General features: G+C 40.6%; 2 protein-coding genes and 1 long non-coding RNA gene across 3 annotated transcripts; all 3 read right to left on the bottom strand.

Moving 5' to 3' along the window:
* Positions 1-6,266: 6,266 nt before the first annotated feature.
* Positions 6,267-25,563, bottom strand: TMEM233 (transmembrane protein 233). The gene is made up of 3 exons (XM_067306805.1): positions 25,315-25,563; positions 16,876-17,010; positions 6,267-8,146 (listed from the first exon to the last, which is right to left on the bottom strand). The coding sequence occupies exons 1-3, from the start codon at positions 25,501-25,503 to the stop codon at positions 8,135-8,137; spliced, it is 336 nt and encodes a 111-aa protein (XP_067162906.1). The 5' UTR covers positions 25,504-25,563; the 3' UTR covers positions 6,267-8,134.
* A 134-nt stretch (positions 25,564-25,697) lies between these two features.
* On the bottom strand, positions 25,698-34,758 carry LOC106486298 (uncharacterized). The gene is made up of 3 exons (XR_001292858.2): positions 34,571-34,758; positions 28,735-28,802; positions 25,698-26,544 (listed from the first exon to the last, which is right to left on the bottom strand). It is a non-coding gene; the product is annotated as an uncharacterized lncRNA (long non-coding RNA).
* Positions 34,759-40,665: 5,907 nt separating this feature from the next.
* On the bottom strand, positions 40,666-106,829 carry CCDC60 (coiled-coil domain containing 60). The gene is given in 16 exon segments (XM_013944820.2): positions 40,666-41,312; positions 42,792-42,981; positions 45,551-45,682; positions 47,018-47,140; positions 47,776-47,865; positions 48,279-48,371; positions 50,119-50,209; positions 54,557-54,791; positions 56,769-56,859; positions 58,990-59,094; positions 60,761-60,886; positions 62,989-63,168; positions 77,732-77,823; positions 80,643-80,726; positions 106,513-106,574; positions 106,577-106,829. Coding segments are annotated over 16 exon segments (2,046 nt in total). The 3' UTR covers positions 40,666-41,213.
* Between the last annotated feature and the right edge of the window lie 9,054 nt (positions 106,830-115,883).

Genomic DNA, 115,883 nt, shown 5'->3' with positions numbered 1-115,883 from the left:
ACTGGCTTGTAGATGGGACAGAGGCCATGGACACAGCTATCTCAACCTCTCCCGCTGGTCACGGGCATCTCAGCTTCTTGGTGGCTGGGCCTCACTGTTGCTGCTTCTCCTCCTCCCTCTTCTCCTCGTGACTGCTTTCTCTTCACCTCTGATTCTTGTCTTCCCTCACCACCACGTGGGAGCAGCACAGTCCAGCAGCAATCAGCCTCTGTGTCTTGTTGTGAGTTGCCGGGTCCCCATGAATTATGAGGGCTAAATAATATTACACCAGGGACAGTGAATCTTTTGCGGGGGCTTACCAGTGCTGCCCACTAAATCACCACCCACCCTCGTGGGCATGTCCGTACGCATGGTCCTTGCATGCACTGGGGTATTGTTTTCTCATGTCAGCTCAAGTGGGAGCCCTTACAGCTGTTCGTGCAGGAGATGTGGGAAGCAAGAGATTAGCTGCAGACATGCCGCGAGGGCCTGGCAGAGCTTGTGCACCCGCTGGTTTTTTGGAACCCTGGTGTTCTGCTCCAGCCTTTAAGTGCATCTGTGATTTCTGCCTCCTCCCATCCTCTGCAACCTGATGGTAGCTAGGGCATAAAACTGCCCCCCTTCCACTCCATCCAGTACCAGCCTCCACATACCAAAGGAAGACTACAGGACACCTTCTCTGCTCCTGCCCCTTTGCATACCTGTCTTAACGTTCCTTTCTTACTGCCAGACCAGGACAGAACAGAGGGGAACTGGTTCACATTCTTCCACCAACACTTCCATATTTCCTGGGTCACAAATGAGGTTCCTGTTTAACTTCCCTAGTGAGAAAGTCAGAGGTGTGACTTGCCATTGAAATCATTTATGATGACGACTCCCTCTTGCCTTCTAAGCTGCCATCTCTCTGAGATGGGACATGCAGAAACAGGTCACAGGCTTAGCCTTTACTAAACATTCCTGACATTATTCCCACAGTAATTCATTCCTTAGCTGTGTAGTTGTGTAGATTTTCCTAAATGAATAATGCCCATGAATAATGACCGTAAGCATTTTCAGTGAGAAGAATTAAATAAAAATCTTCTTGCCTCTGACACTAACTGCTAATATGATCTTTGAGAAGACACTTAATCACTTTTGCTTTTAGCTATTAGCTTTCCATCAGCCAAATGGAGATGATGCTAGGTTGGCCAAGTATTGAAAAATCTTTTAGTATACAGAATTGCAAAATATTTTGTTCCGGTATATTCAGGACCCTGCTTGTGTTCCCTGCCCACATTTCCATAGAACAAATATTTACTTTAAGCAAACATTAGAATTAGACATCACAGAAAACAAATATGGAATTACTTTAGCATTAGTGATCACACCAACAATGTGAATGTTTTAAAATTTGTGCTTGTCTGCTCAGGAAAAAGAAATGGTATCATGGGAACGGCATGGTGAATCACAACTAGACAGTGCAGCTTGAATTGCAAATGGCAGGCTGCAGGGTCAAAGGAGCAAGGCAAAATGAACGGAATAATTTTGAATAAGAAATTCACTTGAAAAAAATCTCACAGTTCACTTGCAGACTTTCCACAAACCATAAAACAAGACAAAATGAACTGATTAAATGCTTTATCAGGTATCATGACTGTGCTACAGCACCTCATAGGGCAACGCGAGGTTCTAAAAGGAGATGTTTGTAAAACACCTGCAGGATATGAACCATATGACCCCTGTGTTACTCATCACGTCAATACCCACAAGCAAAGGTCAGCTCCTTCTCCCCTTACTCACATCTACCACTCTTCAACAAACATGAGTTAGACCTGTCCTGTCTATTAAAACTCAAACAGAACATCCTGTTCAGAAATTAAGAGATTTTGGTTGTTCGCTCATAAGATGAGCAAACTTTGTCAAAGTTGTAACAATCACGACAGAGCACTTTCAGTACTGTACAGGCTGAAGGGTCAAGGAAGGTGACATCTTTACCACTGAGTCACTATTCCCTCTTGGAGACATCTTACCTTCTCTGTTCATCAGCTGACTCATTTTTAAAGATAATAAGGGACAAACAGAATGGATCTGAAGTCAGGAGAGAACTGTGTTAAGGGTATATATGACTTTAATTAAAGATGGTGAACACTGGCTTTACAAATTGGCAGCCACAAAAAGTCAAAGCTAAACTCTTGTGCCAAGGAGGTATGGTGCTCACCAGCCACCTGTGCTCTAGGCTAAAATCTCAATATCACTGTTTGGGTTATCTCCTGGAATTGGTTAAAATCAGAAAACAATTAAATCTCCAGTGAACACTGGTTGAGATGTGTATACAAGAGGCTGCCATGGCTCCCCATTACCACGCAGCCTGCTCTGGTGGCATCCCTTAATTTCAGTAGAGTTTCCCCTTCTCTTACCCCAAAGTATGTGATGAAAAAGAGGTGCAATGGCCAAAAGTCTCAGATTGTGCAGTTTAAAGTCCTTATGAATCTTCTGGTATCTGGTAGAGTTCTTTTTCCTAATATGACACAAGTTTAATTAGCCAAAGAGAAGTAGTTGCAAGCTAAGTAAAAGCTGAGTCAGCCCTGCAGCTAGATATGACAAAAACAGAAGAGCCACCCTAGAGTAAATCATATTCAGACATGCCATAAATTGCAATATAAAGGACACATGAGCAAGTGCTTCTGCATACGTGTAACTTCTCTGTCATGGAGACAAATGAGTTGGATGGTAGCAGCAGAAGAATTTACCTTAGAGTTCAAGACAGGATATATTAAAGTGCAGAGACCTCCCAGCTGGATTTTGTACTACAACCTTCCTTTCTACCCTGGGCTCCCAAGCTTGTTCCTGCACCTTTATATTGGCTGAGTGACCTGTCTCCTACCCCACCCTGAGGTCAGAAGGAGGCTTCTGAATTTAGCCGATTGTGCCAGGCTGCCAGGGAGTGATGTAGAGGAAGTTGGGCAGCCTCCTTAAGTGCTCGCTCACATTTCAGGAACGCATGCCATTGCCGTGCATGCAGAACATGCCGTTGTGCTTGGGAAACGGAAAATTGCAAGTGCACAAAAAAATCACTCATGGAGCACTGCATCCCTTCCTGGTTCCCTTACTCTAACCCAGCACTGCACACCTTCAGCGATCAGCTAACTAAACAAGAGGTTGGAGATGGGGGTATAATAAGAGGAAGTTAACTTTCAAGTAGCTATTCAGCTACTTTTCAGCTGAAGGTACTGCACGTGAAAGGCTGAGGGCTCAGTCTCAGAAGAGCTGAGTTAGGCAGCAGCAATACAAATGACGCTACGCAGACCTTCCACACGCCTTTGGCTTTGCCTGGAGAGATCTCTCCCAAAGGCAGTGTAGGCTTCAGGTCCTTCAGCTTCCTCTTGGTTTATCCTGTTATCAGGAGTGAAGGTTTGGTGATATGGACCCTTCCCTCCATGCACCAACACATTCCACAAAGGCAAATGAACAGCTATCAGGTAACTAGGACATGGCTTACCACCAGCTTGGCTCCAAATCAAACCGCTGACTTTCTTTGAATTTAATTCTTATTGCTTTGGGGAATCCAATCCTTCAAATACGTCCTTTTGTGTGTGAAAATAGAGAGGCACACAAGATAAAGACTAACTGGGAAGATGACCCAGTCTTTCTCCTGCTGATGCCAATCAGGAACAAAATCTATCTCAAATTACTGGTTACAAGAAGACAGAGTTAGGATCCAGGTAAGGCAATGAGTCTAGGTTACATTATGACAGAGATGCCTGCACACTGTCCCAGCACATGCATCTGGGCTGATTCTGAGAGTGACAGGCGCTGCGGCAGCAATCAAATACAACCTGTCTCTGGGCTGAGAGGCAGCCACCTGCCAGCCCAGGAGAGGTGAACACAGTCCACACCGTGAGCACAGACAGCCTTCGGAGGTGCATGTCCAGAGATACAGGTGCAAAAGCATGCAGCTTCTGGGGCCTCAGGCTACACAGGGTTCATGGACTGTGGCTGCAATCGCATAAATTGCAGAGCCAATGCTGATCTTCAAGTCACAATCTGTAAATTCCTGGGTGTGCTTGCAGAAAGACACCCGAAGAATTTAACTTCATCTTGTCCCCTTCATGTTTTTTCGCCACGCAATTTGCTGAAACATACACCGCATGGCGTTTCAATGTCTGGCTGACCTCCTTCATACAGCAGCGAAGAAACTCCTCTTATATTTAGAAGCCCTGTTCTAGTGTTACATATCAAGATACATGCACACTGCTGTTTTGCAGAATGCAGCTGTCCTGTAAGAAGTGAAAGATGCTAATCTGATCCAGGAGCTGAGGCCAGCAATTTCAAGTTTCCATCTGTCTCTGCCTGTAATACATGCAGGAAGGAAGAGAGCTGGACTTTAGGCATTAGTTGGTGTCTTCAGCATGCAGGCAGACTGCAGAAAAAAATGGAAACCTGAAGCAGCTTTGTGAAAGGATGACTCTGTTCTCCTGCCCAGGACACAGATGTTGAGGTGGAAGATTTTTACTGTGATTTCCTTTATCTGCTATTTTTGAAATAGTATCATTTTGAGTATACACCTGATAGCTCATTCTTCGTTCAACCTTGGTAGGTGCAATGCATAATAATAATGGGCCAAATCCAATCCATCCAGTCCTAGATGGATGAAGATGAATGGCAGGTAATTTCCAGTGCCTGTCAGAGATGTTGAAATTTGTTTGTATTGCTCCCAAAATATAAAGCAGACACTTATTCCTCCGTCAGACAACTGCATCCTGCCTTCCACATCCACTGCTGTCACCAGTGGTCAGGCTGATTTGGGCAGTCAAATGTCATTCAGCTTCCCTGCATTTGACACTTCTCTCTGTCAGGGTCTATCACACCTACAACAGAGTGGTTTGGTTGTCCAAAAAGCATATACATTTCCAGCTCCAGCTGAGTGGAGCTGAAGAAGGACCTACGTTTGACTGCATTTCTCAAACATGGTTGAAAATTTATGCAAATGTAAATAAATGAAGAGAGCTGATACCAGTACATTAGTGAAGGAAAAATAAGATTGCCTATGACACAGAAGCACTAAAGGACATTAGAGGAATTGCTGCATTTTCCCCTCTCTGTCACATTAAGTGGTTTAATATAAAGCCTTTATTTTTATACCAATCAATAGCACTGTAAGCTAGCAACATTTATCAGAAGCGCTGAAGAAACAAGGGCTCAATTCTCATTTATATTAAGGGCTAGACTTCAAAGACATTTAAGATGCAAGTTAGATTTCCAGTATGGTTTTCAAAAGCATCTGAACAAGTCAGGTGTCTAGCTCCTATTGATCTGAATCCTTGTTAGGCACTTTCAAAAATACTTCAAGTTGCCTATCCCTATCCTCTAACGCTCAAACAGCTTTAAAAATCCTTCTCCCCTCTCATCCAACTAGTTTTGGCACCACTGCCAAAAGAAGAGACCTAAACAGTTTACAGTGCTGGAGTTTAATATTTTGCAGAAGGCTGAAACTTTCTGTACATTGATGCACAAGTGTTACTACGGCAATGCAAAGTAGTGGAAATCCGGCCACTGTTATCTGGTCAGGGATCCTCTTTAGCTACCCCATTCGACCACTTTCGCCGCTCGTGGTGGGAAAGCCCCAAAAAACCCAGTGAGGGGCCATTCTGAAACCCCCTCAACACTCTTTCTAGATGCTGTTTTGAAAATGAAGCCAAGAGCCTACCTTACTGACGTTCACTTATTATGATTGTTAACCGATCTCTAACAACTTCTGAATGTATTAACTACGGCTGTCCAGTGATTTTCCACTGGAAAAATCAAGCATAACACCAAGAAGTCAATGGAATTATGTGCGCTGGTGAGAATGAAGCTGAATCCAAGCTAAGATTTTTGAATCTCTGCTTTACCACAGTTCAGCTTGTTGCTGCTTTGGGATAAACAAGCAAATAGGAATGAATTCTGTTCCCACCAGCTGTGATATAAACTGAAGCAAGTCCAGTTGACTCAGTTAGACTTTGAATACATAAATACATAGTAGTGTGACAGAACAGAGCTTGGCTTTTAACAGGCAATTGTTATATTAATCTTTTACAATCTTATTTTATAATTAAATGATGCAGCTTCATAAATGACTGAAAGAATATATAAGAACTTCTCTTCCCAGATTGTTTGTATAATATCATGTAGGCCAGAAATCCTTTATTTTTGCTTTGATTCACTTTACCCTGAAGTCGCCCAATGGGTTTGAAAAAGGGAAATTATTCATTAAAATAGGAGAGGCAAGAAAACTTAGGAAAGACAGTTCCCATATACCAGAATGGACATGAATTAAAAGTAATTTTATTCCACTTCTCAATGACAGTTCTATTATATCTGACAATACGGCAAGCTACTAAAAGTCCCACAAGACATATTAACCATTGAAATAGTATTCAAAAACTGAAGAAGAGTTCACAGAACATCTAGTTCCTGGGATCATCAAAATCAGTGGCAAGATTCCCATGTGGACAAATTCTAGCACTGTAAATGCTGAAGAAATCAACTGATTTCAGTGGTATGAGCGAAGATTTATACTGCAGTAATTAAGGATAGACTATGCATCACTGACTTCAATGAAAAACAGAATTTGGCGGAAAGAAAAATGAAAAAGCACATTAAACGTGTAATCTCAAGGCACGAAAAATACATGCTGCTTCCAGACATATGCTTTGACAAATACAGGTTTCTGGGAGATTTTTCTTTTTGATTTTTTTCTTTGATAATATGTAGTTGTACTCCTGCCAGGCTTGTTTCTTTTTTCACTTGCACCTGCAATTCTCCATGAATTTCTGGATAGTCAGTCCTGATTTATGCCAGTGCAAGGAGAGTAAGTGTAAACTGACATAGCTTGCTTGAAGATGTAGTAACAATTAAAGCAAACGAAGCAACAACCATTGAAGATGTAGCCATCTGTGTTGATCCTCACTAAAGTTTACTCCTTTGAACATGGAATATTTGGGTGATGGAACAAATATGTTATTTCAAAAAGTTTTCAGCTAATAAAAACCAGCTGTCCCATGCTGTATTTTTGTAAGATATCAAAAAATTGCATTAATTTAGAGACCATCAATTTTGTAATTTAAGGCTGTTCACTGAGTAGTAACTCAAGATCAGCAAGAGTCTATATAACACCAGTAAGGGTAGAAGAATCTGTCCATGTCTAACTGCATTGATATATAGACTATTCATAGCAAGATGAGAGGGTGAATCAAACAAAAAGACACTGACAAAGCAGAATATAATGAAACTGTGACTTGCTAGAGGAGCAATAACAAAGGGATGGAGAAGCACATTATTTAAAAAGAAGATCCTTTGTCAGATGAAAAAATAGAGAAACTTCTTACATACATGGATCAGAGAAGTTTAAAGAGAAAAATATGCTCAGCACAACTTTAATGCAGGACTGAGGCTAAGTCAAGGGAGTTCAACAACGAAAGACAACAAAAAAAAGATATCATTAAGAAAAATATGGATGCTATGGAACAAGAGTGTCTCTTAATAATCAAATGATTGAAATCAGTCACTGCGTGGTGAAAAAAACAATATGAAAGACTGAAAAGCTGAGGGTGACAAAGAAAGCAGCCGCTGAGTCAGAGTACACCCACAGCATTATAAAATCACATAGCAAGATAAAATCACAAACTTGTGGTTATGACTACTTTATGTGGAGGCTATTTTAAAGGAATATAAGTATCCTTAATGGCCTGTCCCAAAGCCCACTGGAGGCAACAGGAGTTCTCCTACTAGCTTCTACTAGTGGGTTGTGCATCAGATCCTACACTGTGCACTATAAACATCTAGATAAGTTGGCTTTGTCTGGCTGGGCTCAGTCAGGGAACATCAGGGATCCAGCATACATTCCATGTAAATCAGAAAGAAAAGGGAGTCATTAGGGCAAGATCTCATTGTACATTAGAGTAAAAGAGAAAATTCTGCTTTATACTGAGATTCCTTATAAATAAATCATTTTGAATATCTGGTCACACCACACTGATTAACTAACTGAATTATCAGTTGATCCACCAGCAACATGCCTCTGCAGAGAGACTTGTAGGGTCAAATCTAAGAGTCTGGAATGAAGAACTTCCTTTTCTTCTTACTTTTCCCCTCCTGAGATTTACATGACGACATCCTTCAAGAGCGGTCCTGGTCTTCAGATAGCATGCTGCAAGGACACAAAAATATGTATTGTTAAAGGAGGAAAAGACAGAGAGTTTGCCTGTGAATTTAAATTATTAATTCTACAGATCTAATGGATACATTATTTAGTTGCACTTGGTCTCTTAACAAACATCCCTCTGGATTAGTGGTTCAATACAGTTTTGAATCAAAGCACTAAGTTTCTAATGGCACCAGTCATCTGTCAATCTGAACTGAATTTTTAAACTGGGTTACCTGAATCAATGCAAGTTAGGCTCTTTCATTGCCAGGAAATGGGCTCTTATATGCCAAAGCTTCATGAGGGCAACAGCAACTCTGATTCCTTGAAGTGGTACATAAAAGTATTGTTCTTGCCTGACTGTTTTAGTAGGCAACTTGGCAAATACAACAGCAACACATGCCTGAGTTTTTAAAGGGACTGGGTAACCTGGGGTTTTTTGCGCCTGTGTTAGGGGTGGGAAGATCTGAGAAGTTCCCTCAAATTCCTGTTAAGGGTAGGTCTCAGACATTACCCATTTGTACAGATCTCACTGTTTTCCCTCTGGCTGCTGGGCTCTCTGCTGCTACCTCCTTTTGCATGCTCCACACAATTCCCAATTCTCCATTAAGCAGCTACCCTTAGCAGCTTCCTAACGGGGGATCCAGGACACGTGGTACTAAACAGTAAATATATCCTCGCAGATAGCATTAACTCCTTTGCTGATTGCCTGTTGGGCCCTACTCGGGACTCCAAAAGGGAATGGGCAGAATCTATTGTGGGGGCACTTCCTCCATGCACAGATGAAAACAACTGGACCAGTCTTTTTATGTGGTTTGCTAAGGAAATGAGGCTGAAATAATCACATTGCCTCTGTGCATCTATGTGTACCTGTCTGCCCACTACTCAACTTCTGAGCTCACAGGTCACATTTGATAGACAGCTAGTGGACTTCAAGCAACTATGTTTTACAAATGCAGTTAAAAGAGATAGTGGATAAATGAGAGAATCAGTTTGTGCTCTCACTGATAGAAAAGCAGCAGTGTGAGCTCACTGGTTACCTGGACACCAAGAATTAATGTGGGTAAAAGACAATAGGGATGCCCTGACTTCAGATTTTGCACTATACTGGTTACCAGCAAATCAATCCCTGCAGCCAAAGGCAGGCAGGCTTCCTTGGCTCTTTCTTTACTATGGAACGGTACAGAGAGCAGGATGGGTAGTATAAAGATCTGGAGGCTGGCTGTGTAATTCCTGTGAATTTGCTGGCCCTCAGCTTATTCTCTCTGTGAAACAGAGACACTCACTCAGTGAAATGGTTGCAAATCATTTTGAGATCCTCAGGAAGGGGATGGCAGAGAAAAAAATACAATATGCTTAAAAATAAGCTTGTATACCTTTCCCCCCTGAAGAATTATGTATAAGTTAGTAAGAAAAATGAATGCATACACTTGTTCCTGGCACAGTCTAAATGCTTGTTCCTTTTCCTTCCAGTAGGGATTACCAAAGCTACATTACTGCAAATATGCTTGATTTAAAACCCTACTGATAATGAAGCAGTATCACCTGGTACTTTCTGCAGAGCCTGGCTGTCTCTCTGTTTTCCTTCGGAGCCATGCTGACAGGTGGTAGTATTGCTGTGACTGCCTTGGGGTGAAGTTCTAGCTCAAGTGAGATTAAGGAAGGGGTCAGAAGTTCAGACTCCTCTACACGAGCATTAAAATATCATAATGGTTTGGATGAAATTCCCAAGTCGCTGAACACGACTATCCTTCTCATGCATGCACTTACCAGTGGATATATCTCCTCTGCCTATGGCACTGGGGTTCAAGGTAAACAAAGATGATGAGCTTCTGATCTGAATGAAGAGAATCCTGGGCCCTAGTCCATTGGCAGGAGTTGCTCGCATTCCTTTTCTTCAGTACTTTGGCTACCCTTCCTCATACCAGTACTGTCTCTATCTCAGCCTGGGCTGTGCAGAAGAGCTTGTTTCTTTACTTCACTCCGACTGCTTCTCCACATTTCTATTTGACTCACTTCCACTTGCCTAGACTGCAAAGAACCACTGGAGAGCTGCACCAAAGACATGGGCTTTAGCTGATGTGCTTTTTTGCTCAGTCAGGAAGCAAAACTCATACGAACTCTCATTCTGCTCCCGACAGCACTGTCAGCTTCACCTAGACGCTAGAAACAGTCTAAAAGTGTCTGCTGTAAGAAGCTGCGCATTGCTTCAGACTACTAATAGGCTATGCTGCGAACCCAGGAAGGGGTAAGAACATGTGATTCCTGTAGTAGCATGAAGTAGAATATGACATATTGTGATCCAGTTAAGAACAGGGTTTGAGACCCCTGGGGTCTCCTTCACTCAACTAAGGAGGTCCCAGCTCAGGATTGTGTTTCCCTGAATCCTGCTGGTGGGACTGAAATAACATCCAGAGACACCAAGCATCTCGTGCTGTCAGAAAAGTCCAGAATTTGGAAACTGCTCTGAAAATTTGGAGACTGCTCTGAAAAGACAGATCTTGAACTACTGAACCCTCAATCAAAGACAAAATTATTAGCTTTCACTGCTCAAAAGCCTTAGCAGGAGACAAGAAGGCTGACTCCAAATCCATTCAAGTCAGTGAAAGGCTTCTAATAGGACTTATAAAAGAGCATAAGAGCAGCTGTACTGGATCAGTGTAAACAGCTCTCTCTTCAGTATCTTGCTTCTGACAGTGACATGTTGCAGATGCCTAGAGGGAGTGTGTAAGAAAGGCTGAGTACAGAGTGATATTTCTGCCTTTGCTACCTTCTATCTCTGGCAATCTGCAGCTTAGAAACTTTCTGAGCCTGCAATTATATCTGCAACTTTGCATTTAAGCTTTCTTTTGTGAATTTCTCTGGTTGCTGTTTCAAATCATTTATATTTTTGGTATCCACAGCAGCCTGTAAGTGTAAGTTCCAGAGCTGCTTTTTATATCATGTGGAAAAGTACCTCCTTCTGCTTGTTTAAAGCTACTTTCCTCTGCTGTCCTTGATCTCATTCATAAGAGACCTTTAACTTGGGGCCTTTAACTACCAGATTCCCAAGTCTCTCCTTGCCAAGACAAAGAGATCTTGTCTATTTTATCTTTCCCCATACGAAAATTTTTTTATACCCTGCTGCCCTTCTCTATTTTTTCTCTGCCACATCTTTTTTGAGCCAGGGCACAAGAACTGCAGGCAGAATTCAGGATGTGGTTCACAGCTGAGTGCAGCCTGTCATTAGATATTCTGCCATTAACTCTCTAACCAGGCATATTACAGCAGATAAGGCCACACACAGGCTGAGGCACAGAGCGCCCTGCACTGTTTCAGTTTGTAATGATGTCTCTTTATGGAAGACAAATACGGCTCTTTCCTCACAGCAGGTCTTGACGGACAACATGCCTATGAGCACATATGCAGGGCTAGACTCAGCAGTGACATAAATACTGGTTTAAGTTACATCTGAGCAAGCAGTGCAAATGTAGTTCAGGGCAATGGACTGGCAAGGTAGGACAAGCTGACTGGAGAGGGTAGAAGTTACAGAATAGAGTAGGGAGAAATTGGGCCTCGAGCGCAACGGGGGATAGCTGTGATTCAGTACACACCGCAGCTTAACACAGAGTGATTCCTCAGTATAAAGAACACACCAAAGTTTGCATTGATCAAGACAGGCAAGTTTTATCACTCTGGTGATACAAGTGACAGTTTCCCCTTGTCTACATTCAGGGTCATGACTGCAGAAAATAGATTATTCCTAAGCGTTGGGTGGTCCCTACTCCTGGCTATATATATATATATTTATATATATATATAAAAGGATATATATATATAGATATATAGGATATATATATATCCTAATGTATGTTCTCCAAAGATAACATGCTGGTCTTTATAGATGAATGATGCTCTCCAAGGCAGCAGGACAAGTCCAGAATTGGCTCAGCACCAGGTAGATCTCGAATGAAACGTCAAGACTGTTTCTTTGATGCAGATGTAGGTGCCCACCACTGTTTTTCCTGTGCTGTTGTTGCTCTGCAACTGAATAGACCTACTAAGGTGTGCAAGAAGCTTGGGGGTCAGAGGATAGGAACTTTCTGAAAAGTGAAAGGCCATTTCTCTTCCCGAGTCCCTCAGTTCCTGCTGATCTATTTTCAGCCAGGTGAAAAAACAGCCTTTCAGCTGTTCCTGTGGTCTGTGGATTGTTATCAGATGCATGCCCATGATCTCATCCACCAGATCCTGGGCACAGAGAGCTGAATTCAAGACTTTGTGGACAGTCTAATCCAGGTCACTCCCCTTATCAGGCTACATGTGTCACAGACAATGACAAGCTAGTGCAGTGATGGGTTACGGGCACCAAACGTTACTGCGTCATGTTCCTTCCTGTTCACTCCACAGTTCATAAGCATCAGAATAGTCCAGGGGAACTGCAACAACACGCATGTCTAATCCCGTTTTCCTAGCAGGGTAGACAATAATTATTGCAGGTATAATTACTGCCAGTGTTTGTTCAAGGCAGGAATTTCTTGCACTTCCTCACTCTAGCTTCTACCATTTCTACTTTCAACAGCCCTAACTAGTGGGTTTTCTCCTGGCTGAGAGGCCTGTGGGGTACCATGGGAACCCCCTCAACTCTGCTTAAAACACAGGACCTAGTCGCTTTCCTAAGCAGGATAGAACACATACTGGATTTGGGTACTGGAAAGTGAGAAGAGGAGATGTGAGAACAAATGGATAACTTTGGCTGAAATTTTTAATGGGGCACATGGGATTTGGTACCCAAATGCTACTGAAATTCAGTGAGTTAGGCACTGACCTCAAACTGATCTTCTAGAAATATCATTCATAGAGAGGACATTACTTTTCAGTGAATGTTGAAGGAACCTGGTTCTAGATCAGGAAAAGTATTTGAGAAACTAATTCTCAGTGGTTTCAATAAAAGAGTTCAAGAGTGGCAAAGAGGAGCAGCTAACAGGGTCTTCAGCAGTTAATGTGGCAGTTTGCACAGAAGGGGGACCAGAAACTCTGCTGAAGACAGTATGGGACTGCTTGAGACTGTGCAACACTGGTGGTGATGAGCCACAGGGCACTGTTCCCAGAACTGCTGAAGCAACTGCCTGGCACAGCAAATGCCTTGACCCAGATGGAGTTTCAGAGGAAGGATGTAGTTGTCTGGCCTGTGGCTGCGGGGAGTGCCTGGTGTCTCTCCTTGAGCCTGGGGTGATGGTGGTCTCACCTGTGGGAGCTGTGCTCTGGCTGAGGAGCTAAGTCCCCAGGGGAAAGGGCTTCAGGAGAAGGTGAGCAGACTGCAGACCATCAGGGAGGACAAACAGGAGACCAACAGGGTCTTCACAGAGACCCTGCGGAGGGAAGAGCCCAAGCCTCATGATGCAAAGGATGAACAACTAGAGCAGAACAGGTGTAACCAGCCCCCTGGGAGCAGGTGAGGAGGAACCAGTTCTGCTGAGGGAGGCTTCATAGACCACTGAGCCTGCACCAAGTTTCTGCACCAAGAAGAAAAGGTGCGTGACAGTTGATGGAAATTCCCTCCTGCCAACCTGACTTGGAGTTTTGTTGCTTTCCAAGAGCTCAACCCTGGGATATTGTGGAAAAACTGCTGGGGATCACCTAGCCCTCAGACTCATTGTCCCTTGCTGTTCATCCATGTGGCTACCAATGATAATGCCAGGGGACATCCTGAGTGCACTGAGAATGACTACAGGGTGTGAAGGGTGAGTGGGCTCAGGTGATGTTCTCCTCAACCTTGCTGGCAACAGGAAAGGCTCAGTTAGGAGTGGGCGCTTCCTGCAGGTAGTTGCAGGCAGTGCTGTGGCTTTTATGACCACTGAACCCTCCTTGAGGAATGAGGACTGCTGGAGAGACCTGGCAAACATTGTCCATTCCTCTTTTAAAAAGTGCAAGCAACAATCTAAGGATATGCAGAACAGCTACACTAATACTTTAAATAATGGTAAGTGTGGTGAAAGAATAACTAATGAGAGAGAGAAAAAGCTGTAAAACATCTACACAAATGCCGTATGATAGAAAGAAAGTGCACATTCTTAATATGTGTCTTTGAAGGAGTCAGCAAGACCATGGATAAATCAGAATGGGCTGGTAAAATTTATCAAAGGCTTTATGAATACTCAGTAACACCTGCTGTGAGAGGCTCTAGAAGTCAAGGCAAAAAAGATAAAGTATTGATACAGATTAGAAACTGGGTGGTAAACAGCATCCACAAGGGATACAGGAGTATGGAAGGAGAATAAAAGGGGGATACTCCCAATGGATGCTCGTTATTCTTTCAAGACCAAGAAAGTCCACAAGGAATGTCAGCAGGAGCAACTCAGTAATGAGGCAGCTGATGAATTCCATGTGGATAAAACACAAGATACTGAATCCTGGAAGGGTCAAGCTTTTCATATGTATTGCTGTAGTCTAAATTAACTTTCATGACAAATGCATGTGCAGGTCACAGAAACATCAGATCTGTGCCTAATGGTAAGCAAATTAATTAATTACAGGGATAACTGTCATATTCTTCTATTAAGGCTATTTTGTACCATCTTACTAACATTGAAGTATATATATTTGCTAGTACATAAGTAATTTTACACTCACTTCACATTAGCAGAGAGTACAAAGTGGCTTTTGGTAAATAATCATGACCAAGGTGTACAGACGGAGGTACAAGACAACTTCATGGAGAATGCAATGTCATCCAGGTGCACACCAGTGGCATGTCAAACTCAAAGACAATTTAACATAAGATAAAAATGCCCAAGAGTAAGGCAACAAGGCAGACTCAGATTTATGGAAGGATTCAGGTAAGCATAGAGAGTGGAAAGGACAGTTGGGTGCTGCTGTTCACCCATTTTCACGTCAGGAGAGTAAAGAAAATTGTTGTTCCCATCACACACTTTCTTAGAAACAAAATAAAAAAACAACAGAAAGGGCTCTTTGGAGGGTGACAGGTGAGGGTGGGAAGGGAAGTAGTGAAGAGCCTGGAAAGCTAGGGAGAAGGGTGAATCCACTAAACCTGTCACTTGAGTCCTGACAGAACTGAAGATACCATTTGGCCAAGAGGCCTCTATGGAGATGCTACTGAGTACAGAAATTAATATCCCAGTGTGCTGAGGATTTCCAGGCACCTGGGAACACTTCTGTCTAATGCATTTTTTTCTTAGGAAGAAAAATAACAACAAAACCCTGAAAAGACAAAATTTAAGAAGAAAGGCAATAAAGCCCAATTATACTGATTTATTGCTGCTTAATTCCTCCAGGGTAGGAGTGAGAGGTGCTTACAAATACTAGATAGATGTAAAGAGCTAACTACCTCTAATTTCTGGCAGTGGGCACATGGGAGCATTCACACATTCAGCAAGCAGGGTCCTACTGTAGTGCAACTGAAATGCTGACTGCAATTACATGTAGCTAGCTGTGCCCTGGTTAATGTAAATGCTTTTGGCCAGCGGTTTCAGCTATTCCTCATGCTGTCTTTCTCTCTTTCTGCTTAGAAAAAAAGAACTGAATTGCTATCCTTGTCTGAGAAATGATGAGTAAGGTGGCAGAAGTGAACAGAGGAATTTACTGCTGCTGTCAATTACAAAACTTGGCACACCCAGCCTGAAGTGACTTGCCTTTAAATCTGCGAGGACTGCACAAATACAAGCTGAATCAAAATGAGATTCATGCTTGCAAAGGGTATGGGAAACTAGTGAATGATACAGTCAGCTTCTGACTCTGTGGCACCATCCTCTAACATCCTAGAGAAATGAACTCCGGTTCCATTAACTTCTCTGCAGTTCAACATGGTACACTTCAAGTTTTTGTCTGAAAATGTTGCGCATGCTTAACCAGTTACCCCATTCTGCTCCCCAGAGATGTTTGCATTTCAGTGGTGGATGAGGTGATCTCTATTTATAGTTTATATGTAAGTTTGGGCAGCCTCTGGAAGGCTTAGGGAAGACGGTGCTCCAACCAAAACAGCTAACAATAAATGGATTCAAATGGGTGATTTTCATGGGGAGTGCACACTACTAATGAGAAAAGAACTTATTGTTGCACAACCCTAAGAAAGGTATTAATGCCCCAATTATTTTTGTCCTCTTTTCTTAATAGACTTGTAATCCACCTGAGTAACCACTTTGTATACAGAAACTCATTTCTCTAGCTTCTTCATTACAGTTCTAGATATACCAGGCAGATCAACTATACAGCACCGAATGTGAACAACTTTCATCCACAGCAAGCCAAGTCAAAATTGCATTTGTAGTCACTTTTGATATAGTCATGATTACCTTAATATCAAATAGTAAAATAGTAATTGCCTTTCTTCTCCTCCTTGGAAAGTTAAAAAAAAAAAAAAAAAGAGCCATTGGACAGATAATAATACTGAAAATTTGCACTTATGGACACTACTACTTGAAATCTAAGGATCTCTATGCATTTGGTCTTGCAGACGGAGAAACTGAAGGACTGAGAAAATAAGCAACTTGCCTAAAGTAAACATCTAAGGGAGCTGCAAGAGTTTCTGGAACTGCTGCTAATACTCAGTCCTTTGCATTTAACCACAGAAAATAGCATTTCCTTAATTATAAAATAAGAAATAAAAATTTCTCTTTTGGAAAACATGAGTGCATCTTTAAATTACAACATTAGTAGGTGGTTATGACAGTCTTTAGTTTCTTATTCTGAAGCCCTCATACAAGGAAGAACTTGTATTGGGACTGACTGCATTTGCTTACCGTTGTGAAGTGAACTACACAATAGATTCCAATGATGACAAGGCCAATGATAATTGATGCGACAGCAATCCAGAGCGCATTGCGACCCAGTCTTTTTGACCCTTCTATATCTCCTTGATTATAACTGTTTAAAGCCTGTAGAAGAGAAATAGAGAGTTTGTGACTATTGTTAACAAAAATCAGTACACAAAGCAATGCAACTGACTTGACTAATATTAAGTTTATGCAAACTGGTACTGCAGAAAGGACTTCAGAAAATGCTGATTTGTTTAGTAACAATACATTTGCACTGTGTACAGTTCAAGGTAACCAGGGAATTGCTTTTCTGTTTCACTCGTTTTCAGTACTGCTCATTGCAACTACAGGTCTTCATCTTCAGTGGTGAGCAGGAGGTGGTGAGGTGGGAACAGTGGTAAGGAACTTGTATGAGGAGTTTGCTTGTACACACCAGCATAACGGCTGTCAAACCAACTCTAATCCACCCACTCGCATAAGTCAGTGGTTTGTATCTCTGGAAATAGTATTTCTGTAGTATACGTGAACTGTAGTTTGTACAGTTAACAGAAGCTGGCCACTTCACTGCAATGAAATCAACTCCGACCCTCTATGGGACCATAGCATGAAGAGGAAGATAAATAGGCTGCGTTTTACAGAAAGCCTCAGGAAAACTCCTTAAAGAAAGCTTACTAATTTCCTGTTTTTCCAGCGCTATACTCTTTAAAACCAAGTTTGAAGAATTAATAGGTAGTATGCTGGTGATGGAAAAAGCAAAACAAAGAAATCTAGATTATCTGCGCAACACATCTGAGTGCCATTTTTGCAGACTAGCGATTCTGTCCCTCTGTATTTTTGGAACACGGTGATTATTATTATTATCATACACATCCAGAGGTGTGCATCAGACATACAGATACTGCCTCAACAGCCTGAGTTTATGTCTATCCGTCCATGATTTAGCAGATACTTTATATTCATTAAATACAGAGATTTCAAGATGTGATAGGACCACTCTGATCTTCTACTCTTGTGTGAGACAGACTGTAGGATTTTCTGAGTTAATTTTTGTTTCAACCAGAGCGTATTTTTAAAAAAACACATTTTAAAAGAACACACAGAAATATTCCAGCATATTAGTCTAATACCGTTTGTAGTAACTTTCCCAAGAATAAGACGCTATCAAAGAACTTAAAAAAGGAGATTAATGCTAATAATTATTTTGAAAGATCTGGGGAGTTTGAGTTCATAAACCATAAGATTGGGTCCAGATTTCTTTATCAGACTGCACTATTGAACTATCCCAGCATATTTCCTGGATGAATTGGTTATTCATGACCTGTTCTTTAGGATTTCATAAGTATTCCAGGCCTGCCCAGAAGCAGGGGAAGGTGGAAACCTGATCAAATGAACCATGGACTAAATAATATAGGTTGTCTTTAAAAAATGACTGCATGAGGTATCACCATGTGCTATTACTAAAGTGCTTTGGTTATGAATCATTTTTTATAGCAGAGATAGAACAACAGTTAATTCAACAGAGTGAATACCTGAGACTGTGGGGAGCAGGAAAGGAATGAACACAGGTGATAATTACACAAAGTTAAAGCTTCAAGTCCTATCTATCTGGGTCATTTTTTTCCACTAAAAGCCAAATTCTGCCCCTTCTGTGCTGATAAAAGTGCCTTCATTGTCACACATACTTTACAGCTAGAGAGGCTTTTAAACTTAGTCTGAGGTTATTCAGACAAATGGTTTTAAAGCAGTTAGACAAAACAAAAAGAAAAAAAGAGCCTTTCGGCAAAGAGGAAATTACTTCTAACACTTTTATTTCATCATTTATTTCCATTACAGCTTGGCTGAGAACATTCAGGCTCATTTGAAAGATCCTGATGAGAACAAGGGCAAGGGACCAAAGGTATTCAAAGATTTGATTCTCAGGAAAATTAGGCACTTTGAAGCGCAAGGGATCTTACAAGGGTCTTAAAGGTGACGCTGCCAATGAAATTCACTGCAGGAACATGCACAGGTGCCCGACTTGGTTACAGGACAGCTTCAGAGTCATGGCACCTCTCCCATATCAAGCACAGCAAGTTAGCACAACACTAACTTTTGCTGCTGTACGGAAATGTAACCATCTCAAGCTTAAGAAACACTAGTGTCGTGCCTAATGAAATGCCTAGGTTACCACTATGTGACCAGGAAATCCTGCAGTCTGATCCAAAGCGGAGTGGTGGATTTGGCAGGAGATTCATTGGCTTCTATGGGCTTTCGTTCAGGCCATGAACACCACCACCACAGTGCGGCATCAAGCGTTCCTGAGGTTTTCCTCAAAATGACACAGGGAACGACATTTAGGTTACATGGCAGCTGCTAAGTATTTTCGAAAATCTGTGCTTCTTTCAAATTCAGCCCTACCTCTGAATTTCATATTCTCCTACTGCTATTTTAACTTCCAACAACATTTTTATCATGGATCTAGCAGTTGCACTCTCTGCCTAAATGTGCTTAGCCATGGATGTACAGCACGACAGGCCCGAAAAACAGAAGCATCTCACTAGACAGCTTTGCTCTTCTTGCCAAGCAAAGCACTCTAGCTGCTAAAGCATACTTAGACTTCAGAGGATACCAAACATTGCTATGGAGCCTTTTTTTCCCCCTCTCAAGCGGAAAAATAATTAGGGACATTATCTGTGTTCTGTCAATTAGTGAACACACAGAAATTAATGGGCTAGATGAATCCTTAGTGTTAGCACTGCAGTAAGATCACTTGTGCCAAGGCAGTCCCAGAGCAATGAAGCCTATATTCCTACAATTGCATCTCAAGGCTACTTGCTCTCTAGTGTCTAAGAAAGGCTGAGCTGCAGATGCACTCTTGCCCTTAAAGACAGCACTGATACATTTCTTCTCTTCCTGGCAGCCTACTTTCCTAGACATTTCTCTATCATATTTCCCTGGAGAATATCTCGATTATCTCTGCTTTGCTGTCAAATTTTGTTGAGGTTGGCCAGTAGACTTAAAAGACATAATGGAGAAAGAGGGAAGAGATGGAAATGAGAGTCAGAGACACAAACATAGAGTCAGATAGGATGACTGCTCAAACCTTGTTTCCTTAGGGTATCAGGCTAAAAAGCCAAACCTGATCATTTGGGCAGAAAGACAGCAGCTGTGCCGAGGCACAGTCATCCCAATTCTCCACTGATGGGAATTCTTGTTACAAGGGGTGGCCAGCAAAGCTCCTCTCATGTAAGTTACTCCACTATGTTTTTCCAACAGTCCTGTCTGCAGGAGAAAAGCTTTTTTAGGTTTTCCCAAAATATATTCAGGAAGGTCAATAAAAAGGAGTATCAGAAAAAACATGGCTTGGCTTGGTCTTGGGCAGGCTGACTTCTCCTCCTGCCTCTGTCAGCAACTGCGAATGTAGCGACTTTGACTACAGGGAGAAAAATGGAAAAGCATCGCTGACACCAAAGCCCTGACTTTGCTCCTCTCACCCATCAGAGGACTAGCTTTCCATGACATCTAGAGTGTGGCCCTGCAAACACTTTATACTCAGATCCCCATCCATGCGGTCTCTGAATGGAAATGGCGTAAGACGTGGATGGCAGCACCAGCTTGCAGTTCTGTAGCACTTTGCTAATGTATTTAAGAAGCCTGGAGAAAGTCCATGTAATTCCTGCAGATACTGCATAAATAATTCACCCTGTACACTTTAATAAATAATGCCATTTTAATAAAAATCCACAATGAGGAGGATGAAATTAGCATTAAGGATAAAGAAGAGGATCTGGGAGAGACAGCAAGGAGACAGAAGCTTCTTTATTAAGAGGCTTACATTAAATAGTATAATTTAGACAATATTCAAGAAAAAAGAAAGATTTAGGGGAGCTGGTTGGGGTCTGATGTAAAGCTCTTTTAAGTTAATTTACTTCCATCCACTTCAACAGGCCCTTTGATCAAGCCTTCTAAAGCCTTAAATGCTACATCTGTGTTTATTTCCAAGGGCTAGCCAATACATACAAGAAACAGCATCTGCAAGTAACATTCAGACTATCTAACTTTTACAACCAATTTCAGTCATTTCCAGCCTAATACCATATGATAATTTCTCAGACTTCTGCTACCTCGCTCACTATGACTTCATAAACTAAAGCCATGCTTCTGCAGCTGCTAATTTACTTGGGCAACCACGTTGACTTCACCAGGCTTGCACATATCTATCTGTAAAAGATAGTCTCAGTTCAGCAGTGAAACAACCTAACCTCATACAAAAAGAAATTTGCTGAATTAGTTACAAACCATTAATTCCTTTTAATGTGCATTTTCTGTTCCACATCCCTAGAACATCCAAGTTATTGCAAAAGCAAAAAGAACACTGAATTATTGCAGAAATCCTCCTCTACATCCCTTACAAATCTGGGCAGTCCAAACTGAGGTTATCTGATCAACAACTTCTGTTTTCCACGAGCCAGGTTGCAACAAACCTTATTTGGCTTTGCCTGCATAGAGGCTCTCTCTCCAGTTCAGACCAAAGGAAGAGTGAGACATGCTAGCGCAGTACGACTCCTCACTGCGCACAACAAACGAGCAAGGAGGAAAAAGACAGACTCAGGCAGCGACTCAGGACCAGGCTTGATCTCTGCTTTTTGCCAAATGAAACAGGCAGATGATGAGCAAGACACAATGAACGGGGAGTTTGCTCTGCATACTGTACAGCTGCATGCAAACGCTAGACTTCTGTGTCTCCAGGGATGGGCTGAAAACGTTGCAGAAAGCTTATCAGTTTGCAAAGACGAGGGCCACACAAACGTGTTTAAGAACAGCTGCTGAGCCTTGTTGTTTGATATTACTGAAGTATGTAATGCTTCCCATATAGTGTCCCCTATAGTGGTAGATGTGAAGGTACCTACAACCTACTTTAAGAAAATATATTTCAAAATAAACTTTCTAACTGAAGACAAGTACAGCTGTACAGGAACACTGGTCCCTGTGCTAACCTGACCTGACCAAAGCCAATACACTATTCATGGCTTTTTAGGATCCGAGCTAGAAGAGGTCATGTCTCAGGAACCAATTCCATCCTTTGCTGTCCCATGACTTCTAACACCCCCTTGCTCCCTCTCTCTGCTTGAGTACACGAATGTACAGACAAGGCATCTGAATCCAGGGGCAACAAATGGAATCAAAAAACTTATCATTATCAGAACCCAGATTTTTATAGCTGAACTGCATGTTGTTTGAACCACGCAAATGATCAAACAGAAATGCAACAGTATAAAGAGGAAGTTACAGGCAAAGAAATAGGGAAAAATAGCTTTTGAGAGACTGTTTTGAAGTTGCTGCAAATCTAATGTCACATGGATTCAGATGAGCAATCTGCCTCACAGATCTTTGAAATAAGAGAACTGAAGGTGCTGTATTGAGAAAGGCCAACAAGGTTCATTAAACTACCAGACCTAAGTTCTGGTAATTAAAAATACCTACTTGATTCATTTTTTAGGGTTGTCCCACAGTCTCCCTCTAGCTCCCTGATTCCATAAATCAGATACAGCCAGTCCTCAGATGCAGCGGTGTTTGGGTTCACAGTAGGGGAAAGAGGCACTCCTGCAGATAAGGAGCCAAAGAGCTCAGCATCTCACAGCCCAGCCACAGTCTCGCATCAGAGGACTCTCTGCCGCTCCATGAGCTTCCTGACCTGGCACCTGTGCTCCACCCTCCTGCCTGATGCCTGTGGTCTCACCTACGTGGTGAGAAGGAATGGCAAAAGTCTGAGCTAGGCACCTTTAGGGTAGAGCGATTGTACAGCAACATAATACAGCCGCTGGAAGCAACAGGAAGCAGGAGAACCTATGGCATCTGGCTGGAACTGCAGAAGAGTACTGCAGTGAACAGTAATCCTACAGCCAGGAGCCCTGGCCAAGAGCCTGGGGTAAACAGATCTCCATTTACTGAAACTGCTGAGCAACCTTAACACCTGCGAGTGACCAGGAACTAGTTTGAGAGGGCAGCTCTTGTAACACCAGCATTTCAACTCACTGATGTCGTTACCTTTCACTTCCACTGGCTAGCCTTACTCCTCTGTCATGATAAAGAGCTTTCTTTCAGAAAGGAGGTAAGGAACAAGAAGAAGTTATCACCACAATGGGGAGGACTTGGGAGAGCTCCATTCCAGAAATAAAGTCAAGGAGATAAGATCTAGAACAATAATGCCCTCAAAGGTGAGAAAGAAATGAGGAAACAAGTGCCAGAGTTGTAACTGGGGCAGCAGAAGAGATGGCATGGACTGAAGACAAATCTGTCTTTTAACTCGGGGGTGTGCTAGAGCCCAGACTCTACTTTTAGTGGGAACACTATCTTCATTGTCAGAATTGAGAGCACCTAAAAAGGACATGACACAGGCAAATAGCGTGCTGAACCGTGCCCCTTTTGAAGCCAACAGGACCTTTCCTTTCAGGCCCATTCTAGGCACTGGAAATTTATAGAGAACTCCACTTCTATGGGTCTGTCTTTCTTCTGACACAAGATCTCAGCAATCTTTGCAGACTGCATAGGGATCTTCTGTAAGAAAATAAAATAACCCACTCTTGTATCTCGGTGTTAACCCACAGGGACTTTAAGAAACAAGCTGGGAGAGAGGGAAGATGTAGATCCCAGCAGAAGTGGAGATAAAACAGCGCAGGTTACAATGCAGAAGCCGGAGTTGAGGTGAGTGGCAGTTACAAGCCGCAGCTCTAAAAGGCAGGGGAACAGGGCTGTGGTAAAGAAGTTGGACATGTTATTGTTATGGGAAAGGAAGGGTAAGAACGATGTTGAAATAAAAGGCATTCACACATGCTGGAGGTCATTGGTTTGGTTTTTGTTTTCTCCCTTTAAGGGAGTGGGCAGCTGAGACCTGCATAGACTGTTCAGCATTCAGGAAGTGCTCTTCCCACCATGGTTTCTATATATCCCATGGAGGCAGTTACTTAAGCTTGACTCCAAAAGCCTGCATGAACTTCAACTAGGGCGGGGGCGGTAATTTCTCCATATGGGGTGCAAAAATCTTTAGAGGCCAAATTCTGTCCTTGGCAGTTAACTTCTGTGCAGCCCCGGTGCTTTGGTGAAAGTACGGTCATAGTGAACACACGCTCACAGCCCCAGACCATCAGCTCTCACTACTTTGTATAGCACCCTAAGTGTCCACAGGCAGAAATGATGCTGGCTACCAGCAGAACCAAATCTTCTTCAGTCAAGGAAGCAAGCATATAGTATATAGTATAAAGCATACAGAGCATACATAGAGAGAAGATATAGTATATAGTACAATCAATAACAAAGAAAATAAGCAGTATAAGGACAGTATGCCTTTCTTTTCTGTAAGAAAACAGTTGTGAAGATGGTTTTGGAATGACTCTCTTAAATAATTTTCAAGCTTAAGCATGCATCCTGATATCAAGCTGTAATTTCCAATTAATCTTATTAGTTTTAAAAGAGTGTGTTTTAGTAGATTTTGGATAGAGGTAACTATCCCACTACCTAATTGCGAAAAGAAACAGCTATATTTTTTACTTACCTTTTCAGCCTGGCTCTCAGAGAAAAGGATGAAAATACACAACATGTTTTACACCCTTTTCAGTTCCTAAACAACAGAAATACACTGCAGTATTACTGATTACACTGATCATGTGTCCTATCAGAAAAGTCTGGATCTGACTCTGCAACTCTTAACTCAGAGAAGAAAATTCTGTTCTAATAATCCTTATGATCTTAATGAGATTGCTGTATTATTAAGGACTATTCAAGTGCATTAGGGCTTGTAGTAGTACGTTTGTTCTCTCAGCGTACTCAGTGCTTAATTTTACATGTTTTTTTGCCAATAAGCTAAAATTATTATTGTTTTGTATATTATTGTAGCAAATAAAATTAGTATCGGGCAGAAAAGCCTGTTTACTGCTAAAGATGACACTTCTATTGTAACTGATTAGCCAAAGCAAAGACCACATCCAGCCACTTGCACGCATAAACACGTAACATTCCGTGTGCAAGTTAGTTGATGTAACAAATCCCATTAATTGCAATAAACTTCTCTCACATAACCGGGTACTGAAAACTTGCTGCGAATCGCCTTTCCCTCCAGGTTTTGCGCCTGGTTTCAGCTGGCCTCTATGTGCTGGGAGAGCCGAGTGGCGACCCTGACTGATCCCGCGGATGCTCTCACGCTTGCTGCCTCCCCTAACCCGGTGGCCAGGCGTCGGGGGCGAGAGCTTCCAGGGGCGGCCGGATCCCCGCTCCGCAGGGGGCCGGCGCCGCTGCCCGCCGCAGCCGGAGCCGCAGCCCGCGGCCGGGGTCGGGGCCGGGGCCGGGGCCGGCGCGGCCAGCCGGGGGGCGCCCGCCTCGTCCCCAAGCCCCCGCCGGGGCCGCGGGTTCGCGGCCGGCCCCCGCCGCGGCCGTCGGGGCGCCACTCACCATGACGGCGAAGACGAAGGAGACGATGTTGACGGGATAGGCGGGGCAGAAGCAGGCGAGGATGCTGAGGAGCAGGTAGTTCTTGGGGCGCGGGCTCGGCGGCCCGTCGGGCAGCTCATCCTCGATGTTGGTCTCGGGGCTGCTCTCCAGAGCCCTCTTGATGTCGGCGCCGGCGGCGAACGCGGACATGGGGCTGCGGCGCGGCGGGCGGACGGGCGGCTCGGAAAGGCCAGCGCCGCGCACCGGGCAGGCGGGAGGGACCCGGCCGCGGCGCCGAGCCAAGGGAGCCGCCCGGCGCGGCGCTCGGCGGCGCGGGGGCGGGGGGCGGCTGCCGCTCACGGCTACGGGGCGAGCAGCTTCGCGGCGGCGGAGACAGCAAGTAAACCGCCCCGCCGCGGCTGCCCTCCCCGCCCGGGCTATCGCCGCCCTCGCCCGTCCGGGGGGTTTCCCAGACTTCAGCTCATTCCCGCGACTGCGGCTGTTTGCACTGCTCCCAGGCAGGGTCTCGCTCCCTTCTCGGACTCTGATTTCTGGTGCAAGTGAAGCACCAGCAACTGGCACAGAGTCCGCAAAGGCATTTCCTTCGATCTGGGTCGGATTTCTCCTCTCCTACCTCCCTCCCCTCCGGCTCGCTAAACTTAGCAAAAACATTGAAGATTGGCTGAAAATATCCAACCTAAAGGATTTTGGTGGCTCAGGCCCAGGGTATTTTGTCCGATTTTAGCAAGTAAATCAGCCCTCACTGCATATTACATCTGTAAGGTGAAACCCGCTTGGGGGGAGCATGAAGGCAAGCAAAGAAACGAAACTTTATCATTTCCAAAACCTACGGTTACGAAAAAGTAAGTAAATAAAGATCAGTTTCAGTCAGTCCTGTAACTGTCATGGTTTTGAAGTTGGAGAGAAACAGGGTAACAGTCTGCATCCGGAGAGGAACAGGCTCCGATCCTGCCATGTGCTATAAAGGGACAGACCTTTACACCTGCTGCACGGAGCTTCGGCAAAGTGGAGAGATTCTAGGGCAAATACAGGCTGGAGTTAAACTTTTGTGCTGTGTCTGGCTCCTCTGGAGACCACTTCATTAATTGAAGTTACAACGAACAGTAAGGTGTGCTTACAGCTTTGTGAATGAGCTACTTTTGTCATTGTGAGTTTTGCAATTGGTTTGAATGGAGCCAGGGTTTCCTGTTTCTGGGTGTCAGCCTTCAACAAGATATAGCGCAGTCATCACTGTAAAGAGATAAGAAATAGAGGTGCAGTAATTTTACTTTCATAGACATTAATCATCTCTCAGGCTGCATTCCTGGCATATACCATGCATTAAGAATCCGCTGATCTATCAAAACGTCAAGAGAAATATTCTATATCTTCAGGAAATAGTAAGAAATACCAAAGTTCATTTGCTTGCCAATTTACCCATTAGTGTTCAGGCACAGGCTTCTTGTAGCTGCAAAATCATTGGTATATTCTCAGGGGACTTCAAACATACAGTCACCAGACAGTCTCTGAAAACGGAGTTTATATCACAGTGCACAACTACTTTTAAAACTGGTTTCAGTAGGGATGGAGACCATGTACTTTTCCTCTGCAAGGAATCAGCATCTTCCAGGACCACTCAAAGCTTTTAATCTGTGAAAGCACTTTCTGAGAATGGCAGTCACAGTCACTGCAGATACAGTGCTGTTTGAATGAGGAAAGCATAAACTAACATTGTAATGAGCCTGAGTTTGTCTGCTTTTAGTTTACCTAGTTTAGTTAGGTAAATAAGAACCTACTATCAGGCATGTGAATGAGAGCACCTCACTCACATGGACAGTTTGAGCCTTTAATGCTGACCATAAGCACAACAAAAAGGTGCTGGTAAATCAGCTTATAGAGAAGGCAAAAGTATGTGTGGAGATTAGGCAGGGAGACTGGAAATTGGGGGAGGAAGGGATACAGATTCCTACTATCTAACTTCAGACATTTAGTTTAGGTGCCTGTATGTGGGAACATCCAAGAGGGTGATTCGGAGACTGGTGGAGTTATTATCCACAGTGAACCATTCAGCTGCACTAAATCTTTCTCTGGGGACATCATGAACTATAGGGGGAATCTGGGCTCTGTTAAATTGGACCATGTGAATCCCTTCCCAGATCTCTCAGAAATGGAAGGAGAACTCGAAGTTGACTGTTCGTTTCTAGGAACAGTAAAGTCTATTGGTGCAAATGAAGCAGCTAAGAGATGCTAATGGGTTGGAAAGTGAAGCAGGAGGCAGAAAGTGGTGAAGTGCGTGGAGCTAGTGAAGATATTCAGGGTCAATTTGTGATAATGAGAGAGGTTCATTAAGAGGTTCTATCATGAGACAGTTACTGTAGCTGAATTCAGTGGTTTGTTTTATGTAGAAGATGGGTTAAAATGCAGGAAGTGTATCCTATTAAGACTGATTAATTTTTAAATGCCACTGACATGCAGCCACTTACTGAGCTAGAGAAAAAGAAAGAGGTATCCAGCCAATAGTTTGGTTTCACAGCTTGCGGTCGTGAAGGGTGGTTATATTCCTGAGAACCGGGGAAAGTCCTCAGATGGAAGGATCATTGTGCTGAGATGGCTCAGCAGAAAGCTGTGAAAATTATTTAAGAACATTAACCAAGATTTTTAAGGTGTAGTTCCCAGGAGAGCAATCGTAAAAACAGCCCTCCAAGAGCATGAGTACCCAATATACTTACTTGCAGCCTTACTCAAGACTCAAGCTGAGTCTTGGAAAAGGAATAGGTAATTTATATTTGATCATTCTGCACAGGGCAAAGATTTTCCCAGTGATATGAATAAGGCAAGATACTGGATAAATTGCTTATCATGATGGGCAAAGCAGATAAGCTACAGACATGACAGTTTAAAGATTTTTTTTAAAGGCCGCCTTCCCTGTTTTACTGATTTTGGTGGGAGCTGTAGCTTGAGGGCAGGATTTGTTGTAATGCAGAGCATGATTTGCCATATTGCTGACTGGCAGGGCTCTCCTCAAAGGCATGTTCATAGTTCATAGTGGTTCTGAAAAAAAATTCTGGTGTCTGCACACAAAATCAAAGTCCACATAAAGATCAAAATGTTAGTTTATGGCTCAGAAGTTGTCGAGGACTGACGTCTATCACCAGACAAGATGGTAAAAAGGGCTTTCTCATTGGTTCTCCATAGTGCTAAGGGAGCAGGGTCTCTGCCAGTCCTGAGCATTACGAATTCTCTTCAAGTGCACTTGATATGTAAAATCATGCTGGGGGAGAAGGAGCAGGTGGGACCTTGTGCTGGCCCAAGAGACTGGCCAGATGGGCTAGGCTTCCCTAGCTCATTGTAGGGTGAGGGAGACATTTCTGGGAACGCAGTTCTTGCTAGAACTTGATTAGCAAAGCCAGTCCCTATGGCAGCAGTGCTGGTTCAACTAACCTCATTTCAGATCATGTTCTCTGCTCTCACTAGGGTGAAGAAGAACGCAGGGCTCTTTTCCAACTGATCTGGGAGAAAAGAGAGCAACCAAATGTTTTCAGACACTGTACTGTACACAACAGAGGAATAATAACTTGACAGTATTGCAAACAGTGATCTCTAAAAACAAACTGTAATTTCTCAGTATAGTCACACAGCTACCAATCTGGGTTGTAAGCAGAAAAAAGACAAAAGAAATAATAAAAGGAGACCTGTGAACAACACTTTCCTACTTTTTCAAGAACTGTTGTTCTCTGGCTAGATCATAGACTCAAGCCTTTCTGAATACAGTAGACAAGATGTTCTCAGGAGCCTTCTCCATCCAGACTTAAAAAAGCACTTTCAAGGAGGGAGGTCACATTAACAACCTATGACCAGGTAAGGCTCCAAGCTGAGTTCTATTTATCTTAAGAAAAAATTCTCCCAAGTATTTTCCAACATTCAGCCATACTTTGTCCTTCCTGAGAGAACTGTGAACCTGGCTACCTTGTAATCCCTAGGGGAAGAGAAAATCATAAACCCAGGAGACTGGAAATAATATAATTCAATTTCCATATCAAACCCAGATGCCAAATATTTCCATGCTACTTTGCTCCACTGGAACCATTCAAGTTTTATTTCAGAAAAAAACCCAGCTAATGAGAACAACATCATGGATGTCTCAGCATCACCAGGAGTTCAAAGCCCTAAAGCCTTCAGTTTCAGACACTTTTAGACATGGTCTTGGACAGTATTTTTATCTGATCATGAAAAACTGGACTGCTGCTTTAGTGACTCTATTCTATTATATACTGGAGTAGCTTCCAGTCCATCTAAATTTTCATATTGTCTCCACTGCACAATAACTTAAAATTCTTAATATACACTTATCATGATATCTCATGATAGGCTGTGTCTACACAGCAGGGCTGGTACTTCTGTCATGTAGCCGAGTGCCCTGACTTGCAGTCATCCAGAAGGGAGATCACCTGGAGATGGGACATAGGAAATTGGATCGAGGCCTCCATGTTCCAGAAAGTAATACTTCACCTCATTTTACTAACTGCTTGTGCAGACATATTCTTCCACAGGGGAGAACTGAACCCATTGTTTTTCTGAAAAATCAAGTTCTGTATCTGGTCGCTGGATCTGCCTTCGTAAGAAGCTGTGCTTAGTACTGTGCCTTTCACAAGATCTCGTCTGTGGGAACGTCCCTTTCCTGCTTGCTGTTCATTCTTATGATTGTCAAGCCACTTAGCAACACTTCACAAACTCAGAGACTGTGGCTATGAAGGAACAAGCACAGAATTGCATTATTGGTTCCTGTTGTTATCTGGGCATAAAGAAACCTGTATCACTCAAGCAGTTATCGGATGGAAATGACTTTTTGTCTGTTCCTAGTCAGTGATGCCAACTAGTGTCTCCAAGGTCTCCAGCTTTCTCTCCTTCCAGACTTTCTGGTAAATCAATCCTTTCTTCTGTACATTTTGTACATTTTAGAGTCCAAATTTGCTTTGCACTGATTGGTCTTTGCGTAGAAGCCTCTATTTATAGTGAACTGAGATGAACTGTCTGTTTTCTTCTACCTGAACTTCAGCTGCAGAAAACATTCCTATCCTTCTTACGTGACCTTAAACTCAAATATCTCTACATTTTGGGATGTTCAAGCTTTGAACCAGAACTCTGTGCCTTGTGCTTATTGTTAATGGAGAAGCCATGTTGTTGAACATGGATTTGCTATTGCAATTAGAGTCAAATAGAAGTTCCAGAGAATCCTGAATGGGGTGAGATATAAAAGAGGAGAGAAAAGCTGCCCAGGTTGTCATTGCTCTTCAAATAATCCTTTCTAATTTGTCTATTTGGTTGGCTTCCATGAAACTTCTCATACAAACAGAGAATACTTATGTGAGTGTGACATTTCATCTTGGACTCAGAAGAAAAACAGGAATGAAGAAGTAGGCTTAATGTGATGCAGAGAGCCCAAGGATGTGCATTCTTTTAGCAGTGGTTAATTATAAGACCCACCTTACAGAATTCTACTTTGCTTCACATGGACATTACTGGGTACTCTGAATATTGTATTTCAATGGTCAAAAAGCATGTCTCAGTCCTCAACAGGACAATGATACCTTTTAGTCTTTGCCTAGCAGTCAAATAACAGCTGCCAGCCAATGCGAAAGCGTACTGATTGCACCCAAACATCATCCTGTATCCCAGGCAGGCCCTAAGTAACCTGGGACAAGCCTATCTGAGGAATAGCCACCTGTCCCAAGAAGAAAGGCAGTAATCAGTGAGGACACTCATGCTAGACTCCTTCTTTAGAGAAGCTTTAAGCTTGTTCTTTCTGCAAGGCCTCTTAGATTCTCCAACTGCTTCTATTCAGCACAGCCTAAAATTTGTAACTTTTCAAGCATACTACAAAAGGCAGCAGCTACAAACGTTTCTTAGCATGGCAATGGACTCAAAACGTACTTTGCAAGTGACTCATCACCAGATTCCTGCCTAGGGTTCATCTCCCCTAACTTTAATCCTAAGGCATGTGAACTCTTTTGGGGTGCCTTTTTCTCTGCATGGACTCTAAAGGGAACCCGGTGTAGCTTTAGCTTTGATGCTTTGCTTTGAGATGGTTGAAGTGAGGTAAGATGAATCCTGCCATTTCAGTGCTATGAGAAGACTGTTACAACAGGCTGTCTTGTCAGTCACAAAGAGAAAAACTTCCAAGAACATGAACTCATTTCCAGGGAAATGGAACAGTGAGAAAAAACAAGGACTCCTCACAGCACAAAACAGGTCGCCCACAGCACTGAGCAGATGCCCACTGCTGTCTGAGCTGGGTTTACAGATCCTTTAATGTGGGCACATGACTAAATCAGGCAGGTCAGAAGCCAGGAGATGGCGTGGAAAGGGATTGATCTTGGAGGAAAAAAAATGTTAAGACATCTTTACACGGGTTTAAGCACTTGCAGGTTTGCACAGTCAACTTATTTATTGGCTTCAAATTACTATAGTACTTTTAAAGTTTAACAGTGAATGAAAAAACTTTCTTTCTCTGTCACTGCCTGTGGACATCCTACATTATATTAATTCTAACTTCATGTGTTTTCCTCTGGGAGTAGGGGTTGGATATCAGACACCTTTCTCAATTATATCTTGCTTTTTAAAAATTGTGCACCTATTTTTTCAGAGATTTCCTGATATTAGAATTCATTTCAGACATTGCTGTGCTATAAATTCAGCCTTTTGAAAATATTTATGAATGTTTTTCAGTTCTTTTTTAAATTAAGAAAAGTTCTTAATAACATTTATTTTCTTAGCAGTTCCTGAAAACATTTACAGCAGGCCTGGTAGTTTAAGAATTTGAGCAATTTTGCAACTTACATGCTATTTGTATTATCAAAGAAATTGCAATGTTAATTTGCCATCTACCTTCTACTTGGGAGTGATTGAAAACTGCTGTTGAATCATTTTCATAAATTCAAATTATTCAATTATTTAATATTATTTTGGCTCATTCTGCTTATTAAGGCATTTGCTGCAGATAATTAATTGAATTCAGTTCTCACTCACCCCAGCTCTGTCTGGAATCTCTTCATGGACTTCACTGGATCACCTCCAGTTTCACACAGGAACAAATGAGAGCAAAACACAGACACAGCTGTGCATATCGTTCTGTGGCTGGACTAGGTCAGTTATCTTACTTACAAAGAGAGTAGGGCTTGAACCAAAAGGCTGAATGCACCCCCTAGGGAAAGTCTGGATCTAGATTCAGATCTATACTTGTGGGATAAGCTGAATACTAATTGTTCTATAAATAAATAACAAACTTTTTAGCACTTTTCTGTTGTGTAGCATCCCATAGGAGCCATCTCTCTGGCTCTCACATGTATACACATGGACTCTTCTCCCATTAAGAATTTCCAAATGCAGTAATTAGAACAGTCATCAAACCTGGATCTGATTGATCACATCACTCCAGCTTTACTTCAGTGGAGTTGCAGTGGCCTAGAGCGCACTGGTGAACATGGCCCAGAACTCGTTTAGCTAGTCCATCAGGGGACCATTTAATGGGGAAAAATGCAACTGAAACACTGTTTCTGTGACATGAAACCCAACAGGAAATAACCTGAATGTTAGACACAACAGGACCTTATTCTTTTTCCTCATTTATACCTTGTGTTTGATGACAATTCCAAAAAATCTGTTCAAGCATATAAACTCACTGTTTACATTTGTCCTGTGATATAAAGTCAAGTTGCAGCACTGATAAAACCACTGATTGGGTGGACACCAGCACATCAGATTGACAACTATGCAAATATTCTAGTTTGGGACAGAATTGTCACACTATGCTCCATGGCTGTCAAACATCCAGATGCAATGCTGTCTCAGAAAGATGCCTCTTTCAAAAATTTTCCTTGGAGGGGTACTCAGAAAACCAAGCTTTAGCCATGTAATTCTAGTCAAGTGATTTCTCTGAGCTCTCTCTACAGCTAAAAGAGAGAGAACTGCTTCTCCAGATGTGACCAGAATCCAGTGTACCAACACTAACTCTGCTCTGAATGCCTTTTAGATGGCTTTCTCTTCCCATATAAAACTGTAGAGAAAGACTAGCTAGCTAATGCTCCTTGCCTACCACCGAGGAGTCTGATCGCCCATCTCTCATCCCCACATCATTTCCATATTAAATGACTGTTTTGCTTAATAATTCCAGTGTTTTTTAATTTTTTTTCACACATGAGAAAATCTGGTAATTCTCTTAAGGAACTTGGAGAGGTCTTCCCCAAAAAATGATCAGATATTCCTTCCTTGCGCATGTCCTGGATTCTTTTTTCACACAGGTGGAGCAGGATGTACTGCAAGCCTGCTGCCTTTTTTTGAAGCATTATATTGCTTTTCATCATTTTCATCTCAACCGCTTATATTATATGGGTCACAGTTGTTCCTCTTTTCCTAAAGCAAATGGAAACAATTGAACATTGTAACCTTCCCTCCAAACTTTTTGTACTAAGTTTTTATTATGGACCATATGTATTTCCCTTAGCTGCAACCTGCCCTGCTTTGCAAACATGGTCTGAAAAAACCATGGGTAGGAAACAACCTCTTAAAGGCAGGTTTTTGTTAGAATATTCTTGAAAAGGTTCTAATAAATTTTCTGTGCAGACAGTGTTTTGCTGACCATTACAATAATCTAGCAATCTAGCACTAGAAATAAACTAAATGGCCCAGTTGTCAGCCATGAGTTTTTTTTTTTAATTCACTATGATTTATAGCACAATGACTAAATCTATCACATATAGTTGGGTGTGACTTATAATGCAACGTACTAAAATACAGCCACCCTAATAAAGAGCTATATAAATCACATAGAAAACAAACAAATCTTTACCACAGAAAAGGAAAGAAATGTTAACAATAACAAACATTTTTTTTCTCAGCTTTTACCTCCTTCAGGGTGTAATCCTGCCCCTGTGAACTGCACTGCATAAGACCAGTTCAACAACATAAAATCAGATTTTTGACAACTGACACTGTTAATCAGGACAGACACCACTGAAAATAATGGAATTGTATGGAGCTGAAGCAGTAATCGGTCCAAAGCCACCAGGAGATTTGTATAGCTATTGCTTGCCACATCCTTTGGAAGGCATGTTCTGAGGGGAAAGGTTTAGTTTTAAGCTTGCTCTGGTTTGTGCAAGAGCAGATTCTTTCCCTTCCAGTGGAGTAGGCCCTTTAATTTCCTTCTCCTCATCTGTCAAATAACCTAGCATCTGCCTTTTATTCCTTAAGATTGCTCTAAAGCGTAGAAATGACCACTCACCTTGAATAGCTTGAGAGTTGCAGTCTGCTGTGATGGCCTCCTCAAAACATGGAACTCAGCAGCTGGTTCAATGATGTGGATGCTGCCCTTCTGGCATAGCAGCAAAACAACATGCCCCTCTTTCCACTGCTGAAAGGTCTCCTGAGTGAACATCCTCCTGCTATCCTGATGAATAGATAAATACAACATCAAATATGTTACAATGACACTGGTATGTTGGACTGTCACCTGACAGTCTCAACTTTTCCCTCCCTCTCCAATATTGTTATAAAACACAGGCATCAGGTAGACCAAAATCTATCTCTCATCTTTGACAGTGGCCAATAACAGATGATTAGGAAGAGTACAAGAAACAGGACAATTACAGGGTGTTTCCTGCCCTGGTATGTTCTCCTGTCTTCTCACAATCAGCTGTTTATGACTTTTCAGGAGGATGTTTGAGATTGATTTCTTTCAGCCAATAGTCAGTTATATCAAAGAAGCCAAGGTTTTGCTAAAGAAAAACAAACCCACAATACATCAAATACAGGGCTGTAAATTTACAAATAGGAGGAAATACATTTCCTACCCAGAAGAACTGAGCGGTGGGATGGAGCAAGCCATGCCAAGCCTTGTGTGGGCTGTAACAAAACCGGAGGGGTAAGTTGTTTGTGCACCTCTAAAATTTGTTCTAACTTCTCCAGGTGATGAGCCAGGTGGATTGGCCAAGTTAGCAAGCTCTGCACCAGGGAAGCCTATTACCTTCAAAGGTGATGTTCAGTTCTAGCCAGAATGGGAAAGAGTAAGCTTTATGTCCTCTTACTGCACTGGAGAACAGTCTTATCTAAAGGTGCTTTAGATGAACCTATACGTTTGGTGGCATTGTGTCTGCACTATTAAGTAAAAACGACTCTAATTTTATTTTCCATAAATGAGCCCTTAATAGTCCTAAACCTCTAAATCATTCCTAAAACATACTTCCCAGTGAAACTCCCCATGGAAGGGCCTCTGTACCCCTTCAGCATGCATACAAAAGGAAACAAGTCCTTGGAAGTCCATGGATAGAGGATTAAGATGGGGACCTCAGCTAAAAGAATAGGTCTGTACCAAAACCTGTCTGCCACTGAACAGCTGAAGGATTTGTCCAGATCAATGACCTCATGACCTTGGTGTGACTACATCCCCAGTCCTTCTTTGGAAACTGTTTTTAGGCATATGAGAAGAAATCTCACCAGAGATAGGAAATTAAGGTGGGGCATCTGAGAATCCTTCCCAGCTGCATTCCTTCTTTTGTATCTTTTTTTCTCTTTGACTGCTTTCTTTTGGTGGTTGGCCAGCTTTTCTACTGTGGAGTGTATTTTTATTTTGTTTTGCACAGGCTTGCTGCGTAGCAAATAGTATGACTCCTTACACTCAGTTAGTACCTTGAGTAAAAGGCTGAACTGCTGGTTACAAGATCAGTCTATGCTCTTATCATAACAACCTATTCTGATTTCAGAGTAATCAAGACCCAAAAGGGTCCAAGAAAATCTCTCATTGACTTTCATAGGAGTTGGATCTAGTCCCAAATACAGAGTTTTGTTATTCTGGGCTTTTATCTTCTGTAATGCTACAGCAATGATATTTATTAAACCTCAGCAAAAAGAATTGTTGCTATTAATGTCTGAGGTGTCTCTAAGACACCAGCATGGTTCCATTAATTTACAAGACAGCAGAATAGAGTGGTGACACACAAAATTGAAATTCCAGTTAAAAAGACATGCCCTATTTTTGAAAACCCCTACAATGATTGTGACATTTATTTACAATAAAACAGCCTATCTCCAAGAAGGATGGAGATGTTTATTTTATAATCCCTATTTATAAGATGCTGCTTTTTATGTCTAAAATAAAACAGAGTGGGAGTACTGTTGCTGATATAATAAGATGGCTGGCATCTTTTCTATCATATTCAGATCTTTCTTATGAAAAAGAGAGTAGAGATGATAATTTCAGAACTGTTTTGAAGTGGAAGGAAAGGGTGAATGGTGAAAGAAGCATTATTTGTTATTTTATTTGATAAGTTTTCCTATGGCACTTGTCAGCCTAATACTCAAGCAAGTCTCAAGGAACAATAATTTCTTGCCTAGCTACTAGTGAGGCCCAGGAAATTGCTCTTATTTCAGTTTCATAGAGGTGCAACCTGAGGAGGGTCTGGCAGTGGGGAACAGGACCAAGATTCTCCTTCCATGAGTTCAATGTCTGAGATCTCCAAACATCCCTCCAGTGCACAAAGTGACCACCCCAAGCTTGCACAGTTCCTTTTCGCTAACGGAGTTTGAGAGCAACTGGCCTATTAGCTGTAGTAACTGTAAAGGACCAGAATGGAAGGGGAGGGAGGCTGAGCAGACAGAGCACTACCTCAGCACCTCTCGCTCTGTTGATGACAAACCACAACCACACACTCTGTTGACCTTTGCAAACTGCTAGGACTTTCATTGCCTCCATCTCCAAATGCATCAAATGGATTAGTTTGAACCTACCTTGCAAGAATATACTGGAGTAGTGACCCTAGAGAGAGAGTAGTGAGTTGAGAGTTTTCAGGAGAACCCATAGATAACTGAGTATTAAAAAAAAAAAAAAAAAAAAAAAAAAAAACCAGCTTAAAAAGTACTTTTTTAAGCCCTTTAAAAGCTTAAAAACACTTTAAAAAGCTCTCTACTTGAGATCTTTTCTAGCAGTGTTCTTGTATAAGAAAAAGTTTTTCTCCCAGCTATCAGTCATCTACAGATGAAATCTACAACTTTGCAAACGTAGTGCATATTTTCTATGTTTCGCCCAAGCTGCAGAAATTTTTTTTTCTCCTAAAGCATTTTGTAGCAAGAAATTATAATTTCTATTAAGTTCTTCTTCCAACACTTCAGCAGCTTCACTCTGGATGAACCTGAATGGGACCATATGTCACCCCAGCCTTAGTTCCCACACTCACCAGATTTGGATCCAGTTTGCCCAACTGTTGCCAAAGGCACTGCAGCTTGCAAGACAGATTATTTATCTTATACTGGAGTAAGAAAAGGGGATAAATCATGAAGCACAAAACTCTTGGTTATAACAGACAGTTGTGGCTTATTTAAACAGAGGCCAGTTACAGGTTCTAACCTTCCTGACATCTCAAGGACATAAAAAACTCCTCCCATCCCAGAAACTCTTCAAAGCATAAAGGAATGTACATGGTTTTCCCTAAATCATATTAAAGGAAATTCAGCAATGTATTTATATTTGATGAAGGCAGAAAAATAATTTTTACTTAGAAGTATCAGTAAGTTTGTATGTTTGATCCATACAATAAAGTCTCTGTCTTCGCTGTAGTTTTCACTGTTCCCGACAGCAAGGACAAAATGCACTTGCAGATTTTGCTACTCCCACTTCTGACATTGTCTCCTGTATTTATCAGAGTACGTTAAAAACTGCAGAGTTGGCTCCACAGAGCACAGTTTGATTTGTTCTGGTACCAGTAGTATATACATGTTCTGTGTTTCACACAACTTGAACTAGAGCAGGTCTCTCAACTATGCAACATCTTGATACAGGAGACCCCAAGGGATAGCTCATGCAAGGGGAAAAAAAGAAAGGACCTGTGGGCCAAGCTGTATGGCAAGGCACTACCTGTATGCGCAGGCACCATGATGGTGGGGAGCCTGCGTGGCAGGGACACAGGAGCAGGGCATGCCTGATCACTGGATGGGGAATGTCTCATGAGGCAATGCTGTAGCTGGAGAATTCCTTACAGCAAAGCTCTTATCAGCACAGAGTCCGGCTAGGAGACCAAGGCAGTGTTGTGCCAACTTCTTTCCCTGCCTGGAAATTCTGTATCAAGCACAAATGTCTGCTATGTCTGGGCCATGGACTTCAAAAGCATGAGAGAGGCTCTATGTGATGATGTAAGGGGTGGCAGGGCAAAGGAGGAAGCACTGAATGAGGCACATACAGCTGAGACTATACTAGCTACAAGCCACTGTTCTGGCTGTTTCTGCTTGTATCTGGGTACAGACCTCTAATCTCTCATTATTGTTTCAGTTTTTGAATTGACATATAAAGACTTGAGTAGGGATACGGATCTTGCCTGGTCAGTAGCGAGGAAACCATAAGTTTGTCAGCAAGCAGGAAGAGGGAAGCTGCCATCTTGCTCCAGAGAAGCTCTTCTCCACCTCAAATAAAAAGAAGCAGAAATTTTTTTGTTAGGTTAACATCAGGGTAGGAGAAAAGATGATCTAATTTCTTTCTAGAGGAGTCCCCCATGTTACCAGGGGGCAGCAGGAGGGAGATAGAAGAGCCATTGTCAAACTGAATCATGCATAAGATATTTCAAACCCCACAAAAACTACATCAGAGGCTCCTAACATTCAGCATTGGCATCCTGCTTTGGGAAGTCAAAGAACTGCACAGACATTAGCTAATTACATTTGACACAATCATCTCATCTTACCTCTGGGCAGACACTTCAGTTTACATGCTTGGCTGGTGTAAGGTGCTGATTTCAGCAGAACGGCTGATGCATTCCAGCTGAGAAGAGTCCCTCTGTTTCCATATCTTACATGTAAGGAAAACTTACAACCTTCTCATCTGCAGTTCTATACGGTGAGGAAGGGCCAAGGCAAAGGTTTATTCTTGTGTAATCACAGTTCAGCTAGGAGCTCCCAAGCTGCTAAATTATGATTTCTTTTCGTTTGCATGTAATATTAGCTGTCACCACAGGGTGACACAACAGCACAAGGATGAAGCTTGATCAGGGTGAAATGATCCCAGAGCACAGCAGAACTAGGGTCTCCCAGAGTAAAGAGTTTTGTACAATACTGGAACAGTGATTCTGACATTTCTGGGAGGCAGGGGGCCATTGGTGTATGCGCACTCTTGATCTGCACATGTGCAGCAACTATGCTGCATTCTGAGTGCATTGGTTTTACCTAGCTTGTTTTCAAGGGCATGTGGAGTGGGCATGTCTGGATGTCCCATAGCTACTGCCCCAACCTGGCTACAGGACAAATTCCAAACAAATCTCCAAAATCTTCCAATGCCACCTGGACAAGATTTTTGAAGACAAAGATATGACATGTCTGCAGTAACCTGTCGGGTACACTGCCCCAACCACAATACAAGCAATTTCTACAGAACTTGTTCCCATTACCTCCTGCAAAATTAACTGAAACTCAAGGATTCCAGGGAAAACAGACAACTAGAAAGTGATGGGGCAGGGTGGTGGGGGTACGAACTCTGTTTGTACTGCAGCTCTCTGTCCTGTCTCAAAATCATGGAAAGCTGCAAGGAGGTTACAGAAACTGAGGAATACAATGAACACATGGAGTTGAGGTCTGACTGGTCAGAATGAGACCTCAGGTACTGATCCTGCTCATCTGGTAAGAGCACTGCCACTGATTTCACTGGGCACTGGATCAGTCCTACAGAGTTTGCCACTGTATTTGTTTACAGGGTAAAATACAGCTTCATTACCTGTAAAAACACTAGGTTACTACCACCATGTATGGAATGAGAAGAGCGGGAGCACAACGGAGCTTTAAGGGCTCACTTTTCTCTGACAGCTGTAACTCAAAAGAAATCCATGTTCTTAGCTCTTTTCCATGAAAAACATTTATATCTTGCTAAAGGAGGAGAAGGAGAAAGTAAACAAAATGAGGCCATTAGTCAATAATGTATTACACTTCAATGGTCGCTGTTCTCATCTGGACCCTGAGCTTGCATTGTTTCCCCACAGTATGTGGCTGAAAAACTAACTGCCTTTCTGCCCAGTGGGTCCTCTAGAAGCTGTGGCAGGTGGGTAACCAGCTCATGCTGATCATCAGCCTCGGAGGTCACTGGGACACTGATTCCATTGCCCAGCAATTGTCACCCACCATGAAATAGATGGTTAAGCCCAGACAGGTTCACAAAGGTCATGCATTTAGCACGGTCTCTGAATTCAGGAATCACTCTACTGTCTTACCCAGCAGAATAATAACAAACATATGCTAAGGTAGTCAGGGGAAAATACATCTTTAAGTGGAAACCTTGAAAATGAATCTAAGGATGCTTAGTTTTTCTATACTGATTTTAATAAGGCAAGAATTAAGCCATATTCACAGATTAACTTTACAGAATAAACTCAATGCAAAAATAAAACACCTGAATTACAAAAAAAGAATCAGTTCAAAAAGAATTGTCCTAAAGCTTACAAGCACCCTGTGTTTTGAATTTTTTTTTTTAAAGGAGAGCTAAACTGAAGAGCAGAGACAACGGTATTTAGATATGGAAATCAGTATATTTGTACTAAGAAGATGCTACTGTTGTCATACTGTACATACTGCTGGAGGAATGTTTGAAGAAAACACCTGACCTGTGACTGAGAACTCAAATTTCATCCTACATGGTTAGGTGAAGTTGAATTTTGATTGTATGTCCAAGACATCATGCAGGAGGGAGCACCAGTATTTAGCTTTTGTTTCGTATGGCTGACCACAGCAAGTGGAGCACTGTGGAGGGACAAATTTCAGGTGTACAAGGATGGTCAGTGGGATTTTCTTAAGTTAACTTCCCTTTCCCAGTTCTCCTTGAGGCAGATCTCAACGGACAGTGGTATTCTGCTTGAAGCCAGAAAGCTGTCGCTAGAAAACCATCTCATCTGGCCATTTGATTAAAAGGTGGAGGACTGTGCACTGAGAGGGGTTATTCTTGTCTGAAACCACTCGCTGAAATCCTCTTCTGGCATCTGCACAATACTTTCACGTATAAACTGAAACAGAAAAAGGTGTTTTCCTGAGCATTTTATTTATGTGTAGGGGAGAGAGAAATCATCAACCAGATGTGCTGTGGGACAGTCTGAGCATGGTGACAATGGAATAACCATACCAGCCTCTGCAAACAGTTAGTATAGTGTTTTTTATCACGAAAATAAAGATGAAAATAGGAGAACATTTTCAATGCAACTCTCAAAACTATTGGATTTGCTCTAAAATAAATTAAAAGCAAAACTCTACAACCCTGAACCCTTCAAAGTCAAGTCTGTTTTAAGCTTGCAGCTGTCTTCTACCTACCATTGAACTAAACACAGGAAAGCAACCTGAAGTTCAATAAAAGCTTCCTTTGGAACCTGTGTCTGTCTTTTGTCAGTATCGACCAGTTCATATTCAGTGATGCTCTTCTTGCTCCTAAAATGCTACAATTTTCTTTATCTATTCCAGTCAGAAGGAACACCAAAGCCCTCATTCCTCTGTGGTTCTTTTTGAAAGACATGTAAATAGGCAGATAGGAGATTCAGCAATGCTCAAATCTTTTTGTTTTAACTGTTACTATATAACTAATATGAAGGAAGAAAATGCAAACGGAACAAAATGGAAACAGCAAAGGCAAACATTTAAAAGGAATAGCAAGCAACATAGATTTATATACTGAACATTAAGGTAAGGCTCCCTCACTGGTTAATGACTACGCAAATTAGGGCAGACATCAAGAAAACACAGGTAGTCTGATCTCTACACCTGGAGTGCTAAGGCTGTAAGGCATGATACACCCAGTATATGCAAGATACACAGGCATTGTAACCTGCTGCCTTTCAGAGACTTCTGTTGGTCGTGTAGCTGAGGAAAGAACTGGGATGAGAACAAAAAACACAAGGTGGCATCATTGCCATTTTCTAAGTTAAGTTACCTGGTTAGACTACTATGTATAGTAGTATACACTCTAAATGTATTCTCTTCTCTTCCCTTCCTTCTTCCCTCTTTCTTCTATCCTTCTCTTCTGCAAATTGCTTCTAGAACTACAAGAGTTGAGCCCAACTTAAGATCTTGAGAAGCATATTATTTTTTACATGCTGCTGAAGCAAAACAAACAAATCTGCAGAGTTCCTAGATCAATGGTGTAATACATTATTTGAATAGCTGGTGGATGTAACCACTGGGAATGACAGGCCTTTGCAGGGCACGAGTACTCTCTTAAAGTATCCTAAAAATTTATGACAGATGTCACTTTTACTCTGGCAGTAAATAAATCAACAATGACATGATAATAAAATGATACTGAGTAATAATGCACTAAATAATGGCTTTCTTTTGAAGAGTTTGAAGTGCCTTATAAAAGATGACTATTACTATCTTCATTTAGTGAGATCCCAAATGATTTCATCTCCTAACTTCACACTGCATGAATTTCACCCACGGGTGTCTGCTTTCCCCATCGTCATCACACAGAGTACCAAGAACTGGACTCTTCTCACCTCCACAGCTGCAGCAATTTCTGGAGAACACAGCTCCCACACTTGGAGATCAGCCAGAGCCTTAAGAAATGCATCAGGACGAATTCTCAAGCCAGGGTTCTTGCCAAACTTTTCCAGTTTCTTTAAGATTTTCTGTACATAATGGTCATTCTTCACAGACTCTGGGAGTCTGGCCAGCAATACAGGAAACCTTTAGCAGAAAGAAGAGCAGCAATGAAAGAGAAGCCTTTGGAACAAATTCTTATCTGGTGGATATTCTGGGTTTGCCTGGCATTTCTGCTACTTCACCACCTCCATAGCTTACACAGGAAAAAAGGCTCTTTGCAATACTCAGTGCAAGTCTCAGTGAATAATGCAAAAGTGCTTTATTTTACCAGACTTGTGCACTGGCATTAAAATAGATGCTTCTTCATCATTCATTTGAATTCTGGATGACAAACTTGGGTATAAAAGCAAATAATAAAATCCTAACAAACGTTTCCATTTTACTACTGATTCGTCCTCTTCATCTTTCCTCTTTTTATTTTGTTTAGCCTCTGAGGATTTTCCTATGCAATCAGTGCCTGATCTGACACACTTTCTGATTCTCTTTACTATTCCCTTTTCCTGTGCTATCATTTCTCCCCTCTCTATGTGCTGACATAAATTTCACTGATGTGAGCACTCTGTAACACACTGTCTTTGCCTTTTTACTCTGAATATAAAGACTCAGAAGGAGAATTACACATTACAATAAAAATAAAACTCTTGTGAAAAGACTCCCATTTTTTTTTTAATGTTCTGTGTAAATTCTGCAGTATTGCTTTGACAATCGTGGAGACCGATGCCCCAAGCCTCTCCAGACTGTACATGATTGAGGCATGCTGTGGCTTTTCCATTGCAAAAGGCTGAGAATTTGGCAGCACTTCAGCAGAAAGCGCTGCCTCCCCCCCCAGTTCAGGATATACTTTACTGTGCCAGTAGAAGAAGGATGAGGAATTTCCTCCTTAGACCAGTGAAAAAGGAAACAGGTCTACAGTAGGGTCAGTTCTGAACCTGAGTGTGCACTGCTGGTGCAGCTGTATAGCCAGCTCATTACCACTGGTTAGGTTACTGAGCTTACATTAATTGTGTCACACAGAGGTCTTTTATAACCCATCCATTTCTTAACTTCCTTTTCAAAGAAAATATTTTAAGTTCACTGTGCTCTTATACCCAGTGTGCACAGTTTATATTATTTCTGGCTTTTCTCACTTTATGAGAGAAATAAAACAACCAGACTGACAGCATATGCTAGTAATGTGCCCCTACTGTGATTCAGCTCTCTGGGCAAGGCAATGTTTGCATGAGTATGGGAAAAAAACAGCCTTCCTTTAAATGAAAAGTGGCATGGTGAAAGCAATTTCTCTGGCACCACTTTGTCTCTCCACAAGGGGGTTGATCAGTCAGTCTGAGATCTCATCTCTGCATATCCCTCACAGACAGCACTTTGCAGCACAGGCCTGGCACAGAAAGCTACACCCTTCTACCCATACTGGCATGGTAAGAGCAAGCCAGCCTCCTTACTGTGCAAGCACAATTTTCATTAGGAAGGGACAGCAGACTGATGCTACTATGCTTGCATGGGAAAGTGAAAAACCATATCAGTATATTCTCCTTTATACTCATGGAGCTGTGTCCACATTAAGGCTTCTTCTAGTTTAACTATCAGTGTAAAAGCAAAACACATCGACTCCAGTTACAAGGCTTATATACATGCCAGATCTTAAATCTGATGTCAGCTGGAGCAAATATGCTTGACAATTTAAACCAGAGCTTTTATAAGTAGGCCAAGACTAGTTTCATGACTGATATGTTCTTGGGTCACCTGCATTTTGGATCTGAGATAATAAATGGACTTTTAGTTATCTAAATAGAAGAAGGACAGAAGCCCCCTAGCAAGAGGAACAAAAGAGGGTAGACTAAAAAAACAAAAACAAAAAACCCCAACACTTTGGTGCAGCTTGAACTCTCTGTAATCCCATGTCCAAGGAGTTTTCAGTGACAGGGCAGTAGGGAACATGCTGTGAGCTCACTAGGTATTCTGGTAGGCCATTTTTGGCTTGTATATCAAGACTGATCACTGGATACAGTTAATACTCTTTCAAAGATAAAACACTAGAACTCTGCAAAATAGCTGTACTAGGAAGTATTTAGGTGATTATTCTTTTTGCCCCTGTAAGTGTTGCAATACTATCCACATGCAGTTCTTAAAAAATGGCAGAGAAATATATATATTTTTTAACATGGTCGGACAGCTATCTGCAAAGTCTTCTCTGCCATCACTTTTAGTACTGTGAATATTCAGTTCAATAGCAAGTTGTTGCATATCTAACCTTGTTCACTTATACAGTATCTCTCATCTTCAGGGTCCAGTGTGTTTTACATACTTCAGGGATGAAGAAGCCTCCTAAAAAGCTGCATGCTGGGGAGGGTGTGAGAATGCAGGGACTGAGCACTTTTGCCTGATAACACTGAAAAGAACTCTTCCTTATCCCCTTTCTTACCACATCCAATTGACCTATTTGCTGAGCAGGCTGAAATCTGATCCTAGAGATCACTCCTGAATTTTTCTTGCTACCAGCTTGAAAAGCCTGCATTTCAAGTAGTCATTTCAATGGTTTCTAGTGATACTTTCAATTTGAGGTAAAAAAGAAAAAAGAAGAAAAGCTTGTTGCACTAGTGGCAGAACTCTGGGACCCGACTATCTCAGCAGAACTGAGGTCTCTGTGCTTCCTTACCATTTGAGTTCATCTTCACCATGTTCTCTTTCAGCTCTCATGCCCAACTGTCTCATTCTTTCCAGGTCTCTCTTAAAATACTTGATATGCTTCAAAGCCTGGTATTTTTGACAGCATCTCTCTTCCTGCCTCCTACAAATAAACTTAAAAATTAAAATTGTATTTTAAACATCACCATTCTTATTGATAGTTATTTAGGAAGATACTAAGAAAGGTAGAAAACAATGAATGAAAAGATCATATGTTTAGTTGTGGACATTAATAACTTTTGCAGTGCTCTGCGTATATTTATATTTCTACAAACTTATTAAAAATACTTATGTTTTATATCAACTCTAGGAGGAAAGTAAGAAACAAATTTCAGAATCAGAACATTTAAATTGAAATTCATCTTCCACTTTCTATACAGTATCCACTGCTTAAAAGCAAAAAGCAGTGCTGCACAGTAATTTAGGTTAAAGTATTATCTGAAACACAACAGAAAAGAGGTGAAATTGATGGCCTGTGCTGGAACTTTTACCCAGAGATTGGGCTAATGTATGCATTCCTACAAAGAGCACTACTATGTTATAAGAAAAATAAACAAATATTTGCTTTTCTTTCCAATAAATGACTTATACTCAAATGCTGATCACACACAATATGCTTGTGAGGCTGTATGGAGCATGGCTAAATAGCTGCAAGTAGTATGTTTCCATCCGACTTGTCCTTCCATACTGCGGATGCTGGAATGACTTAATTCCTTACCCAGGCACAACAGCACCTCAGGGAAGAAAACAAGGAACAAGGCTCCAGATAAGGAAAGCTTTTGAGACAAAAAGTACACAGATGAGCATAAGAATGGAAAGAAGAAGGAAGAGAGAAGGGAAAGAAGACAGTGTCTATAACACTCCTCAGAACAGTAATGTAGACAAGGGTCTCAGGTCTGTTGCTTATTGAGATGAAAGAACTTGCAAAAATATCACAGATGATGTTTCTGGACAAAAGGAAATAGCTGACAGACTTTGGCTGGTCAACAAAGTAGAAATGTCACTGATCTAGGAAAAGGCTGTTCTTCTCTCCTTGAGAGAGGACTTTGCAACTGTTACTATGAGAAGAGTCCAAGTAATTTTGAAGAACAACGTAGTGATCGCTGAACTGAAAATATAAGACAGCCTTATGGATTGCACGTGGACTGAATTTATTATTCACTCCTTGGGTGAAAAGGATTATGACATCCAGAATAAGTATATCCACAGAAGTAGTTCAGAAATATCCCAAAACACTACTGTAAATATTTAACCTGTAGTACATTTTTTGTACTTGGGCAGTCATAAAAGTTTCTGAACCATCCCTGTTATTGTTATTTTAATGTCACTCCATATAAACCACTAGATGCATCATTAAAGGCCTGAAGGCAAGTCCTAAATCTGGTCAGAAGCAAGGTGTGTAGTGTTTTAAGGGTCATAGAAAACACTCCGTTCTTACCTTTCAAGGCTCTCTAGGGTGTCATGTAAACAAGAAGCTGCTTCTTCACGTACTGCTGTGAACTTTTGCCTCATATCAGCACACAAATTAGATTTGCTTTTAATAAAAGAGCTAATATGGCAGCTGCAAGTAAAACAACACAGAAAACTGGAATTAAGCATCTTCTGGTAACCATCTTGTGGAAACTGTCTGTGTTGCTCAGAACACACAGTGACATGAACCCAAGTACCTCAGCTTTCAGATGCCTAAATTTTGAGATCTCCTTATTCACAGTAAAAATCCAAATGTAATCATTTAGAGGGTTTTTTAAATTCATTAAATGTATGAAAGAACTGCCTTCAAATATTCACCTGCATCTCAAAATGCATTTCCTTGTGACTATATGCATAATCTGTTTATGTATGTTCATCGTTGTGAACTAACAAGGGTCTGAGATTTATTGGTAAAAATGTTTACAGAAATGAATTTTCATCTTGAATTCTTAAATATTCATGAAAAGCAAACGTCAAGTTACACATTCATTTGTGAAACTCATAATATTCGTCGCATTGATTCCTGATAAATCACCCAAAATCAGGGAGCAGGAACAATAACTCTGTATAAATACAGATTGCTAATCGCAAGTAATACCAGACACTGTGAACAGGCCAGCTTCTTTGATAATAAATGTTTATTACTTCACAAGTTTTACCTAACATGCAACTGTGAAAGTTTAAGCGCAGCAAGGCTGTGGAAAATGCTCTATACAGTATGCCTACCCATTGGCTCTTTTCATTTGCTTTGGACCCTCCTGCTCTTTAGTGGTTGCTGTGGTTGTTCCGTCTTTCCTTTCAGTCACAATGAGTGAACTGCAAGGGAAAAAACAAACAAATTCTGCACACTACACTGTGCAGGCAAAGACTTTGCAAACTGGGGACAGACAACTTCATAGCTATGGCATCAGGCAGCTTTTCTTGCCTTGAAAGCAGAAATTTTGATTTAGCTTTCATCTTGTTAAAAAGAAGACACAAAAAAGGAGGAAGAATTATTAAGGTAAACATGGAAATCCAAGCATATAACTCCCAGTTACAGTAACAGGAAACCCAAGGGAAAATTCCTTTGCGCTGTATTGGAATATGCTGCAAGGTTTCCCTGGCCTGTCCCCGTCTCACTGCAATAAAATGCTCTCTGGCACTTGCATGCTAAATGCTTTCCACACATGAAGCTGAGTTTATACAGCATACAATGTACTTCAGACACACATTCCTATCCTCATCCCTACCATCTGGGCTTCTGCTCTCCTGATGTTATGCTCTCTTGCTCCTTAATGATTGCCATGTTTACTCTGTCATCCTTCTGAGCCATTGATAGCAAACTGTAAGACAAGATAAGGTTTAAAATAGTGTACAATATGCCTTCTTCAGAATGTGAGATGTCCTACAGGTGCTCATGAAACATTCTTAACATGACAGACTTACTGGAGCTATCCAGGGACAAAATTTATTATTAATGTTTTCCTTGACCTCAACCCCAGGGAAAAAATGTTTCTGCAAAGTCTAATTAAAAGAATGGTTTGTTGTGCTGATTCTGTTGCTGTGGAAACTACCACAGAACCAAGTAATGTCTACTTAATTTAGGTGACATGGAGAAATGCTAGGAATGGAATCAAATTGAAGAAATAGTTGGGACATTATTTGTTACTTCTCAGACAGAGGGCCAGCTGCAGTAAGATCCCTCTTCTTTTGGCAGTTCTAGTGAATCTCCAAAAGTGGATGATGGAAGATAGAAGAATCTGATTAGCTCCATTATTTACTTCTTAGATATTCAGTACAGTGATATTAGCAGCCTAATAAGGATGGCAGACAGAATTCTTCTGTGAGTTGTCGTCTCCTTCTATCTGTAGATAAATGCTGATAACTCTGGATTTAAAAAAGACCTCCTGAGGAAGCTCTTTACAAATACAACTATTATACCCAGGTCTCATCTGCAGGTTCAGATTCTAGACTACATTCAGTCAATAATTATTTGCCTGTTAGTTCTGAAACATAATTCTTAATGCTACATAGATGAATGCCTGAAAGAAGAATCAGGGTAATTTTTAGCATCAAAAAGACTCAGGACTACAAAGTCAGTTGCAGTAGATAGCCTCTGACAAACCCTTCTGACTTCTCTCAGTCTTAGGTGTTTTCAGAGTGCAGAAACTTCCACACAGCCAGAATTCCCCAACTTCTTGTCAATAGCAGGAAAACACTGGGTGTAATTTATTTGTGTGACAGTACATGACATATTTCACCCAGGAAGAGGAGTGCCTCATGTTGCATGAACAAACCTCATTCTTTTAAGGTATTTCTACTTTTTATGCCCTCACACCAGAAATGTTACATTCTCTTGGTCCTTACATACCGTTATGCTTGTTCTCTCATTCTTTTGATGTGTTGGCTGTAAGCTACACCACAAGATAACACTCTTGGAACAGTTCAAAATACGTCTTCTCTAGCACATAAGCAATGTTGCTGGTCGTGACTCTTGGAGGAAAAAAATACCTTCTTAAATGAAGGTGAAGGTCTTTCAATTCAAAAATCTGTGGCTCAGCTCCTTAGATGATGTGCAATGGCAGAACTCCTCTGATTTCAGTGGAATCATGCCAGATTGTATCAACTGAGGTTAATTTAAGCGGCCCTCCATTTTCAATACAAAAATTCTGAACAAAATTCCTCTGTACTAATTGCTTTCTCTAGGAAACATTTCTCCAATTTGGAAACAATCAGGAAACACAGTTAATGCAAGTTTAGCTGGAAGTGTTATAGAGATGCTATTGAAAAACGCAAGGGTAGAAACAGAAACAATTCTACAGGAATTAGACAGAACATCTCTTCTTTCTACAAAGCTGCTGGAGCATAAGATCTCTTCTTTTTGCAAGGAGCAAGATTCATGGGGTATTTTCCAGAAAATAAACATTGCTTGCACAGCAGTAACATGGGCTATTCTGCCACCCATGCCAAGAAACATCAGTGTCATCTGAATTCACTGAATGTTGAATTCAGCTGTTCTGAAAAAGTGCCTAAGCTCTGTCCAGGTAAGTTGCTTCTCCTAGTCATTCAGAAACCCAACAGGTAACATACCATTGCAGTTCAGTCTTCTTAACCATATCTTCTTCTTTATAGAAATCTTTTGACACCTCTTCATGTGTTATCTGGATTAACTTCTGCAGGGCTGATAAAAAAAAATTCTGTAAAAACATGCAAACTCAATAGTGAATTCCTCCTTTTCTTCCAGAAACAATGCCACGTACACTGGCCTGAATGAGACATCTTAAAGAGATCTGCTACTTAGTACTTAAAAAAAAAAAAAAAAAAAAAGGTTTCAAGTTGGGCACCCAAGTCATTAATCACTGTTGAAAGTACGAGCTTTGCTCTTTCATTTGTGGAAAAAAAATCAAGTAGACAGTATTAAATAACTTTTACATAGTTGTTTATAAAAACAATGCATTAGGAAAGCAGGTAGCTTTGAACAAACCATGCAGAAAATCCATTTTCAGTTCCTACATTTGTGTTGTTAGCATTCTGTGGGCCTAGCTGTCAAGTCTTCTGAGTTTCTAAGTCTACCTTATCACTATACCATTCTTTCAAATGTCATATGGAATTTAACTGGTTTAACATCAACAACCTCTCTGTGTCTCTTTATTATTATCTACTAAAACTCAAAACGTGTCATCAAGAAGTCCTTCATTGGCTACACCTTCCAGATTATCCATTTTTTTTCTTTGAGTTGATCTCTCTCACTAATACTCTTTACGCTCTTTCTGCCTTCCACTGTGATGTGAGTGCTTATATTGTCCTCTCCCTTAAATAGCTGGAAAGACAATCTAACTCACTGTTTTGCTTCAAATTCACATCTTTGCTTTCTTCCCTACTGTTGTTCCATTCCTGCTTTGATACCAAACCACTGCAGAGAAACTGAGATGCTCTGTGCATTATTCCCTCCAATCACTCATGCGCTAAAACAACCGCCACAGCTGGTGTGAAAAATTCTCATGCTAACTGCCTAATGCTAAGCCACCCTAGGAGGTGGTAAATATGGTCTTACATGCTAGTAAGTGATATTTTACTGAGCACTTAACACCTTGAAACTTCAATCTCGAACTTCAAAAGGACCTGCTCTTGTATTTTTGCGGAGAACCTTATACAGTGTATTAGAAAATGACTGCTGAATATTGACTGTGGTAAATGATGGCACAGACTATTTCTAGTCATTAACAATACACATTTAGATATATACTGTAAGTTTATAAATGTAAGACATGGATGGAACAAGTTGAGTAGCACCTAACGGGCTAATATTTTAAGAAACAGATGCTTATAATGGAGATCCTCTAATAGCTCCAGCTTCAAGAGTGCCAAGCTCCCAGGCAGAAACCAATCTCAGAGTGCGATCCTGTATGATACTGGCTATGACACTGAACCTCCTCGAGCTCTAGAGCTGAGAAGCCATTTGAATACAAAGGTGTCCCCACCATGGGGTTCGGAAACCGGCATCCCTATGGCAGGCATCCTCTCATCAAGCTGGGCTAAGACTGCATACAAATCACATCGGTTTCTTGGCAAGCAATGTCAGAGCCCTTCTAAGAACAACCCAGTCTTCTCTTTCTGGGTAGCATAAGGGTGGATGGGATAGCTGGACATCTGAAACCCACCTAACTGCAGAAAATGGCAGTCTGGGGGAAGAGGGCTCTTCTAAGCACTGGCTGCATTTGATGCTTTCACCAAAATCAGCAGAGTTGTCCCAAATCTGAGGACAGTCCTATTGGCAGATTTTGGAGAGAGATGACAGCAGGCAAACCAGGGCTAATGCCACAGAACTATCGCTCCTCTTTCTGATTGCTATCAACAGAAATGGAGAAACATTTTGTAGCTTTAGAACCTGTTCCAATTTTCCATCTGGAAAGAATGGGGAAACGAATGCTCTTCAAAATATTTTTGAAATATTGACCTTCACAGCTGGGAATTAGTCAGGCATTAATTAGAAAAAAGGAAAAAAGCAGCAAAGACAACTGTAGTAATTTCACTTGACTGCAATCTGCAGCAATTGGGCTTGTGATCCCCAGCTCTGCCACTGACAACCTGTATAAGCCTGGAAAAGCTCCTTCATTTCTATGCCTTAGTTCATCACCTGTGAAATAGGGTGAAAACATCTACCTATTTTGCAGGGATCCAACAACAACCAATCTATCGATAAGACATTAATCAACTCCAAAGAAAAGCCTCAAATTCAGGTATAAGGTTGCAAAACCTTTGACTGATTAGATGGGGACTGAACGATAAATGAGACAACCTCAGCGGTGCCCTGTTGCTATACCACAGCTGCGAGGACTGCAGCTTCCACATTCACCTTTGTGATCACAATGCAGCGTTCAAAACTTTTTTGAACTAATACAGGTCTGAAAAACTGCACTGAAAAGGCACTGAAAGGCACTGAAAAAACAAACTCGCATGAGCAGACATTCCACAGCAGCAGTCCCAAAATAATAGTATCTAAATTACAGCTGAGCAAAAGGCTTTACATACACTTATGAATTCTTTCCTTAAATTAAAATCTTTCTGTAAGAGTCACGCTCAGATGTATCTACTGATTAGCTGCCTGCTACAGAATCCTTTCCTACTTTTGATATATATATGCGTGTGTGGGGGTGAGAGTTGTGTGTGCTCTCAATATTACGTCTGCACGAGTTATATGGAGCTTCGTGAATTCTGAATATGAAGCTACGAAACAACTGACTTCTTGTAATCCATTTCTGATTTGTCCATGAAGCATCCTATAATCAGAATCCTGTATTAAGCATGATCCTAGCAGTTACAGAATTTGTTATCTAATCCAACCCTTGCTACAGAATTGTTCTGCAGAAACTAACTTTACATATTTTTTAGATCTAGGAACATAACACTTGGAGGGACCAGGCTGGTAGCCCAGGAGAGCCCCCAGAAATCACAGGCAATCATGTAACTGATGTTGTCCTAAAGGGTGCACAGAACATCCTTCCCAGGCATCACATACACCACAGAATATTTCTTTATGCCCCACAGCAAACTGAGGTTCCCAGCTGTTACAGCTCTTGAGATTATTTTCAAGTCTCATCTCTCACACAAACTGAATGTTTACCTACATCTGTAAACAAACTGCCTGAAAGCACAGCTTTAAACTCTCCACTGCTCCCATTCGTCTCACGGGAAGGCTATCCAGCTAGGCCGATACCATGGATAGCAGCAGATATGTAGGTAGTGTACGGCATCAGTACAAAACGTCCCCTGATTACATCCACCCAGCTTTTGGCAGTCTAAACCTAAAGGACTTCCAGACCCAGAGAACATGTCCATTCCTTTACATTTAAGAGCAATTAATTGTTTTTTCTTCTCTTCATTTAATTGTCTCTGAACTTGTATATAGTTTCAGCAATATCTTGTAGCAATGAGTTCCTAAGTTTACTCATGCAATGAATGAAAACTTCCTGTTGTCTTAAAATTTCTGCCAGATTATTTAATTTAGCCTCCCCTATTCACAGGAACCAGTGAATAACCATTCTCTAATCACTTTCTCCATGTATTTCATGATGTTACAGAGCTCTGTCATTACTCTATGTTCAGCCATTTCTTTTCCACACTGAAAAGCCCTGGTCTATTTAATAATTCCTCATATGGAAGCTATTCTCTATCTCTGGCTGTCCTTGTCACTTTTTTCTTGGCCGTTTCTACTTCTAATACAACCTGTTTGAATTCGAAGGACCACAATACAGGAAGCACATACCATATGTTTGTACTTTGTATAACAGTGTTTTCTGCTTTGTTTCCCATTTCCTTCCTTATCATTCTTAGGTTCTTTTTGCCTTTTTGATTACTGAGCATTCACAGAACTACCCCAAATAACTCCAAGACCTCCTTCCTGAGTGGTAATTTAAAGACTAGCAGAGCATGACGTCAGCCTAATAATGATAATATAAATATCAATTTAAAAGAAAATTTGGCAGTACTAAATGCTAATGTGCTTATCTGTTCCAGCTTGACTCAAGAGGAAGGGAAAAGAATTATGATTATCTGGCTTTGTACTGAAATGCATTACAGAGCTGTCAGATAAACTCTCCTGTCAGCTCTGTCATGGGCAGGTAATCACCAATGGATGGGTAGGAGGAAAACACAGTAACAAACTCCAAAATTAAACAGGTATGTATTTCTGCTGTCCTTGTCAAAATTCACTGGATCAGTTGGTTATGCAAGAGAATAGCTTGACTTTTTTCATCTCCTGTCGGGCATTACTTATGTGGAAAACATTCTGATCATACAACGCTATATCTGAATATTAATTAGAACTCTTACTTGATATTCACATGGGATTATATTGTCTTTAAATCAATTTGCTAACAGGAAGGATGGCACAGAGAGACTTGTACAAAGTTCTGTAAGCTTGAGGAGGAATACACTCCTACATCCAGCAGTGTCTTTGAAGTCGGTTCTTCCTAGTAGCACTGAAAGCAAATCTGTTTGTTATTGGCAGCCAAGAAAAGCAACTTACAGGGGCAAAGAGCTTCTTCTTCTTCTTTAGTTTGTGCTGACTCACTCGTAATATCAGATGAAGCTATATTCATGTTGACGTTGTCTTCAGAGCAGAAGACAAGGGAAAGTGTGCTGCCACGAGGAGTTTGAGTATGGGGAGATGACTGACTACTAAGCTGAGAGATGCCTAGAGTAGATATTGTCTTGTTTATCTTCCTGCTAAGTGGACTGTGTCGTGCTTTCTGGGTGAATTTCTGTGCACAGAAGAAAGAATGAAAATAAAGGAGGGGATTTCTATAGCAAATTTGACAGCATAGAATCATATTTCCATAACTAATTCCAATATAAGGCCCTTCTGGCCTTCCTGTAACCTCACAGATTTTTCTTCAGTGACTTTAACAACCTAGCTGATTACTTGGATAGAACCTCCTTCATTTTGTGATCTTTCTTGAATACTCCTCTGCTGTAGCATTAATGCCAACAGATTAAGCTAATCTGTAAACACATAACACTGCAGCTACAGAGGGCTGGTAATAAAGCAGCTTTCTCATGTCCAAGGATGAAAAGGTCAGAGCAGTTTGATAAATGATCAGGGCTCTGCACTCCCCCCCCCCCCCCCCCAATAACATGGCAAATGAATTTCCTGTGTCAGGAATGTAAAACTTCAGCAGACTGAATTCTGCAGGGTTGATAATCAAAACAGTATGTATCATAAAGCAACTGCCCCTGGAGGAACCCAATGTTTCTACTGGAAGTTTCAAATCAAATATGAAAAGCAGCGTTCAAGTAATATTAAAGTAAATGACAACAGAAAGGAAACTGTCATCAATTCAAGCAGGAAGAAAAATAAAAGCCACAACAATGTGAATGCTAAAAGATACAACAAGATTGACATGCACTTTGGATTCCTCTGCTCATGTTTATTTGGACCTGACTTTAGAGAACTGGTAAGACTACATGGAAATATGGGAAAGCCTCCTATTTAGAAACAACTCTGTTATTTATGTGACTCACCGACTTTCCTTCTCTGTTTACTATCAGTAGGAAGAATATTTGCATAAAAACACCCTCTTTGTCTTTCAGAAGTTTGACAACTCTTGCTGCTTATTCCCCAACAGAAATCATAAGCTTCTATTAAATCATTTTAATTATTATGTCAAGAGAGTACAAGCTGCAGGTGCTTGACGAATAACAAGAGCAAATAGCCTGCAAGTAACAACAGCTCATATTTCAAAAAGAGTGCCTCACTCGGGGATTTGAAAGCACTTCACAAAACTTGGTTAATTTAGCCTTTTAGGGGGCAAAGCAAGGAACTAAAAGCTTAGGCAAACTGCTGAAGATCAAAACGTAGATGTGCTACAGTGAGCAATATTGGAACCCATTGATATTCCTTTACCTAGCTCTCCTAGTTATACTCCTAAACATCACTCATTCCCCCTTCATTTTCATCCAGTCACTTCAGCAGTTTCAAAAAAAAAGCCCAAAAAACAAAAGAAAACACTTGCTGTGGTTTCAGAAAGATGGACTATCACAGTAGAACAGTTATCAAAGCATTACAGATAGTTGTCTACAGTTTAGTTCGATGTTCTCTTCATCAGTTGAACTTCCTCTCAGCTAATGGCGTAGTTTTTATTTTAAGATTTTCATCTGAATTGTTCATTTTCTCCTTTCCTTGGCTTTGCTTTGCATATGGCAAGTGAATCCTGCTTTAAGGCCTCAACATCTGAATTTCATTTCCCAATTTAGTTTTAAACTCTGTATTAAAAGGCAACCAAACAAGCCATCACTAGAACTTATCAGGAAGAGGCCTCAAAGACAAACTAGGATCCTAGTCTAAAATCCTCATTGGACTCAAAAAGGCCTACTAGAATAAGCACCGCTTCATGATACTGGGTCAACACAGTCAGGTCCCCAACTCATTAAAAAAAAAAGGGGAGAAAATGCAAACAAGAGGCTAGATACATTTTAGCAGAATATTTAATTCTTTCCACATCAGTACTTATCACTAAGGCCAAGCCACACCTTCCATGGTCTGAATAGCTACATATTCCTCTTCCCATCAAACCTATCAAACTGTTTTTCTTCAAAACATAGACAGACAAGTATTCTGTGGTCACAAGATCCAGAGCATATAATGTTGTATCAAAGTTCCATTATGCAACAAAACAAAGAAAAACAAATGCTTGAAAAGTTGGATTAGGTCCCAAGGAAGATATTAGTAATGAAGTTACCTTTGTGTCTGTAATAAAGAGCTCCCACATGTATGTTGTTAACTTTTCCTCTTCAATTTCTTCTAACGTTTTTTTAGTGCCACCAGGGTCCCTAAGTGGAAAACAGCTTAATTAGTTTTCCATTTCCAGAGTCTTGCTTTTATTACAAGTTCTTTTAAGAAACGCAATAAACAGAGGATAAATGGTGGCTGATCTCTGCTGTGACATATATCTTCACTTATAAGAAAAGGAAAGGTAATGCAAGCAATATAAGCCATGAGTAAGTCTAGTCACAGGTGAAGAAAAGTATTAAGAAAGCACAGTCATTTATACTACAAACTATAATGCATGCATTAGGCCAGATTATGCTCTCAACTTCCTCTGTGCAAGTACTGAAGAATTTTGTCCAATGTAGCAACACTTCATGGATAGAAATGACAGCAGGTTTAATTTCTCAGAAGTGAAACTGATAGCAGTAGCAGACCTTGAGAATGCTTTGTGCTTTATATTCTAAGACTTTTTTGCATTTGCTTACACCCTTACCAAGCCTTAACACTGGAGCTAAATTTTCCACCTTTGACATCTGCATCAAGCTGTTTTTCTGTTATTTATGATTGTTTTTCTCTCTTTCAGGTAAATTTCAATTTAATTTCAAATAGTTAATATTTTTAAGAATATTAGAAAATACTCTCTCAGTACTTAAATGCTTTAGTGCTGTACAAAAAGACTGCATGATTTGCGAGGAGGATATCCTAGGGTTTAAGATGCTCCTTTTGCTGCTGTACAAAATTTCTCCCAGATTCAACCAGATAAAAAGCCATCAGCATGGACATATTCAACAGAGATATGTTAGAATAGCAGCCAAATTTGCTGGAAATTCTGTCTGCAATAAGCATGCTGTAAACAGAGGTTTCAGGGACCAAACTGCTCCTGGTAATTGCATCTTCAAGCACAGACATCAAAACTGAGAGCTGAGACTGTTATCTTCTATATTCTCAGTATCTGATGGTATCCGGGAAGTGAGAAGGAGATGAAAACAGTTTGGTTTGAATGTGGTGAAGGAGATGGGAGGTGAACAGAAACAAAAGTGCATCGTGTATGTGCATGTATGAATTCATCTCTGAATTTAAGTGTGGTAATCAGGGGGTGAAGAGAGAATACACAAGAGATGGGGTGGTAGACTGTAGCAGAGGTAAATGAAGAACCAGAGCACAGTGGGCAAGGAGAGAGACAGAGAGAGAGACAGACAAGTGGTGGTTACAGACAGCAGCAGAGACCAGAAGGAAGTATACCACATGAGACTGCTCTACTTTAGAATCTGGAACTGAATCCAGAGTCCTATGCATTTATACTCCTCTGTTGTCAGTCAATATCTGGAGACTTGCTGGAAAATTGTTTCTCTTATCCCACTCTATTGCTTGGTCCTAATATGTAAAGGAGTGAAAATCTCATCCACAGTATATCCTGGACTGATTCTACTTGCCAGTTTACCAGGCTAATTCTGTACAGGAGTACTATGCCGCCTCTGTTGTACCTAGGCACAGTTTGTCTTTGTTAATGAAATGACTGAGAATATAAGGAGAAAACAGAACAGCTTTGAAGAGCTTTACCCTGCAAATCAGAGAATAAACTGTTCAGTGTTTTACCAAACATGAATAATTTAAATACTTTCTATGTCAACTTTGTTATATTTATTGACTAAAAATGTTCAGAAATTAATATTTACTTCTAACAGTATAAAAGTTCAGAAGCAGTGCATTCTTTACAAAGTACCCATCACTGTCATACATAATTGATAGACTAGTACATATCACTTAATAGTTGGCTTTGTTCTGTGATTATAATGTATCTGAAATTCATGTTTATTTCCCTGGGATAGCCCTCTAAGAAAGGCTGCAGAAATATATGTATATTACTACATGTATTTAATGTGCATAATTATTAATCAAAGGAGAAAAAAAAACCCACAAATAAATCTGGCTGGGAAAGCTCAGTATTTTCTGCTAGTTCTGCAACTTGTAATAACTGAGGGCCATGCTGTGCTACTGATTTGAGTGTACAACTCCCTGCTGACTGCACGGGGGCAAAGTCAATGCGCAACTTGTTCATGCTGCATGGCTCAAAATTAATAACATTTCACTCAAACAGCTGCTACCTGAAGAAGAGAACCAACAATGTATCAAGAACAAAAAGACCCCAAACCCTTCAATCCTTCAAAGACTATCCTGCATCGCAAACATACGTTGGATTCCAGCAGGTTAATATGGAATGCATAGAACCGCTGGATTCGAGAGTCAAAGCTTCCAAAAGCCAGTGTATGGCACACAGCTGTCGAAAAAGATGCTCACTGCAAGGAAGAGGATAAACAAACATGTTTTACTACAAATTCAGGGAAACATAGTCAAACTGGAATCTTTGGCCAGAGCCAGCTAGGGCTTTCAATCTGGTGTGCCACCCTATCAACGTAAGAGATGAAAAATGGCTATTCATAGCACAAATACCCATACAACCTGCCAGTCAAATTTTCCTGTACCTGCAACAGCCTGCACAACGCCAAAACTACTCCCACTGCCAGGTCCAGGTGAGAAGGAGTTGCAGATCTGGTACCACACGTGTACAACCCAGCCCTGAGCTAGCTGCTCTTCTCGCTGCTGCTGTACCCACCACTGCCCCTGCAGACCGCAGGGAAGGGGAGGGAGTAGTTTCAGAACAATAACTGAGCCCCTGCAGGTGCTGAGCTCAATTGCTTTCATTAGAACATACAAGCAGAGGGTATTGCTGACAAACAGGAAATAAATGACTGTTAATGATAATCTTAGACATAAGTTTGAAAATATACAAGGAGGTTACATAGGATAACACTGTCTTTTCATGGGGAAAGGCAAAATTCTTTTCTCCTGTTTTGTGATGGCAGCATCTGCAGATGAAGAAGAAAGACTTGGAGGGGCAGCAGACCAACCTGCAGGTCAATACCTCATTGCACAGCCGGTGTGGTCAAGGAGGATTTGGCTTTTATGACAGTGGGACTGCTTTGAGGACTGAGGACCACGGGGGAGACATGGGGCTCAACTGAGAAAAACCTCATTGACTGAAAAAGGTACATCTCATAGCAAAAGCTAATCCTTAAGTTCTTGTTGGTAAAAGGCAGATGAAATTTTTCACTGTCTGGCGAATTCTAGACACCTCTCAAGGTTTCTGTAATGTTAACATACGACTCTGAATCCTGAAGGAATATTTTTGGATGTGAAACTTTTCTGTGGACTTATTTTGGTGAAGTCCTCAGTGCTTTCAGTACCTATGAGGGATTCCAGCATTCGACACCAAAAGGTTTGGATTCTTATGGATTTGGATTCTAAGGTAGCTTCCAAAGGCTTTGTGTTTAGGAAAAAGTAGGGTGTGAGTTTAAAATGCCAGAGCCATCTTATTCTGAACTAAGATTATCGTTTGTATTTTAGCTTAATCCATATGCAGATATAAATACATAGACACTTTCGGTGAGCAACAGGTTTAATGAACTTAAACAGAATAGATACTGTGTATTAGTGATTCTAATACAATAATATACAGAAGTATACATGATACACTTACTGTCTCTCTCTTAGGCGTACTTTTCTTTAAACTAGACAAACTATATTTTGACTTTGACAGCAAAAAACATTTCCTTAAAATGAGCTTAATCTTGAAAGCTGTACCACATAAGCAAATTTTATGTAAATGAATCGATATTTGGTGGATCAAGGACTTTGGGGCAAATTGTGTGTGTGTGTGTGTGTGTGTGTGTGTGTGTGTGTGTACGTACACTGGATTTTAACTCAGTCATAAAAATTCAATCATTTAAAGTTACAATTTAACCACTGCTATTAGTAAAAACAGACTATTTCACCATATACTTCTAATGAATCATGTTCTTCAGGTGAACAGAGGCTCTTGGTGTATGTATTATGCGTCTCTTGCTGTGAATTCTGCTTGTGTCCTACTAAGAAGGATAGGACATAATTTGCCTTCAACCATACCTTTTTGCTCCAGCAGGGTTTGGAATCAAGACACTGGTATAAACAGGTGTGAAAGACCGTAAAGTCGTCTTTCTTTTTTTATTTTTCCCTGACTTCCGCAGGCAGTGGCCTTCTGTCAGAGAGCAACTGTGGGGAAGGACAAAGATAGAAGTTAGGAAAAGAGTACATGAAATGAAGACAGAGCTAATACAATTGGTTACTGTATTCACATCACCACAATCCTCCTCTCCTCCTTACCATTAAAAAAATACTTAGGTGCATTCCTAAATTATGAAGTACTGAATTTGCTAGCACTTAATATTATAAATTACACACTTATATTTAATTACTTACAATTATTTGTTATATTGGTAAACTATAAATATGATATTATTTATATTTACATATTTATAGTCCTTATTAATTAAGGATTTATGTGACATCCAATTTTGAGGCAGACATGATAAGGTGACTGGTTTGTCTGAGAAAAGATATTGAGATATTTAACACTCCATTACACTAACTTTCTGTTGGTATGATGCCAATGGCATAAATGGGATAACATACATGTTATCACTAGGGCCATGAAGTAGAAAAATAGGTGCATTGTATCTCTATTACAGAAGGCCAAAGTTTCAAAGTTTACCTCTCAAATTCTGTTCAATTTTTCATGGCTAATGTATTATGTGCACAGAAAACAATAAAGACTAAGTTGACACCCAGATGAAAAAGAGTTTCATGTGTTGTCCAAATCCATGTAACAGAAAATTGAGCTCTTCATAGGCTGTGGGCACTGTTTCCTCACCGCTACATGCTTTGTTTGGCCATTTACACCTGTGCAAAGTGTTTGTAAAATGCTACCAAGTGAGAAAAGGAAATATTTATAACTGTTTTTCACAAATGTAAATAACTACTTGCACCTGGTGTTAGACAATGGAGGTTCAAGCTTAATAAACACAGTGAGATATTGCAGGCTTCATATGACAATAGTACATAGAGGATGTACGTACCTACCACCTAAAACTTCAAACACTACAGCTGGCCAGCAAATAAAACCTCTTGGCTGTTCACAGTCCAAACATGAGAAAGAGACCGAATTACAGCAAGATGGAGGCTGTGCTGACTAACAGAAGAGAAGTTCACAGTCGTTGCACAGTCTAAACTGGTTGAACTAAACAGGCACATAACAGCAGTCCCAACAACACAACACAGAAACAAAAACACGTTCCATCATTCTTTCTTACCTTTGTGGACTCAGGCCTAGCTTCCACAAAGCACATCTGCCTTAACTTCTGGCTGGACCAAAACAGTATGACTGAGAACTAAAGCTTCACCCTCTATATCTATAGAGTTACACAATAATGCTTTTAATCTCAAATTCATTGACTGCATACTCACTGACGTTCACATTTTGAACTGATTTTGAGGCACACTGTCCTAAGCCTATCTATACTGTTAACAGTCAGTCTGGGAGCTTCTTAAGTGTCAGTGAGTGTTTTAGGATAACATCTCTGACCTTATCCAGATGTGCCTACCAGCACTTAAGAGATTGCTGCTGGGAAGAATTGAGAAGTGATAGAAAGCAGTTCCCTAAATTGCTTAGTGGCTGCAAGCCTCTGGACTGGAGCGCTGACGTGCTCCTTTGCATCCGCACAGGGAAAAGGGCAGGTTCAACTTCACAGCCCAAGCGGTGCACTGTTTCCTCCAGTGATCTATCTGTTCAGGCCACACTTGAGTGTGGAGTTACTCTGCACTAGGACACTGATGCATGCCTGTCCAAGGTGTTGAGAGTCAAGTGCAGGCCCAGTATGACACAGACACGACCAACCCTGTTACAGGACATGACATGGTAACTCCTCAGCAATAAGGTACATCACACCCCTTCACTGCACTGGCTGCCAAATAACATGAGGATTTCTCTTGATTCCCTGCCTTCAAGGAGCTTAAATCTTTAAGTCTCAAATACTTCCAAAATTGCATTTAACCTGAAAACAAAGATTGCTCCTATGAAATCCTCCCTCTGTTCACTAACGTTCTGCCTTTCAAATGCCCTCCTTTTTAACAGTATCTCAAGCATTTTTGTTCCATGCTTGCTGAGGTTACATCTGCTCGCTTACCACCATTTTCTCTTCCTAGTTCATACAAGAAGTAACATTCTGTCTCAATACTAAGCTATGACAGCAACTGGAAACTGCCACTTTTTTAAACCACTGCCCTTGGACTAGCAAAATCCCTCTGAGTTGGCTTACATGTTTATCTCTTTCTCAGACTCCTCCTCATCAGATGAGTATCTGGGTGGCTGGCATGTAGTTCTCCATCTCATGTCCTGAGCCTGTTGTGCTGCTCTCCATGCATTCTTCCTCTCCAGTGATTCTTGGTGAAGTATATGAAAATATCCTCTACCTTGCTTCACAGCAGTGATATGACGCCTGCCAAAAATCATCACAAGATGGTCAGTGTACTACAGACACATTATCAAACTGATTAATTTCTCTGCTGCCCAACACCCTAAATTTTAACAGGTTTCACATTCTCCTTTACTCGAGAGTTCAACAGGTTTCTACAATATCCATAAAATTAGTATTTTCTTCTGCAGTGTGATAACAAAGGACAACGATTCCCCAGTATGAACTAGTAGATCTTTCCGTTAGCTTTCTCTGCGCAGCACTGATTAACTATTAAATACGTTGAACTCAGCATTGCTTTGTCCACTACTTGATGTAGAAATTCCCTGGTTAATTCTAATTTATAGCAGCCAGTTGACCACTGGGCCCCCCACTGTTTTAACTCAGTTGTCACAGGCTGACAGGCACTGCCCTGAAGCTACCTGTTAGGTGCTAAATTCCACTTGCTGTCAGAAGGCCACACTGTCAGTAACAGGGAAGCTGTCAATGAAGCCTGTAAGTGAGCTGAAGACAACAGGCAGGGTATTACTGTAAGAGGAGGAAATAAAGAAGAAACCATAATGCACTCCCAGTAGGATGACAGCAGAGGCAAAAAAGGAAAGGTGAGCTAGGGCAGTGAAATGGATATGGCATACTCTGCGCTTTTGATTAAAATGTTAGCTAGAAAATAGCAGCTGATCCAAGTCAGACAAGCATCCTATCTGGGCTAAGACACATCCCTTTAAGTTAATGTGTTGCTGACTTCTGGATTAAGTGTCATCGGGCTGTATTGATTCTTTCAGACGCAATCTGCTTGAAAGCTGGGTTTTATTCCTTGTTAGTGAGAAGTAATAACCCCCTTTTCTTATCAGAGATATATTAAAGCACCTGAAGGTCATATGGGGTGCAGATTTCAGGCACTGAATTCACTAGTTCTCAAGAGGAACAGTTTACTTCCTCCTCGTTTCCCTTTATAACAAACCACTTGCACAGTTTAATGATTTTAGGGCTGTTTTTTTTTTGTCTTGTTTTGTTGGTGGGTTTTTTTGTGTGTGTGGTCAGCAATTACAAACACAAGTCATTCCACCTTTATCTTCTTATCTTCTTCAGATAATGATAACCTCTCTGCTGGACCTTTCTTTACTAACTTAGGGGAAAAAAATTAGAAAGCTACTATGAGAAAGTCATGTCCCTATTAAGAAATGCTGCATACTTTAGAAAAACACAAGGATTTTAGAGTTGTGCCAGCCTGTCTCAATTTTTTATAAGAACCTAATATTTTGCATAACAGAATTCTCTTGGAACACTGGAAAACGTTTAACAACCTCCAACTCTTATTTTATGTGCTTTTCAGTAGTTTTCTCTCTCTCATTTCTGCCAAACATCAGGATATTTGTATGTGAAAGATTTTTTCCCCCTTCATATTGCTTTTCCTGCTTACTGCATGCACTGGTGTAAGTATCTGTTCTTAAAGATTGAAGCACTGCTGTAGCTGTGTATTACAATGCCACAAATAGTGGACAACAAGGTTATTACATGAATCAAAGACAAAGTTAATTATAAACTAGACAGCTTTTTATACAAACTCATAATCAATATTATTGGAGAAGGATGCATAGAAGTGGCAAAGTACAATCAGTATGATTTTGTAAGGTTTATCTAATATGGAAGGCTTTAATATGTGTATGGCAATCAGTGATCATTTTCATATACCAACAGGAACAGCTATGAACATTGTGAATAAACATTTTCAGTTTATGATTTCCTTGAAGTCCCAAGTATTGCAAAAAGTAGCTCTATAATCTCCAAGTACTGACAAAGAAATAAAATCAAATTAGTAGAAATGCAGCATATAAAAAGCTGCAATAACTACCTCATTTAAACAAAAAATCCTTTCATAATTCCATAGAATTATTTCTGAGACATTTATGACTGACCCTGAAGGTTTATGGACTCTTATTGTGGGAAAAATAGTAAAATAGATCCAAACTTGAAATATACAGGTGATCAACATACTTTTCTATACTACAGATTTACAGTATATTGCTGCAATAGGATATCAAATATTTCTGCATTTAAATTCTGGCTTCTGAATACCCCATTTATACAATAACTTAATATATATAATAACTCAATAACTTAATAAACTTAGCTGGGCTGCCAAATTGACAAGTAGGTGAGAATCATTCATTAAAATGGAAATGCAATCGAGATGAAATTTGGAATACATTTATTAAAGTAATTGAGCTTCAGTCAACTGTAGTCACAACACAGATTTTCAACTGCCTTTCAGACAAAAGGATGTGTCTTATTTTTGTAAGTTAATACCTCTGTCAGCATGGAAATTAAGAGTTTCCTGAGCACTAATAATGTGCAATGGAATACTTCAGTTTTCTCTACAGGAATGTATTATTATAGACAAGGGCCAGCAACATGTACAGAACAGTGATCCAGTAGTGTACTACGCATACAGCAAATTGATTGCAAACATATACTTTATAGTGCTTGATACAACTGCATACTTATTAAATTACTCTTTAAATCTTTTAGGGACCATGGGTCAACAGCTAATTGTAACACAGAGCCATTAAAGTACTGGTGAACTGAGCTTTTACCAAAGATTAGGGATTCCTGGTGCCTTTCTTTAGGTAAGGAATGACTCACAAAAATAAAAGAAAATCATTAATTCATCTTAATCATAAATTTGGTCCTAGACTAACATTAAGAAGCTACAGCAACAGCTCCAGAAGCTTTGCCATCAGGCTCAGGACAAGCTAGATATTCACTGTTTTTCTTAGATTCTATTTAAATATATCTTACTTAAATCCATTGTATCATCTTCACTAAATTGAAAGAAATCACACTATATATGTATTTGTCCCAGAAGATGAAATTTTACACAGTTATTAACAACTTCACATCTACTTAGTACGCAAAAAACCTCCATGACAGGTGGTTTACCAAAAGAATAAGATACACGCTCCTGTACCTGTGATGCCAAAAGTCCTGCTCAGCTCTCTAAGGCTGAGCAGAGTTACTAGGCAGGTGGGCAGAAGGCTACGCAGCCGTGTGGCTGCTCCTCTATCTAGCAACCGTATTCAGTGCAGCAGGTGGTGTTATGGGGGATGCTGCAGTCTCATTAACTCTCTCTGCTAATCGACCCCAGTCCCATTCCCTGAGGTGCAATGAAGTTGCAGTTTATTTATACCAGGTTGATTCTCTGTCTTTCTAAGGCTTAATTTTGTCTTAGGATCACAGTGAGCAAAAATTGTGAGCTGTAAGGAAAATAACTATTTATCTATCAAACAATTTAACTGCATACATAGCATTTCTCTGATCATGGGAATTGTTAGACACTGTCTCCTAAAATGGTCATACTATTTTCTTGTCTTAATGGATACAGGCTTTAGATCAATAAAGCTAATGACAGAACATCCCCTGCTCCAGGCACTATATTGTAAGAATTTAGTCTTTTCCAGAGGCTTATAGCTAAATGTAAATACAAATTAAACCATTGTGGCATTGCTCTGAAAGCCATTAAGAGCACAGGCTTTCTTAATGCCATTTCTTATAATTTCCAAAAAGCATTTCAATCCGTACTGGCAGCACCTCCTACTAAACCAGTAAAAGGTTCTCCTTGGGCCCAATGCCAGACTCTGCTGGTGGCGTTGCAAGGTGAACGCTAGTCGGGCACTGCCAAACTTGTTGCACTTGTGTCAAACTGAATATGAGCTAAGGCTTGTCAGGTGAAAGCCAAGTGCAATTTTCTGCACACTGCCACTTAAAGGAATCATGTTGAGTAATAGTTTCTGTAGCCGAGAAAGTAATATAACAACAAGGCATCTCTACACAAAACAGAAAGTGCAGAAGGCAATAATTTTGAAACTATAATAAACACAGCTAAACTATATTAAACATTCTGAATATTTCAGACCAAAAGCATGGATTAAAAAACAGGGTAAGTCTTCTAAACGAACACTAAATTACCTGCAGCCATACCATCATGGGCTGCGATCCCATCACAACTCTCAAGTGAGGCTGATGAGTATTTGAATCCTGAAGAATTCAAAGAAATACCAACTGAAGGAAGAGGTAAAAGCAGGAAGCTCCCTTCCTTTGAATTAAACATGATATCTGTGCCCTTGCCTGGTTTTAGTGGCCACTGTGGTACCGGAGGGGCTGTCTTCTTGAATGTATAATGAAATGGAAGTTTTGACAACCTGAAGTCATTAAGGATCCTAGGGCAACTTCTGTAGGAGCACAAGTGTTAACGCCTGCATTCTCATCAGATTTCAGATAATTAAATGTTACTGTCCTCACTGCTGTTTCATTTGGAAGCGTACACGTCTTACCATTCCTGTCCCCCAAAATACTATAGGGTGTGGATGTAAAATAATATACATCAGACTTCATTTGAGCAGTTGCTGCATTTTAATAGCTGAATTTATATTAAGACTGCTTCACATCTTTTGGATGTTGAGTAAGGTAAGACGATTTTACTGTAAATGAGAATTAGTGTATTGTTCACTTAAAATAAACTCAGTGAGTTATTACAGGATGCTTACACTACTTACACCGTAAAATTACCAAAAGCCATGGAGGTAAGCCTGAGCTAGCAAGTCCTGTTATTAAGCTCTGCATGGCATTTGGGTCATGTCCTGGAAGCTTAGCTTATGGGCAGAAAAAGCTTGCAACTATTTACAGTTAATATGTAGATACTAATATAAACGAATTAAAAATCTGGTTTGGTAGTATTTATAGCCAAGTTACAGAGAAGTGAACAAGTACACACATTAGGCAACGGAGAATCAGGAATACACTGGTTACTATTGCTATTTAATGGCTGAGTAATTACAGAGTAAGAACCAAATAATTTATGCGTAAATATTCATAAATTTTATCTTCTTAAGTTCACTAAAGACTACAGGATTATTACACCAAGATCTGTTAAATGTAGTTACTAACCCACAGAAACTCAGGTACATGTTGTCATTTGCCATATTGAACCAGTAACTATTCCAGCAAGGAACTAAAGAGGTACCATACCAAATCAACATCTGGCTTGTGTAGTTGAAGAAAGAAATACAGTCTGGAATATCCTCATTATTTCAGATGTAGATTCCCATTTTATTCTCCTGCAGCTGAGTACAATATTCTGTACCCATAAGTGGGTACAGAAAAACAAAAAACAAACAAACAAAAAAACCCCCCACAACCAACCCAGGATCTGCATAACAGCAAAAATACATTTTATCATGGGTAAATCTGACCTTGAAATAAATCATGAAACAAGAAAAGTTATAAATAAAACATGAGCAAATTTACGGTATGCTTGCAGAAGGGAGCATAGAAAGAAATAAAGATCTTCAGTGGTCAAAAAAATACCCCAAACCATTATAAAAGATGTCTCTAGGTGAAGGTATTAATGTATTACCATGTATTTAAAGACATTTCAGATTGGTTTTCAATTAACTACAAAGACATTAAAATATAGAAGATGCTGCTTCCATTGTGAAATGAGGCAGAATCTCTCCTTTGAAAATGGAGAGAGGTCCTATAATGTTGAGAAACACACATATTTGACTACCTGGATGTCAAAAAAAAACCATATCAAAGAACTAGTTGGAAAATTGTTCTCAAGCTAGGAAAAATGGAGGGCAGCAGTTCCACTTTTAAGAAGTCCTGGAAGACAAGAATATGCAACCACCATTCTTGGAAGCATATAGGAGCCCCTCTCCCATTCTGCCATGCTGTACCTCTCACTTACTCCTATTCCTATTAGATCTTCATGTAGAAATTTCCTTTGGTGGTGTAAAAGTTGAGGGTCGGCACATGCAGGTTTTCAGCTCTTGGTCTACAGCTCTGGAGCTCTGGAGAACTACACAACCAGAGGTGAGATGGGGAAGTTCTTCCAGGGCTGCACAGAGAGAATAGGTTTGTACCGAGGAAGGGCAGAAAAATAAATCTGCAAAATTCCAAGGCTTTGCTTTAAATTCTTCTCCCCAAAGCTTTGAGGAAACTATTACTTAAATTCAGAAGAATAAATCACCTGGAGATTTCTGGGCTCTCCATTTTCTTGCTGTAAGAATGTAAAATAAAAACTTTATGTTCATGTTGCCCATAAAAAGGCAAACTCACTGCTTGCTAAGTGGAGCTCCATTGAGGTCACTGAAGCTGTACCCGGAAATACTGCTGGTTCAAGATTTTCATGTGAAAGCAGAAGCTATATCTCATGATCTAGTGTTTTGCCTTACCGCAATAAAGGTATTTACAGAGCAGTGACATTTTACTAAATAATGGAAACCCATTTTAAGGCTTAGAATTGTTCTAACATTCAGTGACGATGTGTCATTTTGAGTCATAGTGCATGGGATAAGACTGTCATATTTAGACAGATAGCACAAACTAATAAGCAATGAACTATTTCCACTTACAAAATTTCAAACATAAACAAACACATTCTTCCACAAAAAGAAAGGAGGTTGAGACTAAAATGAACAGCCTGGAAAGGCTGAAATGTTGATAGGAATAGCAGGTTTTTCAGTGATTGATGACAGAGAGATAATCATTCATACATCCATACACTTAAATGGATGTCTTTGCCCATGAGTGCTGTCTAATTAATGTGAGCCATCATTCATGTAAAATCAAATTTTTGCTTCTGGAAAAAAAATGCTGCAAACTGCCAGCAATGACAGTGCTAGAAACATGCCAATTACAGTGATTTCTGCCAAGCAGCAAAAGGGCACGGAATACTGGTTTCCAAGCAACTGACATTACGAAGTATTAAACACAATGGAAACTAGTATCAGCAGATAAATGTTCCACCTTTCCAGTTAGTACTTCCTCTCTTACTTGCTTCTTAACTCTACATGGCCTCGCTTACCCCCTCTTACGCACTCCATTAAGTCTTCCAGTAAACTCTATGCATTAAGGAACGCCAGCTCATCAGTATCCCCAAACACTAAGGTGTTTTTTGTCTGGATATATTAGAATAAAATTGTTATAGATTCACAGGTCAGCATAGGCAAGGTCAGCATAACCAAAACTCCCAAATACAGCACATTTCCTGCTATTTAAATTAGTAGCTACCATTTTAATCAGAAAATGTAAGCAGTTAGGTATTAAAAAGTATCCAGAGACAGCTACTTAGCCACCAGTGTAACAGTCAGTGCAACTGTTGCTTCGAGCATCAAGTGTGCATTAGTAGAGCCTGGGCTTTCTGAGGGCAGACTGACTTTTAGAGATCTGCCTTCATGAAACTTGAACCATTTTAAACAAACACCCAGTTTCTAATTTAAAACATAAAAAGCTGCCAGTGGAATACTGTTTAAACTGCCAGCAGTTTGACATTTAGTTTTATTCACCTAGCATAGCATGGTGAAACAGATGCACAGGGGCCATTTTCTTCAAACTATAGGAAACACAATACATCTGCAGAGGTTTAGCGTGCCTTTTTTGCACATGAAGGCTAGCGTGGCTCATAAAATGGCATGGATTCTTTCTCTCTGAGCATGTAGCTCAAAGCTGTGAACTCCTAGACATCACTGACTGAGGATGACAACAACTTGCTGTCTTTACATGGCACATATGCTTAGAGGACCGTCACTGAATGTTCTGCACATGCAGTTCTCCTTTGCCTTTTTTATGCTGACATAGGTAAGGTCAGTTTTCTTCCACTTCTTCCTGGCACTACAAGTCCTAACTCCAAGCTAGCTTATTGGTAGAGTTGGATGACCTAGAAGGCACTTGCAATTTGTGATAATAAAAGTGCTTCAGTCTGTTCAGTTAAAGGAAAATAGACACAATTGTAATCAAATAAACATAATTTTTCCTCTTCAGTTTTCTTTGTCAGAAGAGGGCAAGGGTCGGCTGGCAAAGTACACACATCACCTCTGCTTCCTTTCTGGTGCAGGTCAGTCAGCTTTGTTAGACTACATCTAGAAAGTACTTCCACTTTTCAAAAAGTGGCTCCATTCTGTGAAAAGTAACTACTCAGTCTAAATCCATTCCATTTCCTCCACAACATAAAATGAATCTTCCTCCCAAGTTGAAGGACAACATTAACTTCACACAGGATCAGAATCACCCTCCAAGGTATCTATTTCTATCCAATGACAGAAATCATCTACAGTGACTGAGTTTCTAACTCAGGAAGCTCATGTAAATGTCTCATGTGAGGCGAAACAAATCCAAGCCCATGCACGCAGTCAGGTATTCAAACCCTACATATTCACCAGACCAGTAGTCCTCCAACACAACTTCTCTATCGCTGTGCGCCTCAGTGCATATCCTCAGCCTTGTGCAAGAGAGCAACTGGGATGGAAACGAACAGAATATGAATCAGCGGTTCATACAAGGAAGAGGAATACAGGAAAAGGAGTTTGGCAGCCCAGCCTATTTGTGGAGCTTACCTCTCTTCTCATTTTTTTCTGTATTAAAAAACTGTATTTCTAGCTAGACCTCTTTCTGGCCCTTATATAATCCAGCAGTTTCTATTACTGATACCTTCTCCCATTACCTTTCCTATCTCCTTTTTACATGAAGAAAATATTTTCAGTTAGTCTTATTTGGATCAACGTGCTTATTTTTAAGGACTACTTTCCATGGGGATGTTTAACAACCAGAGAACTTCCAGCACACTTGCATGGCACTCTGCAGAAGTGTCTTATGTGTCTCATGTCTCATGCCAGTGATTTATGGCAACCTGCTTTTATTATGGATTAACAAGTACAAGCCTTCAATTATTTAGTAATCTTTTTGCTTTGTAGGTGTTCTTACATCTCTCTACAAGTTACGAATAGTTATAAAGACTTCTACTTTCTTGGTTCTCATACAATACAACCTCACCCAACTGTGGATTACTTAACATTATTTCTGGATCACATGTACAGATGTCATTGGAACAAAGCAATAAGAAAAGATCTCCCTCAGAGCTGAATGTCATTTCAAAGTGGCCGTGCCTGAGTTTGCATAGTCTTAGTAAAAACAGCATAGAAGATTTCCTACTGCAGAAATGGAAATATAATTCTTAGCTTGAATTAAAGATATCTGAATGCTCAAGGACAAAGGCACTGTCTTTTCTGCCATACTGTACTCTACTCAGTGAGCCTGACGTTGTGAAATACTTAGTTAAGTAAGGGAGGGCTACTTTGGGCCTATACGGGCAATCTTCAATGATAGGGAGATGTATTGATCTATAACGGAACGGGAATGATCATTATCTACACACTTCCCAAATGGTTTTTCTTTTTTTGCTGCACAAAGATAAGCAAATTCCTTCTTACATTTTAATGTGATGTTCAGCTAAAATGATATCTGAGAGTTGACAGGTGTCCCCTTAAAGTGATTTGGTACAACTAATCATCAGGAAAAGCACTGGTAACACTTTCTGCTTAGGATTAGCAACTGACACTTATGAAAGATGAGTAACCTCTGTGCTCTATCATCAGCTTCTTCTGTATCATCATGAGTACTCGAGAAAGTATAAGAGGATATTGATGCAAGGCAGTATGAGGTCATAACTATGAAGTTTATCTTTAATTATGTTTTTAATGCACACAGTAGAATATTAAAGCTTTACAAATGCAGCTAGGTCTGTTCCAGTAACGGCTCTTCAAACATTTCTGTGAATTTTAAAATTCACACTAATGTGCTATGTCTCTGTGATCTTTACTGCTAAAAACTTCCTCTCAGTTTGTGTCATTATAGCCTTTAATACAAACAAGCTGCAAGATCAGAGACACTACTTTCTGTGAATATGTATCAATTAATGTCCAATTAAGACAACTGCTGGGTGTTCCTTTTCAGTCATGAGGAGGAAAGGCAGCAAAAAACAAATCCACAAAGATTATTTGTATTCACTGACTCCCTGTAATATGTATTAGCTTGCTACTCTGCTAGTCTGATTGCTTTAATTGAAATAAAAAGTTGCTATCCTAATGATTTACACTTCAGTTTTCCTCTTTCTTTCTTGTATTTTCCACTCTTTCTTTCTCAAGTAGCTCCTCTTCTATAGTCTGAAATTGTTATTGAGAAGTATTCCTCACGTCTTTTAGTCCAAACCAGCAGTGCAGTTGTTCTCACTTGACATTATCTCTTCCTGAAACTTTGCACTTCAGTATTTGTTTAAAAAGTCTGTTTGTTTGATTTCTGTGCTTTTGTTTTTGTTCTTTTTTCTACCTGCAGGTTTAGTCAAAGTAACATTGTGCAAATACTCACAATGAATGGCTGGCACATTTTCATAGTTAAAAGTCACACCAAGGGAGTTGAGGAATTTCCGTGTTTATATAACATAAAAAAACAGTCAGTTAATGGATACCTTTGATTTCCAGATATTAGGTCTGTTGGATATTTTTCTGCATAATGGGTCAGTTGGCTACTTAGGTTTTAGAAAGTATTAGAGGAGTGAGTCCATATATTTTTAAAAATTTCTTTCCCTGACTTTTCTCAAGCAAATTTCTCTATGGCCATTATAGCTCATATATCATACAAATAAAATAAAATAAAATAAGTAGGATTCATGATTTAATATCCACAGTAAGTAGAAGAAATTATATTAGTTGGGCTGCAGGATCACCACTGGAATTACTTGGTAAAGACAGTGAGGTATTACATGATATATCAGGCAAATTTCATTTGAGCATGTATTCAGACAGCTCCAGAAAATAGAATTAGAGTGACCACTGTCTACACAACAGTAAACACAGGCACATTTCTCAGGAGTGCACAAACAGGCTTTGATTAGGCCCTGGCCTGACCAAATTTCTGTTCCTCAACAGACAAGTGTGTGTAAAAATATCATTTACTGTGCAGTAAATGTAAACATGTATTTACTTGTGCAATAGCAAAAGACTAAATCCCCCCCCACACACTTCATCTTCCTCCTAACTTTCAGCAGTCATGCAAACCTAATGGACTGGAATATTTACTTTCAGGCATTTCAAATAACATGAAGTCAGTTTTGAATGCAACTGTGAATTAATTTTATGGGACCAGAAGAAGTTAGAGGAGGAGGAGGTGCTTTAACAGATAGGTATTTTCTTATTTGTCAGCACTTCGGACTCTGCTTGTGTTATTAAAGCGGAGTTGGGTTCTTTCCATTTTCTGCATTAGCAGTAAAAAGGATTCTGCAAGCCAAATTAGACTTGTAATAACAACTGCACAACATTACTATCCTCTGAGGGTGTGGCACAATTACAACTGATCAGGTCTTAACAGACAATTCTGCTGAAAACATACGTAAAGGAATATAATCTTGTTTGTGCCTTTAGCTGTACTGGCTTCTGGAGGTGAAGAAGGATAGAAGCTGGGTTTTTAATCACTCAGAGAAAAGATACGACACCAAGATCAAATCTATTCACATTATTAAAAATCTGTATTTAAGACCATTTTGTAGATTATGCTGTTAAATATTCAGTGACGGTAAATCTGCATTTATCATAATGTAGTGCAGGAAACTGAGAAATGTCTTCAGTTAAAAGTAAGCTAGGCTAAACACTTCATCTGTCATAGGAAACAACTGCACTTGCTCAGAGGGATGGAATGGATGATCTGAAAAAGTTCTTTCACGGATGCTCGGATTTAGTGGGCTGATTTTAAAAACTGATAAATCAGAGAAACAGAGACACCACTGAAGTCTAGAAGAATACATAAAGCATTTACAGTCCAAGACACCTGAGCTCCAATTGTGGCTGTTCCGGTGATAACTAACCTTACACCCCAAATGTAACCCTCACAACTTACCTATGGGGGTAATAACACTTACCCACCTAGTACCTAGCAGTGCTGTGGAGATGAGTAAGGCAATGCTTGCATGTACACGACTGCTAGGCACTGTAAGATTTATCAAACTAACATTCCTAAAAGCTTGAGAAGTTAATGGTAATAGGATTAAAAATTAAATAATAATAAGAATTTAAATGAAAATAGTAGAAAAAAGAAAGCCCTATACGGAAAAAAGTAATTTTTGCTTTCAGTCACGAAAAGTAATCCTCATTCACACTCAGCCTTCCACGCCAATTTAAAAAGCTATATATTTATGCAGTGAGTTTAGTTCAGACACATTGCCTAGTCTCCAGTCCCAATTTACAATTCACTTGACAGAGGTGCACAGAGGTCAAGCGATTTGCACAAAGTCGCACAAAGATTTAGTTGCTCAGCCAAGACTTAAGATCAACATCTTGATTTCTCTTCTCCCCCTCCCAATTTCTGCCCTCCCCATACAGCATTCTTAACACATTAATGCCATAATACTCAGAAACAGGGAGCAGAAGGAACAATGCTTGGAGGGGCAATCTACATTTTTCCCTTCATTTGCATAGATAAATCATGCCCAGTCTCAGTTTCTATCACTGCAATCTTACACGGAGCTTCTTTAGCCTAGGAAAAAGCTAACTTTAAAAAGCATGGCTTTTCCTGCCACTGAATCCTTCAGATTTAGTCCCTCCCTCAAAATCGAGATAGGGACCCAACATGAGGTGCTCAACACACGGGTTCTGTGATACCAGTCCTGTATCATATGTTACTCATGATAATATCCAAGACATTCTAGTCTTTCATAAAAACAAATTTAATTTCATGGTTTCTATAATTATAGGACCAAAACTGAATCTACTGAATTGAAGAGAACCTCAGTGTTGTGGAAAGTTCAGCTGATCCTAAACAACTCCAGGTTAGTCAAGCTACAAACAAAATACTATAGGTCCTAATGGCATTTCAGAACTATGTTGCCCAGGGAACACCAGTTTGTTTCACAAGCTGAATCCACGCTCCCTTACGTTAACCCATGAACAAAATGACACTTCATTCATTCCAACAGTAAATTGTAATAAAACGAGCAGTCCAACTTTCTTCATCCAAACCTCTGCAGGCTCACTTAGTCTATAAGGAACTAGCAGTCTTTGCAGACAGCACCGGGGAGCACAGCGTAAGGCATGCAACACAGAACAGGACAGTTGGGACTTCCCTCCACATCTTCCCTCCAGAATAATTCTCCTAAACTAGCCTTCCTTGCTTTTAGCAGAGAGCTGCTGTAGCAACTGTACTTCAGTGTTTGCTCTTCAAAACTTCAGGGATAGAAATCCAAATATCTTTTTAATAGATTCAGGTCTTCTTGGAATGATTCAGAAAACAGTTTCTCCAGCCTTACTCTATTCAGATATACTTTCAATGAACTTAATCAAAGCATAAAATTGTCAGCTCTAATGAACTTATACACAAAATACACGTAACATTGGAAATGTATTACACACTTCCCAACTCTGTCCTTGACACATTTCTCATACCAGTTTTAAATGCAGCAATATTAAGGATGGAATGTGAGGTTGCTCTTCTTGCTAAAACAATCTCCTAAGCTTTTAAAAATCAAGCCATTTAGTACCAATGGTGATGGTAATTTTTGCCCTACAGAATACCTCCAAGTATTTTTTGTCCTACACATTCAAAAGTAAAGCATGCAAAGCAACTGAAAGCAACTTCCAAGTAGCTGCAATTTGTATTTCAAGAAATAAACCGACCTTTGGCAGGTTATCATCAAAGGAACTTAATTTGACCTCAAAGTGACAATCCCACTCAAACTTAGCAAGGAACAGTGAATGTAGACAGTCAGTCTAACATTGCTAACAGGGCATTTATGGCCAAAACAAGTCATTCTTTACTATAAAACAGCTTATCCAGCCTTCATAGCACATAGCATTTGTTATTTTGTTTATGATTTATTATGTATTTTGTTGTCAAGTTTATAAAGCAAAAATTCACTAGAAGTGAATTAACAAAATAAGTGAATAAACAAAACAATTGGGGGCAGCGAAGGACAAAAAAGGGAAGAAGAATGTGAGATATAATGTTATCAAGAGCAAATAGTAAAGAACTTAGAAATTGTTCTGATGTAAAAATATGTGAATATTTGAAAGCACTACATTATTGTGAAATATAAAGTTCTGATTCCTCAGCAGTAATATGTGCAAAGAAGTTACTTTTCTCTAGTAAACTTGGTTCTAACTTCCCTGATTTTTGTGCAATTACAATCTCAGCCTAATAAAACAAGAGCATAATTCTTGTTTTTAACATATATTATGCTGATACAACATCACGCATTCTCTTAACTGCCAAATTTGCTAGATTTAACCTAAGAAATTATTAGCATGCCAGCATCTTCCTGAGACCCAAGTTGGAATATTCCAAGTAAGTCCATGAATGTATTTCTGTAACAGCATTATGATATTTTCACTATGATCTTTCATCACATTAATGATATGTCCTAACATTGCTTGTTTTTGACTACTTTGGTCACCAGATCTCAGCACGATATTGATTCGTGCAAATGACCACAGAGAGGTTAGCAAGCATTTTTATGAAGAACGCTAAAACAATATAGTATTGATGGACAGACAGGGCTATCAAACAATCATTCCTCATCCAGCAATGACAACATTTTGACTATTCATAAATTATATAAAGGAAAAAATATAAACCGTCTTTTCTAAGCTGTTAGCAGAGTTACTTATTTTGCCTGTAATCCAACTGCTGCTATTGCAGAACCAAAGATTCCTCTTTTCTTCTCTTTAGCTACGACTGGTTGGCTTCCGTGAGCTCCAGATTCCCTTACCTTGAGTGAGCAAGAGCTTTACTAATAGTCCTCAGTTCCTTTCCTGTCTGTCTAAGTGGGGTGAGCATCTTCACTGATTGCCGTGGACGAGACTGAAAATGATCAAATTGAAAATAAATGGTATGATAATAAGAAGAGCTTAGCGTAAGAGAGGATATGTGCAATCTCAAGCGTTTGGTTTCAATCACTAAACGTCTTCTGAAACGGTCATTGTCTGGGATGGCATTGTGCCATTTCATAAGCATGTTAACAAACCTCATATGATACAGCTGTGAGTGCTCGTATGGGTGCATATGTTCCAACAGGTTTTTCTCAGCATTGGCTGATTTCCAAGTTGGACAGAGGTCTTACTGGCAATTAAGTACCTGTGAGATTCATTAAATTATGTAGCAGGAAGAAGAGAGTGTTCAACTGCCTGGACTTATGGAATGGCTGCTGTGAGAGCTTATGCTCTGAGAGAAAAATCTTTCTCTGAGAGAGAAATCTTTTAAAGTTCCAACCGAGGAAAAAATTCAATCAGAATTCACACCTCCAACTCTAAACAACAAGGAGATACACATTTGTAAAAAACAAAACAATACAAAAAGCTCCACAAACTTAGCTGTTCTTTGAGCACAGAATGTAATGGTTTCATTTCCTTTTTTCTTTTTTCTTTTTTTTAAAGAAGAGTGTACAAAACCAGGTCAGCAATTTTACATAAGGCAGTTATAGTTATCTACTTAGTACATTGTTCAAAATGACTGCAAAACTTTCTCTTCTGAGAAGCTATGCAACTGAAATATATAGGAGACGAAAGATAGTCGGTGTTGAACTAGGCCTGGCTTAGAAGTTCCCTTGGGGATTCCAGAAAATAGCTGCATCAGGTTCATGGAATTATGCTTGCATGCTGTGCATGTGCAGTAGTTTTGCATGTGTTAGTTAAGCTAGTAAAATATGTAGCTGAGGCGGTGCTCAATGTGCAAAAAATGCTTGGCTAAATTGCCATCCACTGAGAAACCTAATGCTGGTCTGCAGAGGCTGAAGCACAGCCTAAGGGGCAGTCCTGTGCTTCTCATGAGGCGACCTAAGACGTACAGAAAAATAACTCTCTGACAAAGGAAATAAAGCAGATCCCTTATTTTACACCTTGGAAAGTGTGTAATAGGTTACTCCCTTTTTTGCAGATCTCAGTGGGAGCTGTAGAAGAAATGTTCACCTACTCAAAGAGGTTGTAATTCTTATTTCAGTATTTTCTTCGCATTTGAGTGCATCATTTTTGTTTGCTGAGACAACAGGTGCTCTGTACGGACAACAGCTTCTATAACATGAGTGAGCTGCAAATTTCAGCCTTTCTTAGTGTGTTTACAAATTTGAGAGAATTTCATTCTGGACTCTTGGATAGACTGATCTCATATTGAAACAAAGGCGTCAGCTGCTGGTTAAAAATATATATGGAAAGGGCAAACAAAAGAAAAGACTTCTTACTAATTAGATGTGTATATATAAATAATAACTGTAAATGAGAACTTAGAAGAATAAGTGAATGCGTTGGTGGAATGCTTCTGGTATTCAAGCCAGTGCTTCTGCCAGTAAAACAGCTGGCACAGCTGTATCTTTTAGCTGGACTTCCACAGCATATGTCTGGCTTTTTGACTTCACTAGCTTTCAAGAAATCTGAAATACTGTACCCATTGATTTAATTTGGATAAAAAAGGAAATGAAACAACATGTTATGATAGATAACATATTACTGGATGCTACAGCTATGCTAACACTTATACAATCTAACATCCAGGAAGGGAGAAGGAAGGGAGAAGGAAGGGAGAAGGAAGGGAGAAGGAAGGGAGAAGGAAGGGAGAAGGAAGGGAGAAGGGAAATGGAAAAGCATTAGCTGTCACAGTTTTCATATAGTTGCAAATGTACCATCCTTTATCTTTTGTTTACACTTTGTTTTTATCTTTTATCACAAAATTATGACCAAATCACTTCCCGGCACCCAGTTTTATTCTAAAGAGAAAACAGATAGGGCAGATTTCAAATACGCAAACAATGAAGATAGAGGATGAAAAATAAAATCTTTTTGCTAGATTGTCAAATAAAATCCAAGCAAATTGTTAAATACAAGCAGAGAAAGTAAAATGTATTTTACTATAGCCAGCGTAACAACATTACCAGGTTTTCTTTGTATTTATGATGCTTGAATTGCTTTGGGATAGATAGCCATAGACTATACCGTAACTCTGCATTGGTGTTTGACGGGACTAAGTACCCATCAAACAGAACATACACTCGGGTGATCCTGGACGAATTAGAATAGACTCACACCAATATCTGTTCCAGAAAGAGACACTTGAGTAAAATATCTCCAAGCCCTTCACTATTTAAAACAGCAGATTAAAGTCACTCCAGTTAAAGGCTGAAAAAAACATTTATAGGCTAGATCTTCAACAACTGTTAATTTGTGCAGCTCTACATAACGCCCAAAGGAACACGCCTTCTGAGCTTCAGGTTTTTGAGACCTAAGGATGTGCAACGTTGACCTACGTATTTAAAAAAGTATGAATTTTCAAAATAAGAAGTTGTTTTGAATATATTAGTTATTTCTATGCTAAACTGTAATATAATTTAAAAGTCTGTCTTCTAAATCAACACATGGAATAACTAACACAGCTAAATAGAACATAATCTTACACTCTTCAGCCAGTTTTCTGCTAAATTCAGTAGGAGTTTTACTAGGTAAAACCTACAGAATGTTCACCAAACGGCAAAAAGGCTGGTTCCTTATTTACAGTAAGGCTTTAAACCTTGAATTCAGCAAACATATGTATATGAACAATTAAAACACGATGGTTGTCTGTCAGCCCTGGTTGTGGGCTTCTTTAAACCCATCCTGAAGCAAAACTCTATCAGTAATAGAACAATATGGTCTCACCTTTGGATTCAAAAAGTAGTTTTTAGTAGTAACTTTATCCACTTCTTTTGGTGGTCCTTCTTGCACATCTTTTTTCACTGGTTCCTAGAAAATGAACAAAAACATGTAACCATACAGGTAATTGCTCCTAGTTACCTGTATAGGGGCAGGCCATCATTTTCAGAATTAAATGGTGCAAACAAATTTTCCTACAGAGATACAACCTAAAGCAAAAATAATGCCTAATCTTATGTAGAAGCACTTAAAATGTCACTGAGTAACTCTGGCATACAAATACACTCTCATATGAAGCATGTATGGACAAACCACTGTGCAAAATGTATATATACTTTCTAAATTACTATGCTCGAATACTTTAAAAATATATAGCTTTTCTCTTGGAAGACTGTTGGATAGACTACTGTGTCTAACATAAAAAGAAAATCCAATTTCCAAAACCAGGAATAGGAAATTACTTACCTGTAATTGTTCTTCCCTGAAGATATACATTGTGATAGATCACTATTCTTGGGTCTGTGCTTTCACTCACAAGGAAGGCACAGACTCAGGAAAGCCCTGAAGTCAAACACAAGCACACTTTTAGTCTTCCTCCAACCAGCAGTTTGTTCAAGTGGAAGGAAGGCATATTCCCTCCTCTACAAAAAAATTATATGGGTAGACTAACAAAAGACTTCAGACCACTTAGCTGTATATGGTGCTCAGACTAGGAGAGTATAAAAATAGTAATTCCTTCCTGCGCTACTTTTAAATCAAAGAGCTCCTTTATTCACTCTAAGCAAAGCAAAGCTCAGCCAGACGCCCTAGCTAGCCACATCCATATAGCTAACGCAGAGCTGATGTATCACAAAGGCCAGAAGACTCTGCACAACAGAATCAGAGCCGTGGACAAAGTACTTACTACACTGTACAGCTTTAGCACAACAAATTAATGCCTGGTGTTAAAAAAGTGTTACTTAAGTGCAGAGCATTTTGCTTGTTGGAATCTTGACTTGACAAGGCAGACAATTCTTTCCAAACTTATATTCCTATGTAATTATTTCAGCAGGATAAAGACCAAAAGTATGAGGAGCAATATCCTCACCCACTGGAAAACTGCAAACACCAATGTTCTAATGCAATAACTAAGACTGCCCACAACAAACAGAAAATTAAAACATGAAATAGAGAAATTGTACTAAGGGCAAAGTAGCTGGAACGGAAAGAAGATTTTCTACAGATATGGTGTAAGGATGAACTAATGTCAAAGACAAGAGTCCGAAGGTTCTGCTATTTCTTGCAGCTGGGATGCAGTTGACCAAGCCTGGACAGCAGCAGAGACAGATGGCAATCTGGGACTAGTCTGGAGTTCAAGACTTACACAGGGCTATCAATGTACCTGAAAGCCTGCCTCAGCGACTGAGAAAAACTCATTCACACACTGAATGAGAGAGGAATTAATTTTTACAGCACGACTGGGCACCCGTATTTCACCTACAGGAAATGCTTATCAGATGAGATTACTGGAGATGAGTATGCACTCAGTATGGAGAGTCTATTACAATGAGTTTTTGGGAAAATTAAATTTAAGTATTTGTCATTAAATAAAAACACATAACTACTAACTTCTATAACTAGTAACTAAATATACATGCCTGTATATTGATGCACACAAATGATCACCCAGAACGTAAATAACACTAAATGACAAATAACTATTTGTTTCCTCTGGTTTACCCTTCTAAACTACAAAGTATTCTTGAAGGCAAAAAAGGTGCCAGATGGAGAGAACAACAGACCTTCTAGATGAGAAAAACCTTCAGAAAAGCTGGTTCAGAAGTAGTTTGATTTTAAAATGGGTCTTCTTATAGTGTAAATCCACGAAGTTTTCATATCCCCCCCTATATTTTTTATTTTGGACAATATTTAATTGGTATTAGTGCACACATTGTACACTGAACTGAGTACTCTGAAAATATAACTCAAAGAAATTCTAAATGTTTTTGATGGCCTTCAATCCTCTCTCCCCCGTCTCCTTTCTCCTTTTCTGTTACTAGTTCCGTATGCAATTTGTAATGCTAATCACCACAGTATCTGACCGTCATCCCACAGTGCAATAAACTACAAAACCAACAGATGTAAGGTTGTGTTGGTTTCCTCACCTTCTTTGCCAGGGAAATAGCATGCAGTAGAGTGACGGTGGTGGGATTTTATTTTTTTTAAATTGCACACATTTTTATGCCCCTATGTAAAGAGAAAGCTGGAAGGAATGATTTGGACTTGGTGCAGAAGCATCTTCCACTCCAGGAACAGCAGAATTTCTACTCAGCTTTGCTCATGACACTATTTTTCATTATCCAGTGGAAGTAGGAGTATGTTGACAAGGCCAGGTACCACTGCTTTTACAATGGTGATACCTTGAATGACACTATTCTAATCAATTAGGAGTTTCACAGAGTAATATACTACTCCAGAGAAGGAAGAGTGTTGGAACGTAGCCTCAAGGTTTCAATGGCTTGTAACTATGAGCACCAGTACAGGCTCTGGAGCCACGTAGTCATCTTCATTGCAGGAGTGTTCAATGCTGCAGAGCACTGTGAGAAACGGTTTCTCAACATAACTTCTTTCAGAGATTTCTGGGTTTGTTGAAAGAAAATAAATTTGTGACCAACCTTTTGCAAGGTGCGACGTTATCCTACTGCTGGCCAGCCGGTTCTTCTAATTCATGAGGAACGAAGAAAGAAAAGAGCCATGAACCTACCTAACCTTAGTACAGTTGCTCAGGGAGAGAGAGATATCACATACGTCACCTCCTCCATCCATGCACTGATAATGTGATTCAATCAGGCTTATCACTGAAAACAGAAGGGAATAGCTTCCATTTATACAACATTATCTTTTATTACAATGTTGTATATTGAAAAGGTGCACTCTGAGCTCAAAACGGTATCTGTACAAAATTATGTAACATTAGTATTCTAACTTTTTAATTTGCAGTGTAGATATAAAGAAACTAAGAGAAAACAAAAATGGTATGTGTAATCTTTAAACTCAATGTATTATTGAGATGATCTGAACAATCTCTGTGCAGAAGTCATGAATGGGCTTTGGGTTTGGGGGGGTTTAGTGTTTCTGATTTAAGGAGATTTTCATCATAGTTCATCTGATTTGCTTTTAAACTATCAAAAGTTTGGTTTCAGTGATCATTTCCTGGTTTTAGTACAGAGAAGTAACAGAATATTGTTCAATTCCATATGTATGAAACAACAATAATTAAAAAAATATAAACAATCATAAAGCAATATACGAAACACGTCCCAGAATGAGCTTACCTGAGGAAATGACCCAATATTTTTCCATGAAAATGATTAAGGTCATTTTTCTTCAGATCAGATACAGCAGCTACAGGTAAAATGAACTACAGAAATGCTGCAGTAGGTGGAGCTCGATGCCATCGGATTGTCTATGGTTCTGCTCCTGCAGACCTGGAGGTGACCCCTTTTGGGCTATCACAGGTCGCTAGAGGCAAACACAAAGCTCCGGCATTCTTGCCGACTGGCTCAGGCAGCTTTTTATATATCTTCTTCATCTTTGAAAGAAAGGTCCTTGAAGTATTTTTGGATGAACAATTCCTCTGACTAGCTTGTTTCAAACCACTAGCAAACCACTGACAGCAGATACACTAGATCTTACCCTAAAAATTCCCAAATATTTCCACCTTCTCTTCCAAATAATTCTGGAGATTAAGAATTGTTCAACTCTGACAGATCCTTCCTTCTATTAAATTATCTGTCCATTTTATGCAGCTGTCATCTTTCCTGTCATCTTTGCTGACGTCATTTTGTAAGTCTGGAGAATTTCCAACTTTCCTCTCCAAATCTTATTGTGGAAATAGCATGAGTTGATGATGTGTACTCCTAAGGCTGTACATTTTACAGATGGAGAGTAGAGATACAATAAGCTTGCCTTTAGGTTGTACATTTTTAAAATTTTTGTTTAAGATTGTGAAAGAAGCTGTTTCCTTGGCAATTCCTGACATTTTTTTGTTTCCGATATGTCATTTGACTTCCATGTTACTGTCAAAGACAGCTGATTGACATGCTTATTGCACTCTTCTTCCTTCTAACACATCACTTCAATAGGAGCATTATGATTACAGTTGCAAAGTATGAACGTATTTTGATTAAAATAAATCAGCACAATCTCATCACAAAACACCCATTTAGTCATCCAAAGGCAAGATGAAATATATTTTTAATTATACAAATAAGTTTAGAAAGCTCTTGTGGAACACTGCATATAGAGATGACTTCTGCTGTTCTCCAGATGGAACTCTAAATGTTGATTTTACAGGCAGTATTCTAACTGAGAACTCAAGCCTTTTTTTTTTTCCTTTTTCTTTTTTTTACTGCTGCTGCTTAATACTGACCCTTTCTGCCCTTTCGCTAGAATGTGGAAACTTGGAACAGACACACCAGGACTAAAAGAGAATTTTCAGTTAAACACAGACTCCTAGGCAAAGGACTTCACTAAGAATATTCTGTACAAAACTAAGATTGTGCTAAGTGTAATACTATTTTAGTCCTCTGGCTTAAAAAAAAAACACAATCAAATCTGCACATATAAATATACATAAGCATCAAAGGCGAGACACCTGATTTGTTAAGGTTGTGCTGTATCATATCAGTAATGCAAAGCACTTTGCAGTCGAGAATCTCTGTTGCCAAGGGGAGCACTTGATACTACAGAGCTACTGCAGCAGCTTCCATTCCTTGGTCTCTGGTCGGATGAGGTTCTGATGTGGACGGGAAGGATATTCATCCCATTATGTTACCCTAGGTAGTTTTAATGAGGGAGGGAGCTACAGTCCTGTTAGGTCTCTCTCTGCCCTCCAGTGAACACATTACTGTCAATACAGATTTATCAGTGAAATTGGAGGAGGCAGCTGAAAAGTGAGAGAAAGGTTGTCTGCTGGTGAAGACACGAGAATAAAATTTGGAATAAGTAGATACAATTTCACCTCTGTCAGATTTCCTCTGACACCCTAAATAAAACATTTAGCACCTTATCCCAGCTAGCAGGAGTCTTTTACTGACTGTAGTACATTTTGGTACACACATCTCAGCTCATTGTGCCTCTACTCCCCATCTGCAAAATGAGAAAAATAATACTTCTTGTTCATTAACACTTATGAAGCATTCAGACATTATAGTGATGGAAAGCACATGTACAGAAAGACTGTTATTTTCATAGCTGAAACAAGCTCAAACAGCCTGGTATTGTTTATTCCATCCGTTTCCCTCAGTTTATTGTATTCCTTTGGGGAAACCCTCTTTTTATTTCCTTGTCTCCAAGTAATATTGGCCTTCTTCTGATAAGTTTTGTCAAATAATTAATCACCGAGTCACATTAATCTTGCTTGTAATGCCATTGTTGTCAGTGCATTTACTCCACAGTTACTTTTAACCCCTTAAGCAACTACATTATTTGAACTGCCATCTTTATAGTCTCTATAGAGTCTCTCCATTATAAGGGGATCTGAAAAATGCTCATATTTGAAATGTGTCCTTAGCAATCAGCACAAACAAACAAGCAAAAAAACCTATCGCTTCTATATGACATCTCTCTTCATGCCTCTTACGCTTTTGGCTTTTGTCTGCTTCATTTACACGGTCTCTGGGCAACATGCCAGTAGTTTTAGCTTTATGCAGCACTCCCAAAGTCTTTTACTCACATTTTTGGTTGCATACTGGCAATGAAAATATTCTTCAACCTTAGCTAATGTTTTCTAGATTTTTCCCACTATTGAAGTTAAAATTACAAGTGTTCTCCCCTAAACTGCTTCCGCTGTTTCTAGAAAAAAAGGCATTTTAGATTGCCAACAATCCACCTTATTAGAAACGAATGTAATCTGTATTTAACTGAAAAAAAGAAAACCTTCTTGCACCACAATAGTGCCCATTTCCTTCTTGCATTTATTAAAGTAAGAATAGATTACAAAAGTGCTGAAAAGACACACTTAGAGGCGCAAAGGACATTCAGAAAGCAGAAAAATTTATAAACACCTATAAAGAGAATTAGTTGCTTATTTCTGCTAGTCTTACACAAGATTTCTCATTGGAATGCTATGCTAAAAACATGAAAGTTCATGAACCAAGGCAGGAGTTCCTAATAAAATTAACAGATCAATATCTTCTACAGCACAGAGTCTCTATTCAATCCAAAAACAACAAACAAAAAACGAACATGCTATTCTGTTTTATTTCACAGTGAGAACAAAGTCAATTTTAGAAGGAGTTGGGGGAAGACACAGCTGGAGAGCAGAGTCACCAGCCGCAGGAAATTCAAGGAAATGTAATTGAGAACGAATTATCTCTTTAATTACTTTTGACCAAATCAATAAAAACCATGGAATAAAAAGCATGACCACCACCACCTGGTAGAGGACAAAGAACACCAAAGTTGAAAATTACCACAAAAATAAAACACAGCCGTGTTAGGAACAATAAAAGGCCTTTTCTCTTGCAAAAAAATAGAGGGTGAGGGATATTAGTTCAATAAACAAGCAGTGCATGCAAAAGTCAATGGCTGTTTCTGGCCACTGCTCAGGGTTCTCAGTTGTGAAGACTGTTAACTCTTTGCTATGCTGTTTGAATTTCAAACACAAAGGGAATACTGCTTGTCCAGCCACTACACCGGGATTAGGAAAAAAAACAAAAAAACAACAACTCCAAAACACAAGACTCCTTGTTTCCTTCTAAACTTTGATGGTTTTCCGCACGCTTGCTTTTATTTACTCCACACCAAAGTAGGAATTACTTACTGTGTAAATTTGCTAAGGCACAGCACTGACTTGTATTACTAAAACAGAGCAAGAATCTACCTCTCCTTTGGCTACATTCCCAGATTCAAGTAGTAATAATCACTCCTGGAGGTCACAGATGTGTAGATAAGCATGGCTGGCTCTGGGCATGACTGATGAGACACAGTCTTCTGGCTAGTCAGAGACGGAGGGACTACAGGGCTATGTTGGCACCCAGCAGTTAATGAAGACTCCAATGCCCATCTTTGATACTTACACGGTCCCCCTTGCTATAGCAGTTTACCACCTTTAACATACTAATCGTCACAATATTCTTGTCAAGTAGGAGTGTGTTATTATCCTCTTTGCATACATGAAGAATGAAGGCTCAACAAGATAACTGACTTGCCCCAGTCACAGAAGATGTGTACTGGGAGAGCAGGGAATTGAAACCAGGTCTCTGAAGTCGAAAGCTGGCACCTTACCTTAGTCTGGAAGTCACAGATCGCTTCCCACAATCTGACTTAATTTTACATCACTCGTCACTATCAGTGAAGAATGTTAAAGGAGACAAACTTCTGAACCTCCTCCTTTTTTCTCCACTGTGTTTTAGTTTAACTTTCCACAGCTGTTCTTCATGTGAATGCTGAACACAGAAACTAAAGAAGTGTATTTCAGGTGTACTGTTGACACCTTGTCCTCTGCCCTTTTCTCTGTCTCATCACAACTCCTTACAGACCTTAAATCCCCTGTGTTTCAAAACATCCTTTGAAAGTCTTGGCATCTGTATGTGAGCAGAACAATCTGTTTACTCAATGGGCTTACTAAGCAAAAGAAATTTTACTCTGATGTGATCTTTGCTTGAATTTGAGCTTGGAGGGAAGCAGAATGGCCACCTCCATTTATTCTTCCTGCATCTGGATTCAGAGCAAATGTCCTAAGAAGACTGGCTCAGCTGACTGGGTAGTAGCCTCTTCATGTGTTCCCCGACAGTGCTGCCTGCTTTATCAGGCTTCCCAGCAGGGCCAGTTCAGCTCAGCATGGGATGAAGTTCTGTTGTCTACTAGAACCTAAATTTAACAGAAGCATAGAAGCAGCATCAAGATGGCCTGTAGCTAAGTACTAATTCTTCTAGGCTGTGCCTCTACTTCTTTCTCAGATGTCCTGAAGTCAGCAGTCATTCTACCTGGCAACAGCAAAGGACTGCAAAATGCTAAGCAGGTTCAGGAGTCTGAGACAAAGTAAACTACTGTGAAACAATCTCCACACTGCCCTGTGCTGTCCGGAGAACCTAAATGAATTTCTGTTTCACAGAACTGTAATTAGAATTAGCAAAAATAGAAGCCTAAACCCCCCCCCCCCAAAAATAGTAAAGAAATCAGGCAGTTTAGGAAGATGGAGATAGTCTATACATGAGTATAAGGTATTGGCAGGGAAGAGGAAGAGCAGAGGAAGACAGAATTAGTTACTGCTAGGGAAAGAACATGTCCCCAGGAAGACAGTCTAATATTTAAAAATCAGTGAGCTAAGCCCTTCATCCAGAGCTAATATGCCATTCCAGTCCCACAGATGTTGATTATGTTCAACCTCTATAGATCAGACAGAAAAGACAGGACAGTGATGAAGGAGCAACCCAGCAAATAAAACACATGAAGATTTGGGCCTTTCCTCTCAAAAACCACACTCATGTTAGTTAGAATTTCAGTATAGAAAATTCAATGTTAAACACATTTTTTCTCCCCCAAGAACATACGTCTTGTATTTTTTGAACAGGTCTGATTAAAGTGCAGACATGCTTAAAAAGTTTATTTCCTTTTTCAGAGGAACAGATGTGACATTAGCAAAAGTACTATCATTGACCCAGCAGAGTCTCAGAAAGGTGAGCTACTTCCTATTTCTTTGTCAGACCTCTAACGGAAAAAATTTTCAAGTGACAACGTAACCCAGAGAATGCAGTGAGATATGCTATATGGTTTGAGGTGAAAGACGCTGGCTTTGGAGGTTGCTGTAGTCCATTTAGTAAATAAACGGATTTGGGGCAGAAACCATTATCATCACTGAATCTATTTCTATCCTTCACACTGAAGCACATTTTCTGAGCGGCAGTGGGAGCAAACGTGCACTACTCCTACTGGTTTTGTCGATAAATAGAAAATCTCATTCTGAAAAGATTATTAAGTGAGCGTTTTTCGTAAGATCTAAATTCATTTTAAACGCCAACAACAAAGGAAAACACACTAAAAAATGCAGCATGACAGGCTTCCTGGCACAATTTTCTCAAACAACAGCTGGCCCAATATGCCAGACTCACAGGAAAGAAAGAATCGGCTGTACTTTCTAAAGGACGTTATTTCAAACAAGACAGATCTTATAAGTCCCTTGATCTTAAGAAAGAATAACATAAGGATAGGGAAACTATTGGTAGAATGAACAACTAATTATGGTGAAACTTGCCTCTAGAAGGAATTGCGGATGCATAAGCAAGCCCAGCTTTGCCTTGTAAACAGAACGTACAGTGGATCCATCACAAACACTTCTATCTCGAGCTCTGAGTTACTTTCGTAAGTGCTTTTAAAAGACTGCTTTCATGTAAGAAAGTCAATTTCAAAAGTATTAGTTTTATGTGGGTGATTTTGCCATACTGATGTTTCAGAACACCTGATATTTTATGTTAGTAAGGTTTATTAGAATTCATTACATCCATCTGTAAATAATAAAAAAAAAAAGGGCTTAAAGAAGTTTAGTGGTACTTTGAGTCAAATCACCGGATGTAAAGCTCCTAATTATGTGAGCTAGCTTTGTGTCTACCTAGTATTGATTTCTAGAATACCTGAAGAGATATACTTTTCTTTTTAAACATATATATTCTCTATATTTCTTAATTTCTCTAATACTAATAGCACTAATATAAAGACACCCTCAGAAGAGATGAAAGAATCACCTATGATCAGTGCATATGAGGCAAAGCACAGGAGCACTCCTGGCTAGAACACAGCAGCCTCATGCAGCAGCCACAGGGGCTTGCTGGACTTCAGCCTAGTGCTCTGACACAACACCTTAGTTGGTGCATCTTAACTTTCCAAAAGCTCCCACCTACACAAAGCCAGGTGAAGTCTGGGAGCCTTCTAGTGTGAATAGCAATTTGCTAGAAACCTCAGAGTGGACTAAACTGACCTCTGGGCAGGCAGAGGCAGAAGTGCACCATGCCTTGCATATAAGACCAAAGTGATTTTCAGAAACGGTTGCTAAAGGAGGATAGACAGGACCAGCAGAGGCTGGGAACAGCAACGGAATGGAAAAGCTCGCGTTTATATGACAGTCCTTAGCTTGCAGAGTCCTATGACAGTCATTGCTCACAGACAGAGCCTACAAAACCTCCAACTTTACAGTCAACCAAACATTTATTTTGGTGCAAAATTTGGTCATTAACATGGCTGAAACTGGTTACTCTCAGATCACAGTACAATAAGTTTAGCTGCTTGTGTGTGGGCAACTGAAAAGCTAGAACTGCTCATAGCCAAAGCCCTAAATCACTGTAATTTACCATCATTTCAGACTGCATGACCCTACCTGCTTACAAAGAACATCCTATAACGTCTTTTGCCATGATTCTTCTCTAGAGAAAAGCTGTGAATAACCGGAACAGCCATGGTGATTTTTGCTTGCATTTTTATACTAACAGGATAATAAGACAAGCCAATATTCTTCATCTCTATCCTATGCTTTGCTTTGGCCTTGCTATATTAAAAAGAATGGAAAATACTGAACCATTTTTGCAGTAAAACAGAGAAAGGTCTCTTAGTAATGAAATTTCTTCCTATGCTGAAGACCAAAGGTGTCCTATTCAGCATTATGCAAGAAAGATACGTCTTGGATTTTTCCAATTATAGACTATTTGATTTATTCAGAACTAAGCTGGGAACATCAATGATGGGCTATTCATAAATGAGACACATCTGATTGTGATTACATTCACAGCCCTTGAAAATTGCTATAAGGAAATTTACGGTCTAATTGGACAATGAATACAGCAATTTTGTTATCTTTCACTGGCTTACATTTTAAAGAATTTTTTCAGACTTTTTTCCCTATGCTGTTTTAATTCAGCATAAAACAGCACAGATAACTTGTTAGCTATTTCAGAAAGTGATACTCATTTATTTTCTCCTATTTAGAATACAGAACACTAAGCTGTGTTTTTAAAAATGTAAATCACGGCCTTCAAGAAACAAATGAAGTTAGTTAACCCACATGAATGTGCACAGTGCCCATATGTCCTAGTATTTAGCAAAATATGAAGCAAGAATTGTAGTTTAAGGTTGGACCTTAAAGTTTATTTGTAGGAACATCTCAAGGTTTGAATGTTATAATGAAGACTTTTATTCCAAATTAAGATTTACTGAAGTTTGCTCTGTTTTCCCTTTTTTTCTTCACAATGCCCCAACCCCTGTGACTTATTCTTAAATCTGCTCTTCACAGAGTGACCAACTTGTATTTTTGGCACCAAATTGTAACTGGAAAGAAGGGTGCTATCCTGGTTCTCAGAAGCTTTGATACTACAGAAGTGAGCAGCTTGGCATAATCCCTTGTCACTCTGTCAGCAAAGCAACCGAAACAAATAAAGACCATCACTAATTCTGAATTTAAGTCTTTTATTGCTAATATAAGATACAGTAAGACTGTCTGGGAAACAATTTCCCGGAAGCATTCACTCACATGAACAGATAAAGTTACTAAGTCCTGTTGTAGCAGACAATTAATTTGTTCTACATACCTAGTTTGGTAAAAAGCTATAAAGTCTAGCACGATCTTAATTGATCTGAAACTGTACTTGCTTTATTTAAGGGTCTGAGAAGTCTTAGGAATACCTCAAGAATCTCATTTGTAGACATTCCATACGGACAGACTAGAATTAGCTGTGGGTCTATGACACATTCTAGTGAAAAAGCATTGTCTTAGTCTTGGAATAAATTCATAAGCTAACGTGTTCTTTTTCGTAGCTCTGGCTTTGGCCGTGTAACACCCAAACCTCACCTAACAGCAACCTGAAGATGCTGGGGAGTCTGGATAGCAATACTATGGTTGGAGGAGAAAATGCCAAATCTATAGGGAAAGATTAAGCCAGAGCTTGTCAGAGCAATTGTTTCACTTGTATCTTACCAGCTCTCTAGTGGCACTTTAAAAGTTTTTATTCTGGGATCACAGTGACTCACATGTTTCTGTGAAAGAAAGAAATGGAATGCCAGCATCAACAGAAAGCTCATCTGATTAAATATCACTTCCTTCCATCTATGGCTTTGCTAGGAGGACTTGTGTGCAGGGGAGTTGTGCTGACAAACGGACTGCTTTCCAAGTAAGAAATCTAAATGAGTTATTACTCAGGCCATATAGTTATCAAAACTAGCCAATTTTTCCAGCCTACTAGCTGATACCTGTAGATCTTGAGCTTTGGGCAAATGAACATTACATCCAGTTCAAGGAAGATGGAAGGAGGGAGGAAATCATTTTCCAATGTCTGCTAAGACTAGGTAACTAGGAAAAAAAATCCTGCAAAGAAACGTTAGAGAGAAGTTTAGTAACAATAATTCTCTTCCACCATCATACAGATATAATACATATATTAAAACATTTTTAAAGGGGATGAAGTCTGCAGGTTCCCAACCACATCAAGAAAGATAATATTTTGATGCAAAAATTACTTCTAGAGATTGTCTCCTCTAGGAGCTCAGGCAGAAAGCAGAAAGATAATTAATCAGAAACTCTAAGCAGATTGGCAACTACTAGTCTTTTGTTTGGTGTTACTCTGTATGCAGTGATATACCTAAGGTCAGAATGTAACCTGCCATATGGAGTAGCTAGACAATGAGAATAATATTGTAGGATCATTATGGAATTCATCTATCATTTTTTAGAATTATACTCTGTCTTTCAAAATTAAAACTTCCACATTTATTTTGCACACTGTCTAATCTTTCGGATATTCCAAATCATATTTTAAAAAACTCAGATGATTGAGTTTGTATAATGAGAAATTTAATGACCTGCAAAATGAATAGGGTACATCTGCCAGCCCTAAAAAAGTCAGTTTTTCACCACATGCATCTCACAATATGGGAATGACAGTTCCATTCTATCTTTGTAAACAACTACTCCACTTACTTCCCTAAAACAAATATGCATTTTTGGATGCAATTTGAAGACTAAGATTATTAAAATGCTTATACACTTCTTAAAATATTTTTCTGACAGCATTTTAAGTAGAATAAAGAGAGTATACAATGACTGCTGTATAAATGGATGCTCTCCCCAGGTAAATTGAAAACACAAAACTTACAACTCCCCCCCCCCCCCCCAAATTCTGAATCACTGTTTCACTATCACTCAAGCATATTTTGGTCAAAGGGTCAAATTCATTGCTGGAATAAAGAGCCTGATTAAATTCATATTCTGACAGGGATAAATATGGTCCATATTGCAAAAGCAGAATGAATGTGTACTCACAAGCTGGCTGACACCAACCACTTCCATGGTAAACACCACACAGATGAACCATGTTGGAAAAAGAATCTTAGTGGCTAGATTTTATGCAAGATTACAGAGTAAGCTTTAAATCTGAAGCAAAGCTCAAAATATCCTGTATTTCTATATCAAGGTCTTAGCAAACAGCATCTTCATGGGTTTTAGATGTAAAATACTGAACTAAAAAAATCCCCTCTTTTTATTATCTATTAGTAGTTCATACTAAAACATAACCACACACACATACATCACACGTACATTCTCCTCACTCACTTCTGCCTTGTAGGCACTTCATCAGGTGATGTTGGTTAGTATTCTGTCATAGATTTGATTAGGTTAGCTGCATATGAAGCCTTAAACCACTTAATCTGTCCCCACAGTTTTTTGGTAAAAGAAATTCAGCCCAAATTGCTAACATTTGACATACACGTAAGGGAATAAGCCACAACTATCCCACCAAATCTTGATTTTCTAAAGGACAGCTATTTTCAGAAATATTTTGCAACAGCACTGCCAGCTGCATACACAGACTGTATTACATCTGTGGCCCATTCTGCTCAAGCACTGTCTTTGTTTTGATTTGCTATGTTGTATTCCATTAGTTTTAAGGCTGTTTGTCATACTGCCATTAAATCAGTGTTTTCAAGCAAGCGTCTTCTAGCTGACCTCAGAGCAAAACAGTACAAAGACTTACATTCATGCAATTTGCCATCACAAGCAAGAGGTGCTTCAAAGCCTTACTCCAAAGCCTGCATCTTCCACAGCTAACTCCCTCTGACTTACCAATTACTGTCATGCACTGATTCAGATCTCAAACATCTCATGTAGATAACACAAGCTAACATTAACTTAGGAGAACAGCTAAAACGAACTATCTGAAGGGAAAAAATTACAAACACAATTTTACCAGAAGCAGCTTAAGAAGGAAGGATTGGAACTTTTCTGATGAGATATAATTGATCACTATTTGGAAAATGTTATTTTTAATATTTTTTTTATCTTCTTTCTCTAAAAGACAAAGTGAACTCACAGCCAGCAAGAGTGAATTCTGACTGTCAGACAGCAAAGTTGGATGAACTCAGTACTGTCAAGCTTTTTGAAAAAGCCAGAAAAAAATAATCCCAAGATTTCAGTTGATGAACCTCAATAGGAATCATAAAGATCCTGCCAAGGTTTAATTTCTCATTTTTCATGGATTAACATCACTGTTTATAGCTCAGGCTATAGTGACAGTTGCTATAGCTCAGTTGCATAGTGACACAAACTCTATACAGGATGACAAGAAACAAAACCAACTAAACAAAAAACAATTCCAGAACACAGCAATGCCTCTGATGGGAGTTCAAAATGAGCTTATTTTACAGAAATCCACCTATGAGCTTCACCAAAAGACTATGGCAGCATTTGCCGAGGCAGAGCTTGCGGGTGAAGTGCCCGAGAATCCTTCAGTGACGATACAACTGTCTGCACACAGCATTCAGCTCCCTGAACTGTAATGAGCAATTTGTCTCACAGCTTTGATCCGCTGTCAGTTCAGCTGACAATGATTCCAAGAATTATTTTCTAACATTTCAGGGTAACCTAACAAAAAAAAACCCCAAAGCACTATGTGGTAGATATCTGTAGATAATTATCACCTGCTGCTTGTGTTAACAGAAATGTTAAACAAATTCCTGTTACATGACAAAGGCTTTCAATTTCTTGTATGCATAAATATGTGACCCTAGGATGTAACGCATCCACAGGGTAAAGCAGCAGAAAGGATGGAGTATTCCAGCCATATACTTCAGGCTAATACTGTGATAGCCCTGTTTATTTCAGAAGCTTCCTTATGGAAAAAACTTCCTCTGTACAACTGAACAGATCCTTTACTTGAACAATTTGCCCACTTAGAATGTTCAAGACTACAGTGAGATCAGTTTCAAGTTTTTATAACGATTGAAAACTATTGGATTAGAAAATGTTATCTTGTTTTTCGCTTTTGTTTTTAATTACAAGACAATTGTTATGGATTTTAAATTATTTTGTCAAGGTAATAAATGCACTGTATAAAAATCATGAACATTTCTAGCTCTGCCATAACTGATCCACCCTAAATAGAGCAGTAAAGACCACCTTTAGAAAATATTTATGAAGGGAATATAAACTGTAATTAAATTCAGTCCTACTGTTATCCTGCAGATGGATCACAGTCTATCTAGTTCAGCCCTTCTGGGCAAAGTCTCTGTCAGTAGTTGTGGCTTTTGCTGGTCATGCTTGACCACTGTGACCTGATGGTGGCCACACCATTCTTTGCCAGCCAGCCAACCTGCCGACATGATTACACCTGATAGAAAGTATTAGTTCTAAGAGCTGCCAGTCACAGACTTCTGGTCCTCTACTATTTCCTATTCCCTTGTATTAAGGCATGTGACTGGGAGAAGGTTATGTGACAGGAGAAGGGCATTGCTGCTGGGCAAGAACTGTGATTTCACTCTCCCAGAGGTGCCGCAGGTGTTAGCTCAGGGCCAAGGACATAGCAGAGTGCATTCACAGCAGCTGCGATTGGCCAGAAGCTTCCACGAGTTCTGTAATTTACTGTAATCAAACTTAAGTTGCAGCAGTTAAAACAACATTAAAAAAACTCAATAGTTTTACAGTCTCTTTATTCAAACATACGGATTGTTATCTGGAGCCCAATATAATACAGCAAGAATTTTTATCATTTTTGAGGAAGGAAACTTGCTCTGAAAAGTCCAGAATGTTCTTAAAAGGTAAAATTTGTAATGGATGCAGCATATGAAAGAGTAATTACAATCTGCTTGGATTAGCAGAGAGGAAGCTTAACCCTTTAACAATAATTCATTAAGAAATCAAGTTAAAAACTCCATCCTAAAGCATCACAAAACAGTAAATAGCCAGATTACAATAACACAAAAGTCACATATTTTCACAAAATGAAAGCTTACAAAACCAGTAACTCCCTTCCCCAATGTACAGAATCCAGAGTAACATTATATCTATTACCTCTATTCCCCATACCCTGCTTTTGAGCTCTTAATGTAAAATGTGACAGTTATATAGCTGTCTAATTAACTTGACTATTGTCCGCTAAAAATACTCTCTATCTTAGCTCTCCTTCTATGCAAATAGCATAACATTAATTTAATGGAAAGGTCACATTATACTACAAGGAATGTAGTGACATTCTATCATGTCCTTCTTCCCTGCTTCCAGTCCTCCTCCCATTACAGTTTTGCATTCAACACTTTTTCTATAGGCATTTCATGAATAATGAGAAGCTACTCCAGCCACAGAAAGCACTGCCTTCCACTGTTTGTAATTTAAGATACATCATTCTGCAGTCTCAAGTGAAACAACACCAACTCGATTTTACAGAAGTGTTTTTTTCTCTGCAAATCCACCCCAAGCTTCAAATATTGTACTTTTTCCCCTCACTGCTAAACGACTTCATTCAGTTTGCCTGCACAGGGAAACATTCCAATCTAAGAACTGGTTTCAAGGTTTTTGCATTCAGATCAACTTACCCCAAAGTTATTATTCTCTACATGAGAAGGATGAGTCCTCCAATGTTCTTCCTCTGCCATGCAATGCTTGAGGGGAAATAGTGAGGTGTCCTGGCTAAACTTCAAATTGCTTAACTGTTGTTTCCTCACTTAAATTCACCCTTCTTCCTTTTCCAGCTGAATTAATTATTCTTCATCACTTCCTATCCTAACCTGTCAAAGAGTATTGCTCTGCTCTATTAACCAGAGTTAACCAGAAGTGGCCGATATGACCTCTATATTCAGTCTGCGAAGTGATTTTGGCATCATTTGGGGTAAAAAGTGATCTATAAATACATTATCCTCCCGAGAAACGAGCTCAACCCAACATATCAACAAACATATCCCTGCATTCCTATTGTGGGTCAGATCTTTTTCATATGCACACTAAAACTTCCATATTGTTAATGTTCCTCTGCCAATAATTAAATAACTACCTCTTTCTACTAATAGTGAAAACTTCCATAGAGAGGTTCCTAAATTCCACATATGCAAAAGAGCTCAGTTTTTGCATCTGAACCATTTTCTAACATTTTTGGTACACTTACCTCATCCCTGACATAATTTCACCAAACACAATATTGGAGAAATCCTCCATCAAGTGGCAAGATCAGCATTAACATTCCTTGCGCTACCAGAGTGACGCAACAGAGTAGGAGCCAGGAACTGGTCCATGAATTACAAAAGCCAGTGTTAACCTTACTGTCCAATGTGAGTTCTAAATAGAACAAATTACGCCCTTAGACAGTTAACTATTTACGTCTTACATAGCACTTTAGTCAAATCTCCAAATGTTTTTAGGAAGCATCTTTGTCCCACTTTTCCCCCCAAAGTAACCATTTGACAAAACGTTTCCATTTACCAAAAGTCATTTTAACTGCCACACTTCAGCCAGGGGAGCACTAAGTTCTGCAAATACATGGAACAGTCTACTCCTTTCATTATTTAACCTTAACAGTATTTTTATGCACTAGTTAGGAGAAGCAGACATTAAACCTGTTAAAAATCTGATGTTTTGAATATCCACTGGAAAGTGTCACCTTTGTAACGCACTTTCCTGCCTCAGGCCTGATACTCCAGATCAATTCCCAAACCTGGGTAAGCAATGCAATTCACTATAATGACAATTCAAGCTGTAATCACAGAAGTGTAATGCACCATGACTGTACCAGCAGCCTGACATTTGGCAAGTTTACTAAAACCTTAATAACAATGCATTATTACATTTGATATGCTTCCCTTAATTCATTATGGAAGCAGCCTTTAGGAACAGACATTGAACTTTTGAAATCGATTAGACTGTTTTGAATTTAATAGCATGAAGATCATGTGGACCTTACTGGTTAGCTGCTGTTTCAGAGATATGGCAAACTAATTCAGTGATCATAAAGCTGTTATTTCTATAGAATATAACATTCTCAGGTAGCTAGGCTCAGGTTAGGAATTCCGCCTCACATCTAATATTCATGTTAGAAAGTAAAGCTACTACTCTTAACCAAATAAAAACAAAGCCCAATCTAAGAATATAATTTTACGAGCACATGATTGTTTTCCATCTTTCTGTTCCCATTTATATCGCCATTTTTGTGTCTCACTTTCTGAAAGATAAAGCAGGAACACCTGCAGGAGTAACCAAGAGTTCAGAAACAGAAAATCCTTAACTATGATACCAAGTTTGTTATTTTCAATAATTATTTAGCTAAGATAATTCGCTTCTCTAAGTTGCTTTCTCCAAAGGTAAAAGAGAGATAAGAACTGTTTGCCAGTTTCATAAGGAATAACATTTCAACAAAACTCTGAATACAAAAAGTGCTTAAATGTTATGATTAACAGTAATAAAGCCAACTACTACAGCACTGAAGGTCTGATACTCTTCTAAAATGGCCACAAATAGCCAAGAATTTCTAGCAGACACATGACTACAGTACCAGAGGAAATCACATACAAGAATAAAAAGTAAAATTGAGAAATTCCACATCAACTACAGCTCTACCATGTGAGCTAAATATTCTTAAGTATTTGGTTGTCAATATTGTTATTCTTAGAGTTACTGCAAAATGATGTAACAGAAGTTTTTACTTCTGTTTTATTCAGGGACATGTACAAATGAAAAGTATTTAAGTTTCTCAAGAATGGCGAGTCTGACATTTTTCAATTTCTTAGTGAGGGTTCTTAAAAATAAAACCCAAGTTAAAAGAAACATATTTATGTTTCAGTCTAACACAGAATGAGCCTAATTAACAAATCCAACAGCAGTCAGTGTATCGTCTAAGAGTCTAATCTGATGTAACACCTGTTGAAGAAGCTAGAAAAAGACCTGCTATTGCAATTTAGGCTTATATCTGAATTTGGCAAAACGCATAAAATTGAACTTCGCTTTCTTCGCAAACGATCTGCTCTATTCCAGTCCTGTTCTTGATGACACCATTATCTATCACTTCACAGCCTTCATTTATCTTTCATTCCACTCCTACTTTTACTGCCACTCTCACGTAACTGCTTCAGACCACTATTTCTGTCATGAAAAGCTATACCCTTTTCTCTCACTCCTTAGCCAAATTATCCACAGTCCACTTATTCACCACTTTCTAATACACCTTCAAAAACCACGTGTTCAAACTTAATAACATTTAATAACTCGTACTTAAAAGCAGCAATAGAACAGAACGGTATGTTACCATTACAAGTGTCTGTTGGGCAAATGCCTCCTTAGATGGGTGAGAAGAAAATCATGAAAGAGTATATATATGGCATTAGGCTGTTCATTTTCAAACATTCTCTAAGTTTGTTTGCCCTTTGCAACAAAAATGCATCTGTTACTATTTTTTGAAAAGGCAAAACCATAACAAATACTTGAGAAACTCATTCTATTTACTGGAGATCAACATTATCCATAAAACTTGTACTTACCAGAGTTTCAGCTGCTTGTTGCTAGAAGTGACCTTGGTAAATGCAGGAAGCGCACATCAGCCTTCATCATGAAAAGTGAAGCAAAGATGTTGCCTCAGATGGATAACATGTATGCATTCTGTCCTGCCTGATGATTACCACGCTGAGAGTTCACACATGTTATCAGTGGAGAATCTGAAGCTTGTTAGGAAAAGCCATTGGTATAACTTCCATGTTAGTTCCCCATCCTCTCCCACAATGAGCAAAACAGCTACTTTCTTGTATGTTCATTCAAGAAAGAGGAAAAAGAAAAACCTCACAACTTCTGCCTGCTCAGCACCAAAGAAAAAAAAAAGAATACCCTTTTACCTATTAAAAACAAAAACAGGAAACCTGACATGGCTAACCAGAGAAGAAAAGCTATTTGCAAAATCTACCTATGTTAATTAAGTACAAGAAATCTCCATGGAAACTTGATTTAGGCATAACTGTAAACCCATTTTAATGATATGGAAAGCTTTAAAAGTTGCATTGCACACTGATGACATTAAAGTCTTTCAGACATTCCTTGACGTAGGTTCAGCCAGGTCTCTCAGGGGTATAAGATGAATGCATCCCTATCATTTACGTAGCACGCAGTAGAATCTTTCTTACAACATGACATTATGAACTCTGAAATTGTAATCACAGAGTAACTGAGCTTGCAACTACTCTTTTGTTTTTACATTATCTGCACTTAATATCTTTAATATGTTTTGGTGATAGCAAGATGATGAACTGTAGCTATACGATAACGTGCAGTTTTCCAACTGTTGACAGTTTCTCCTGCACAACCTATTTTCTTCTATTGTGTCCTGGAGCATTTCTAGCATCTAAATTTCTAGCCAGCTGCAAACAGCTATGACCTTAGAAGACAAAAAAACAAAACAAAACAAAACAAAAAAACTAGAAAAACTGAAGGAATATTCCCTACTTTCTTCAAAGTGAAAAGTTTTTCTGTATTAACTCTCTTGCATTCAGGAAATCTATTTTGTCCATGATCTGCAATAGATAACCAATATTATGAAACCATGGTGCAATCTATTACCATATTGCAACAGAAGGGTAAAGACAAGCACATTTTTGCAGATGCTTTTAGTTTTCCCTTTGATTTTCATATGTGGGGCATGCATTGCAGATATAGCTTGACAAGAAAAACTTGGACATAACTTAGTGTTACTCATCTTGGTTCTCAGATAATTCTTCATCTGAAATGATGAAAGGCCATTCAAAGGCCAAACAAAACAAATCAGGATCACGGAGGAAGCTCAAAGTCTGAGCCTCATTGCTACAAGCTGTCTTCTGTATCCTCCCTTCTCTTTGTTCATTCCCTTGGTTCTATCTGAAACAGTAGCCCATATGAACACTGTAATTCCTGAACTGACAGACTTCTTACCATGATGTGGTGCAGCTGAAAAAGTACAAGTGGAAGGAATGAGTGGAAAGAACTTATTAAGTCAAATATGAATTAATCCTTGCAGACAAAACACGACTCTCAAAGTTTTCACTTTCATGCTGCAGATATAGGTTTTTCTAATTGTTAAGGGGATGCTAAAATATTTACCAACAAAAGACTCTGAGACCATCTCTAACAAGTAGTTGCAAGATGTTGAAGGGGCCTAATTTTGCCAGCCAATAATCTACTTAAATACCCTGAGGGGTATTTGAATCTGAGTAACTCTATCAATGATTTGCCACTCATGAGTAACGGGGTTCCTACCGCCATCCCAGCAATAAATCACCATATATTCTACCTTGTATAGCTAATACAGAAAAAAATACTCTAGAAAGTATTGTTGTTGGTATTTCATAGCTTTTCATCTCAAAGCCAGTTGAGTTGTTAATAGAAATAAACATTGTGTTATACTCTTTCTCATCATCTGTTTGTTGAAATTTCATGTTGCCTAAATAGGAAGTTTCAAGGTATTTCTCAAGCATCTTCTAATACATCATAAGGAAGTTTTGTTTGTTTGTTTGTTTAAGACCAAGGCATACTATTTCTTAGATGCAGGTGTGAGACCTGGCTTGATCAAATGACCATTGGTCCATACTGATTTATCAAATCATATTGGTTTATCAATTCAGAAAGCATTAGAAATGTCCCCACATCAGTGCAGTCTTGCCTGACCAGTTTGCCCATTTTGGAGGTACTAGTAAGACTACAGCCACTAATGTTTTCCTGGTCTTCCCAGGGTGACAGAGAATTATGACTGACCTTTGCAACAGCAAGCTGGCAGGAAAAAGGTTCTTTGCATTGTAAGTTCTGCCTGGCATAGAATAGTTTGCAATATGTGCTTTAGTCTTTTGGAAAGCACTGTTTTATATTGGAAACCTAACAGATCTTTAACTGCAGCAATACAAATAATGTCAATGTAATTTCTCTTGAAAGAAATCACTCTGTTTTCTTCTCCAGTTTTCAGTGAAAACCTTTCATTGCTATGCTGCTGTCAATCTTATGTAGTGACCTATTTACCTAAAGCACAGAATTACAGAACAGAATCTTATCACAAGTACAGAGCCGGTTTTGACACTAATGATACTGAAGATTTTATGGACTTGGATTCTTCACTCCTTGGTCAGAAAGGCTACCTTTCTTTCATGTAGAAAGTCAACAAGCCACCCCAGAGGTTTTGCAAATGAATTTGTCATAGCAATTAAGGGAAAGAAGCTATATGAACATGATAAAAGGTGACTAATATCACCATGCACTGCTACATTAAGGAATCAGAAAAAGACCTTTAACACATTGCTCTGAACACTTAGGAAATCAAAAATACTGTCTGGAAAGCGACATTCTTTGACTTTCAATGAATCAGTGCCGTCTGCAATGTGCATCCGACCTTTGAGAGGGAAAAAAACCTCAAACCAAACCAAGTAACTTACAATTATTTGTAATGGAAGCTCAAAGGGCTCAGTCATGCAATATGGGTACATTCTCATACTAACATAGTGCAGAACCCGTCAGCCCCACAGGGAATCCTCCTCACCCCCAACAAATTTTAATAAGGCAAGAATCTGAAATCAGTAGGGAAGCTGCTTGGTCTAGCTGCTCTGGTTAAGATGAATGACCCACTCAATTTCTCAGAATATTTCTAGAAAAGATTGCAGCAGGGAGCAGATGGCATTTGTAGAAAGCCACCACATACAAAACACATCTGAAAATGCTAAGATGCTAGTGGGGATAAAAGTGGAGATAACTGGCCAACCTAAAAACCATGGGGGTCACAACATCCACATCACTGTGAAAGTGGGCCACCCAGTTATGCTTGGATAATACTTTACAGGATGGGAAAAAGAAATCTCATCTGGTCTTTTAAACCCCAATATTATACCTACTGAGCTTCATCCCTCAGTGTCTGGGAGTGTTTACAGTTTTCAAGGGGTTTATTTTGTTCCAGCTGGTTGCAGTGGAATGGAATTCTTTCCCTGGATCAACCCTGGCTTTACTTAATGTTTTTGTTATAAGATAGATACCACATTCACTGTATAACCATAAAACAGCAGACTTTTCCTCTGCAACAGTTAGAATATTTGAATACAAATTGTAAGTTTCCAGCGTTAACAAATTTACTTATTAAAGACACAAAAATGCATCAATGAACACAAAGCATTTCTGAACATACTTGTTGTCATCAAGCATTTAAATAGTATCCTAAATGTACAGTTACTACACATAATATCCTATGCCCATATCATTTTGTGTAACCCTCCCGGCATACTTACTCAAATATTTTTAGCTCTTTTAAGATCTTATTTTTTGATAATATCCATTTAGAAAGTAGCATTTGCCAGCAGATATTAGGATGCATGAGAACATCTACTCCAGTCCTGTTGAATTCACAGTGGTTTTTATCATCTTCTTGCTGTTTAGAGATTTTACTGTCAGTGTTCACCACTGTTAATCATCAGCCGCGCTTGTGGCTGAAGAAAAAGCTAACTTAGAAGGCAGAGATGACAGCAAATGCATTAATCAAACAGATCACCCTTCTGACTACCAGAATGTTACCCCCTCATACACCCCTAGTTAGATGTATCCAGTATCTACAATCTTCTCAATTATTCAGAATAGTATGGAGTCTGTCAGGTGTGGGGGTGGCTGGGAATGGGGGTAATAGCTCATAAAAAGCAAAAACACAGGTAATACAAAGTATTTTTTAAATTAGGCTATAGGAATATACTTTTGTTCTAGTATCTCTGAAAAATGCTTAAGTAGATTTCTGCAGAGCACATGGGCTTTATGTAGTGAGGCTTGGTGTGCGAGCAGCAGGCATTCCTGGGCCTTCCAACAGCATCTGGGCAGGCTGGGGGAAGCAGAGGACTGGTCAGAATCATTACCAGAATAATTTTTTAGTTTTCCAAGGCAGTAACCACTATCTTTCAGGGGAGGGGGGGAAAAAAACAAACACACACCCACAGGTCATAATATAGTTAGTCTGAGATTTTCAAGGTGATCTAGTGCTTTTAGCTATGCACTCCACAAAAAGGAATGGCACGTATGACTACATCCCCACTGACAGTTCCAGGCATCTAAAGCATAAGTCACAATCACATATTTAATGACCTACATTTAGTTTATATTCTGTAGAAAGGATATACTTTTAACTTGCTAACTTGTTTGACATCTCAAGTACTAGAGTTCAAACTGGGCTTCAGAGCATCCTTAAGGATCAAATCCTGACACCATTTTTAAATGGAAAAAAAAAAAAAGCCCAACATTTTCAGGATTATCAGAATTTCAGAGAGTCAATCTGCAGCTGAAAGATTTGAAAGCAACTTAGAAGATTCAGAAGGAAAGGAATGTTAGAAGTTAAGGGTCAAGGCAAAAAAACTCGCAACACTTGCTGGATGTTGACAAATTCATAGAAACAAACATCTGAATGAAGACAGGAAAATGATGCTTTTGGTATTCCGCAAAATAAAATGAATGTAACCCATTGTCTACTCAGAACTTTAAATACTTACATCCAAAACTTTAAACTCTGAATGCAACACACAATCAGAGCAGAAAATTAAGTAGTGGGTGGACAGAATCTTTTCTGTCTACCCTGAATAATAACCACAACTGCTTCTACTTCTGCGGCAGCTGTCAGAGACTATCCCTTGGGCACCCCATTAGAAAGCACATAGCAAACTATGGGCTCAAAATCGCAAAGATTTATGTTAGTGATTGCACATTGAAGAGTCAGAGGAGACTTCATTCTGTGTGAATACAGACCACAAGGAAAATTGCTTTCTACACAGACCAGCACAAAACAACTTGGGGAGCTTCAGATCTCCTTGCATGAGCCAATGGGAAAACAAAACAAATGGCAAAGCACTGCAATCTAATCTCAAGCATCGGTGACCAGATTTTTGTTCTTATGGTTTAATGATTCCAGTTTGACGTAAAAGCAACTTGAGACAGAGCAAGACATACAAAGTTAGTGGGTATGCAGCACTAGGGAGACCAGGAGGTAATAACACTAACAGTCAAACTAACACAAACATAGCTAATCTCCTCAGACGTTCTTGAAACTCAAATACAGATGCAGAGTGAAACGTAAAATATTTAATCCGCTACCTCCAAGGCACCCCCACCTATGTTTTTCTCTCTTCTCACAAAGACTTTATTTTTGTAGCATTCTTATGTTCAACTTTGAGCTTTTTACCATCTCTCAAATGCCACCATTTTCTCATTCCTGTTGTTTAACCCTTCCTTCATGTCTTCAGTATGACTCCTTTCCTTGAACTTTCAAGACTTACTTTGTTGCCTTTCCCCAATTATTTTCCATTAAGTACATTCTCATCACCCCATGTTTTCCCTTTTTATTCATTAGTCTTCTATTGTCTCTGCTACATTCTAACTGCTCTCATTAAAAGCTTTAAAGACCAGTTATAAAAGCCAGTTCTCAAATACTAAAATAAAAATGTCAAAGCAATCGCACCTTATTTACAAACATTCTGTACCATCATCAAATGGTTATTTGCAGGAAGGCAAAGAAAATTGTTTCAAACCTTTCTGTACTTTAAACAGAAAGTGATTATTCTTCTCCCTGGAAATGTGGGCTTGCAGTTTACTTAGAATTTACTTTTCTATTTAAAACAGAAACATTGGTCCTACCTGCACGAGTTGTCCCAAAGAGTGGAGGGTGAGTTTCTTTGGGTCTGTGTAGAGAATCTCTCGAGCTCCTGATAAGGTTTCCCGCTGGTGGTAAAGTGTCCCTGAGTGAGTTGTTTTTGCCTCCTATGGTAGTTTTCCCAGAACGCCTGTTCTCTTGAAGGTTCACTGCTTTTATAAATTGTTTGGGTTCTAGCTAAAACCTTCCCTTCTTTCTGATCGAGAACGGGCAAAGCCTGGAGGCGCACAAAATCTCGAGGGTTCAGCGCTTTGGTGGCTGTGGGCACCTTGACTCTGCTGGTCTTAGGCGCCTCTGGCATTGCTCTTAAATGGCAGCCTCCGTGTTTTCGCTCCTTGTGTTATTAAAAGCGCCAGTCTCCCAGGCCTAAAAACAGATTGCTGCTGCCCAAACCCTGAAGCAAGTCTTCCTTTTAACGTCCTAAAGGGTAACCCAGTACAAGTATCATTACCTTCAGTCTCATTCCCCTCGACGGCCACTCAAACAGCAAAAAGAAACCTTAGGGGAACGGAAATTTCCTAAAAACCTAACCAGACCCCTGGGGAGCGCCCAGCACAGGGAGCTGAACCCCCCCCCCCCCCCATTTAAAACACACTTTCTTCATACTTATTTCCAACTCCAGCACAAGGCGCAGCACTCTGCCGACGCAGAGGGCTCCCGCCGCCCCCACCCCCCCCCCGGTGACCGGCCTAGTGCCCCACTCCTCCCCCGAGGAGGCCGCGGCGGTGCGGGCCGGCGGTGGCCCCGTCCCCCTCCGCGGGGCCTCGAAGGCGGGAACGAGGCGAGGCGACCCCGCTCCCCTCCCCCACCGCCCGCCGCGGCCGTTAGCGCCCAACGGCCCGCGTCCCTCCGTTGCCGGGCAACGCCGCGCACGCGCGCAACGGGCCGCGCCGCCACCCCGAGCGAGCCGGGACGCGGCGGGGGGGAGGTGGAGAGAGAAATAAAATATGTGGCCTGCAGGCAAACCAAACCGTGTCACTTCGCAAAACTGCTAGCAGGCCCAGTGGTTAAAGCCCTGGGAAGCAAGAGACCTGAGTGTCATGATAACAGTAGAAGCTAATATTTATCAATATTTCGGTATTTCCATAGTCCTCGGCCTGTGCCGGGGCGGCGTGAGGCGCCTGCAGCTCCGCCACCGCCGCCTGGCGCTGCTGGCGCTTGAGGAGGCGCCTCAGGTCGCCCTCCTGCTAGGAGCCCTTTCACTAAAAGCCCTTCCAACTTCGCTCGGATTCTGTCAAACAAGCAGTAACCGGTGGCGAATGAGAATTCGAGATGAATTTAATACTGTATCTTTTCTGGCCTAAAATACATGTACTATCAGCAACAATAGCATGCTGTTTGAGGTGTATGATTTCTAGCAGATTGGGTTTTTTTTTTTAATCTTGTCAAAATCACTCCAAAGCATGCGAATTCTGTAAGCTCTCATAAGGGGTGATTTACCTGTATATCGCTTGTCTGTCATCCTTTCCCTCCTCCCTCGCTGCTTTCCTCCCAACCCTGCAAAAATACCCCCCGAAAGGCACGATAGTCAGCTTCCATCTGTTGTCTTCACGTAGACGGCATACTTAAATTAAATTAAAAGCGGTGTGCTGGCTGTGGGGCGGCTTCACTGCAGCCCCCAACGTGATCTCTGCCCCAAACCCGCTCTGCGGCAGCAGGGCCCAGAGCCCCCTTTGCTTTCAACCCCCCCCCCCGACCACATCCAGCTCTTCCTGCTTCTTTTCCTTCGACATTTACAGGATAGTGGCAACCTGAGCTTTTCTAATCGACCCCAGAGGTCCCCCCCGACCCCATCGCTTGGCGCCACGCCACCAGGATTCGGGGATGTGACGAGAGGCCCCCGCGCCAGGCGGGCAGCCCCTCTCCCGGGCTGTTGCAGGCGCTGGCACATGCGTTTCTTTGCCGTGTTTGATTTGTTTTAGATGACTTGGGTTTTAATATGTCCAGCACTCACTTGCTCTTATGTCTTTATAGCGATGCAAATATAGATTAACAGAGGCTGCCGGGGGCTGGCTGGGACTGCGCGGCAGAGCTTGGGCTGAGCGGCGCTGCGGAGTGGCGCTGCGACTCTGCACGCCCCTGGCGATACAGGGGTGCTCTGCTCGCACCCGTGAGGGGTTTGCACCCAGACACGTTCCCCCCACCTTGCTTCCTTCCCTTGGTTTTTGTTTGCTAAAGACAGGCTGATTTGTTCCTAAAACCTTGTGTCTTGTGCTGCTTTGTTTGCCAGGAAAAAAATCTCACCCGCTTGCCGGTACAGACTGTGAGGTATTCGCAAATGATCTACTCTGTGCAAATTGTGGAGCTGGAAATGCAATTTCTTCTACTTTTCTCATCGACTAGAGCTTAAACTTAGATGTTTCCAGCTGAAAGGAAATATTCCCACACCCAGCATAAGAGACAGCGATGAGAAACATCACCATTTGGTGATGATAACACTCTGAATACTTGCTTTTATTGTACCTGTAGGTTTTCTGCTAAAACATTCAAAAGACTGGAATTTTTGTTCTGGGGATTTAATAGGATTATCTGATAGACAATCACCTGGTGAAAAGTCTAAAGTGGAATTCTGAAGCTGCCTTAATGCCTAAAATGTGGTTCTGCATCAATACGATGGTCTTTTTGCGACAGAAAGCCGAGCTTGATTAGTCTTTCTGATTTGTTTGCACTTGAACAAACCTCGGTTCATAAACCGTCAGATGCAGCAGAGGTGCGCTCCAGAGCTCGTCTCCTCTCTGACACAGGCTCCACTTATTTTTTTCTAGCATTCAAGGACCAGATAGTATGCATCTGCATGTGTTTTGAATTGGTGGTGAATTTTACAAATCTGTGTTTTCTTGTTATTTTAATAACCTCGTTAACACTCTTTTTGCATTCATGACCATTGTAGTGTTTATTTTATTGCAACTGCAATGCTCTGAGCTCGTATATGCTGTAGGCCAGCATATAAGCTGTAGTATTTAAATTGTGAATTCCTCCTTTTCCTTGACTACCTGCCAAGATGACGCCTAAATACTTTATTCTGGTCACTCCTTCCAGGAGGTCAAATGTCCAGATGGCTTTCGAGGCACATTGCAAGAGCTGACAGGGTTGAGACCTGCTAGGTAAGAGAGGCCTCAAAAGTTCAAGAGCTGGAAGACCCCAGCTGAGACAGTTCACCACCAGTGCCCTTTACTTATTTAACTTGACTCCATTTAGATGCTTCAGCTGATCTCCACTGCTGAAGATCAGAGCCGGCAAGCAACAGCCTTACAGGCACCCATATGTTGTAAACTTTTATGCTATAAATGCTTTTGAGTTGTGCCTAAAACATACCCTACTCTCAGGTGCTTCCCTGTGAGTTGCTGACCATGTTCCCCATCCGATAAAGCCTCTGAAGGGCTCATAGTAACTCAAGCCTTCATTAGCCTTTGTAACAACATTACGACGCCTTGGTGCCCCATGTACGTAGCTGAAGAGGCTCCCAGCTTTGCCCAGGGACCAGGAGGGCACCAGCATCCTGCTGACCGGCCCCTGGGTTTGAACATGCCTCAAGCAGGCTGGGTGAATAGTGCTGCCGTATCGGTTCAACTGCCCGTGTTCCTCTAAGTGCTGCTTGGAGATAATGACGGGCACATGCTATGCGCTGTAAAATCAAATGGCAAATGCATAAATTACTGAGCACCAGCCGTTCCCCCAGGCCTGTGCAAACACACTGAGCAAGTGAGAAATTAGCAACCTCCTTCGCAGATGAGAGCAACGGTGTTCCAGCACTGCAGGCCCGGGCGGATGGGGGCACACTAGTTAGGGAGCAATCCATAAGGGTCGGTGTGAAAAGAGTGCTAAGGCCATTAATGGAATAATGTGACAGAGAGCAAGATAATAAGAAGGGAAGAGGACTCAGAAAGGTAACGCAAGCAGAAATAAGCTCAGAGGAAGATGAGGCCAGGAAGGGCAAGGAGAAGATGTGCTCAGGGTGATGGCCCTGCTGTTGCTGGGGCACTTGCAGAGTTGTTTTTACCCAAGAAGGTTTCAGCAAGGACGTTCTCGCCGTGGCTCCAAGGACAGGGTAACGAACCGCAGCCCAGGGCGGTGGAAGGGGGCCTTCACCATCAAGCTTTGCAATGGGAACCTGCATGCAGCCCATCACACCCTGAGATGACACCAATGAGAGCTGGTGTGGGCATCTGCCGGTGAGCACAGCACCTGGCACTGCTCCTGCCGCGGTCTTTGCCCGCCCCTTCCTCCGGTTTAAACACCGTTTGCCTTGGCTAATCCTCCTGCTGCTCTCGCTCACCTCTCTTATCACTTACACACATTACAAGCTGAGCCAGGACGGAGGGAAATCCTGCAGCCAACCCTTGCTGTCTTCCACATCAGCCTGGTCTGTTCCTGGCCTTTGCAAAAGGCGCCTTTCACGGGGAGCAACCCTTGCATTCAAAGGGGTGAGAGAAGCAGGTCTCTGCTTCCAGCTCCTCTTTCTCTAGGCTGTTTGCAATTCATTTCCCCTGAAGTCTGTCACTCGGTAGTCTATCCAGCTAACTTTTTTAGTGGCAAGAAGTTCTCTCTGGAGCTGGCACTGAATAATAAGCCAACCAACTCAAAGACGTGCAAGCTGCTAGCCCGGCATCGTTCCTGGCTCAGGTTAGTAGCATTTCCATATAAATAGGCTCCCTCAAAGACAGGGGAGAATATATTATTCTGAAACAAGCCAAAAGATGGATACATGGTTTTACATTTTTGGAGATAGCACACAAAAACATTTTCGTTCGGCAGCCCACGAAGGATCCTGGGTAAAGCTTTTTGACTTGATCAGCTCTTGTTATCCAGACGTCAGATTTTTTCACCACTTTTGTTTTGACTCTTGCAGATACATTTCTCTTCCACTCTGTTCATTGTCTAGTCACATTTTCAAGAAATATCCCAAGAAAGACAGGTATGAATTTATTTCTTTTCTCCCTACATGTAATTTCTCCATCCAGCTTACAATTTTTGGTGGCAATTTAACAGCTTTTACAAATTACATTCCTATCTTTTTCTCGGTTATTGTTACAGAAGAGAAAGTCACATTTTTTCACTGCAATTTTCAGAATTCTACTGTCACTGTGTTTAAGACTTTTTTTTTGTCCTTAGCTTTTGTTTTCTTATCCCTCAAGGGCAGCCTTGGAAATTCAAAGCTGTTTTCTGACTATCAGATGATCTGGTATTCTCTTTTGGCAGTTTTGCAGAAACTGTCTCTCTCTTCCTTCAATCCTTCCACCTAAATGACACCCTTTTCTCAATAAATTACCCTTTGTCTTTCAAAGTAATATCTCCACTTGTGACATTTTGAACGTATAATAGTTGCATTCCAATGTATACCTTTATGAACATCAACCAACAGGCCAATACAAACTCACTGGTGCAGAAAATCAAAAGATTTGCATATTTGGGCTTTACTCCCCCCCACACAATTGTGCTGCACTCTGAGTTTTCAAAGTTATAGTTTCAAAGCACGGTTTCTTGGAGGGGGCTCCTGTCATCAAAAAACTCATCTCCTAAAGCACTGCAGTTATGGAACCGAGCTGACTTTCCTGAGCTGGCAGAAGGACAGGATCCTCTGCAAAGGTCCCCTTTCTTTGACCTACGTTACTTGGAGTCACTGGAGGAGCCATGGCCATGCCGACCCAGCCTTTTCCCAGATGTAGGGTTTTGGGCTTCTGGCGTGCTAACCCACAGTGCTGAAAACAGAAATAAAAAATTGAAAGAAATACACGCCTAATTTAACAACCCTTAGTTTTGCTTCCCATCCGGATGAGAACGGAAATCCTGCCTCCGTGCCCGCCGGGAGCAGCGCTCCCCTGGCTGCCCCTGGGCCGTGGGCTAACATAAGTGCCCGTCTCCCGGGGAGTCCCACGCGTGCCCCGACCACGTGCGAGAGCCCTGCAAATGTTCACTAGCCCCGCAGCAAAGCTGTTCCCAGCACAGTACTACACACCTCTGCGACGCTAGCAGACAGCACAGGCCGAAGCACTGCATGAACCAGTGCTTCCTGGCTTGCTTCAGGAGTTTGCGGGGGGAAAAAAAGGCTAGACCACCCGAAATAAGGAAGGCTGTTGCATCAGGAACCTACTTTGCAGTTATCCAGTGTTTTCTGTCCTTTACAGAAGAAATGTACCTGAAAAATATCGTAACAACAGAAGCCCTGATGATTCAGGCTACAGAGGAAACATCGATTTCGCAAACATTACCTAGCAATAATGACAGGGATCAATCATCACGGATGATGCCCGTGACCTCATTAACAGCGTGTGAATGCTGGGCTGAACGGTGTTGCACGCTGGGGGAGAAACCCGACTCTGGGAAGTCCTGTTTCACGGGAGAGGAGAGGAGGAACAGGAGATGAGGCAGAGGTCTGAACTGCACCGTGACCCAGGGTGATGTTCACTGCCTCCAGCTGCAGTCTCCGGGAGGGCACTGAGGACCAGGAGGTGGTCACAGCTCCAGTGCACTGTAGACACCATGTTACCGATGGTCACTGCTGGATTTGGACTGATGCCAGGGAGAGGCAATGAGGCATTTGTACAATAGAAGGTTGTACCAACAGAAGGTTGTAGATAAAAAACAAAAAAAAAACCCTGATTCTTCTTTACAAGTTGGCAGCCCTCTAGGAAAAGGACTGGCTGCTCTTTGGTTTGCCCTTGTGTGCTGCTATGGTAATGCTTAGACCCAAGTGTGACAGCACCTTCTTGTTTAGTGGCTGGATCAGAGGAAATCACAGCTCAGGTTAAAATGGAGCAAAAAAACAGTAATAAAATGCTTCTAGGCTGCAAGGAGTGAACATACCACCCCCAGGACCATATCTGGAGAAGCCCTGCATGATGCTTGCTGCTGGAGCATGGACCAGAGCAGCTGGAGCAGGCGGACTTGGTGGCTCTGCGAAAACAGCAGCTTCTGACCTGTTTGGGACCTCCCTGGGACCAGCACACCGGGGGTTTCTGAGGAGCCCTGTCTGCCAGAGGGAGCCTCCGGAGACACGCGCAGACCAAGAGCTGCGGGAGGAGGCGATGCCTTCAAGGGCATCCCTGGACGACGGAACGGACAAAGCGGGAGAAAAACTGAGGCAAATAAAAAGCAAATGCCAGCTCTTCTCACCTGCTCATCCACCAAGCCATGCTTAACTGGAACTTTCTTGCAGGCCCCAAAGTAACTGCAGATGCAGATGTGTCCTCCGCTCCCTTGGATGTGTGTGGGTGCACCCCGGGGGAAGAGGGTGGCGATGGCTGAGCACAGGATGGGCGACAAGGGTGGCCCCCCCACCCCTGCGGGCCGCGTGAAACAAGCAGATTGGAAATCTTTGTAGACGTTGTCGGGATTCGGTCCTTGGCTGCTGCCGCCGGGGACTTTCCTCTTGCAATTGTTCACCTTCTGTCTTCCTTCCAAACGCCAGACAAGCCCAACATTATTTCACAAACCTGGCATCTGGCGCGCGGCTCGCAGCGAGCCTCTAAGCCTGTCACTGGCGAGATAAACGAGCACGTTTCAGTGGCCGACTTCATAAAAGTATATGAAAAGTAGTTAACAAAAGGGTATTTCACAAAGCCGGCAATGTAAATGCAACCTCCAAGATAACTAATTAACTGAAGCAGCTATAAAAAGGGGAAGCGGCTTCCCATCTGTGGAAATAGATGTTATTTTATAGAGGCTCTAATTAGCTATGCCCGGTCCTGCAGTCTTATTTCATTTCATCAGGCAAACGATTGCACACTAGATGCTACCAACTTCACAAACAGCAATTCTTCGGAGGCAAAGAGGGAGGGAGGATGAAGCCGGGGGGGGAGAGTCCAGTTGCAAGAGTCTCATACGAGGCCCAAGACTATTGCAGGAAGCAATAGTCTCACAGTTGCTCGCTTTCATCTGCGCCAAGAGGACTGTGTTTTCAGCCGGTACCCAAGCAGCACGTCTTTGCAGAACCGCAGTCGTGCAGAGCCGTCCGGCAGAGAGCAGCAGCGAGACTCGGCTGGGCGCGCAAGCCAAGGTCAAAGCGAGCAGGACGCTGCTCAGGGCAGGCCCGTCCTGCCGCTGCGGGTTATTCGCACTTACCCAGCTTGGCCCCGGTTTCGTTGGCCCAGATCTGCGGGGAAGGTTTCCTGTGCCGCGGCTTGGCCGCAGGGCTCGGGCTCGGGCTCGGGCTCGGGCTCTCGCTCTCCCGCTCCCCTGGGAGGTCTCTGCTTGCCCGGCCGGGGGTCGCCGCTAGCTCGGGCCCCCGCAGCCTGGCAAGGGGTGCGAGCGCCCTTGCTGCTCGCTTGTGGGCGCCGATCTGTTTCTAAGTCCTCCCGTGGCACTCGCTGCCGCAGCCGCGATTGCTCTGCATGCTTTTAATATACAGAATTCACAGTGCTCCTGGGAGGTGTTGTTACACAGAGACATTTTTCAGCAAAACCCTGCCTGGCAGAGCTCTGGGTTTTACCACTTTTTTTTTTTCCTTTTACGGAAGCCAACGTGTTTACAGATATAGATGTACAGCTCAGCACGACCGAGCTCTCCGAGCCATGTTGTCCTTCCTCTACAGGGAACGGCCAGGACGGGTCAGAAGACCCCCCTGCCTGCTCCTCCACGCGCAGGGGGCTCCCCCCGCCCCCTCAAACCCAGAGGCCTCCCGGGAGCTTTTGGCCACGAGTTTCAGGTTTTCACACGTGCCACATGGGGCCCGTCTCCTGCTTTGGACTGGTGCCCGAAACAGGAGTTCACGCTGCAAAACTCCTTCGGCTCAAAGTACGTTTGCAAACCGCCTCCATCAGAGTCACTTCAGCCCGTCCTGCCCTGCCGCTTATTTAACGAGCACTGCCCCTAAACGGAGGGGACCCCGGGACCCCAAAGGAGCGTGTTAGACCTGGTCTGGGTTTCCCACGTGAGTCATGGGTGGGAAAACGCCTTATGGCACCTGCCGGTTCCCCGGCTGCTGGTAGCACCCATGAGCGCAGCCCACACTCGCGCTGCCCGCGATACGCTCCCTGCCAGCCCGCAGGGCTGCGGCTTCTGCGCACGCAGCAGGGACGGCGGGGGACAGGCTGCGCTGTGCCGGGAAGGGCTCCGGCAGCGCCGCTGGCTTCTTTCTGTGCAGTTCTTGGGGAACAGTTTAGAAGTGTTTAGTCTTTTCTTTGCTCCTCTGCCTGCCATGACGCTTACAAGCCCCCACCAACACCCAGTGAGCTCACCAGGGTTAGCGCTAGAACAGCACGTGCCCAAGGAATTAATCACCAGTGGGACTTTAGTCAAGGATATTATTTAATACCCTTTTCCAAAGACATTTGTACTTGAAAAAAAACAAGAATTACGAGCTCTCTGCTAACAGCGTGACTCAGAGGAGCTGGGGCACACCATTTAAGTCAGAAGT

The sequence above is a fragment of the Apteryx mantelli genome, chromosome 17 (genome assembly GCF_036417845.1).
Source record: "Apteryx mantelli isolate bAptMan1 chromosome 17, bAptMan1.hap1, whole genome shotgun sequence".
Taxonomy (NCBI): domain Eukaryota; kingdom Metazoa; phylum Chordata; class Aves; order Apterygiformes; family Apterygidae; genus Apteryx; species Apteryx mantelli.
This window is presented reverse-complemented; position numbering and strand designations above follow the sequence as displayed.

What these genes read in the sequence shown, in the direction of transcription:
- TMEM233 (XM_067306805.1), bottom strand. Translation starts at nt 25,503, where the DNA reads ATGTCCGCGTTCGCCGCCGGCGCCGACATCAAGAGGGCTCTGGAGAGC. An exon ending in CCTTCGTCTTCGCCGTCATG is followed by an intron (nt 17,011 to 25,314) that starts GTGAGTGGCGCC and finishes TCTCTTCTACAG; the next exon opens with GCTTTAAACAGTTATAATCA.